Source organism: Protomyctophum parallelum (genome assembly GCF_964188405.1).
Source record: "Protomyctophum parallelum genome assembly, chromosome: 9".
Classification (NCBI taxonomy): Eukaryota; Metazoa; Chordata; class Actinopteri; order Myctophiformes; family Myctophidae; genus Protomyctophum; species Protomyctophum parallelum.
Genome location: NC_139706.1, coordinates 4,528,105 through 4,672,283, shown reverse-complemented (window position 1 = coordinate 4,672,283; position 144,179 = coordinate 4,528,105). Strand labels below are relative to the sequence as shown.

General features: G+C 42.2%; 7 protein-coding genes across 8 annotated transcripts; 3 read left to right on the top strand and 4 right to left on the bottom strand.

Moving 5' to 3' along the window:
- Nucleotides 1–30,783: 30,783 nt before the first annotated feature.
- On the bottom strand, nucleotides 30,784–47,989 carry prss16 (serine protease 16). The gene is made up of 13 exons (XM_083773917.1): nucleotides 47,769–47,989; nucleotides 46,035–46,210; nucleotides 45,128–45,227; nucleotides 44,417–44,546; nucleotides 44,104–44,227; nucleotides 42,706–42,783; nucleotides 42,567–42,614; nucleotides 41,705–41,824; nucleotides 40,159–40,323; nucleotides 38,474–38,615; nucleotides 37,527–37,706; nucleotides 34,475–34,629; nucleotides 30,784–32,919 (listed from the first exon to the last, which is right to left on the bottom strand). Exons 1-13 carry the CDS (start codon nucleotides 47,833–47,835, stop codon nucleotides 32,857–32,859), a joined length of 1,548 nt encoding a protein of 515 aa, XP_083630043.1. The 5' UTR covers nucleotides 47,836–47,989; the 3' UTR covers nucleotides 30,784–32,856.
- Nucleotides 47,990–48,939: 950 nt separating this feature from the next.
- On the top strand, nucleotides 48,940–49,830 carry lpar5b (lysophosphatidic acid receptor 5b; the record flags this gene model as incomplete). The annotated part of the gene is made up of 1 exon (XM_083772498.1): nucleotides 48,940–49,830. The coding sequence occupies exon 1, from the start codon at nucleotides 48,943–48,945 to the stop codon at nucleotides 49,828–49,830; it is 888 nt and encodes a 295-aa protein (XP_083628624.1). The 5' UTR covers nucleotides 48,940–48,942.
- Nucleotides 49,831–52,201: 2,371 nt separating this feature from the next.
- Nucleotides 52,202–62,622, bottom strand: LOC310864057 (integral membrane protein 2C-like). Its single transcript, XM_083772605.1, has 6 exons — nucleotides 62,402–62,622; nucleotides 58,272–58,421; nucleotides 56,236–56,424; nucleotides 55,780–55,890; nucleotides 55,069–55,219; nucleotides 52,202–53,461 (listed from the first exon to the last, which is right to left on the bottom strand). Exons 1-6 carry the CDS (start codon nucleotides 62,504–62,506, stop codon nucleotides 53,370–53,372), a joined length of 798 nt encoding a protein of 265 aa, XP_083628731.1. The 5' UTR covers nucleotides 62,507–62,622; the 3' UTR covers nucleotides 52,202–53,369.
- Nucleotides 62,623–67,300: 4,678 nt separating this feature from the next.
- cab39 (calcium binding protein 39) lies at nucleotides 67,301–86,979 on the bottom strand. 2 transcript variants are annotated; one of them, XM_083773590.1, is made up of 9 exons: nucleotides 86,777–86,979; nucleotides 79,779–79,936; nucleotides 79,086–79,250; nucleotides 76,530–76,648; nucleotides 75,582–75,750; nucleotides 75,156–75,215; nucleotides 70,927–70,992; nucleotides 69,990–70,133; nucleotides 67,301–67,505 (listed from the first exon to the last, which is right to left on the bottom strand). In XM_083773590.1, exons 2-9 carry the CDS (start codon nucleotides 79,890–79,892, stop codon nucleotides 67,317–67,319), a joined length of 1,026 nt encoding a protein of 341 aa, XP_083629716.1. In that variant the 5' UTR covers nucleotides 79,893–79,936; nucleotides 86,777–86,979; the 3' UTR covers nucleotides 67,301–67,316. The 2 variants fall into 2 exon arrangements, with proteins under 2 accessions (XP_083629716.1, XP_083629717.1); XM_083773591.1 differs by having other exon boundaries at nucleotides 86,800–86,979.
- Nucleotides 86,980–90,861: 3,882 nt separating this feature from the next.
- her8.2 (hairy-related 8.2) lies at nucleotides 90,862–93,315 on the top strand. Its single transcript, XM_083773092.1, has 4 exons — nucleotides 90,862–91,021; nucleotides 91,172–91,267; nucleotides 91,396–91,474; nucleotides 92,335–93,315. Exons 1-4 carry the CDS (start codon nucleotides 90,956–90,958, stop codon nucleotides 92,721–92,723), a joined length of 630 nt encoding a protein of 209 aa, XP_083629218.1. The 5' UTR covers nucleotides 90,862–90,955; the 3' UTR covers nucleotides 92,724–93,315.
- Nucleotides 93,316–99,477: 6,162 nt separating this feature from the next.
- Nucleotides 99,478–102,427, top strand: her13 (hairy-related 13). Its single transcript, XM_083773609.1, has 4 exons — nucleotides 99,478–99,877; nucleotides 100,011–100,097; nucleotides 100,274–100,355; nucleotides 100,471–102,427. The coding sequence occupies exons 1-4, from the start codon at nucleotides 99,782–99,784 to the stop codon at nucleotides 100,962–100,964; spliced, it is 759 nt and encodes a 252-aa protein (XP_083629735.1). The 5' UTR covers nucleotides 99,478–99,781; the 3' UTR covers nucleotides 100,965–102,427.
- Nucleotides 102,428–108,125: 5,698 nt separating this feature from the next.
- On the bottom strand, nucleotides 108,126–143,814 carry LOC310863963 (period circadian protein homolog 2-like; the record flags this gene model as incomplete). The annotated part of the gene is given in 26 exon segments (XM_083772497.1): nucleotides 108,126–108,281; nucleotides 109,432–109,582; nucleotides 110,057–110,334; nucleotides 110,584–111,848; nucleotides 112,402–112,632; nucleotides 114,010–114,204; nucleotides 114,536–114,615; nucleotides 115,267–115,429; nucleotides 116,192–116,444; nucleotides 117,130–117,238; nucleotides 117,404–117,557; nucleotides 117,876–117,982; nucleotides 118,700–118,778; nucleotides 120,778–120,920; nucleotides 121,500–121,551; nucleotides 122,923–123,124; nucleotides 123,881–124,002; nucleotides 124,257–124,411; nucleotides 124,834–124,920; nucleotides 127,494–127,810; nucleotides 127,812–127,832; nucleotides 127,834–127,908; nucleotides 127,962–128,035; nucleotides 137,947–138,025; nucleotides 138,185–138,334; nucleotides 143,683–143,814. Coding segments are annotated over 26 exon segments (4,830 nt in total).
- Between the last annotated feature and the right edge of the window lie 365 nt (nucleotides 143,815–144,179).

The following is a 144,179-nucleotide window of genomic DNA, read 5'->3' as shown; positions in this document are numbered from 1 at the left end:
ATCCGTAGTATACCTAGTAGAAGTGTGCCGGTTCTAACCCAACTCATATCTTTACCTTCAAGACCGATTTCAGAAGAAGAAAACAAACAAAAAAGCTGTGTAGTAGTATCCAGCAGTTAGCTCAGACTGATGAGAGGCTGTCCTTGGGAGCCACAGGTCCAGGGTTCAAATCCCACATTAGTCATAACTGTGACACTTTGCTTTGCACACTGATTTCCAGAAGGACAACTTTAAAGCAGCCCAGAAATTCACCATGATTGTGTGCCTCAGTGGCCCAGCGGATAAGTCAAATGATATCCGTAGTATACCTAGTAGAAGTGTGCCGGTTCGAACCGGACTCATGTCTTTAGTTTCAAGACCGATTTCAGAAGAAGAAAACAAACAAAAAAGCTGTGTAGTAGTATCCAGCTGTTAGCACAGTCTGATGAGAGGCTGTCCTTGGGATCCACAGGTCCATTGTTCAAATCCCACATTAGTCATAACTGTGACACTTTGCTTTGCACACTGATTTCCAGAAGGACAACTTTAAAGCCGCCCAGAAATTCACCATGATTGTGTGCCTCAGTGGCCCAGGGGATAAGTCAAATGATATCCGTAGTATACCTAGTAGAAGTGTGCCGGTTCAAACCCGACATACTCCTAGTAGGCGGTGATGGTTCAAATCACTGACACCTAGAGTAGGAGTGGCCCAGTGGATAAATCAGATGATATCCATAGAATACCTAGTACAAGGTGTGGGGTTCAGGTAGGAGGAGAGTATACTGGGCAGGTAGGAGGAGATTAGTGGGGTCAGGTAGGAGGAGAGTAGGCTGAGTTCAGTCAGTAGGAAAGGGGAGGGGCCAGGTAGGGGTAGAGTAGGAAGGGGAGGGGCCAGGCAGGGGGAGAGTAGGAAGGCCAGTTGCCAGGCAGGGGGACAGTAGGAAGGGGAGGGGCCAAGCAGGGGTACAGTAGGAAGGGGAGGGGCCAAGCAGGGGGAGAGTAGGAAGGGGAGGGGCCAGGCAGGGGGAGAGTAGGATAGGCAGTGGGAGAGTAGGATGGGGAGGGGCCAGGGAGAGAGTATGAAGGGGAGGGGCCAGACAGGGAGAGAGTAGGAAGGGGAGGGGCCAGACAGGGAGAGAGTAGGATGGGCAGGGGGAGAGTAGGAAGGGGAGGGGACAGGCAGGGAGAGAGTAGAAGGGGAGGGGCCAGGCAGGGAGAGAGTAGGAAGGGGAGGGGCCAGGCAGGGAGAGAGTAGGAAGGGGAGGGGCCAGGCAGGGGGAGAGTAGGAAGGGGAGGGGCCAGGCAGGGGGAGAGTAGGGGGGTGCCAGGAAAGGGCAGGGGCCTGGCCCAATTTTTTAAATTAAATTTGGACCATATCGTACGGCATACTATATATTGAATTTTTGAATTTTTTTTTTAATCCTCGTTTTTCATCATATTGGACCATGGGCTATAGCCCATATCGTACGGCATACTATAGCACGCCGTTTTTCATCATTTTTGAGGATTTGAAAAAAAGAATTAAATTTAAAAAACGATGGGTTATAGCCCATCGTTTTTTGAATTTTTGAAAAAAAAAATTAATCCTCATTTTTCATCATATTGGACCATGGGCTATAGCCCATATCGTACGGCATACTATAGCACGCCGTTTTTCATAATTTTTGAGGATTTGAAAAAATAAAAAAATAAAAAAACGATGGGTTATAACCCATCGTTGTTCGATTTTTTTTTAAACCTCGTTTTTCATCATTTTGGACCATATCGTACGGCATAGCACGCCGTTTTTCATCATTTTTGCCATTGAGCCCCATTGTAAATTTGAAAGCACTATATTTCTAAAACTATGAAACATTTCAAAGATTCCTTTTCAGGCAAACATGTCCACCGTAAGATGAACCTAAGTAGGTTAGAATGGGGTTGCTAGGTGTAAGTATGTAGGACTAGTAGCATGCCAAATTTTGTGCTATTGCCATAGAGAATGCATTGGGCGTTTAAGTTAAATAACTCATAAACCACAAAACATAAAAATAAAAAAAAGTTCCAGCATGTGTCTCCACAGTAAGCTGAATAATAAAAAGTGTGAATGGAGTTTCTAGGTGAAAGTGACTTTTGACGTGCCTATAGAGCTGCCATTGAGCCCATGTTAAATGTCTCAAATTTGAAAGCACTATATTTCTAAAACTTTGAAACATTTCAAAGATTCCTTTTCAGGCAAACATGTCCACCGTAAGATGAACTTAAGTAGGCTAGAATGGGGTTGCTAGGTGTAAGTATGTAGGACTAGTAGCATGCCAAATTTTGTGCTATTGCCATAGAGAATGCATTGGGCGTTTAAGTTAAATAACTCATAAACTACAAAACCTAAAAATAAAAAATAGTTCCAGCATGTGTCTCCACAGTAACCTGAATAATAAAAAGTGTGAATGGAGTTTCTAGGTGAAAGTGACTTTTGACGTGCCTATAGAGCTGCCATTGAGCCCCATGTTAAATGTCTCAAATTTGAAAGCACTATATTCCTAAAACTATGAAACATTTCAAAGATTCCTTTTCAGGCAAACATGTCCACCGTAAGATGAACCTAAATAGGCTAGAATGGGGTTGCTAGGTGTAAGTATGTAGGACTAGTAGCATGCCAAATTTTGTGCTATTGCCATAGAGAATGCATTGGGCGTTTAAGTTAAATAACTCATAAACTACAAAACCTAAAAATAAAAAAAAGTTCCAGCATGTGTCTCCACAGTAAGCTGAATAATAAAAAGTGTGAATGGAGTTTCTAGGTGAAAGTGACTTTTGACGTGCCTATAGAGCTGCCATTGAGCCCCATGTTAAATGTCTCAAATTTGAAAGCACTATATTCCTAAAACTATGAAACATTTCAAAGATTCCTTTTCAGGCAAACATGTCCACCGTAAGATGAACCTAAGTAGGCTAGAATGGGGTTGCTAGGTGTAAGTATGTAGGACTAGTAGCATGCCAACTTTTGTGCTATTGCCATAGAGAATGCATTGGGCGTTTAAGTTAAATAACTCATAAACTACAAAACATAAAAATAAAAAAAAGTTCCAGCATGCGTCTCCACAGTAAGCTGAATAATAAAAAGTGTGAATGGAGTTTCTAGGTGAAAGTGACTTTTGACGTGCCTATAGAGCTGCCATTGAGCCCCATGTTAAATGTCTCAAATTTGAAAGCACTATATTTCTAAAACTATGAAACATTTCAAAGATTCCTTTTCAGGCAAACATGTCCACCGTAAGATGAACCTAAGTAGGCTAGAGTGGGGTTGCTAGGTGTAAGTATGTAGGACTAGTAGCATGCCAAATTTTGTGCTATTGCCATAGAGCAGGGTTCCCCAATAGGCGGCCCGCGGGCCATTTGCGGCCCACAGAGCGCCCCCTTGTGGCCCATGAAAGAATTAAAAAAAAAAAAAGAAAAAAAAAAAGGGTTTTTTTTGTTTTTTTTAAGGGTCCCAGATATAAATGGCATTAAATGGGGGTCAGTAGCCTATGCATGTCAAACTGGGCATCCTTTTCAAATGGTGTCTTGCCCTGAAAATGAATTTTCAGGGCAAGACCTCGACCTCGCGCGTGCAGACTCGGCCCCCAGCCTGGTACGCTAGTCAAAATATGGCCCTTGAGGAAAATTTATTGGGGAACCCTGCCATAGAGAATGCATTGGGCGTTTAAGTTAAATAACTCATAAACTACAAAACATAAAAATAAAAAAAAGTTCCAGCATGTGTCTCCACAGTAAGCTGAATAATAAAAAGTGTGAATGGAGTTTCTAGGTGAAAGTGACTTTTGACGTGCCTATAGAGCTGCCATTGAGCCCATGTTAAATGTCTCAAATTTGAAAGCACTATATTTCTAAAACTATGAAACATTTCAAAGATTCCTTTTCAGGCAAACATGTCCACCGTAAGATGAACTTAAGTAGGCTAGAATGGGGTTGCTAGGTGTAAGTATGTAGGACTAGTAGCATGCCAAATTTTGTGCTATTGCCATAGAGAATGCATTGGGCGTTTAAGTTAAATAACTCATAAACTACAAAACCTAAAAATAAAAAAAAGTTCCAGCATGTGTCTCCACAGTAACCTGAATAATAAAAAGTGTGAATGGAGTTTCTAGGTGAAAGTGACTTTTGACGTGCCTATAGAGCTGCCATTGAGCCCCATGTTAAATGTCTCAAATTTGAAAGCACTATATTCCTAAAACTATGAAACATTTCAAAGATTCCTTTTCAGGCAAACATGTCCACCGTAAGATGAACCTAAGTAGGCTAGAATGGGGTTGCTAGGTGTAAGTATGTAGGACTAGTAGCATGCCAACTTTTGTGCTATTGCCATAGAGAATGCATTGGGCGTTTAAGTTAAATAACTCATAAACTACAAAACATAAAAATAAAAAAAAGTTCCAGCATGCGTCTCCACAGTAAGCTGAATAATAAAAAGTGTGAATGGAGTTTCTAGGTGAAAGTGACTTTTGACGTGCCTATAGAGCTGCCATTGAGCCCCATGTTAAATGTCTCAAATTTGAAAGCACTATATTTCTAAAACTATGAAACATTTCAAAGATTCCTTTTCAGGCAAACATGTCCACCGTAAGATGAACCTAAGTAGGCTAGAGTGGGGTTGCTAGGTGTAAGTATGTAGGACTAGTAGCATGCCAAATTTTGTGCTATTGCCATAGAGAATGCATTGGGCGTTTAAGTTAAATAACTCATAAACTACAAAACATAAAAATAAAAAAAAGTTCCAGCATGTGTCTCCACAGTAAGCTGAATAATAAAAAGTGTGAATGGAGTTTCTAGGTGAAAGTGACTTTTGACGTGCCTATAGAGCTGCCATTGAGCCCCATGTTAAATGTCTCAAATTTGAAAGCACTATATTTCTAAAACTATGAAACATTTCAAAGATTCCTTTTCAGGCAAACATGTCCACCGTAAGATGAACCTAAGTAGGCTAGAATGGGGTTGCTAGGTGTAAGTATGTAGGACTAGTAGCATGCCAAATTTTGTGCTATTGCCATAGAGAATGCATTGGGCGTTTAAGTTAAATAACTCATAAACTACAAAACCTAAAAATAAAAAATAGTTCCAGCATGTGTCTCCACAGTAACCTGAATAATAAAAAGTGTGAATGGAGTTTCTAGGTGAAAGTGACTTTTGACGTGCCTATAGAGCTGCCATTGAGCCCCATGTTAAATGTCTCAAATTTGAAAGCACTATATTCCTAAAACTATGAAACATTTCAAAGATTCCTTTTCAGGCAAACATGTCCACCGTAAGATGAACCTAAGTAGGCTAGAATGGGGTTGCTAGGTGTAAGTATGTAGGACTAGTAGCATGCCAAATTTTGTGCTATTGCCATAGAGAATGCATTGGGCGTTTAAGTTAAATAACTCATAAACTACAAAACCTAAAAATAAAAAAAAGTTCCAGCATGTGTCTCCACAGTAAGCTGAATAATAAAAAGTGTGAATGGAGTTTCTAGGTGAAAGTGACTTTTGACGTGCCTATAGAGCTGCCATTGAGCCCCATGTTAAATGTCTCAAATTTGAAAGCACTATATTCCTAAAACTATGAAACATTTCAAAGATTCCTTTTCAGGCAAACATGTCCACCGTAAGATGAACCTAAGTAGGCTAGAATGGGGTTGCTAGGTGTAAGTATGTAGGACTAGTAGCATGCCAACTTTTGTGCTATTGCCATAGAGAATGCATTGGGCGTTTAAGTTAAATAACTCATAAACTACAAAACATAAAAATAAAAAAAAGTTCCAGCATGCGTCTCCACAGTAAGCTGAATAATAAAAAGTGTGAATGGAGTTTCTAGGTGAAAGTGACTTTTGACGTGCCTATAGAGCTGCCATTGAGCCCCATGTTAAATGTCTCAAATTTGAAAGCACTATATTTCTAAAACTATGAAACATTTCAAAGATTCCTTTTCAGGCAAACATGTCCACCGTAAGATGAACCTAAGTAGGCTAGAGTGGGGTTGCTAGGTGTAAGTATGTAGGACTAGTAGCATGCCAAATTTTGTGCTATTGCCATAGAGCAGGGTTCCCCAATAGGCGGCCCGCGGGCCATTTGCGGCCCACAGAGCGCCCCCTTGTGGCCCATGAAAGAATTAAAAAAAAAAAAAGAAAAAAAAAAAGGGGTTTTTTTGTTTTTTTTAAGGGTCCCAGATATAAATGGCATTAAATGGGGGTCAGTAGCCTATGCATGTCAAACTGGGCATCCTTTTCAAATGGTGTCTTGCCCTGAAAATGAATTTTCAGGGCAAGACCTCGACCTCGCGCGTGCAGACTCGGCCCCCAGCCTGGTACGCTAGTCAAAATATGGCCCTTGAGGAAAATTTATTGGGGAACCCTGCCATAGAGAATGCATTGGGCGTTTAAGTTAAATAACTCATAAACTACAAAACCTAAAAATAAAAAAAAGTTCCAGCATGTGTCTCCACAGTAAGCTGAATAATAAAAAGTGTGAATGGAGTTTCTAGGTGAAAGTGACTTTTGACGTGCCTATAGAGCTGCCATTGAGCCCATGTTAAATGTCTCAAATTTGAAAGCACTATATTTCTAAAACTATGAAACATTTCAAAGATTCCTTTTCAGGCAAACATGTCCACCGTAAGATGAACTTAAGTAGGCTAGAATGGGGTTGCTAGGTGTAAGTATGTAGGACTAGTAGCATGCCAAATTTTGTGCTATTGCCATAGAGAATGCATTGGGCGTTTAAGTTAAATAACTCATAAACTACAAAACCTAAAAATAAAAAAAAGTTCCAGCATGTGTCTCCACAGTAACCTGAATAATAAAAAGTGTGAATGGAGTTTCTAGGTGAAAGTGACTTTTGACGTGCCTATAGAGCTGCCATTGAGCCCCATGTTAAATGTCTCAAATTTGAAAGCACTATATTCCTAAAACTATGAAACATTTCAAAGATTCCTTTTCAGGCAAACATGTCCACCGTAAGATGAACCTAAGTAGGCTAGAATGGGGTTGCTAGGTGTAAGTATGTAGGACTAGTAGCATGCCAACTTTTGTGCTATTGCCATAGAGAATGCATTGGGCGTTTAAGTTAAATAACTCATAAACTACAAAACATAAAAATAAAAAAAAGTTCCAGCATGCGTCTCCACAGTAAGCTGAATAATAAAAAGTGTGAATGGAGTTTCTAGGTGAAAGTGACTTTTGACGTGCCTATAGAGCTGCCATTGAGCCCCATGTTAAATGTCTCAAATTTGAAAGCACTATATTTCTAAAACTATGAAACATTTCAAAGATTCCTTTTCAGGCAAACATGTCCACCGTAAGATGAACCTAAGTAGGCTAGAGTGGGGTTGCTAGGTGTAAGTATGTAGGACTAGTAGCATGCCAAATTTTGTGCTATTGCCATAGAGAATGCATTGGGCGTTTAAGTTAAATAACTCATAAACTACAAAACATAAAAATAAAAAAAAGTTCCAGCATGTGTCTCCACAGTAAGCTGAATAATAAAAAGTGTGAATGGAGTTTCTAGGTGAAAGTGACTTTTGACGTGCCTATAGAGCTGCCATTGAGCCCCATGTTAAATGTCTCAAATTTGAAAGCACTATATTTCTAAAACTATGAAACATTTCAAAGATTCCTTTTCAGGCAAACATGTCCACCGTAAGATGAACCTAAGTAGGCTAGAATGGGGTTGCTAGGTGTAAGTATGTAGGACTAGTAGCATGCCAAATTTTGTGCTATTGCCATAGAGAATGCATTGGGCGTTTAAGTTAAATAACTCATAAACTACAAAACCTAAAAATAAAAAATAGTTCCAGCATGTGTCTCCACAGTAACCTGAATAATAAAAAGTGTGAATGGAGTTTCTAGGTGAAAGTGACTTTTGACGTGCCTATAGAGCTGCCATTGAGCCCCATGTTAAATGTCTCAAATTTGAAAGCACTATATTCCTAAAACTATGAAACATTTCAAAGATTCCTTTTCAGGCAAACATGTCCACCGTAAGATGAACCTAAGTAGGCTAGAATGGGGTTGCTAGGTGTAAGTATGTAGGACTAGTAGCATGCCAAATTTTGTGCTATTGCCATAGAGAATGCATTGGGCGTTTAAGTTAAATAACTCATAAACTACAAAACCTAAAAATAAAAAAAAGTTCCAGCATGTGTCTCCACAGTAAGCTGAATAATAAAAAGTGTGAATGGAGTTTCTAGGTGAAAGTGACTTTTGACGTGCCTATAGAGCTGCCATTGAGCCCCATGTTAAATGTCTCAAATTTGAAAGCACTATATTCCTAAAACTATGAAACATTTCAAAGATTCCTTTTCAGGCAAACATGTCCACCGTAAGATGAACCTAAGTAGGCTAGAATGGGGTTGCTAGGTGTAAGTATGTAGGACTAGTAGCATGCCAACTTTTGTGCTATTGCCATAGAGAATGCATTGGGCGTTTAAGTTAAATAACTCATAAACTACAAAACATAAAAATAAAAAAAAGTTCCAGCATGCGTCTCCACAGTAAGCTGAATAATAAAAAGTGTGAATGGAGTTTCTAGGTGAAAGTGACTTTTGACGTGCCTATAGAGCTGCCATTGAGCCCCATGTTAAATGTCTCAAATTTGAAAGCACTATATTTCTAAAACTATGAAACATTTCAAAGATTCCTTTTCAGGCAAACATGTCCACCGTAAGATGAACCTAAGTAGGCTAGAGTGGGGTTGCTAGGTGTAAGTATGTAGGACTAGTAGCATGCCAAATTTTGTGCTATTGCCATAGAGCAGGGTTCCCCAATAGGCGGCCCGCGGGCCATTTGCGGCCCACAGAGCGCCCCCTTGTGGCCCATGAAAGAATTAAAAAAAAAAAAAGAAAAAAAAAAAGGGTTTTTTTTGTTTTTTTTAAGGGTCCCAGATATAAATGGCATTAAATGGGGGTCAGTAGCCTATGCATGTCAAACTGGGCATCCTTTTCAAATGGTGTCTTGCCCTGAAAATGAATTTTCAGGGCAAGACCTCGACCTCGCGCGTGCAGACTCGGCCCCCAGCCTGGTACGCTAGTCAAAATATGGCCCTTGAGGAAAATTTATTGGGGAACCCTGCCATAGAGAATGCATTGGGCGTTTAAGTTAAATAACTCATAAACTACAAAACATAAAAATAAAAAAAAGTTCCAGCATGTGTCTCCACAGTAAGCTGAATAATAAAAAGTGTGAATGGAGTTTCTAGGTGAAAGTGACTTTTGACGTGCCTATAGAGCTGCCATTGAGCCCATGTTAAATGTCTCAAATTTGAAAGCACTATATTTCTAAAACTATGAAACATTTCAAAGATTCCTTTTCAGGCAAACATGTCCACCGTAAGATGAACTTAAGTAGGCTAGAATGGGGTTGCTAGGTGTAAGTATGTAGGACTAGTAGCATGCCAAATTTTGTGCTATTGCCATAGAGAATGCATTGGGCGTTTAAGTTAAATAACTCATAAACTACAAAACCTAAAAATAAAAAAAAGTTCCAGCATGTGTCTCCACAGTAACCTGAATAATAAAAAGTGTGAATGGAGTTTCTAGGTGAAAGTGACTTTTGACGTGCCTATAGAGCTGCCATTGAGCCCCATGTTAAATGTCTCAAATTTGAAAGCACTATATTCCTAAAACTATGAAACATTTCAAAGATTCCTTTTCAGGCAAACATGTCCACCGTAAGATGAACCTAAGTAGGCTAGAATGGGGTTGCTAGGTGTAAGTATGTAGGACTAGTAGCATGCCAACTTTTGTGCTATTGCCATAGAGAATGCATTGGGCGTTTAAGTTAAATAACTCATAAACTACAAAACATAAAAATAAAAAAAAGTTCCAGCATGCGTCTCCACAGTAAGCTGAATAATAAAAAGTGTGAATGGAGTTTCTAGGTGAAAGTGACTTTTGACGTGCCTATAGAGCTGCCATTGAGCCCCATGTTAAATGTCTCAAATTTGAAAGCACTATATTTCTAAAACTATGAAACATTTCAAAGATTCCTTTTCAGGCAAACATGTCCACCGTAAGATGAACCTAAGTAGGCTAGAGTGGGGTTGCTAGGTGTAAGTATGTAGGACTAGTAGCATGCCAAATTTTGTGCTATTGCCATAGAGAATGCATTGGGCGTTTAAGTTAAATAACTCATAAACTACAAAACATAAAAATAAAAAAAAGTTCCAGCATGTGTCTCCACAGTAAGCTGAATAATAAAAAGTGTGAATGGAGTTTCTAGGTGAAAGTGACTTTTGACGTGCCTATAGAGCTGCCATTGAGCCCCATGTTAAATGTCTCAAATTTGAAAGCACTATATTTCTAAAACTATGAAACATTTCAAAGATTCCTTTTCAGGCAAACATGTCCACCGTAAGATGAACCTAAGTAGGCTAGAATGGGGTTGCTAGGTGTAAGTATGTAGGACTAGTAGCATGCCAAATTTTGTGCTATTGCCATAGAGAATGCATTGGGCGTTTAAGTTAAATAACTCATAAACTACAAAACCTAAAAATAAAAAATAGTTCCAGCATGTGTCTCCACAGTAACCTGAATAATAAAAAGTGTGAATGGAGTTTCTAGGTGAAAGTGACTTTTGACGTGCCTATAGAGCTGCCATTGAGCCCCATGTTAAATGTCTCAAATTTGAAAGCACTATATTCCTAAAACTATGAAACATTTCAAAGATTCCTTTTCAGGCAAACATGTCCACCGTAAGATGAACCTAAGTAGGCTAGAATGGGGTTGCTAGGTGTAAGTATGTAGGACTAGTAGCATGCCAAATTTTGTGCTATTGCCATAGAGAATGCATTGGGCGTTTAAGTTAAATAACTCATAAACTACAAAACCTAAAAATAAAAAAAAGTTCCAGCATGTGTCTCCACAGTAAGCTGAATAATAAAAAGTGTGAATGGAGTTTCTAGGTGAAAGTGACTTTTGACGTGCCTATAGAGCTGCCATTGAGCCCATGTTAAATGTCTCAAATTTGAAAGCACTATATTCCTAAAACTATGAAACATTTCAAAGATTCCTTTTCAGGCAAACATGTCCACCGTAAGATGAACCTAAGTAGGCTAGAATGGGGTTGCTAGGTGTAAGTATGTAGGACTAGTAGCATGCCAACTTTTGTGCTATTGCCATAGAGAATGCATTGGGCGTTTAAGTTAAATAACTCATAAACTACAAAACATAAAAATAAAAAAAAGTTCCAGCATGCGTCTCCACAGTAAGCTGAATAATAAAAAGTGTGAATGGAGTTTCTAGGTGAAAGTGACTTTTGACGTGCCTATAGAGCTGCCATTGAGCCCCATGTTAAATGTCTCAAATTTGAAAGCACTATATTTCTAAAACTATGAAACATTTCAAAGATTCCTTTTCAGGCAAACATGTCCACCGTAAGATGAACCTAAGTAGGCTAGAGTGGGGTTGCTAGGTGTAAGTATGTAGGACTAGTAGCATGCCAAATTTTGTGCTATTGCCATAGAGAATGCATTGGGCGTTTAAGTTAAATAACTCATAAACTACAAAACATAAAAATAAAAAAAAGTTCCAGCATGTGTCTCCACAGTAAGCTGAATAATAAAAAGTGTGAATGGAGTTTCTAGGTGAAAGTGACTTTTGACGTGCCTATAGAGCTGCCATTGAGCCCCATGTTAAATGTCTCAAATTTGAAAGCACTATATTTCTAAAACTATGAAACATTTCAAAGATTCCTTTTCAGGCAAACATGTCCACCGTAAGATGAACCTAAGTAGGCTAGAATGGGGTTGCTAGGTGTAAGTATGTAGGACTAGTAGCATGCCAAATTTTGTGCTATTGCCATAGAGAATGCATTGGGCGTTTAAGTTAAATAACTCATAAACTACAAAACCTAAAAATAAAAAAAAGTTCCAGCATGTGTCTCCACAGTAACCTGAATAATAAAAAGTGTGAATGGAGTTTCTAGGTGAAAGTGACTTTTGACGTGCCTATAGAGCTGCCATTGAGCCCCATGTTAAATGTCTCAAATTTGAAAGCACTATATTCCTAAAACTATGAAACATTTCAAAGATTCCTTTTCAGGCAAACATGTCCACCGTAAGATGAACCTAAGTAGGCTAGAATGGGGTTGCTAGGTGTAAGTATGTAGGACTAGTAGCATGCCAACTTTTGTGCTATTGCCATAGAGAATGCATTGGGCGTTTAAGTTAAATAACTCATAAACTACAAAACATAAAAATAAAAAAAAGTTCCAGCATGCGTCTCCACAGTAAGCTGAATAATAAAAAGTTTGAATGGAGTTTCTAGGTGAAAGTGACTTTTGACGTGCCTATAGAGCTGCCATTGAGCCCCATGTTAAATGTCTCAAATTTGAAAGCACTATATTCCTAAAACTATGAAACATTTCAAAGATTCCTTTTCAGGCAAACATGTCCACCGTAAGATGAACCTAAGTAGGCTAGAATGGGGTTGCTAGGTGTAAGTATGTAGGACTAGTAGCATGCCAAATTTTGTGCTATTGCCATAGAGAATGCATTGGGCGTTTAAGTTAAATAACTCATAAACTACAAAACCTAAAAATAAAAAAAAGTTCCAGCATGTGTCTCCACAGTAAGCTGAATAATAAAAAGTGTGAATGGAGTTTCTAGGTGAAAGTGACTTTTGACGTGCCTATAGAGCTGCCATTGAGCCCCATGTTAAATGTCTCAAATTTGAAAGCACTATATTCCTAAAACTATGAAACATTTCAAAGATTCCTTTTCAGGCAAACATGTCCACCGTAAGATGAACCTAAGTAGGCTAGAATGGGGTTGCTAGGTGTAAGTATGTAGGACTAGTAGCATGCCAACTTTTGTGCTATTGCCATAGAGAATGCATTGGGCGTTTAAGTTAAATAACTCATAAACTACAAAACATAAAAATAAAAAAAAGTTCCAGCATGCGTCTCCACAGTAAGCTGAATAATAAAAAGTGTGAATGGAGTTTCTAGGTGAAAGTGACTTTTGACGTGCCTATAGAGCTGCCATTGAGCCCCATGTTAAATGTCTCAAATTTGAAAGCACTATATTTCTAAAACTATGAAACATTTCAAAGATTCCTTTTCAGGCAAACATGTCCACCGTAAGATGAACCTAAGTAGGCTAGAGTGGGGTTGCTAGGTGTAAGTATGTAGGACTAGTAGCATGCCAAATTTTGTGCTATTGCCATAGAGCAGGGTTCCCCAATAGGCGGCCCGCGGGCCATTTGCGGCCCACAGAGCGCCCCCTTGTGGCCCATGAAAGAATTAAAAAAAAAAAAAGAAAAAAAAAAAGGGTTTTTTTTGTTTTTTTTAAGGGTCCCAGATATAAATGGCATTAAATGGGGGTCAGTAGCCTATGCATGTCAAACTGGGCATCCTTTTCAAATGGTGTCTTGCCCTGAAAATGAATTTTCAGGGCAAGACCTCGACCTCGCGCGTGCAGACTCGGCCCCCAGCCTGGTACGCTAGTCAAAATATGGCCCTTGAGGAAAATTTATTGGGGAACCCTGCCATAGAGAATGCATTGGGCGTTTAAGTTAAATAACTCATAAACTACAAAACATAAAAATAAAAAAAAGTTCCAGCATGTGTCTCCACAGTAAGCTGAATAATAAAAAGTGTGAATGGAGTTTCTAGGTGAAAGTGACTTTTGACGTGCCTATAGAGCTGCCATTGAGCCCATGTTAAATGTCTCAAATTTGAAAGCACTATATTTCTAAAACTATGAAACATTTCAAAGATTCCTTTTCAGGCAAACATGTCCACCGTAAGATGAACTTAAGTAGGCTAGAATGGGGTTGCTAGGTGTAAGTATGTAGGACTAGTAGCATGCCAAATTTTGTGCTATTGCCATAGAGAATGCATTGGGCGTTTAAGTTAAATAACTCATAAACTACAAAACCTAAAAATAAAAAAAAGTTCCAGCATGTGTCTCCACAGTAACCTGAATAATAAAAAGTGTGAATGGAGTTTCTAGGTGAAAGTGACTTTTGACGTGCCTATAGAGCTGCCATTGAGCCCCATGTTAAATGTCTCAAATTTGAAAGCACTATATTCCTAAAACTATGAAACATTTCAAAGATTCCTTTTCAGGCAAACATGTCCACCGTAAGATGAACCTAAGTAGGCTAGAATGGGGTTGCTAGGTGTAAGTATGTAGGACTAGTAGCATGCCAACTTTTGTGCTATTGCCATAGAGAATGCATTGGGCGTTTAAGTTAAATAACTCATAAACTACAAAACATAAAAATAAAAAAAAGTTCCAGCATGCGTCTCCACAGTAAGCTGAATAATAAAAAGTGTGAATGGAGTTTCTAGGTGAAAGTGACTTTTGACGTGCCTATAGAGCTGCCATTGAGCCCCATGTTAAATGTCTCAAATTTGAAAGCACTATATTTCTAAAACTATGAAACATTTCAAAGATTCCTTTTCAGGCAAACATGTCCACCGTAAGATGAACCTAAGTAGGCTAGAGTGGGGTTGCTAGGTGTAAGTATGTAGGACTAGTAGCATGCCAAATTTTGTGCTATTGCCATAGAGAATGCATTGGGCGTTTAAGTTAAATAACTCATAAACTACAAAACATAAAAATAAAAAAAAGTTCCAGCATGTGTCTCCACAGTAAGCTGAATAATAAAAAGTGTGAATGGAGTTTCTAGGTGAAAGTGACTTTTGACGTGCCTATAGAGCTGCCATTGAGCCCCATGTTAAATGTCTCAAATTTGAAAGCACTATATTTCTAAAACTATGAAACATTTCAAAGATTCCTTTTCAGGCAAACATGTCCACCGTAAGATGAACCTAAGTAGGCTAGAATGGGGTTGCTAGGTGTAAGTATGTAGGACTAGTAGCATGCCAAATTTTGTGCTATTGCCATAGAGAATGCATTGGGCGTTTAAGTTAAATAACTCATAAACTACAAAACCTAAAAATAAAAAATAGTTCCAGCATGTGTCTCCACAGTAACCTGAATAATAAAAAGTGTGAATGGAGTTTCTAGGTGAAAGTGACTTTTGACGTGCCTATAGAGCTGCCATTGAGCCCCATGTTAAATGTCTCAAATTTGAAAGCACTATATTCCTAAAACTATGAAACATTTCAAAGATTCCTTTTCAGGCAAACATGTCCACCGTAAGATGAACCTAAGTAGGCTAGAATGGGGTTGCTAGGTGTAAGTATGTAGGACTAGTAGCATGCCAAATTTTGTGCTATTGCCATAGAGAATGCATTGGGCGTTTAAGTTAAATAACTCATAAACTACAAAACCTAAAAATAAAAAAAAGTTCCAGCATGTGTCTCCACAGTAAGCTGAATAATAAAAAGTGTGAATGGAGTTTCTAGGTGAAAGTGACTTTTGACGTGCCTATAGAGCTGCCATTGAGCCCATGTTAAATGTCTCAAATTTGAAAGCACTATATTCCTAAAACTATGAAACATTTCAAAGATTCCTTTTCAGGCAAACATGTCCACCGTAAGATGAACCTAAGTAGGCTAGAATGGGGTTGCTAGGTGTAAGTATGTAGGACTAGTAGCATGCCAACTTTTGTGCTATTGCCATAGAGAATGCATTGGGCGTTTAAGTTAAATAACTCATAAACTACAAAACATAAAAATAAAAAAAAGTTCCAGCATGCGTCTCCACAGTAAGCTGAATAATAAAAAGTGTGAATGGAGTTTCTAGGTGAAAGTGACTTTTGACGTGCCTATAGAGCTGCCATTGAGCCCCATGTTAAATGTCTCAAATTTGAAAGCACTATATTTCTAAAACTATGAAACATTTCAAAGATTCCTTTTCAGGCAAACATGTCCACCGTAAGATGAACCTAAGTAGGCTAGAGTGGGGTTGCTAGGTGTAAGTATGTAGGACTAGTAGCATGCCAAATTTTGTGCTATTGCCATAGAGAATGCATTGGGCGTTTAAGTTAAATAACTCATAAACTACAAAACATAAAAATAAAAAAAAGTTCCAGCATGTGTCTCCACAGTAAGCTGAATAATAAAAAGTGTGAATGGAGTTTCTAGGTGAAAGTGACTTTTGACGTGCCTATAGAGCTGCCATTGAGCCCCATGTTAAATGTCTCAAATTTGAAAGCACTATATTTCTAAAACTATGAAACATTTCAAAGATTCCTTTTCAGGCAAACATGTCCACCGTAAGATGAACCTAAGTAGGCTAGAATGGGGTTGCTAGGTGTAAGTATGTAGGACTAGTAGCATGCCAAATTTTGTGCTATTGCCATAGAGAATGCATTGGGCGTTTAAGTTAAATAACTCATAAACTACAAAACCTAAAAATAAAAAAAAGTTCCAGCATGTGTCTCCACAGTAACCTGAATAATAAAAAGTGTGAATGGAGTTTCTAGGTGAAAGTGACTTTTGACGTGCCTATAGAGCTGCCATTGAGCCCCATGTTAAATGTCTCAAATTTGAAAGCACTATATTCCTAAAACTATGAAACATTTCAAAGATTCCTTTTCAGGCAAACATGTCCACCGTAAGATGAACCTAAGTAGGCTAGAATGGGGTTGCTAGGTGTAAGTATGTAGGACTAGTAGCATGCCAACTTTTGTGCTATTGCCATAGAGAATGCATTGGGCGTTTAAGTTAAATAACTCATAAACTACAAAACATAAAAATAAAAAAAAGTTCCAGCATGCGTCTCCACAGTAAGCTGAATAATAAAAAGTTTGAATGGAGTTTCTAGGTGAAAGTGACTTTTGACGTGCCTATAGAGCTGCCATTGAGCCCCATGTTAAATGTCTCAAATTTGAAAGCACTATATTTCTAAAACTATGAAACATTTCAAAGATTCCTTTTCAGGCAAACATGTCCACCGTAAGATGAACCTAAGTAGGCTAGAGTGGGGTTGCTAGGTGTAAGTATGTAGGACTAGTAGCATGCCAAATTTTGTGCTATTGCCATAGAGAATGCATTGGGCGTTTAAGTTAAATAACTCATAAACTACAAAACATAAAAATAAAAAAAAGTTCCAGCATGTGTCTCCACAGTAAGCTGAATAATAAAAAGTGTGAATGGAGTTTCTAGGTGAAAGTGACTTTTGACGTGCCTATAGAGCTGCCATTGAGCCCCATGTTAAATGTCTCAAATTTGAAAGCACTATATTTCTAAAACTATGAAACATTTCAAAGATTCCTTTTCAGGCAAACATGTCCACCGTAAGATGAACCTAAGTAGGCTAGAATGGGGTTGCTAGGTGTAAGTATGTAGGACTAGTAGCATGCCAAATTTTGTGCTATTGCCATAGAGAATGCATTGGGCGTTTAAGTTAAATAACTCATAAACTACAAAACATAAAAATAAAAAAAAGTTCCAGCATGTGTCTCCACAGTAAGCTGAATAATAAAAAGTGTGAATGGAGTTTCTAGGTGAAAGTGACTTTTGACGTGCCTATAGAGCTGCCATTGAGCCCATGTTAAATGTCTCAAATTTGAAAGCACTATATTTCTAAAACTATGAAACATTTCAAAGATTCCTTTTCAGGCAAACATGTCCACCGTAAGATGAACCTAAGTAGGCTAGAATGGGGTTGCTAGGTGTAAGTATGTAGGACTAGTAGCATGCCAAATTTTGTGCTATTGCCATAGAGAATGCATTGGGCGTTTAAGTTAAATAACTCATAAACTACAAAACATAAAAATAAAAAAAAGTTCCAGCATGTGTCTCCACAGTAAGCTGAATAATAAAAAGTGTGAATGGAGTTTCTAGGTGAAAGTGACTTTTGACGTGCCTATAGAGCTGCCATTGAGCCCATGTTAAATGTCTCAAATTTGAAAGCACTATATTTCTAAAACTATGAAACATTTCAAAGATTCCTTTTCAGGCAAACATGTCCACCGTAAGATGAACCTAAGTAGGCTAGAATGGGGTTGCTAGGTGTAAGTATGTAGGACTAGTAGCATGCCAAATTTTGTGCTATTGCCATAGAGAATGCATTGGGCGTTTAAGTTAAATAACTCATAAACTACAAAACATAAAAATAAAAAAAAGTTCCAGCATGTGTCTCCACAGTAAGCTGAATAATAAAAAGTGTGAATGGAGTTTCTAGGTGAAAGTGACTTTTGACGTGCCTATAGAGCTGCCATTGAGCCCATGTTAAATGTCTCAAATTTGAAAGCACTATATTTCTAAAACTATGAAACATTTCAAAGATTCCTTTTCAGGCAAACATGTCCACCGTAAGATGAACTTAAGTAGGCTAGAATGGGGTTGCTAGGTGTAAGTATGTAGGACTAGTAGCATGCCAAATTTTGTGCTATTGCCATAGAGAATGCATTGGGCGTTTAAGTTAAATAACTCATAAACTACAAAACCTAAAAATAAAAAAAAGTTCCAGCATGTGTCTCCACAGTAACCTGAATAATAAAAAGTGTGAATGGAGTTTCTAGGTGAAAGTGACTTTTGACGTGCCTATAGAGCTGCCATTGAGCCCCATGTTAAATGTCTCAAATTTGAAAGCACTATATTCCTAAAACTATGAAACATTTCAAAGATTCCTTTTCAGGCAAACATGTCCACCGTAAGATGAACCTAAGTAGGCTAGAATGGGGTTGCTAGGTGTAAGTATGTAGGACTAGTAGCATGCCAACTTTTGTGCTATTGCCATAGAGAATGCATTGGGCGTTTAAGTTAAATAACTCATAAACTACAAAACATAAAAATAAAAAAAAGTTCCAGCATGCGTCTCCACAGTAAGCTGAATAATAAAAAGTGTGAATGGAGTTTCTAGGTGAAAGTGACTTTTGACGTGCCTATAGAGCTGCCATTGAGCCCCATGTTAAATGTCTCAAATTTGAAAGCACTATATTTCTAAAACTATGAAACATTTCAAAGATTCCTTTTCAGGCAAACATGTCCACCGTAAGATGAACCTAAGTAGGCTAGAGTGGGGTTGCTAGGTGTAAGTATGTAGGACTAGTAGCATGCCAAATTTTGTGCTATTGCCATAGAGAATGCATTGGGCGTTTAAGTTAAATAACTCATAAACTACAAAACATAAAAATAAAAAAAAGTTCCAGCATGTGTCTCCACAGTAAGCTGAATAATAAAAAGTGTGAATGGAGTTTCTAGGTGAAAGTGACTTTTGACGTGCCTATAGAGCTGCCATTGAGCCCCATGTTAAATGTCTCAAATTTGAAAGCACTATATTTCTAAAACTATGAAACATTTCAAAGATTCCTTTTCAGGCAAACATGTCCACCGTAAGATGAACCTAAGTAGGCTAGAATGGGGTTGCTAGGTGTAAGTATGTAGGACTAGTAGCATGCCAAATTTTGTGCTATTGCCATAGAGAATGCATTGGGCGTTTAAGTTAAATAACTCATAAACTACAAAACCTAAAAATAAAAAAAAGTTCCAGCATGTGTCTCCACAGTAACCTGAATAATAAAAAGTGTGAATGGAGTTTCTAGGTGAAAGTGACTTTTGACGTGCCTATAGAGCTGCCATTGAGCCCCATGTTAAATGTCTCAAATTTGAAAGCACTATATTCCTAAAACTATGAAACATTTCAAAGATTCCTTTTCAGGCAAACATGTCCACCGTAAGATGAACCTAAGTAGGCTAGAATGGGGTTGCTAGGTGTAAGTATGTAGGACTAGTAGCATGCCAACTTTTGTGCTATTGCCATAGAGAATGCATTGGGCGTTTAAGTTAAATAACTCATAAACTACAAAACATAAAAATAAAAAAAAGTTCCAGCATGCGTCTCCACAGTAAGCTGAATAATAAAAAGTTTGAATGGAGTTTCTAGGTGAAAGTGACTTTTGACGTGCCTATAGAGCTGCCATTGAGCCCCATGTTAAATGTCTCAAATTTGAAAGCACTATATTTCTAAAACTATGAAACATTTCAAAGATTCCTTTTCAGGCAAACATGTCCACCGTAAGATGAACCTAAGTAGGCTAGAGTGGGGTTGCTAGGTGTAAGTATGTAGGACTAGTAGCATGCCAAATTTTGTGCTATTGCCATAGAGAATGCATTGGGCGTTTAAGTTAAATAACTCATAAACTACAAAACATAAAAATAAAAAAAAGTTCCAGCATGTGTCTCCACAGTAAGCTGAATAATAAAAAGTGTGAATGGAGTTTCTAGGTGAAAGTGACTTTTGACGTGCCTATAGAGCTGCCATTGAGCCCCATGTTAAATGTCTCAAATTTGAAAGCACTATATTTCTAAAACTATGAAACATTTCAAAGATTCCTTTTCAGGCAAACATGTCCACCGTAAGATGAACCTAAGTAGGCTAGAATGGGGTTGCTAGGTGTAAGTATGTAGGACTAGTAGCATGCCAAATTTTGTGCTATTGCCATAGAGAATGCATTGGGCGTTTAAGTTAAATAACTCATAAACTACAAAACATAAAAATAAAAAAAAGTTCCAGCATGTGTCTCCACAGTAAGCTGAATAATAAAAAGTGTGAATGGAGTTTCTAGGTGAAAGTGACTTTTGACGTGCCTATAGAGCTGCCATTGAGCCCATGTTAAATGTCTCAAATTTGAAAGCACTATATTTCTAAAACTATGAAACATTTCAAAGATTCCTTTTCAGGCAAACATGTCCACCGTAAGATGAACCTAAGTAGGCTAGAATGGGGTTGCTAGGTGTAAGTATGTAGGACTAGTAGCATGCCAAATTTTGTGCTATTGCCATAGAGAATGCATTGGGCGTTTAAGTTAAATAACTCATAAACTACAAAACATAAAAATAAAAAAAAGTTCCAGCATGTGTCTCCACAGTAAGCTGAATAATAAAAAGTGTGAATGGAGTTTCTAGGTGAAAGTGACTTTTGACGTGCCTATAGAGCTGCCATTGAGCCCATGTTAAATGTCTCAAATTTGAAAGCACTATATTTCTAAAACTATGAAACATTTCAAAGATTCCTTTTCAGGCAAACATGTCCACCGTAAGATGAACCTAAGTAGGCTAGAATGGGGTTGCTAGGTGTAAGTATGTAGGACTAGTAGCATGCCAAATTTTGTGCTATTGCCATAGAGAATGCATTGGGCGTTTAAGTTAAATAACTCATAAACTACAAAACATAAAAATAAAAAAAAGTTCCAGCATGTGTCTCCACAGTAAGCTGAATAATAAAAAGTGTGAATGGAGTTTCTAGGTGAAAGTGACTTTTGACGTGCCTATAGAGCTGCCATTGAGCCCCATGTTAAATGTCTCAAATTTGAAAGCACTATATTTCTAAAACTATGAAACATTTCAAAGATTCCTTTTCAGGCAAACATGTCCACCGTAAGATGAACCTAAGTAGGCTAGAATGGGGTTGCTAGGTGTAAGTATGTAGGACTAGTAGCATGCCAAATTTTGTGCTATTGCCATAGAGAATGCATTGGGCGTTTAAGTTAAATAACTCATAAACTACAAAACATAAAAATAAAAAGAAGTTCCAGCATGTGTCTCCACAGTAAGCTGAATAATAAAAAGTGTGAATGGAGTTTCTAGGTGAAAGTGACTTTTGACGTGCCTATAGAGCTGCCATTGAGCCCATGTTAAATGTCTCAAATTTGAAAGCACTATATTTCTAAAACTATGAAACATTTCAAAGATTCCTTTTCAGGCAAACATGTCCACCGTAAGATGAACCTAAGTAGGCTAGAATGGGGTTGCTAGGTGTAAGTATGTAGGACTAGTAGCATGCCAAATTTTGTGCTATTGCCATAGAGAATGCATTGGGCGTTTAAGTTAAATAACTCATAAACTACAAAACATAAAAATAAAAAAAAGTTCCAGCATGTGTCTCCACAGTAAGCTGAATAATAAAAAGTGTGAATGGAGTTTCTAGGTGAAAGTGACTTTTGACGTGCCTATAGAGCTGCCATTGAGCCCATGTTAAATGTCTCAAATTTGAAAGCACTATATTTCTAAAACTATGAAACATTTCAAAGATTCCTTTTCAGGCAAACATGTCCACCGTAAGATGAACCTAAGTAGGCTAGAATGGGGTTGCTAGGTGTAAGTATGTAGGACTAGTAGCATGCCAAATTTTGTGCTATTGCCATAGAGAATGCATTGGGCGTTTAAGTTAAATAACTCATAAACTACAAAACATAAAAATAAAAAAAAGTTCCAGCATGTGTCTCCACAGTAAGCTGAATAATAAAAAGTGTGAATGGAGTTTCTAGGTGAAAGTGACTTTTGACGTGCCTATAGAGCTGCCATTGAGCCCCATGTTAAATGTCTCAAATTTGAAAGCACTATATTTCTAAAACTATGAAACATTTCAAAGATTCCTTTTCAGGCAAACATGTCCACCGTAAGATGAACCTAAGTAGGCTAGAATGGGGTTGCTAGGTGTAAGTATGTAGGACTAGTAGCATGCCAAATTTTGTGCTATTGCCATAGAGAATGCATTGGGCGTTTAAGTTAAATAACTCATAAACTACAAAACCTAAAAATAAAAAAAAGTTCCAGCATGTGTCTCCACAGTAAGCTGAATAATAAAAAGTGTAAATGGAGTTTCTAGGTGAAAGTGACGTTTGACGTGCCTATAGAGCTGCCATTGAGCCCCATGTTAAATGTCTCAAATTTGAAAGCACTATATTTCTAAAACTATGAAACATTTCAAAGATTCCTTTTCAGGCAAACATGTCCACCGTAAGATGAACCTAAGTAGACTAGAATGGGGTTGCTAGGTGTAAGTATGTAGGACTAGTAGCATGCCAACTTTTGTGCTATTGCCATAGAGAATGCATTGGGCGTTTAAGTTAAATAACTCATAAACTACAAAACCTAAAAATAAAAAAAAGTTCCAGCATGTGTCTCCACAGTAAGCTGAATAATAAAAAGTGTGAATGGAGTTTCTAGGTGAAAGTGACTTTTGACGTGCCTATAGAGCTGCCATTGAGCCCCATGTTAAATGTCTCAAATTTGAAAGCACTATATTTCTAAAACTATGAAACATTTCAAAGATTCCTTTTCAGGCAAACATGTCCACCGTAAGATGAACCTAAGTAGGCTAGAATGGGGTTGCTAGGTGTAAGTATGTATAGGACTAGTAGCATGCCAAAGTTTGTGCTATTGCCATAGAGAATGCATTGGGGGTTTAAGTTAAATAACTCATAAACTACAAAACATAAAAATAAAAAAAAGTTCCAGCATGTGTCTCCACAGTAAGCTGAATAATAAAAAGTGTGAATGGAGTTTCTAGGTGAAAGTGACTTTTGACGTGCCTATAGAGCTGCCATTGAGCCCCATGTTAAATGTCTCAAATTTGAAAGCACTATATTTCTAAAACTATGAAACATTTCAAAGATTCCTTTTCAGGCAAACATGTCCACCGTAAGATGAACCTAAGTAGGCTAGTATGGGGTTGCTAGGTGTAAGTATGTAGGACTAGTAGCATGCCAAATGTTGTGCTATTGCCATAGAGAATGCATTGGGCGTTTAAGTTAAATAACTCATAAACTACAAAACATAAAAATAAAAAAAGGTTCCAGCATGTGTCTCCACAGTAAGCTGAATAATAAAAAGTGTGAATGGAGTTTCTAGGTGAAAGTGACTTTTGACGTGCCTATAGAGCTGCCATTGAGCCCATGTTAAATGTCTCAAATTTGAAAGCACTATATTTCTAAAACTATGAAACATTTCAAAGATTCCTTTTCAGGCAAACATGTCCACCGTAAGATGAACCTAAGTAGGCTAGAATGGGGTTGCTAGGTGTAAGTATGTAGGACTAGTAGCATGCCAAATGTTGTGCTATTGCCATAGAGAATGCATTGGGCGTTTAAGTTAAATAACTCATAAACTACAAAACCTAAAAATAAAAAAAAGTTCCAGCATGTGTCTCCACAGTAAGCTGAATAATAAAAAGTGTGAATGGAGTTTCTAGGTGAAAGTGACTTTTGACGTGCCTATAGAGCTGCCATTGAGCCCCATGTTAAATGTCTCAAATTTGAAAGCACTATATTTCTAAAACTATGAAACATTTCAAAGATTCCTTTTCAGGCAAACATGTCCACCGTAAGATGAACCTAAGTAGGCTAGAATGGGGTTGCTAGGTGTAAGTATGTATAGGACTAGTAGCATGCCAAAGTTTGTGCTATTGCCATAGAGAATGCATTGGGGGTTTAAGTTAAATAACTCATAAACTACAAAACATAAAAATAAAAAAAAGTTCCAGCATGTGTCTCCACAGTAAGCTGAATAATAAAAAGTGTGAATGGAGTTTCTAGGTGAAAGTGACTTTTGACGTGCCTATAGAGCTGCCATTGAGCCCCATGTTAAATGTCTCAAATTTGAAAGCACTATATTTCTAAAACTATGAAACATTTCAAAGATTCCTTTTCAGGCAAACATGTCCACCGTAAGCTGAACCTAAGTAGGCTAGAATGGGGTTGCTAGGTGTAAGTATGTAGGACTAGTAGCATGCCAAAGTTTGTGCTATTGCCATAGAGAATGCATTGGGCGTTTACGTTAAATAACTCATAAACTATAAAACATAAAAATAAAAAAAAGTTCCAGCATGTGTCTCCACAGTAAGCTGAATAATAAAAAGTGTGAATGGAGTTTCTAGGTGAAAGTGACTTTTGACCTGCCTATAGAGCTGCCATTGAGCCCCATGTTAAATGTCTCAAATTTGAAAGCACTATATTTCTAAAACTATGAAAGATTTCAAAGATTCCTTTTCAGGCAAACATGTCCACCATAAGATGAACCTAAGTGTAAGTATGTAGGACTAGTAGCATGCCAAAGTTTGTGCTATTGCCATAGAGAATGCATTGTGTTGCGGAGGATGAGAGGAATGCTCTCATCCTCCGCAACACCCATTCTAGTACACCGCTATACACCTTCTCTCCTCCTACCTGACCCCCCTTCTCTCCTCCTACCTGACCCCCCTTCTCTCCTCCTACCTGACCCCCCTTCTCTCCTCCTACCTGACCTCCCCTACTCTCCTCCTACCTGACCCCCCCTTCTCTCCTCCTACCTGACCTCCCCTACTCTTCTCCTACCTGACCTCCCCTACTCTCCTCCTACCTGACCCCCCCTTCTCTCCTCCTACCTGACCCCCCTACTATCCTCCTACCTGACCCCCCTTCTCTCCTCCTACCTGACCCCCCTTCTCTCCTCCTACCTGACCCCCCTTCTCTCCTCCTACCTGACCTCCCCTACTCTCCTCCTACCTGACCCCCCCTTCTCTCCTCCTACCTGACCCCCCTTCCTCTCCTCCTACCTGACCCCCCCTACTCTCCTCCTACCTGACCCCCCCTTCTCTCCTCCTACCTGACCTCCCCTACTCTCCTCCTACCTGACCCCCCTTCTCTCCTCCTACCTGACCCCCCCTACTCTCCTCCTACCTGACCCCCCCTTCTCTCCTCCTACCTGACCCCCCTTCTCTCCTCCTACCTGACCCCCCCTCTCTCCTCCTACCTGACCCCCACTTCTCTCCTCCTACCTGACCTCCCCTTCTTTCCTCCTACCTGACCCCCCCTTCTCTCCTCCTACCTGACCTCCCCTTCTCTCCTCCTACCTGACCTCCCCTTCTCTCCTCCTACCTGACCCCCCTTCTCTCCTCCTACCTGACCCCCACTTCTCTCCTCCTACCTGACCCCCACTTCTCTCCTCCTACCTGACCCCCCTTCTCTCCTCCTACCTGACCCCCACTTCTCTCCTCCTACCTGACCCCCCTTCTCTCCTCCTACCTGACCCCCACTTCTCTCCTCCTACCTGACCTCCCCTTCTCTCCTCCTACCTGACCCCCCCTTCTCTCCTCCTACCTGACCCCCACTTCTCTCCTCCTACCTGACCCCCACTTCTCTCCTCCTACCTGACCCCCACTTCTCTCCTCCTACCTGACCCCCACTTCTATCCTCCTACCTGACGCCCCTCCTACTCTCCTCCTACCTGACCCCCACTTCTCTCCTCCTACCTGACCCCCACTTCTCTCCTCCTACCTGACCCCCCTTCTCTCCTCCTACCTGACCCCCACTTCTCTCCTCCTACCTGACCCCCACTTCTATCCTCCTACCTGACGCCCCTCCTACTCTCCTCCTACCTGACCCCCCCCCCCCTACTCTCCTGGGCCACACCTAATCTAGGTATTGGTGATTTGAACCAGCACCGCTCTACTAGTTATTCTACAGATTTTATCTGGTTTATCTTCCAGTCCTACTAGGTATTATCTGATTTATCCACCAGGCCACTTAACGGCACTCACTACTACGTGTTGGCAATTTGAACGAGAACCGTCCTATGTCCGGTTTGAACCGGCACACTTCTACTAGGTATACTATGGATATCATCTGACTTATCCGCTGGGCCACTTACCTGCACACAATCATGGGGAATTTCTGTGCAGCTTTAAAGTTGTCCTTCTGGAAGTCAGTGTGCAAAGCAAAGTGTCATAGTTATGACTAATGTGGGATTTGAACCCAACATCTCACGGCAGCATTCTAAAACACTGAGCCACTGGTTCCAGACAATTCACACTGCTTTTTTGTTTGTTTTCTTCTGCTGGAAATCGGTCTTGAAAGTAAAGATTTGAGTGGGGTTTGAACTCACCATCTCCCGATCATGTGGCAGCGTTCTAACACACTGAGCCACTGGTTCCATGGGCTATTAGTCCATTGTCTCGAGTGATCTTCGTCATTTTTTCAAATCCTCAAAAATTATGAAAAACGGCATGCTTATAGTATGCCGTCTGAGATGGGCTACAGGCCATGGTCAAAAAGAATGAAAAACGAGGATTTGAAAAAAAGACGAAAATCACTCCGAAACCATGGGCTATAGTCCATTGTCTCGAGTGATTTTCGTCATTTTTACAAATCCTCAAAAATGATGAAAAACGGCATAGTATGGGGACCAAACATGCAGCTATGGCTTCTGACCCAGTACAATATTTAACGAACTTTGGAGAGTCAGACACCAAGCCAGAACAAGATGCAGCATTGGCAGAGAAGTACTTGGTGCGTGTCTGGGCGGGGGCCAGGTCAAGTACAACTGCTGAGACATTTGATGACCTCAGGGTGGAAAGTTATACCAGTGCCAGTGCTGGAATTGATACTCTCCCTCACACAAGTAGTGTGATCAGATGTTGCATCCAACAAGGTGCTTTCTGGTGCATAGGGCTTGCCACCTGCTTGAGACAGCAAAGGAACCCAAGTCAAGACTAGAGCCAATGGAACATGGATGGGCGGAGCACTTTGGTACACTCCTGCCATCAAAATGTCTGAAGCCCTTACCACCCAGTTTGCTCACAGTATGCAAGTGTGCAGGGAAGTGACACTCGACGATGTGGCTGCTGTGCTGGGCAAGACACTGAACCCTAGATTGCCTCCAATGAGTTGGTCGGTGTGAGCTTGCCACCATTGGTGTGTGAATGTGGGGAAATGAGGACACTGGAGTCGGCTGTTCGCCGCTTCACCTCCCAATGTATGAATGAACCATTGTAAAGCGCTTTGAGCACTTGGAAAAGCGCTATAAAAATGCAATTCATTATTTTTATTCTGCATATTGCCCACCTGTGGTGTGGCTACAAACAAGCCAGTATCAGAAGACTTACTGAAGCTTACTGTATGAGGTTGCTACTGAGAGAATCTCCAGTGCAAGCCAGATGTTTGTCATTGCTGGGGTATAGCTCTGCTATGCTACACAATCTTATGTATAGATTTATGTATATGGAATCTGAGTCAGTAAATGAGTCATGACATTATTGATGTCATAACTAACTCTATACATATTTCTGTCAGATTCTCCTCTAGACTGTGGAAACATTGTCTGTATATGTTCAAAACTGAACATAGTGGGTGGAAGTCGCATATTGTATTTCTTTCTTTATTCTTTTTAATTATTTTATTATGTTGTGTTTTTATTGTGTTATTGATTCCCCCGAGTCTGACATCAAGATTTAATTGAATTGAATATTCGAGGACTTTTGGAGAGAAATGAGAGTCCACTGCACCCCAGTCACTCCACTGCAGAGGAGATGTGTACGTGTCTGTGTCCAGCTGATGCTTTGTGACGACCATTAATGCAATTAATGTAAAGGAAGGCAATTATCTTTCTGCAACTGTCAAATAAGTCTTCTACATCTATTCCAAGATTAATTAATTAATGAATACAATTAATTCATACACATAAGGGCTAAATATCTTAGCTGAAAATAGCCAGTCTAAAGCTCACAACGTCACACATGTACACACAGAGGTATGTACGGTATATGTTCATGTTGTTGTTGTTGTTGTTGTCCCATGCACATTGAAATGAATTGCCATCCACCTGTGTGTGCATTAGAGTGTTTTTGTGTCTGCGAGCACTGGAGTGTGTGCACCGTGTATGTATGTTTCCAATCATTACGCTGGAAATCAGCTGTAAGTGCAGTTGTGTGTGCCGTGACCTGACTTAGATCAGATAGGACCCCTCCTCCCCCCTCCTCCCCCCTCCCCCCACCGGCCCCTCTCTCCCCGCCTTCGCCGGGCCCCATTTGTCATGGCCCCAGCTGTCGGAGGGCCGTGATTGGTTGGCTCGGCAGACAGATAGCCGATAGGCCCTGATTAATAGCTGAGGCCCCAGAACTTCCTCATTGATCAACAGGACAGCCTGGGGGAGGGAGGGGTGAGGGGGGGGGGGAGCTAGGGAGGGAGGAGAGGAATGGCAAAGGGAGAGAGAGAAAAAGCATACCCTGTCGCTCTGAAAGTGCTGGGTGATAACCCTGAGAGGCTCTTGCAGTGTGTGTGTGTGTGTGTGTGTGTGTGTGTGTGTGTGTGTGTGTGTGCGTGTGTGTGTGTGTGTGTGTGTGTGTGTGTGTGTGTGTGTGTGTGTGTGTGGCTGTGTGTGTGTGGCTGTGTGTGCGTGTGAGTGCCTGTGCGTGTGCGTGTGCGCGTGCATGTGCGTGAGCGTGTGAGTGCGTGTGAGTGTGTGTGAGTGCGTGTGTGTGCGTGTGTGTGTGTGTGTGTGTGTGAGTGTGTGTGTGTGTGTGTGTGTGTCCATTTCTATTTTGTATGTGGGTTAGGTGCATTTGTTTACACTACTGAAAAGAGATGAGAGAATGTGAGAGAGAGGATAATGGTCGAAGAAAATATGGGGTGAAAAAGAGTCTTGATTACGTCTCACTCTTTCTCTGTTGGCTGCTGTTTTGTTTGCTTATGCAGAAGAAGAATGTGCACGTTACACTGTTGGGGTGTGTGTATGTGTGTGTGTGTGTGTGTGTGTGTGTGTGTGTGTGTGTGTGTGTGTGTGTGTGTGTGTGTGTGTGTGTGTGTGTGTGTGTGTGTGTGTGTGTGTCAGTTAGCATCTGTGACTTTATTTTGAATAAGAAAGCATGTACTGGTATGTTAAGTTAACAAACAAAGCACTGCCCCACTTGGCCAACAGTGTGTGTGTGTGTGTGTGCGTGCGTGCGTGCATGTAAAAACAGCAGCATTACCCCACATACATAACTATAGAAATCTTCAGTGACCAGCCAATGTCAGCAACCAAGCACACATTAGGATGTCAGAGAAACTGAAACATCTTCTTATACTGTAGCCGTAGCAAAAATGCAATAACGACTGTTATGACAGTAAATTATGAAGTCAATTTACTTAGCATTTGACACCTTTTATGGTAAAGCGTCTCTCCTCTCCTCATCTCCTCTCAAGGTTTCCTCCTTCTCCTCTCATAATGCATGCCATTTCACTGACATAAATGCAATGCATTCATTCAATACTTTGTGGCTGCATTCTGGATTGTTTCACACACAATTTCACACATAATATATATATTTATATATATGTAAAATGTATGGGACATGCATGAGTTTGGAATCAAATATGCCTTACAGTGTGTGTGTGTGTGTGTGTGTGTGTGTGTGTGTGTGTGTATGTGTGTGTGTGTGTGTGTCCTCTCCTGCTGTTCCATCCAGCCCCTCGATGATTGATGATCTTCACTCCCCCAGGGTCAGGTAGGGTCGTGACCTCCCACAACTGACCCCCCTGCCGAGAGGGTCAATCACACCCACACACACACACACACACACACACACACACACACACACACACACACACACACACACACACACACACACACACACACACACACACCAGCTCATAAGGAAACAGATGGCTTCGGGACAACTGGTTGCTCCACACCTTTCCCTTACTAAACTTAACACTTTCTAATATAGAAATTCTGAAACATTTTTATTTCAAGCATCCCCAAATGTAGGCCTATACACGTATTTGACCATGGAGTCCCATCTGAAATGTGTTTGTCACCAGTAAGAGAATCTACAGCAGTTTGTCTGTTTTAGAATAGCCGAAAATTAAATATGGCTTAAGTGTTTAAACTGTTTCTCATTTTGCTGGCGGGCCCCTTGAAACCCCCTCAGGGGCCCCTGGGGGACCCCGGGCACCACTTTGAGAACCACTGCTCTAATGCTCTCTTAATAATCTCCCATAAACACAAACACGGCAATTAACTCACCCCAACTCCACACACACCTCACTGTGGCTCAAGAGGTAGAGCAGGTCGTCCAATGATCCATGGGTCGGCGGTTCGAATCCCGGCTCCTCCTGTCTACATGTCCAAGTGTCCTTGGGCAAGACACTGAACCCCAAATTTCTCCCGATGTTCTGGTTGGTACCTTGCATGGCTTCCGCTACAATCGGTGTATGAATGTGTGTGTGAATGGGTGAATGTAATGCACAATCTATGTAAAGCGCCTTGGATAAAGGCGCTATATAAATGCACCATTTACCATTTACCTGCTCTTTGAATCACACATACATATCAAATTATTATTATTTTGGACCAAGCTTTAACAAAACCTGAACTGAACATCTGTGGAAATGGTGCCAAAGATGTTCCACATCTTGCAGAGAAAATTCGTTTTAATAATCATTTCTCATGACAAATACATTTGATTTGTTGTTCCCTCCTTTTTCTTTCTTCTAAAATGTATATCTTTGCTTCGTATGTGTTTAAGGACAATTAAAATGGCATATCGACTTTTAACCTGGCATCCCCCCATTGTTTTGTAAACATAAAGCCATATGGGTGAAAGACAATTCAACAAAACATGTTAGGCCTACTGTAAATAAATATGCTGAGGACTTCATGCTATTTTAGGCCTACGTCTGTAGCAATACCGCCCTCAAGTGATCACACAAAGTCATAACAGGGGAGTGGTTATCACCAGGAAAACGATGTTTTTTATTGATGAATAAATAGCACAGGAAATGTAATGGTATATATAAAGTGGGATACATTCCAGCCATCAAACTAGTGTTACACTTACACACAAGCGAGTTGAGAGAGTGACACTGGAGTGGTTACTGCTAAGAATATCCAACTGCATACCTGAGTACTATTATACCCATCACAGTACACACCCATTGTCACTATCAGAAGAGTTAATAGTCAATAAAAATCGTCGTCGTCGCATACATCATCCAATAAAAGAACATACTTCTTAATTAATTAATTTGTCAACGTATGTTATTATCTTTTAACCATGATACAATGTTGTTGATTTTTTAAAACCTCATCTTTTCACCATGATCATGTAAGATGACAACTGAATTTATGTGATTGGTTAGCCGATTTGATCCTTTCATTGTCAATTCGACACAGTGAACCCACCAGCTGCTCAAAAAAAAATCACACTCATGAGAAGTGAGGGGGCCCACTGTGGCTATAGCTGCCACATGACGTCACTGCTTAAAGCAAACATTAAAAGTCCATAGACTTGACTGGGGTGCTGTTTGTTAAGAAAACATTAAAATGCCATAGACTTGGCTGCCACATGACGTCATGAGTGGTGCTGCTGACAGACATTGGGAACTATACGCAGAGTATAAGCAGTAAAGAGTACATACAGAAAACCTTCACCAGGTTAGTAAATAATAAACAATTACAAATATGGAAAATTCTCTCACTCACTCACACACAATTAGGCCTACCACATAAACAAAAACACCTGCACAAGACACTAGAAACACAATACTGATACAAATATCCTATACTGCTATTTACTTATGTTCTATATATGCAGTATACTGTACATGTCATGTTGTCGTGTCATTCCAATCCACTCGCGGCATGGCTCAGGAAGTAGAGCGGGTAGCCAGAACGGTTGCTGGTTTCAATCCTCCCGGCTGCGCGTTGAAGTGTCCTTGAGCAAGACACTGAGCCCGGGCGCTGGCTGCTCCTTGCATGGTTTCCTGCAGTGATGTGTGTGCATCTGTATTGTATTATTATTAGCATATAAAGTGCATCTGTGGCCTTGCTGTGATGCTGCCTGTGAATTGATGAATGTATATTCATTGTAAAGAGCTTTGAATGGTGGTAAATAATTAAATAATAGATAGACCCCCTATCAATTATTTAATGCAGTCCATATATATTGCACACAGCCCAGTCACTATAATATCTGACTGTAAATACATTTTCATTCATATATATTTGATATATTCTTATTTTTCACACTTATGCTCATTTATTTAATGTAACTGCAATCTGTGGGAAGCTTGGACAAACAAAATGTGTCACCCACTCCTTTAAACTTGTCATGTGAGGCTAAACTTGAAGTTGAAGTTGATAAGCCATGGAGAAGGGCTACACCATTGGTTGCAAAAACCAATGGTTGGCACAAATAATCCTAATATTATTGTTGTTGTTATTAATATTCATGGTCCTATCTTGTTGGTAGAATAGAACAGTCGCCACTCCTTTGGGGTGTTTTTTGTCACATTATATACATATAGGTGACATTGGTCCTCTGCATTTTACCCATCGTATAACAGCTAGGAGCAGTGAGCAGCCATTGGATTCTACGGCTCTCGGGGAGCAATTAGAGAAGTAGTAAAAGTAGCAAGTAGGAGTATGGAGTATAAGGCTGGAACGATAAGGGTTGATGGGATGGAAGTATCATGCTTTGGTTCGTCTCATTCCAGCATGTTCTCCCAGACAGCGACCTTCAGCCATTTGGCCACGTGCCTCTCAATCACCTGAGGGACCAGACATTGAGAGAGTCAGTTCATAGTTACATACGTACATTAATGCCTAATTTATGCTCCGTCGCTCTGTGCAGCAGAAATCATGCTGAAAGAATTCACATGTTGCAGAACTCAAAAGTAGGCTACAAAAGCAACAGTGTGGGCAGAACACATGTGAATGCACAATAGAATAGTCCACCGCACTTGGGGTGCTTTTTGTCCCATTAAATGTACTAGAGCTGCCCAGGCCGTAGCGTAACGGTCTGGGCACCGGACTGGTAATCCAGTCGCAGTGTGCCGCGGGTTCGACTCCCGGACCCGACACGGCCTTTACTGCATGTCATCCCCCCATCTCTCTCCCGTTTCCTGTCAGCCTACTGTCTGTCCCTTCAAAAATCAATAAAAAGGCGTAAGCCGCAAAAAAAAAAAAAAAAAAAAAAAAAAAAAAAAGTACTAGAGCTGTGCCCGTTAGGCACTGGCCTACCTGGAACAATGCGAGTGTCCCTTTTATATGGAGTTCTTTGTCAGGCATGCCCAAATATGGAGTCTATGGTGATGTCAGAACAGGCCAGCTCCATATATGGAGACAGGCCAGGCACTTGACACTCCCTGTGGTGGTGTGGAACGCGTGTGTCGAATTTGAAGTCGGTGGGACGAACGGTTAATCTCGAGTTACGTGGATTACAGACGTACATACACACACACATATACAGAGACTCTCCAGTAATCCCGGTTCTCCATACATCTGGCCAGTTTGTTGGTGTTTTGCGCTCCTTACAGTACATCCACATTATGTTAATGTTGGATGTGGGCAGTGGTGTCATGCTCATAGAACGCGGTACCACGCCGTGGTCTTTACGACCTCTGGGGGTACGCCGTCGGGCCCAGCACTTTTGCCCTCTCTCGGCACGGTTTTCACTAATTTCACCAATGCACATACTGTACTGTAGGTGAAATTCGTCCTCTGCCTTTACCCATCCTAAAACAACAAGGAGTAGTGAGCAGCCATTCTACGGCGCTCGGGGAGCAAGTCTGGGTTAAGAGTCTTGCTCAGTGACACACATGGACACATTGCTGACCTGGCCTGGAATCGTATCTGGGACAACCAGGGATCTGGCTCCCCAGGCGGTCACTAACTAACCACTCAGCTTTATCACCGTACATCATCATACATCCTCTCATTCTGGCCAATCAGAATTTGCGTCCTCACCCTCGTCTTCAATGTTTGCGTTTACACAAACACTCAAAATTGTCCATTCATTGTCAATGGGATATAATGTTTGTATTAACACATTCACTAAAAGATGGAGGGGCTATCACATTCCGTGCTCGGTAATTCAATCAGCTGAGCACATTCCATGCTCATACACACAAAACTGTGAATTTCTGGGCCCATTCCGTGCTCACACACACACACACACACACACACACACACACACACACACACACACACACACACACACACACACACACACACACACACACACACACACACACACACACACACACAAATAAAATAGAACTGTTATTATGGACGGTACAGTATAGCACAGTGAAGCACGCCGACCTGTCTGGCCTTCTTCAGGGACCGGCTGTCGGCGGCTGCACTCATCATCATGTCGGCACAGTGGGACGTGTCCTCGATGAAGACAGCCTGGTCCTTCTCTCCCTCCTTCGTTCCGTTCTTCACCACCGACAGCTCCTGCCAAGGATCAATGCCACCTAAAGGAAATGACCAGCGAAGTGAGAGAGAGGCCAGCACACACACAGCAATATCTTCCTCGCCCTAAGTCAATTATGTGGCTAATTACTCATTAGAGCCTTGGTAAACAGTCTTTGTATGGCCAATATGAACTAGGAGGTTCTCTACCAGGGCGGGTTGCCCTAACCCAGGGCTGTAACCGTCATGACCCGAGGAAGCTGTCCGGGGGGGAATTGTTTTTCTATGACATACAGTCACAAATTCAAAAGGTTGACTTTCGCATTTCTTGTGCCCCCTATGGTCAGGGGGCCCTATGGTTTTCGGACGGAACGTCTCTATAGATAGAGGCCCCTCAACATGTGATTCCAATTCAGGGTTGATTGGACGTTGCATTTGTTTTCTGTAAGAAATAGGCCCCTCCCACTACTTGGAAGCCAATTACCGGCGTATGGAATGCGAAAATGTCAGGGTGCAGTGGCTTATACAGGCAGCATGCACTAAAGTTTTGACGCTGATAGGTCAATCAGTATGCAAGATTCTGGATCCTCTCTCGCACGCAGGCACGCACACACGCACGCACACATCGATATCATCTCTATCCCTGGCCAAGATAATGAATTCTTTAACTTTTTGCATTGCTGGCCATGTAGAAGGTGGATGTTTCGAGACATCCGATGATTCCGATCTACAATTAATTTGCAATGAATGAACATGCAGGAGTCAAATAATGTGGGGAAGACAATTACTTATTGGTCGATATGAATTATTAAATCAGCCATCATTGTTTGAGTTGGTGCACTGCAGAAAAGTACAGGTGTTGCAGCAAATCCCTAATATGTGTTACTGACTGGAGAAAACTTTTATTCCAAAATGTTGCCCTACAATATCAGCGAAAAATGACCCGTGTTCATCCAAAATGATTGCTAGTCATTCTTTATGTGCTTCGCCCTTCTTAGGCCTAATGTTGTGCAGAAACCTTGTATGTCCAAAACCATTACTATCAAGAAATGGAAAAAATAACCTGATTTTACGGGGGCCAGTTTCGAATAGGTGCCCTTTGAGAGCGGTTTTGAAGGAGTCAAGGGATTCACATGTCTTAATGACTGTTGGTAGGGCGTTCCACATTTTGGTGGCATAGGAGCGAAAATAATTTAGTCCCTTGTTTGTGCCGAATCTATGGTTCGTTGCACTCCCTCTGGTGTTGTGGGTGTGGACTGCGTTAACATTAAGGAAGTATCTAGACAGGTACATGGGTATCTTGGTGGTTAATCGAGTCTTGTGGACCAGAGCCATTGCAAGATGCTGTACTCTGTCGTCGCCACTAAGCCATTCCAGCCTGTGAAAGTGGGCAGGGGTGAGGTGGGTTCGGGGGTGAGGCCAAGTAGGAGCCTGACCAGTTTGTTTTGGGAGGTCTGGAGCCTTGTTTTAAGGGCCTTTGAGGTGCTGTGGTACCAAGAGGTGCTCCTGTTAAGGTCTTCAAGGTGTTTTTGCTGACCAGTGAGGAGATCCTGTAAAGGAATCTTGTTCTTTGATTGACTTTTTTTATTACGTTGGTGGCCATTTTATCACCGGAAAGATTAGCCTCCAGGATGGAACCTAGGTAGGTAATTTCATCTTTCCGTGTGATAATATTGTCACCCACTCTAACCAAGAGTATATATATATATATATATATATATATATAGTTTTTTCTTTTTATCACAGTCAGACCCACTTTCAACAAATGTTTTCCAACATTTTCACTTCAGGAATTCAGAAAAATAACACATTGTAGATCGGCTATTTTGATGAAATACGGACATAGGCCTATAATGTTTCTGCCCGACAAAGACAGTATATATAATAATCATGAATAAACAATTTATACATTTATACATATTTAAACATAAAACATCAAAATCCAAGCAAAGATCAATAATAGCGTAATAGTGAAATAGGCAAAACAGTGAGTACATGGATAGCAACAGAAAGATTAAAAAAGAAAAGAAAAGCTGTGTTTTAAAGAGGTCTACAGAGCCTGCCTGTCAGAGATTATTCCAGGCCATTTTGATAGGCACCTCGGGCAGTTCAGCAGTGGAAGACCCGATGGGGCGATTTGGGACATACTTGGAGGCAGTCATGGAGGTAGGAAGGTGCAAGACTAGTGATGCACCGAATATTCGGCTGCAGAAAATATTCGGCAGAAAATGGCTAAAAATGCATTTTCGGCCTATTCGGTTTCGGCCCGAATAGGCAGAAAATATATCGCCGAATAGTGTATGCAATTAATGCATTCAAAAGAGCAGAATAAATGTTTTATGGACCCATAATAGTGATTATTATTTAAGTAAAGTTTTGCCATAACCATTTATTTTGCCATAAATCAGGTAGCTTTAAGGTATGGCCATGACAGCAATGGTAGGAAAAACGATATATAATATTAATCATATTCGGATATTCGGTATTCGGTTTTCGGCCAACTGTTTCCTATATTTGGTATTCGGTTTCGGCCAAGAATTTCCCTTTCGGTGCATCCCTATGCAAGACCATTGAGAGCTTTATAAAAAAGTAAAATCTATCCTAAAAACAACCAGGAGCCAGTGTAGAGAGGCTAAAACTGGAGTGATTATGTTCTCTCATCTTAGTTTTCGTTATAAAACTCTGGCTGCCACATACTGAACAAGTTGTATAGCCTCGCAGTGGTTTTCTTTGGCAGGCCAGTGCAATGCAAGTGCATTGCCGTAATTAAGTCGAAAAACTAAACGAAAGCGTGGATCAACGTTTTTTCATCGTCTAACGACAGATAGGCTCTGATTTGTGCAATGTCTCTAAGATGGGAAAAAAGGCAATCTTGGTGTGATGATTAATATGTACATGCATCGATGCTAACCCCCAGGGGTTCTTTATGTAGGCTACTATGTAATGTTGCAATGCTCACCGTTGACATAGAGCACTCTGTGTGTGCGCGGGTGGTCTGCTCCGTAGTACTTGTTGGTGGAGGCGATGCGTTCGGGCAGGCTGTGTTCAGGGATGTTGAACAGGATGCGGCACAGCTGGGTCTGGGCCTGCAACGTCATCATCCTGGAGAATGGACAACTGGCGTCCTCACATGTCTCGACTGTCTCGTGCAAACACACACACACCAACATGTGCACACATTTACGTGAGCACACACGCACGCACGGTGGTATAGTCACACATAAACCCCTATAGGCCAATAAAAAAAAGACTATAGGCCTATACCAAATTTCCCACTTTAAACAGAAGAAGCCTGTCGGCTGCCGGACTACTGCTAGACTTGGACTACCGGCCAAGGTGCCTGGACCGCTGAGCCACGGCCCAGGCCACACCTCCGTGTTTCTATTTTGTGTGTGGGTGAGGTGCATTTGTTTATGCTACTGAAAAGAGATGAGAGAATGTGAGAGAGAGGATAGTGGTCGAATAAAATATGGGGTGAAAAAGAGTCTTGATTACGTCTCACTCTTTCTCTGTTGGCTGCTGTTTTGTTTGCTTATGCAGAAGAAGAATGTGCACGTTACAAAGACACTGTTGGGGTGTGTGTATGTGTGTGTGTGTGTGTGTGTCATGAGCATGACGTTAAACTGCTCCATTGTAACTACCACCGTTAATGTAGTGGGTGCAGATTTAAGATGCATTTGCAACTTCTGTGGACTGTGTGTTTAAAGTAAACACCATCGCAAGCTTGCATAGGCCTACAAGCAGGTGCTGCTCACCGATGGAGTTGCACCTGAACTATTTATGTCCTTGCATGCAATTTCCTTTGTGTGAACATGAATCAATTGTTAATGTGTGTGCGTGTGCGTGTGCGTGCATGTGCATGCGTGCGTGCGTTAGTAGTAGTAGAAGTGCATACTGGTCCCTTACAGAAACCAAACTCAGTGCAGCATTGGTACAACCACTGTCTGTCTCCGCTCCTGGCTGCCTCCTCTGACGTGTCCAGAAGGTCATTGACCGCCTGCTCATGGGACGCATCCAGACACTCCTCCTCACCAGTAGAACGATACACCTGGATAGAACACACACACACACACACACACACACACACACACACACACACACACACACACACACACACACACACACACACACACACACACACACACACACACACACACACACACACACACACACACACACACGCTAATGTCTACAGGGCTTCTGTCCTTTCCTACACTACAACCAACCACTGCATAATTTGTATGTAATGTATGTAGCCTATTTTTATAGTGTGCAGCAAATAAACTACACGAATAAACTACATGTAGAATTAAAGAGAAACCTAACAAGAAAGCAGAAAACCAGCAAGCATGAAGAATGGAACTCACATGAAAATGTTTCCATCAGTTATTATGTCATCCAGGGCCCAAAGTGATATACATACACAAAGCTGATTGGTGATTTGCCTATTCAGTAATGCCACAGCTCATGGTTGTCACAATATAAACACCTGCTATTTGATTACAATCGCCTGTTTGCCACTGTGAATTATAGATCAACAGCGACCTCTGGTGTCCATAATGTGTGCATGACGAGTGTATAGGGCTGTCACAATCGGGACATGTTACAAGTTATGATTACAATTAATCATGATTTATTTAATTGTGTTTTGGAGAGGGAACATTGTAATACATAGAAATTAGGCTACATTTCCATTTGGCTTATTCGTAAATATACAAATAAATTACTGACAATGACTGACCAATTAAAATATATAAATTGACTATGTATGGCCAAAAGACAGAGGCACATGCAGGACCAGATGGAAGCAGATAGTCACAGCATATCTCTGGTCCATAGAAGGAGTAGAAGTCCTTGTACCTGAGCTAGTCACAGCCTTGTAGAGAACCACATGTAGAGAACCAAAAGGATTAAGTATGCTTTTAATGACAAATATGACAATATTTATAATAATTGTATACTTAGTGGAAATCTCATTGCTGACCTTCAGAGCAATGGATGCAACTTAAGTTTTTGGGTGTGAATATTCTGAAAGAAATTTGCCCCCAAATAGTTTTACTCTACGCAAGATCAACAAATTATTAAAGTGTAATAGAACTCTTAATATCTCAAGACAGGTCTTCTGTCAGCATCAGTGCCCTAAACATGTGTATTGTTGCAGTTAGTAGGAATAAACATAGAAGCACCCCGGAGGAAGTGGACTACACAAAGAACGGAGGTATGGCAGACAACCACTGAACAGTGTTAGTGTGGATTAGAGGCGAGCAATGTATTATTATCTTATTTTTTTGAGCAATATTTGCACTTGTGGCCTTCATGGGCCCCTTGCTTGGCTCCTGGGACTCGGAGCCAAACCTAGTTTTGCAATCAAATATGACTTTTCTGTTTGGATGTATGGGCTGTCAAGGCCAGAAAGTAGTTTTTTGCCACTCAGTAGGCATTTCCGCATAACTTCCTGGTAACTTCCTGGCGCATACCCTCTATACTCATGGCTGTCCCCTCCACATACTCCAGCAAAGTAAAATGTTATTACCATAAGTACAGTACTTGAGTAAATGTACCTAGTAACTTTACACCACTGAGACTCATACCTGAACCAGTCTGACAAAGCGGTCGTAGGCCTCCTCTTCCTCCTCATACGCTTCGCTCTTATTGGTCATGAGGGCACACAACTCGTCAATAGACATGACCGCGCCGTCGTCGTTGAACTGCACCGTTCCTGTGATGATGTCCGCCAAGCTCTGCATCAACTCAATCTGCGAGGAGCAAAGTGTGGAGCGACAGTTTTATGTTCCTATCAAAAAGCTCCAGTACTTAGTTAGTTAACGATCTCTTCTCACCATTGTTGTTCATTGTTGTGAACAGCAAACAACAATGGTTCATTGTTGTTCATGAAATGGCAAAGATGAGAAGTTACATTTGAAACTAATATAGACATAGAGAATAAATGAGTGCCTATGAGTTTTGACCGTTTCTATGAAAAAAGCTCCAGTGCTACTAACTAACTAAATGTTTTGAGCAATAGTGCACTTGTGGCCCTCAGGGGCCCCTGGTGTGGCTCCTGGGAGCCAAACGTAGTCCCTGGTGTGACTATATCTCTTTTTACCATTGTTTTCATGAAACGACAAAGATGAGAAGTTACATTACATGCCACTAAATTAGACATATAGTGAAGAAATTAGTGCCTATGATTTTTGACCAGTCATATCTTTTTTTATAAACATCAAATGTATTATTATCATGTCATGTGTAATAAACTTTGCTCATTCCTGAAGGCAGTCACTGTAAAACGGAAGGAATACATAGATAATAAACAACACAAACGCAACTAAAACAAATGTAAGTTTATCACTGTATAGACTAGTATAGAGAGTATGCACATGCATGATTTTCCTGCGTACCACCTGTTTCTAAATGTCACATAATGCAGGAGGTAGCACAATGTTGTGTTATTGAAAACAAGCACTTCCAAACTCTGACACATGCAGGGCATTTCTTGACAATCTCATAACGTTTCTATGGTGGATTTTTATGAAACAAAAACTTTGCAGATAGAAAGAGAATAATTCAAGCCTTTCGTCCAGCTGTAATGTTGGTGAATTTAACATTGTTTAATGCAATCAGACAGGACTTTTCTGTTTGGTTGATTGGGCTGTCAAGGCCAGAAAGTAGTTTTTTGACACTCCTGCATAACTTCCAGGCACGATGATGTCATGTGCATACCCTCTATTGAAAGTCAATAATGATAGTATCTACTATTTAACTAACACAATTTATATTTTTTGAGTATTTCAGGCATGAAGTAAAACATTTTTTTGTATGTTTTGAGCTGAACCTTTTCTGTTTGGGTTTTATATATAATATATAATATATAATATATATTATATATTATAATATATTATATTCTAGCAGTGACTGACTGAGATATCGACCGCAACTGGTTGTGGCCCCCATCAAGTGACCTTTCGACCAATGCGGCCCTCGCCCCAAGTTCAGTTCGACACCTCTGCTCTATAGGGTGTCCTCCATTAAGAAATACATAAATGTTTAAGCCTGAACTATAGTGCCACAGCTCATCATAACCTTTTCCTTATTGATCCTATAATGAGCACAATCCAAAAGAGGGCTTTCTTTCACCTGATCCTCGAGGTCTTCAGGGACCTCACAGCAGCCAAAGTCCTTGGCCACATCGGTGGCATTGCCCCCCATCAGCTGAGCCTCTACGGCAGCAAAGGCCTCCCACACGTCCGCCACGCACTGCCGCGAGGAGAGGAGACAGGAGACAGGAGACAGGAGACAGGAGACAGGAGACAGGAGAGAGGAGACAGGAGGCAAGACGTTACATTGATATCATCGCTGTCAACCGGAAACCTTGTATATAGAAAACAGTTAGGTTTCGGCAAAAAATAGCCCGTGTTCCTTAGGACCAAATGTAGTTATTTAGCGTGTAGATAGCAGATCTACAAGTTCACAATGTGTCACAGTGCGACACCCCGTGAGCTTGTAGATCTGCTGTTTTTGCAGCGTTTCTGTGACACTGCAGAATGACAAAGTTAGGGCATTCATTTACGAAGAAACATAAAACATTGACGCAGATGTGAGGTTTTAACAGACAACAGTTCAACAGACAACCGTTAATAAAACGAATGGGTGTACATTATTTAAATGTATTCTTTTTTTTTTAATAATATCGATTTTGGGTGCATATTTGAACACAATAATTCAAACGTTTTCAAAATAGCACATCTACAAGCTTAAAGTAGGGCTTGAGTCAGCCTAATGAATACAGTAAATGAGTCTGACATCAATTATTATTTTATGATTTATGTATGTCAATCAACACACCTCTCGGTTATTCCAAAAAGTAATAAATAGAATAATCGTTAAAGAAATAATATAGTTGAAGCCCTGATTACATATTATTACGTGACAACCATGCTTTCTGTGAGAAGACTATTATGTCCTAAAACAGAGACAGACTAAGAGGATGTCTCCCTACCTTCTGTGAGCCTCCAACGTCCTCATTCATCAAACTCAGGCCAACGATCTGAAGGAGAGGAAACGATGGATGAAAATAGGTCATTTCTTTTGTCCAGCAACAGGGACAGGGTTGTGCAACAATGAAAGTGAGCCTTAACCTTGTTGAAGGTGGAGAAGTCCAGCTTGGCTTTGACCGGAGCAGAGGAGGCCACAGCCCCGTAGACCAAGTGAGGAAACTGTGGGGAGATGTACACAATTTACAATTTAGGGCCCTTTTCGCAGACACTCTTAATCCAGAGCGATTTACATTCATCAAGTAAGAAAACATGGTAATACATCAAATACATAAAAATAGTCATCATAAATATATGTAAGCTAAGAACCTAACAGTGGAATATATAATGAAACCAATCAAATTAAACAACATGCTCTGTTTTTATTTCTAAATTTACTTCTATATTTGTAAAAAAAACAAAAAATGAATAAACAGAACATAAAAAATTAAACAACATGCTATCTAACTTAAATTACATAAATTGAGCCTATGCATACGCCTGTAAGGTCTTCAAGACTAGGGCAAGTGCTACCCAGGCTAAAATGGAGTCTGGGTCTGGGTTTTAAGACTACGGCAGAAGATTGAGAGTGAGTATGCAGTTCTGACTGCAATGGGAAGTGCATTCCATAGTTTTGGAGCCAGAAGGGAGAAGAGTTTGGGACGTGTGGAGCTGCTGAGCATTGTCGTTTGGCGTTTTTACTGAAGGTAGTTCCAGCCTCCCTACACAGTAAGAGTCATTTGTACACTCTGAGAGTTATAAAGAACACTGATATAATAAATAACAACACTTGCCATAGCCTTGATGACCTTGCAGGCTTATGCAAATGCTTTTAATTTAGCATGTTATGTAGACAGATGCCAGATTCAGTTGTAGACCTGCGGTATCCTATGGTTCCCAAACCTTTTACCCCGTGACCCAAAAGAGAAATGTGTTGTCTCACCAGGACCAAAACTAGTGAAAACAGCAGCTCACGACGCTTCACTTTGCGCCGCGTTGTGAGCTTGTAGATGGGCAATTCTCACTACTTTTCACTACTAATTTATGGAATTTCTTAGATTTAAAAATAATATTTATTCATATTACTGAAAAGAAATCCTTGAATTTAATTCATGATTTTTTTTCTCGCTTTTTTGGGAATGTTTTTTGAAAATGTTTTGAAATAGGCCTAGTAATAATTAAAAAATAAATGTAGAAAACAAAAAATAAGGGGACCCATAAAAAGTGGTCCACGACCCAACCTTGGGTCCCGACCCAGTGTTTGGGAACCCATGCTATAGCGTGTACATTTTCAATGTGCAGATTATGTAGTTTTTGATATTATACACGTTTAGACTGATGATAGGTTCTTGGTTATGATCCTAGATTACTATTTCTATCCATTTGATGTTTGCTTAATGCTTACTATACACATCACTTTGGATTAAAGAGCGTGTGGCTAAATGGTAAATGCCCGGATATTGTAAATGATATAATGTGAATGTATGAGACGTGTCCACAGACCTTCCCTCTGAACCAGGCAGACAGGGCTCCGGCGTATGAACCGCCGAAGCTGATCCAGGTGTTCAGGTGGCTCAGGTCGAAGCGCTCCGTCATGTACTGGTGGAACTCTACCATGTCGGCCAACCTGCACGCCGCGGGAAGCAACACAACGCAACTTAAACACACATGATGTGGCTCAGCTCCAGTGCTGTGCTGCAAGCACCCTCACCGTTCCGGCCAGATGAACGATGAACACAGTTCAACAGACTCAGACTCAGACACACACACGTCACAGACACACACACACACACACACACACACACACAGTGCTCACGCCTGCACGCTGCTCAGGTCTGCCAGGTTCTCGGTCTCCAGGCCGTCAGGGTTGATGCTGTCGCCATAGAAACGATGCTCCAGGGCCACCAGGAGAGCTCCATGCTCCTCGGCCATGTCGACATGGTGTCCTGCAACAAACAGTAACTTATTGCATGTTTCACTTTATTTTGGAAAGCTGGGGAGCCCAGCTGGCCGAACATGATAGATAGGTCTTGTATAGACCAGTGGTTCTCAAAGTGGGGTCTGGGGACTCGCAGTAACACCCCTGCTAAATGAGGAACAGTTTAACTTTACTATTATTTAGCCCAACGAGAAAATGTACTGTACGTATATGACTATTCAGATACTGTCTGATTCATTCTATCCACTGTTAGATCCCCACCTTTAGTGTAGTTAGTTGTAGAAAAAACGTCTCTAATGGGAGTCCCTGGCACAAAAAAGGACATGTTTTCTTACAAAAAAAAAAAAAACGTTTATTTTTTTTGTGCCATAGTCCCTGGCACAAACAATAGTAATATTTGGCTGCAGTACGTTTTTGTGCCAGGGACTCCCAATAGAGACGTTTTTTGTCCACAATTTTCCACAATATCGATACATAGGCCTATTATGTGGAGGTTCTTGAAATGAAAATGATAGACTCTGTATTGCAGTTCAAATGTTTGCCCTTGTCTGGCGAACGGGGTAAGAGAGGCAGGCATGGCTGTCCTACCTGCCAGAACGCTGAACTCTGAGATGGCTTCCTCTCCTCCGATGTAGAGGAACACTGGGCCGTGAGGACGTTCCCAGTAGGCCTCATTCACAAAGAACCTCTGGAAGGAACACAGAAAGACATAAGCACTGCACCCAAACATGAGTGACAAAGAGATGCAAGGATGTATATTATTAGTATACATAGTGCCTGGGGCTGCGGACAATTGCGATTTGACATCTGCATTTTTGTGTAGGTTTGTTTAAGTGCTCGCCTGCTTTTGCAGCTTTGTATTGATCCTTCCCACTAAGTAAATATTCGCTTATTAGTCAGGGCAGATTCAAGCCCAGCACACACCAGGTGCGCAGCGACGCGGCAACGCCTGGAAAATAGAACGGTGGCGTATCGGAGCGTCAGGCGAGGCGCGTCGGACGCCGCCTGTGTGGGATAGGTTAATTGAAAATAACGGAGGCGGCTGTTTTGACGCGCAGCGTTCGCAGACGGTGTGTGTAGGGCTTCACACTGACTCCGTTTGATTCAAACTGTTCCCGAATATGATTGCCTGGTGACCTCGCTGGCCATGATTCACATTGGCCTTGATTCTTTCGCACCCGAGTACACTTCATTCAACTGTATTCAATGCTTTCACATTGCAGCGATCCGTATCAGAGTACACTTCAATCGGTCCCGAGACTACCTATATTTTAGCCGTTTTTAAACGTCTATATATATATAACTGTTGAAACAACGTTGTTTCAACGTCTAATCTAAGCCTAGACAGCACAAAAAAATGTAATAGCCTGAAAAATGCTCAGTATATTTTTGGCAGTGCTGGAATGGAATCTCATCGGGCTAATAGTGCATCATCTAGAAGTGCATATAGTTAAAGTGTAAAGGTACGATGAAGCATAGTGAGGTGACTCCTGACCTGAGGGAAGGTCTCGTCACCCTGCTGGTCAAAGTGGTCCAGCGGCTGGTTGATCCTCCCCTCCTTGGCGTGCTCCTCAGGCCGCTGGCCTTTGAACGGACGGCTCAGAACATGCTGCTTGGCCCTCTGGAGCTGCTGCTGACGCACGCGCTCCCTCGTCCTCCTCAGAACCCGTCCTGCATGCCGACAGAGGACATAACCGAGGAGAAGGTTTTACAAGTGAACCACTTCAGGCATTTGGGCACGTCAATAGATCGCAGACTGGATATTTTCGCTGCCGTCAAGAGACAGCTGGGGTCATACACAACAAACTATAAAATAAGCCTGACCCTAAGCCGGAGCCCTATAGGAGTAGTTAACCTAAAGAATGACATCTTTTCTATCAATTACACACCCATGATTGGCTGCAATTCGAAACTGGCCCCTTTATGTTCCCCTCAAAAGTCTATTAAGATTTTGTATTTTTTGCAAAAACATGAATTAGGTGAACTTGACTTTCCCATGGCATAGGGAGGCTAATCTCCGTTCAATGGTGCCCAGTGACCTGGTGCTGATAAGGTCCAACTGCCTCTGGCAGCCTGGAGGCTTCTTATCTGACCCGTGCAGCCACTTGATCAATGCCACCAACAGCTTGTTTACGTTTCATGCTTACATAATCGTCTTGACTTCAAAAACACTCCTCCATGAATCCTTCACATTAATTTGCATTAAAACAGTGGCGTACAGCTTGCAACAATCACCGTGTTTATATACAGAGTATTGGGTTTTTAATTTGAAAGAATGTTGCACTTTATATAATTGCTACACAAATAACATGGTTCACTTAACATTGAAGTCTATAACTTATCATTAAGATTTAAAACGCTGTCTCCTGAGTCCTGCATGCATGCATTTCTACCACTCTTTGAATAAGGCAGTGGTTTTCAACCCTTTTCATGTCAAGATGAATTGAAGATTGATGAGATTTAGCCTCGCAGACCCAAAACTAAGGTATATTTTGTTATCCCTACATAAGGTCTTTCCACTATGCTATGCTGTATTGATGTTGGTACCATATAGAGAAGATGACAGGTAAATGTTGATCAAAATAATAATTATTGTGTAGACTTCTTGTAAATAATGCAGATGTTGATGGCTGTACTGCTCCATGAAGTACTTACTACTTAAGTAAGTAGCAGGTGCCCTAACACAGTCCACCCCCCCCCCCCCCCACATGACTTTGGTGGTGTCCCCAGATGACAGTAAAGTAACTATTGAAGGACCTTTCAGACCTTTTTCACATTTTTAGCTGCGTTTTTCCGTCGGTTTTCTGAAAAACTGGTCAAACATTGTCAAATAATAAATAATATAATACAAATAATAATACATTGTCAAATAATAATTATTAGAAAGCTTGTAGATTGTGAAAATAGCCGACATTGTGAGCTTGTAGATCTACTATTTTCTAAATTATATTATTAACACATTTTGGTAAAAAGTTGAATTATGTTCAGAACTCAACTGATTTATACAGTACAGTTGTTTTCAGTTTGTTGTTTTTCCTGCACTTTTTTGATCATATAGCTTATCACTTATAAGCAACCAACATGTGTACTAAAAAGAGAAGATGTTTAACAATATTCTATAATCCATGATAACATAGTCTATAATCCATGATAACATCATTTTGATACAAAATAAGTATTCTTTTCAAAGTAATCATATACTAATGGACGGATGGACAGATGAACTCACCCGACTCAACAAAGTTCAAGAGGAGAAAAAGTACAAGACATTGTACTGGTGACAGACGCATCTTCATCACCTAAACGTCCCAACTAGGAACACACACAGATGGTATCTAATCTTCCTGAAAGCGGCGTAGAGCTCCAAATGCTCCCCAGTGAATGGCTGCAGTAAGGACCTGGCACGCACCACACGTTCTTTTAAGTTGCTGTGGTCGCTGCAAAAAAATGCTCTTGGCTGTGCATAATGATATGCTGCAAGTGGCATATCAAACCTTATCAGGACCAGCTGTGTGATGGTGTGTGTGTGTGTGTGTGTGTGTGTGTGTGTGTGTGTGTGTGTGTGTGTGTGTGTGTGTGTGTGTGTGTGTGTGTGTGTGTGTGTGTGTGTGTGTGTGTGTGTGTGTGTGTGTGTGTGTGTGAGCTCACGCACACGCGCGTTGGGTGAAATATGCCACAAATGTGGCATATTTCCATGCAGGGGGCATGCAGTGATGCTGCTTGGAGCATAAACTGCTATTGTGTGTAGATTGATGAGGAATGATTTAATCCATTTTTAAATGAGGCTGTAACAAAACAAAATGTGTGTAACATGTGAAAGTGTGAAACACTGAATACTTTCCGGATGCACTGTGTACACACACACACACACACACACACACACACACACACACACACACACACACACACACACACACGCACACATGTATCAGACAGCAGTAGAGTGGTTGTGCAGTTCAACAAATTGCTGGAGGTGAAACTGAAACTGAATCATACAAGCACTTTATGCCGGCACTTTATATCCTAGCACTTTTTCTGAATGTAGCCTTTAAATGTTTTTTATCTTTGATTCTATACTTGCACTAGATGTGCCAAGACCTCTGTTTATATGCTATGGTGTCTCATGTCTGTTGTTGTCCTGTATCGTTTGTATGTTTTAAACCACTACTCTTGCTGTAAACCTAATTGCCCTTCTGGGACACTAATAAAGACCTTGAACCTTGAACATGTAAGCTTGGCAATACACGCCACCACTTCCTGTAACAAACAGGAAGTATGATTTATCACGCCCTAGAAGATCTATATCTTGTGTAAAACAGGTGGTTTGCAACTGTCAGGTTCAGATGTGACACATTTGGTCTTTTGTTTCAAAGGGACAACATTGCTGAACAGTATAGTCGACCATGACAGAAATTGGAAATTGGACGGAAAATGGACAAGAGCTGAACAGAAGCATGACCTATTCTGTAGTATTTGGCTGTATTTTAGCGTTAGGCTTTCCTCTCAATGCTGTGTCACTCTGGATTCTGGTGCGCCGTCACAGCCTTAAATCTCCCAGTGCCGTCTTCATGATCAACCTGGCACTTTCAGACCTTCTGCTGGTGATCTCCTTGCCTATGAGAGTCTATTTCTATGCTACGGGTTCCTGGCCCCTGGGCATCATGGCATGTACCTGGGTCACTATGCTCTTCCGCAACAATATCCGCTCCGGTGCCTTTTTCATCACCTTCATCAGCGTGGATCGGCTGCTGGCAGTGGTTTACCCTCTGAGGTCAAGGCATCTGAGAAGCACCACCAATGCCTGGAGAGCCTGTGTCTTGGTTTGGGTCTTCATAGTGGCTGCAAACATCCCAGAGAGCATACGTTTTAAAAGAACCATGGAAAGCTGCAATGAAACTGCATGTTTTGTGTTACCTTGTATCCGTGGTGAACTTGTGATGCCAGTTATGGCTATTTTACTTTTTACCATGCTAGCAGTCAATGTTGTGTCCACTGCTATGGTGTACTGGACTCTTCGCCGACATCTCAATGACTCTGCAAGGATCAACAACAAGATGAATGTCATGCTTATTTTTGCCACAAACTTGTTGATGTTTGTGATTTTTTTCATGCCTCTCAGTGTGGTTCTAATAATGGTTAAACATAACGTTAAATGGACAATTGCCATCAAGCCCACAACGTGTCTCTGTAGTGTGAATTGCTGTCTAGATCCACTGTTGTATTACTTCTCTTTGGATGCCTTCTGGAAGAAACAAGAGGACCTCCCTAGGGAGACGCCCGAGAGTAAGTAGTAAGTAAGTCAATTTTATTTATAAAGCACTTATCAAAACAACAGTTACAAAGTGCTGTACAACAAGGTAAAAAACAATCAATTCAAAGCGACAAATCACAGCTCAAAATACAAACGAAATAAATATGTTTTCAGTGACTTCTTAAAAATGTCAACAGACTTTGCATTCTTTATAAAAAAGGAAGTGAGGTGAAGCGAGCACCAGTGTGATATGTGATCTGCGATTAGTGTTTGTAAGAATCCTGGCGGCTGTGTTCTGAATTAATTGTAGTTGATGAATAGATGACGCGGTGAGGGAAGTATATAGTCTATTACAGTAGTCGAGTCGGGAAGAGATGAAAGCATGAATTAATTTTTTCTAAGTCTTGATATCCTAACCAGATGCCCGAACCACCTAAGCTGGCTCCTTTCCAGGCGAAGGAGCAGCGGTTCTACTCCGAGTCTCTCTCGTGTGACTGAACTTCTCACCCTATCTCTAAGGGAGATGCCAGCCACCCGTCGAAGAAAACTCATTTCGGACCACGTCATCTTCAAAAAGCAGTGATGCAACCGTTAGCTCACCGATCGGAAAACCCTCTCCACCACGACTTCGCCTCGAGATCCTGTCCATGAAAGTCACAAAAAGGATAGGTGACAGGGTTTCAAGTCCCATTAAATGTCCCTTCTGTCGTCATGTCATGTTTTCCACCTTTTCAGATCAAAATGTAAGATGTGAATGTTTTTGTGTTGTTTGTTTCATGTTTTTGCACCGGCATGACCGAATCCAATTACTGGACTGTAATGTTCTATATATTGTCAATAAAGTCTTAGTGTTTCTGAGTGTTGACTATTATGGATATAATTCCTTTTCTCAGAGGAGATTGTGTGCACAACTTGTACCCAGAGCGGACGTAGAATATGCACATCGACAGCTAGTGTACCCACCCAATAGATATACGCATTTCCAACCTATCTGCCAATATTGGGAAGTGGGAACTGTAGTTGTCGAATAAATTATGTGATAGTTTTTACTTTTTACCCTTTCGTTTGTTCTGTTAAATCTATCCTCTATCTATCTGAAAAATGCAGCATGCAGACCGAGGTCTGTCCGTACGTACGTGTACGGCTGTAACTGTAATCCACATAACTCGAGAACCGTTCACCCCACCGACTTCAACTTCGACACACGTGTTCCACACCCCCACAGGGAGTGCAGTGCCCGGTGTCGAGTCAGTCGGACCCACAGTTGTCCTCTAAGGCCTCTGCCCGGGCTCTGGACAGGGCCCCTTGCCCAGGCGCCATACAGTATATGGAGCTGGCCTGTTCTGACATCACAACACTCCATATTTGGGCATGCCTGACACAGAACTCCATATATGGGCATATAATGGACACAGAGATGGGTGGAACGGGTACTATGACAGGGGTACAGCGGGTATTGCACTAATTGCAGAGCCGGGTGGGGGCATGGATCTCCAACTTCCATCGTTACAGACTCTGTGCTCTACAGCAGGGCACAGGTCAAGTAACACGTATGTTGAAACACCACACACGATCCTTGTCTTCATGATTTCACATTCACTCTCTAAGGAAATGATTTAATCACGATCTCATCTAAGGACATCACTGCCTTCTTCACGTGGGCGGTGGGTGTGATGCAAGAGTGAGATGAAAATGTTGACATAATATGCAAGATGGAAACCATGCATCATCGCTGTTGGATGGAAATGTCCAAAACTGTCTTTCTCGAAATGGAAAAAATAACTCTTCCAAGCAATGAATACATACTTTTCGTTAATTCAATATTAAAAAAATTGCACATACTATTTTTGAGTGACACTGTCATACGACGAAGTATGGCATAATATATGGGGGGGGGGGGGGGGGGGTATAAACAGTTGATTTATGGAGATATATAAAGTGAATAAAGACATGAAAGTGCAGACCTTTTGCGCCGTCGCCTCACAGCTAGAAGGCCCTGGCCTGGGTTTGCTGGGGACGCTGTGGTTGTGTTCTCTCCTCCGCGTCATCAGTGCCCATACCCTATTTTTGCGGTTGGCAAAAGGGCCTTTCTGTTTGCATGTTCTCCCAAAGAGCGTGCAGTAATCTTGGTCTCTAAACTGCCTCCACCTGGCCAGCCTGATGGAGGGGAAAGGAACTGGTTGGAAGCTGGTGTTCCTTCTACGCTCTACGTCCAATCTGGGAAACCCCCCCCCCCCCCCCCCCCCCCCCCCCTGTCAGGTGAAAATAACTCATGCATTGAAGGAAAGGAAGCAGGTGGTCAGTCTCTCCCTAGGTTGGCAGAGGAAGTGTAGCGCCCAACATTACATTAGACAATTGGGACACTGGGGGAGACCTTTCATAAAAACAATATATAACCCTACACAAATATAGCCAGTTATTTTAACTACTTTATTCACAGACATGAAAGAGTTCATCAGCAGACAAAATATACAGGTCAAGGTTGTTTTGTTTAACGTGTTTCTAACATGTGATACAATAAGCTCCTTTATAAGTAGTGATGACTTTAGTCCAGTCTCTGACTCTGGACTAAGGCTTTAAACGTGGTCTCATAAAATATTCTACCAGTGTTTTTTTTTTCCTCTTATAGATAAAACACATGCAAGGGTGACCAAAGACAGTGTTCTCAAATGACTCACAAATGCAAAACGAAAACAACTGCGTTTCCTGCTTGAAAGGAGAAGCGCGGTGTGAAAACATCAAAAGGTCATAAAACCAACTGGAATATACCTTTTAGTATTACACAAACCATAGGCTAAATGTAATATTATATAAAAGATAAAAGATAGATAGGATAAAAAGGTGTGGAGAGAGAAGTAGCTCTGTATAAAGCGAATAAAGTCTCATGCCCTAATCATTTCTACTTCAGTGTCAAGACTATTAAAACCCACTTAAAACCTATATACTTTGTGGACTGGGGTCGATACTAGTCCCTCTCTTTTTTTTTCTCCACGACAGTGACGACACCAAATCTCTTCGCCTATTATGCACATACCCAAGCAAAGAGGACGTGTGTGTGTGACAAGCAGCGGTGGAGGATATGATAGCTATGATATGAAAGCTTCTTCTCAAAAGTAGGTTGAATGTTTTGTTCAGAAAAGCAAATAACTGACTGTGCTTCTAGGAGGGGGGGGGGGGGGGGGGGGGGGAGGTTGCAAAAGTACAGTCACCTTGACAACATTATGTAGACAAAGGTCTCCCCTACCAACAGTAGTCATCACGCTAATACCCTGTAGAGGAGAAGTCTAAAAGATATTATCCATTAGCTATTGGCTGAATGATGTCACTACATGGTTAAGAGAGGACCAGTGACACTACCTACAACATAGTATTGCAATACACTCAAAAATAATTAGCACTGAAAATTCAAAGCAACATTTAAACAAGATAAAAAGAAGTGCACCGTATAAATAACAAAGACCACGAAAAACAAAATAAGAAAAAGAAAACGCATTAAGTGCAACTCATACAAGACATACGTAGGTGCTACAGTGGCTGGATGTGCTTTTTTCAGGAGAGTGTGGGACGGGTACATCACATTTACGCTTCATCACAAATCACTGTCTCCACCACAAAGGTATTCTCAAAGTGACGAATGTGATGGCAGTTCTTCGCGTCACGCTTGTTGATGCCTGCAAGGGAAACAAAACAGTGTTTAGATGAGGCAACATGAGGACATACTGACTGTACTGTTGCTTTGTTTGTGACTTTGCCTCAAAGCTGATGAGTGAAATCTGTGTTTATAAAGAAAACTTACACTACTCCTATATTAGGAGTTTTAAGTGTTCATTATTTGGACACAAAACATTATTTGGAAACCAAACTTGTTTCTATTGGTGTTTTATTAAAACCACAATGTTCCAGTTGAGTTAAATTAACGTCTTTCACCCCCATTTTGTCATTGTTAATTCCACATGTGGACTGCGTTTCCAGTCACTGGTGAGTGCTGTTGGCTTGGGGAGGGTGTGTAGATCAGTGGTTATCAACCTTTTCAGGCTGTGACCCCCCAAAATGATCAGATTGATTGAGTAATTGATTACTTTACTGAGAATTCATTCAAAAGGATACAGACACAAGAAAGCTTGTTTCCGTTGTGACCCTTTTGGGGAAAGGGGACATGGGGATCAACAATACAAAACACCTTTGTATTTTGCCCTTTGGTTTTGGGAAAGGGAGGCAGGAGACAGGAAGAACATAACAAAACAAAATAAAAGATAGATTTCTTTGTTGTTTAGTTTTTCATTTTGTCTATTCTACACTAAAAGGTCATCTTTTTAATGTGAATTTAAAGTTTTCAAAAGGAACTGTTGGGACTGGAATGGCTGGAAGGCAAGTCATTCCACTAAACTGCTGCCGATTATAGGAATGATGTTTTTCCCACATTTAAACTAGGGACCGGACACCCTGACAAGCACTTGGAATGTAGGAGTTGAGGCATTCAATTTTGTTTGACTCTTGGTTCCACAGATAAATATTGTGAAAATAGCAGATCTACAAAGCGTGAGTTGTGAGCTCATAGATTGGCTATTTTCACAAATTCTGCCTTTCCAGCGCTTATGATGAAAACGAAAGTATCTGCGCTGTGTCCCGGACAAATATGGGACACATTTTACATCATAATGATGTAATGATGATGTAACCTAAGTAAGGTGACCTAACCATTACCATAATACCTAACCTCTAATATTTCCACCCTCTCCCACGCAGTCTTAAAGGAGAATTCCATACTAAAAGGCTTTCTTACCTTTCTTTGTAGTTGTTACGTCCCCATCAAAGAGGTCCAGGTGTCATTTTGTGCAAAAGCTCCTTATTGGCTATTTCCCCTACCATAAGCCCTAAATGAATTGCATTGAATTGAATGGGATGTTGTGCTAATTCGCTTATTTCCATCGAAATAAGTAGTAAAGTGTGCCGCTTGGGTTATTATTTACATTATGAAGAGAGGATATATACAAAAAAAATCAAATTTTGAGCGATGGAAATAAGCGAATTAGCACAACACCCCATACATCCCATTCAATTCAATGCAATTCATTTAGGGCTTATGGTAGGGGAAATAGCCAATAAGGACCTTTTGCACAAAATGACACCTGGACCTCTTTGATGGGGACGTAACGACTACAAAGAAAGGTAAGAAAGCCTTTTAGTATGGAATTCTCCTTTAACCTAATGCCAACCCGAGAGAGAACATAGCACCTGTAATGTAATCCCCTACAAAGCCCCTCATCCCCAAACTCACGTCTGTGGGAGCTGCGGCGCTTCAGACGGTAGGTGTCCTTGCCGTTGCACAGGCGGTAAATGAAAGGTCCCAGCTGCCGCATATTGTGCACCTTTCCAGCCACCACCATCTCCTCATGGATGATGTAGGTCTGAGGCAAGTATGTCCCTTTCTGCAAAGGACAGAGTCATGTGAATGTCAAGCTGAAAGAAATCTCTTTTCTTTCTGCCTTTATCGATAGGTTGAAAGTACTAAGTAGACTGACAGGAAATGGCTCAGATATGGGGGAGGGGAAGACACCGGCAAAGGCCGTCGGGATCGGGAGTCGAACCCGCGGCATGCCGTCAGGCTGGCTCAGCAGCCTAGGTGCTCAGACGGTTTAGCTAACCGTCCGGGCCAGAAATCTCTCTTTTAAAACAAATTAAAACTATAAATTTACCAAACCATAAATACATGTTTAATCTGTACCATACACAAAACACTAGGATGTTTAATCTGGACCATACACAAAACACTAGGATGTTTAATTTAAAACAAGCGTTACTAACGTATACAGGAAGTAGGGATGCACGTTTGGCACGATATAATCGGTAGCATAATCGGAAATATTGGCCATATCGGTATCGGTCTAAAAATAATCCAGATTATTTTTAATCGGTTTTCACCAGCAAAATAATAATTTATATATTTTTAAATGACACCGTCATCAGACAGAAGAAGCAGCACTGTTACCTTGACGTTGATAAGGAGCTCCCAAAGGTTGCGAGGCGGCATGACGATGGTGGTGTTCAGCTCAATGACGTAGCACTTGTCCAGAGCGATGTCGTGATAGGCCGTCAGTCCCTGGTGAAGAAAAGAAACGTTGTTTTTGGTAAGCGTTCTAGCAATGGGATTGTACAAAACTGAACCAGGGATTATTAAACTCTCAGAGTTAAACGGACAGTCGGACACCGGAGTAGTTTTCTTTTTACTTTACTGGGAATTATATCTATTGTTGCCCTGTATCTATTGATACAGGGCAACATTTCTAGGCAACAGTATTTTCCAGAGAATGTAGCGCTAGAAAATAATACATCCACAGAGAGGGTGTGGAATAAAAGTATCGGGAGACATGGGATTCACAACTCAGATAGGGCAGTTTGAGCGCAGCTTTCAGAACATGTCTTGTTTACTGTGTCCACGCCTCACCCTGTGGAAGTCATGGATGATGTCAGCGGGGTCGCTGCCTCCAAAGTGGGGCACGGGCACCGTGATCTGCTCATAGTTGTCATCCAGGTAGATGCCTACATTCTCCTCCAGCTCCTGGCGCCCGCGCAGTGGCGCGTACATCGAGTCTTCATACAACACCCTGCAGTGGAACAGGTTCTCCTCTGGCATCTGAACGCGCGTGCGCGCACACACACACACACACACACACACACACACACACACACACACATCATTGAATTGTCGTTGTTGTAACAATAATATGTATGGTATTTATGTATGGCTGCAATCGATTCTTCAATTAGTTGCCAACTAATTTAGTAATCGTCCCCTACGATCGGCTTTTGGCTTTTTTGTTATTATTATTATTTAATTTGTTCTGTATTTATGGACATTTCCTGATGTTTCTTCAAATATTTTGTTTTGTATTTGTGCTGCCATGGGGTTGTGGGGGGAAAAATATATGTGAAGAATTGCTTTGAAATTTAGTAATCGTAATCAGCAACTAATCGCTGGAGTTTTTTGCAATTAATTGTGGGTGTTTTTTCCGTCGCTTGAATTTCAATCGCCCACTATCGCCGGGCGACGTCGCCCAAAAGATGAATTATTTTTATCTTTTCAGCTGACGTTCCTCCGCCCACCTTTCGAGCATCGCCTGTTCGCCTGCTATCGCCTCTATGGCCAGTAGTTGCCGGGTCCCATTGACAAATAATGCACTTTCGTCTGGCTGTCGCCCAGTACTGGCTGTACTGAAAGGCTAAATAGGAGTGAGCCATCTGCTGATACAATCTGCTGATACTGTTGCACATGCACAGTACTAGCGACTGCAAAGCTAAATATGACACATAACAATGGTGGTGCCCTATGCAGAATCACATGGTATCCAAAAACAATAAAACATCTAAAGCCTGAGGCCATTTTACCTGCAGTATTTGTAAGATGGAGTTTGTATTGTACATTCACAATAAAGCCAACACAACTACATCTGTGTTCTGTTTGTTGATTCAATGACTTTAACTCCAAGGCTTCTTTATTCAATCAAACAGGTATACAAATGTTTGTCCTTGACATGAACTCTATCTGATCTGACTTCCTGCCTCTGTGTGCCCTTATATGGATTTCACTACTGACACTATACAGACACTGACACCTTGTGGTAAAAGATAATCTGCAAAATTATAGGATCAAGAAAGTCTTGAATATTTCTTTTTTTAATTGAATTTAAAAGAGTACTGTTACCTTTTAGACTGACAAATGTGTAGCTATTCTTTAATCAAATGTATGCTGTCAGAATAAGAGTAAAGGTACCATGTGTGACTTCATTTATTTGAATGGCAGCTTAATTATCTTACCAACAGCAGGATGCATGCACCACAACATCCACCGTCCACAGGCTGTTGAGAGCCACTGTTTCATGTACAGCATTCATTTGCCACAGTTTCCTTACATACGGTATATTAACTTTTGGCTGTTGTCATATAAACGTTTTTTTTATGTGGAAAAGGGATCGGGTATATCTCCTTGTGCTGCAGGGAGCGCTGAGCCTGCGTGAATGGTCTGCCTCTGCCTGTTCTTCTCCCTCGTTTTATTATGATCATTTATTATTATTTCCCTCTTCAAATAACGCAGCATGAGCATTTCTCTGACTGCTACATAAGGGTACAGACTGCTGCGCCTGTTTTACAGTCACTCTGCCACGCGTTGTGATCATGTAGATCTACTCATTTTCACTGTGTTTAGGCTTTTTAAAAGACAATTCTGTGAAAAGGTGGGCGGCAGCCAGATGCAAGTTCTTGAATGATTTTGACAACAACAAGCCCGAAATATAGAATACCAACTATTTAATTTGATTTTAATTTGAATCAAAATACTTTGTATTAAATTGTATATATATACTTTTGCTCTCCTTTCCAATTGCCCCCCCTGACAGCCTAACATGACTCCACCAGATGCGGGCTGCATTGAGTTCACTGGTTCACAATACAGCCTCCACCTCAGCAGACAGTAGTGTGTCTTACGTGTGGTATGAAGTAATAGCGGTACACGTAGATGGAGGCCAGCACCAGTCCAGACATGAACACCACCAGGCCAAAGGTCAGGCAGCACAGCCCATTCAGGGCAGACTTCCTGGGCCGCAGCGGAAGAACCAGCTCGTCTTCCAGCTCATCCTGGAACGGACACAAACAAAGAAACACGTGCTTATCGACGTGTTATGACTAGGCTAAATACTTGCCAAAAATGAAAAAAGGCCAGACGTTGTACAAGGGAGAAAATAAAAGACTAAGCGTGGTCCGAGGAAGCGATGACAAATCACTTGGTAATGGGAGACGACTCTTGACTGAGATGGTGAGTAATCTTTTCAGCCGCCCCCAGACTTGCAGACCATCTGCCACACGCGTCAAATTGTGTTTGCTGGCAGCGCCAGCATGGCACAGCTTATGTACACACATTGCAAATAAATCCCAATGCATGGATGGACCTCTGCTTACTACCATATTTCCACTGCCAAGTGGGAAAGGGAAAGACCATTTTAAAACACTCGCTAACAATTAAAGCTGCAATCCTCTTTGTGTGTGAATAAAATGTTACTTTGGCAAATCTGTATGGAGTAGCATGTTAATACAATACAATACAACTGACAACTGCGGTGCTTGTTGGTCACATCAAAGGTTTCAGCTATATAAAACTGTAAAGATTATTTGTCGTACGAGCTCCATCATTGCAATTTCAAGAAAGGGGTCAAGAAAAACACTGGTCCGATATCAATATGAGCAGCGTGAAATAATTATATAAATAAGGAGCACGCATGATACATACAAAACGTTGCGTAACTAACTGCTCTTCTATTAGGACCTACAGCTTGTAGGTCTGCTATTTTTTTTAAATCGTAAAAATGCGGCACAAATCTTTGAATATATATTCTTTCAGAGCGAACGTTTTTTTTATTTGGACATCAGGCCTAAATGGCTTAAACCCCGGTTCAAACTAATCCCTGGTAGCACATTAAGCTTTAAATCTTAAAAAAATTAATTATATATTCACCCATAATGAAAATCCCAAAACAGGGACACTGATATGAGCTAAAAAGACAAAAGGTTGCTATTCTCAGCTGGCATCCAAGAGGAAAAAGGTCAGGCTGATGTCATTATTACAAGGAAATGTCCCAAGATGGAACTGAAAAGAGAAGGATGATGACACGGTATGAACAGGCAAGACCAGTAAATAAGAAAATTACACATAGCTTGAAAGCAATATCCATGCTGTAGCCTTGTATTCTTAAACCCAATAATTATTAGGGCATATTTTTGTTCAGAGCGTCAGCATCTTTTTTGTGGTGTACAGTCATTTGATATAGGCTATGCTGTATATTTCAGTGCACAGTACTTTGGAAAGCCTATAAGTTATAACCTTTGCTGGAAAACCGCACCATGAAAGAGAAGGGCGCGCAAACAAGCAAATAAACGGTCTAATTTCTAGGAGTCTCTCACCCAAAGTGGGATTCTTCTCGCACAGTGACAGCGTGACACACACTTGGGTCTGTCTGTCTCCAAAAAAAAAAAATCACACCCGTGTGAACTGAGTGGTGCAACCCCCCTTTCCCCTCTCTCCCCCTGCCTCTCTCTCTCTCTCTCTTTCTGTGTAATTAGCAGGCAACAGTGCAACACTATCTCTCTCTCTCTCTGTTTCTGGCACAACAGAGCCACTTTTGCCCCTACTGGTACTCATAGTCACATAGGTGAGGACGGATCTTAGGGACGGACGGACATTGCTGTTCCTTGGAGGCTTTAGTTTACCTAGATAGCACACTCCAAGAGTGTATAAATGAAAGAGGTTACATTTGTACACTCTATTCTTGATTCAGTGGCCACAAAGGTCCTTATAATTTCTCTTTTGTTGGCCACTTTGGTTTAAAGCTGAAATCTGGAACTTATTTTAAAGGAATCAAATTAAATAAAATATATTTTTTTAACCAATCTGTATTGTAGACTAGTATATATGTTAATAATACACCATAACTACAACATCTGCATTATACAATATAACCTTGCGGTTCTCCATCTGGCCGCTCTACCGGCCACTCTACCCCTGAGCCACTGCTGCCCATGATGGCCCATCTATGCAGTGTGTAGTGTGCGTTAATACAATACAACTGCAACATCTGTATGGTGGACTCAGGTGGAGTATGTTCATACTGAATAGAACGAGCACGGAGCACTCTGCAGTGGTCCCTGCTCTTACATGGAGACATTTAGACCCTTAAGGATCCAGATCATCACCTTAATAGTCTAGTTGCCAGCCCATAGAGCCCCATTGTGAACCCGGACATGTTGAATACACCAACGTTTTATGTTAGAAATGTTGAGTATGGGTCCCCAGCATGTAGAAACTGATGTTATAAATGTTGAGTATGGGTCCCCAGCATGTAGAAACTGATGTTATAAATGTTGAGTATGGGTCCCCAGCATGTAGAAACTGATGTTATAAATGTTGAGTATGGGTCCCCAGCATGTAGAAACTGATGTTATAAATGTTTAGTATGGCTCCCCAGCATGTAGAAACTGATGTTATAAATGTTGAGTATGGGTCCCCAGCATGTAGAAACTGATGTTATAAATGTTGAGTATGGGTCCCCAGCATGTAGAAACTGATGTTATAAATGTTTAGTATGGGTCCCCAGCATGTAGAAACTGATGTTATAAATGTTTAGTATGGGTCCCCAGCATGTAGAAACTGATGTTATAAATGTTGAGTATGGGTCCCCAGCATGTAGAAACTGATGTTATAAATGTTGAGTATGGGTCCCCAGCATGTAGAAACTGATGTTATAAATGTTGAGTATGGGTCCCCAGCATGTAGAAACTGATGTTATAAATGTTGAGTATGGGTCCCCAGCATGTAGAAACTGCCGGATGCTAACTTGCATATGTTGAGCAATTTTCATAATTGGCAATATAATATGTGACCATACCATACCACTATAGAAGGCATGTAGCATGTGACCTGTCAAACTAGGGGGTTTTCATGATGCTGAATCCATTCCAAGCATTAGTTTTGCAAAAAAACACTCCTTGGGCTATAAACGGCCATAGCCCAAATGTGCTGACATCATCACATTTGTGATTAAGGCTATGGCCGTTTTAGCCTAAGCAGTGTATTTTGTGCAACACTAATGCTTGGAATGGATTCAGCATCATGAAAAACCCCTAGTTTGACATGTCACATGCTACAGAAAGCATGATGAAATTTAGATTTTCTTTCCTTATAGGTTGTTATGGTCAGATATTATGCCAATTATGAAAATTGCTCAACATATGCAAGTTAGCATCCGTCTACATGGTGGGGAGTCAACATTTCTAACATAAAACGTTGGTGTACATTCTGGCTATAAAGTAGTAGGCTACTGCTACTTGAAGCACACATGCATGATGTGGAGATGCAATAGAAATGTTGTCTCCGAGTCTCTCTCGTGATGTGCTCGAATCCCAGGTAGGGGTATCAAAGTAATGTATTGTGGGAGCTTTTAAACCCCTGCAGCAGCATGATTGTGCCTGGGTGAACACACTGGCCTGCTTCCGTGCAGAGCTGCTTGTGGTAATAACCAACTTGCAATGCAGCGTGCACCATTTTGTCATGCCCCAGATTAGCCTACATTGTGCATTCAATTGTGCGTTCAACGTAGGCTATAAGGTAAAGGATCGAGTCGTTTATATCCGTTATAGGAAAAATCCAGCCGTGGCACATAATACACCACCACATCACATCGCCCATACATATAGATATATAGGACTATATTAGTTTGTTTACACGATTTATACAATATTAAATGTTATTAAAAATGTCGTGTCCGTCTGTCGGCATTGGGACAGCGGTCTAACTTAACATTATAAATAGGTAACAGCTGTGTTGTCGCAGAGGAGACCATCATTTTGTTTCCATACAAATGGCGCTGGACGCTGTCAGGGGGGGAGAGAGAGAGAAGTCCCCTGCTGCGTTTGTTGCTACAGACAGTGCAGGTGCAGCCTAGGATAAGTGTGCTACACGGACCGCTGTAAAATAGGCTACATGAACATAATAATGACACGGATCGAAAACAATAGACATCTATCCGTGACGGGACAGCGTGACACACACACACACACACACTCACCGGGTCCGTCTGGTATGGGATGAGGACCTCGGTCTTGTCGCCATCCTCGGTCTCTTCTTTCTCCACTTTCTGTCCCGCGACAGACTGGAAGGTGATCTTCACCATGGCTTCAGTTTGTTAATCTGCACTGACAGCTATAACAGCAGCAGAAACGCACGGTCTTTTTATGTTGCTCCTCAGACACAGCCTAGTGTGGGATGGGATGGGCCTCTCCTCCGCTCTCTGTCTAGTGTCTGTCTGTCTGTCTGTCTGTCTGTCTGTCTGTCTGTCTGTCACCACTGGGGCTTACAGTAGCAACAATGTATCTGTGTTGTCTGTTGTCTGTCTTTGATCTATACCGGAAGTTTGCCGCTTGCCTTGTGTCAGCCTTAAAGGAGAATTCCATACTAAAAGGCTTTCTTACCTTTCTTTGTAGTTGTTACGTCCCCATCAAAGAGGTCCAGGTGTTATTTTGTGCAAAAGCTCCTTATTGGCTATTTCCCCTACCATAAGCCCTAAATGAATTGCATTGCATTGAATGGGATGTATGGGGTGTTGTGCTAATTCACTTATTTCCATCGAAATAAGTAGTAAACTGTGCCGCTTGGGTTATTATTTACATTATGAAGAGAGGATATATACAAAAAAATTATAATTTTGAGCGATGGAAATAAGCGAATTAGCACAACACCCCATACATCCCATTCAATTCAATGCAATTCATTTAGGGCTTATGGTAGGAGAAATAGCCAATAAGGAGCTTTTGCACAAAATAACACCTGGACCTCTTTGATGGGGACGTAACAACTACAAAGAAAGGTAAGAAAGCCTTTTAGTATGGAATTCTCCTTTAAGGGCCAGCCCCCCCCCCCCCGGCCAGCCCCAGCCAGTTCACCTCCTGTAGGTTTAATTACAACACTTTCAGGTTCACAAATGTTTTCATTTAAACACTTACAAGTATTTCACAAATGAGGGGACAGAGATACATATATTGTTTTAAAATGACATTTAAGGTCCAATATTTCTACAAAAATGTCTAATGATACCGTGCATATTATGTATTTTCAGACCATTTTTAAAAGCATACATTTATAATAAAAATATACATTTAGGAAAACATTGCCAATTTTATGTCAAAGTGTCCACTGCCCACTGAACCCCCACATTGACATTTATTTCACCACAGACCCACATTTGACATTTCGCCGCAGATAGCAGATCTACAAGCTCACATAGCCAATCTACAAGTAAGCTCCCTTTTTTATTATCAGAAAAATAAAATAAGGCTTAAGTGGTCAAGTGTGTCCGGGTAGTTCAGTCAGTAGAGCTCTTCAAAGGTCATTGGTTCAAATTAACCCCGGCCCGGGCACCACCTCAGCATTCTAACGGGAGAGATAAACTCTCGCCTTCTCGGCTGATACAGACAAGCCTCTTCGACCTACTTACTTTGTTTGGTTAAACCGTTCCTCATTTTGCTGGGGACCCCTTTGGAACACACAGAAAGACCCATGGGTCACCTCCCATTGGGGATGCCCAGGCCACACTTTGAGAACTCTTCTACAAGCTTACGTGTTGAAGTTTGTAGGTGTGCTGGTTTCAACATGCGACGACACGGATACTACGGAGTAAATGTGCATGTCCTTTTTTTTTTGGGCCAAATTAACATTCAATGGCTATGTGAAAGTCCACAGATGCAAGAGAAATGCCAACTGCTATAGAAACAGCAGCAGCCGGACTTGGGCTTAAAATAAACTGTCCAAAAAGCATAATAATGCGGATAAACAAACAAAAGAACCAGACACATGGAAGAGGACAGTGGAAAGTGTGATAGTTGTGGACGGTGGGACAGAGGAGGATGAGAAGTCAAGAATAGGGAAAGCAAGAACAACATTCAACATATTGAATAAGATCTGGAAAACCAAAACATCTAACCATGCTCAAAATCTTCAACTCCAACGTCAAATCTGTACTGCAGTATGGATCAGAAACCTGGAGGACCACCAACCACATCACCAATAAACTGCAGACTTTCATCAACCACTGCCTAAGACGCATCCTCAGGATCTTCTGGCCAAAACCGCATCAACCTATGGGAACGCACCAAACAAGAATGAGTAGAGGTACAGGAGAAAGTGGAGCTGGATTGGTCACACACTAAGGAAAAGCAAAATGGCAGTAACCAAACAGGCACCAACATGGAACCCACAAGGCAAATGGAGCAGAGGGAGAACCAAGGACACCTGGAGAAGGAGCACAGCCACAGAGCTAGATGTCAAACAGAAGGGACTGATGTGGAGAGGATGGCTCAAGACAGACAAGGGTGGAAATGATTCATCGATGGCCCGAAAGGAAGGCCTAAGTAAGTTTCAAACTCAACATTAAACCTTCTAAATAGATCCAAGTTTGTATCCTGTCGCAGTGTTTGTGAAAAGCAGTAGTTCCCTAGCAACACAATTCCAATTCCACTGACAAGGTCAAGGTCTATTACAGAGAAATATTAAAGTGCATCACTGTTTCAACAAAGCAAATATTCTTCTCCAATGTTGAATAGAAACGAGCAAAAAAGGGAATGAAAATAGTTAGTGTTTGTTAAGGTATTTTGTCAAAGGCTTCATACAAAAAGAATGTGACCACAGGTTCATTTTTATTTCAAAATGTTTGTCTTTTTTTTTGCTTTATTTTTGTTGTTTCGGTCATAGCGCCCATGCCGTTTGACACTTTTTTAAAGAACCCACACACTATTATGTTGGAACTGGAGTCAAAGTCAGAGCACAGCCATACAGCTAGGAGTTAAATTTAACATCTCAACGTTGTTAAATATTTGAGAGAAAAAAAAAGAAGAAAAGAAAACAATCCAGTACATTTTTAGTAGAACATCATGCACAGCCAAAGGAGGAACATGCAAGTTCAGTGTGCATGGAGGAACACTGGGCCCTTTTAGGTAGTACAGTTTGGCGTTTACACTCAAATTTTTGCTCTTTGGAATAATGAAAATGCTAAACTGCATTACTTGATCTGTCATCTGTCATTCATCGCAAATTAACAATTCAGTCAAGTGAAATATGAGATTTTGCTCAGCCCCATGTAGATAACCCCCAACATGCCCAAAGTACTCGGTTACCCACAATGCATTACGCACTTAGTCTTATGCAACTGTACTGGAATTGTAAATCTGCAGGGAGAGAAAAAGGCTCAAACTTGAGAAGGGAGAAAAAGTTAAGAATGATGTGCCGAGTTCCTAAGCATCGTGACACAGTCACCCCTGAAGCAACACTTCAGTGCGAGACCACACAATGCTCCCAGGCAAAGCACTAACAATGAAAAATAAAACCCAAGTTAATAAAGCATCTTGTTGGTTGGTGGTGATGACAGGGTCTCGGCTTGGTCGTCTCAGGAGGACCCACAAAAAGTGCACCAGCACACACGATTTTGAGCACGCGCCAAATCCCTTTCTCTCCACTACACCCTTAGGTCTGACTTGCACGTAAGTTGCGTGCAGGGTGTCGATCGCCAGAAACAGACGATCTGAATGCTGCGACACACTGCGGCTATTCCCGGCAATCGACAACCAAGTATGAATTATGACCTACTCGCATCCTCTTCCCAATCCAATCCTGTTCATCTTTTCAATCTGTGAGATATTCTCAAATAATAGTTGCAGAATAAAAAATAAAAAAAAGAGTATAGATCCAGAGCTAATACCATGACATTCCTCCGCTGTACAAATTATTAATGTCCTATTAGGTTAGCTAAACATGAGCTGGCCCTTTTAAAGTTTATGTACAAAAAGAAACCCACCAGCAACCATTTCAGCAGTACAATTAAAAGCAAATCATAATAAGTTGATCATTTGCCATCATTTCATCTACCGTTAGATTTGATTACAAATCAACCAAAAACAAGATGTTTAAGGTTATATATATATATATATATATATATATATATGTCAAGGTTAAACAAAATCTACAAAGCAAAAAAGAAGAGTCATATGTACATGTTTCACCCCGTCTCAGAAAAACAAATTACCCAACTCTCAGGCTGTACCAAAATAATACCTATATCGCTCCCTATTCATTTTCCTCATGTGCTTTCAAGTGCTGTGTGTCGTTACAAACGCACACAGGAGCTGAATGGTTCTATACGTCGTCGTCTTGAGACCCAGTTTAAGAAATGCATCACTGGATGAAGGCATAAATGCAAATAGTAGCTTGTTGGTGGGGCGATGCGTGTGCACACCCGAGTCTGTGGCACTGAACATGGGAGGCTGCCTCGGCGATGTGGCCGGGTACAGCCGTGGTTGTTTCCGTCACATTTCAAGGCATGCAACAAAAACCCCAATGTTCAACTTGCTAGTACCTGTCACAAGGTTTTAGCCCATTGTTCTTGTCAATGTGTGTGTGTGTGTGTGTGTGTGTGTGTGTGTGTGTGTGTGTGTGTGTGTGTGGCTAGCGTGCATGTTTGTGTCTCGACCAGGAAGTCTGCATAAAGATAAATGTGTTGAAATTCTCTTTTCTTTTTACTTGACATTTGAAGGACTGTTGCGTCATTAATGATATAACGTTAACACGTCTCAATGTGCAAGAAAGCAGCAGCATCTATTATTTTCTCTTATTTCGTTTTGAAGGAAAAACTGAAAAAAACAAAAACAAAAACAATAATACTCTAAATGTCCACCGAGGAGCAGAGGAGTTGGCAACTTCCTGATGAGTAGATACGGGCATGTTATTAAGTTTGTTTTTGTCGGTTTTTTCATTTTTGTTTCCTCGGAAACCAGAAACAGCAGCTGCTTGGGAGGGGGGGAGGGTCGTCCATTTAGCAAGACTCGGATCTGGACCTGAATCCAGATGAAATGGTCCTGGTGGCTCCTCCCCCCTGTCCCTGTACCCCCATTGCCCCCTCTCTCCCACCACGACCCCTCTCAGCCACCCCCCGACATTCAGGCCTCCTGGGGGACAGGTCTCTTCAGGTCCCTGATCTGTTTGACCAGGTAGGTCTTTTCATCGTTGAACTGTTCGTCCTCGGTCCTGTCGTTCTGGAACTTGCTGAGGAACTCGATGAGTTTGGTCTGGTTCTTCAGCAGGATGTCCAGGATGGGCTGGGTCTTGTTGGGGTTGGCCACGAACACCTGGAGAAGACACGCACACGGAAACGTCTCTGAGGCATGCTGGTCCGAGAGAACGCTACTCTAATTCTTAACTTAATAAGACCTGAGGCTGATTCTACTAAATGCATTCTAAATCAGTATAGTTCTCACACTTTCAAGATTTTTGAAAAATCGCAGATGTACAAGCTCAAGTGACGCACAAAGTGAAGCACAAAGTGACGTGCTGTGAGCTTGTACGTCTTTTTTAATAGCCAACGCAAATGTCAAAAAGTCACACCCGTGTGAAGTGAGGGGCGCTCTTATCATCATGCATCATCATCATCATACATCATCTCATTCCGGCCAATTAAAATTAGGGCAATGTTTACACTCAAAACTAGCCATTCAATATCAATGGCATTTAATGTTTGTGTTGGGACAAAGTTTGTGTTTACACGCACACTAAAAGTTTACACGCACACTAAAAGCTGGACATAGCTAGCGCCCCGGTTTTAACGGGTTAACGCAGCACTTTACCAATTATATGAAAATAGATCGCTCATAATATGGCACCATTTCTGTCTACACGCTCTGTATCTCAAAATAGCTGTGGGGTGGACAGTTCAGCAACCTGCCTACCAACGACGTCATCGGTAGGCAGACAAGAGAAAGGCTGCCGTTTCTATTTGCTTGGAATTCAAGATTCAAGGATGTACAAGTACATGATGCACTGTGAAAAAGTTAGGTTGGGGTGCTCCACAATACACAAATAAAAACAGTACATAAAATAACAATAATTCATCTAAAAAGGTTAAAAACAGTTTAAAACCCCATGATCAGCATACGAGGTCGTCATACTACAGAAAAAGTTCATTGTTTTGACTTGTTTAGCAGTACCAGTCCCTCCCAAGCCTTACAGCCTGGGGGAGGAAACGGTTTGTCAGTCTGCTAACTTGTGCAGGCTTTGATATTCCTGATACCTCTTCCCTGATGGCAACAGTATATGAACAGACCGTTATGGGGGTGTGTGTGTGTGTGTGTGGGCGTCCTTGATGATCCTCAGGGACTTCCTGAGGCAGCACTGGGTGTACAGCTCCTTTAAACCGGCCCAGGCAGCAAACATCCAGTGATGCACTCGGCAGTCTTCTGAGAGCCTTATGGTCCCCGTCTGTGCAGCTCCCATACCAGCTGGGGAAGCTGCTCGTCAGCAGCCTCTCAATCGTCCCTCGGTATTGGACTCAGGCCAAACTTTTGGAGGCGTCTGAGTCCATATAGCCACTGTTGTGTCTTTGCGAGCACCACAGTTATGTGTTCCTCACATTTCAGCTTCTCGTGAATGTTCACCCCCATAAGTAATGAGAGGCAGAGTCGTGCAACGGGTCGGATACCCCGTGGGTACCAGAGTTTAACAGGTGGGAACGGGAGGGAAATATACTTTTATAAGTTAACAGGTACGGGCGGAACGCAACGCAACACGGGTGGGTGACCTTTTTTAATCAGTGGACCCGCACTGCACGATGTTATAAACAGCAGCTGAGCTGGGGGTTTTCCTCAACAGCGGAGACAAGTTAAATCCGTCACATGCCCAAGGTATCGTCAGTGATGTCACATCACTGCCGATTCCTTCATAATGGCGTTCTCTTTCTGCTGCTGTGCTTCCCTGTGCTACTTCCTTGTTGCATAGCAGTGACATCACGGCCGAATCCTTGCTTCCTTATCGTAGCATTTCACGTGTGGAGTTTATTTCTTTATCACCCGGCTGCAGCCAGTAGCCTATATTTCCGTTCGCGCTGATGAAACACCAAGGGATTATAATGCCAACATTCAACAAAAGATGTAAAGCTAACCCAGGTAATGTTGGCCTAATGCGTCACTCTGTCTAAGTGTAAATAAAGTTTAAAAGATTAGCCTGATGAGTGAAGACCATGTTTGAAACAGCCTTGGATCAAGACGGTCGACTCATCAGGCTAATCTTTTTTTTATCATCCTCTCCTTATATACATTATGCCAATAATCCATTTAGGTCAAAATCATGATATAACTTTATGTTAACTATATGTGCAACACACTGCCGCCGCCCACCACACCACATGCGGTGTTGGATGCAATAAAGTCAATGATCGGTGCCTGTGATACGAACGGGTAACAGGGCGGGTAACAGGTACATTTTTGGACGGGCGGGGCGGATCTGGTTTCGAGTTTTATATGAATCACGGGTAACGGGCGGGTTGCGGAACTGATGATTGACGGGCGGGATGGGTGCGGGTATCGATAATTGGACCCGTGCAGGACTCTGCTGAGAGGTTTCCACCTAGTCAGGATTCTGAACTGGCTTCAGCCCATCTCTGGGATCAATTACCGACCGTAGCATTGAGCATTAGTGAGGACCAAAGATATGGTTGCAAATATATATATTAGTAATAATTATGAATAATTTGTAATTAATTATTACTATAATTTTAATAATCTTTTTATGATGATGATAATGATTACTAACCATTAGGAAAATTCAATGTAATGTTGTACCTTAAAAACATGGAAAGCCTCAAACTGAATGTTGCGGCTTTTGTCCCGTAGTAGGTTCATCATTAGTTTCAGGTTCTCTGGCTTGCTGATGTATTTCGTCATGATGGTGAAATTGTGCCGATCCAGAAGCAGCTCTCCCAGTAACTACAGAGAAAACATTAGGCATGAAGCACACAGACTGGTTCCCATAACTGGTTCACCATTTGATACTATTCTTTATCCCTAGCACGCCAATCTGCACCACAAACTCCAAATGGATCCATATAATTTAGGCATTTAGCAGACGCTCTTTATCCAGAGCGACTTAGGGCCGTTTCATACTCCTATTTTACCGCTGTTTCGGCGCTGTAGTGCCGAAATGATTTCGGCTCGTCAGAAAATATCAGTAGCACCGAAGAGCCGACTTTAGGACGGTACCCCCCCCCCCCGAACCTCAAATGACGTCACATTGTAGACTCTACAGCGCCGAACCGACTTTTATTCGACTCTAAAATAGGAGTATGAATCGGCCCTTACAATTAGCAAGGAAATGCACACATCTAAGGCAGAGAGACAGTGTAGTGCCTCAGCGAGCTAGGATCACAGGTAAACCCAAGAACCTAGCATCAATCTAAACAATATTCGATCAAAACATAATCTGTACATAGAAACAATAGAAACTATAAAATACCAGTTATACAATGAACCTAGGATCTGTCAAATTAACATGCTATCTAAATTACATTTTAACCTTGGCTAGGTCAAGTGCTACAGACTAACGTTGAAGTTTGAAGAGACAAGGCTTGTCCACAAGATGGCGCTTCGTCATTAAAAATGAGGGTACTTTCAGAAACCCAACACTGCAAGAGACGTCCATCCCTCTTATAAAAATAACTCAAGAAAAGATGCATACCTCAAGATGTGACCCGTTTACTATGGCACGACCCCTAACCCTTACCTTGAGGGATTGCCTCTTAGTCACGTAGTTCTCTGAGTGGAGTAACTTCTCATATTCACTAAAGAACTGGAGAGACAGGGATAGAGAGAGAAATATAGAGTGGAGAGGACAGACAATTTTATTATTTTAGGCTATGTAATGTAATCAAAACGATTTGAAAAACACATTCCTAGGTGGTTTGAAATGAGATGTGTCTCAATCTAGAGTCTAGATTGAGATTCTAGACTAGATTCTAGACACTCAGGACACCGTAGCCAGATTTATATATAATTGTACCACCGTGTTGTTCATCAAAAATAGTCTATCAATTAAGTCTATCTTACAGATTGGCTATATTCGGCCATTATAAAAAATATTTTTTTCTTCTCTTTAAAGGACAACTTTAGTTTTTTTCAACCAAGGTTCATGTTTTAGGTTGTTATTAGAGAAAGTAAAAGATGCGTGTTACATTTTTTTCATTTGCTGCTTTCTTTCGTTTTAGGGATTTTAGCTGTTTTTGACAGGGGGGCGGGGGCATTCGAGCATGGTGCTAAATATGTATTATTTTACATAATAATATAGCGATTTATTATTTTATTATTTACTATAGTCCTACTAGACCCCAAGAAATTACATCTGGCCACAAAAGTTCACAGGATCTACTGAATATGAAGGTAGCCTATACTGGGGGGAAGCCACACTGTAATAGGCTCAATATGTCAGTTTGACACATTCAGTAGATTCCGTGATCTTTTGTGGCCAGATGTAATTTATTGGGGTCTAGTAAATAATAAAATAATAAATCGCTATAACATTTTGTAAAGAAATACATATTTAGCCCCATGCTCGAATGCCCCCTAAAACAAAAGATAGCAGCAAATGAAAAAAAACTTACACTCATCTTTTAGTTTATCTAATAACAACCTAAAACATGAACCTAGGTTGAAAAAAACGAAAGTTTTCCTTTAAGATGTATATGTTGCGTACTTGTTAAGCATTACCGTTAACCTACCTGCATTTCTGTTGACCAATAATTTAGACCTATGAAAGCCTGAATACACAAGCCTGAATCCGATCACTTGCAATTAACAGTGTGGTGGGCGGCCAGTATTTGAGAAACAATGGAGAGTGTGAGTAAATACTAAAATAATGTTTCATCCAGTAGCGTCTTGTTTCTAAACAATGACAGGATAATAAGTGTTCTCCACACACAGTCACAGTGACTTTGTGCTCGGAGACCACACATGACATCTCAAATGTCTGGTTTTGATGTTGTAAGCATTCAGCCGCTATCACAATCAATGCTATGCTCATTTGCATAGAATTGGTGAAAAACATTGTACGTTCATGAAGAAGTGGACAATGACTTCAAGTTGGGCAATGTATTGACATTATTCCAATATTGTGATATGGGACTTTATATTGTCTGAAATGTTGGATATTGTACTGTAAAGAAATTTAGAAAATAGAAAAATAGCTGATCTACAAGCACAGCATGTCACATTACGATGCACGGTGAGCTTGTAGACCAGCTATTTTGGAGATTTTCCAAAATAAATTAAACAAGTAGTTTTTTTATATTATCGTCACAGAGTTATTCGTTTAAAAGTATTGTGATATTTGATTTGTACCTATAGCCGACCTAAAAGCTCACAACGCATCACACCATGACTCGTTGTGAGCTTGGAGATCGGCTATATTTGCTATTAGTTTTACTTGTTTTTTTTAAAGCATTCACCTCCTGTAATGACATGCCCAAAATGGAGCTGCCAGGTTGAAAGCTGTTAATTAAAATGTTCATAGTTTTCTCTCGTGCCGTTTTTAATGAGTATCCGTTTATTGTGCCAAAGGCAGCTTTCAAAGTGGCAGAGGTAGAATGGCGTAAACCTCGCCTGCCTGCCAGGAGAATAGCTTACAACTTGAGAAGCTACAGTATATCAATCACAGCCATCTCAACAAACCTCTACCATGTCACCACCTTTGTGCTTCCTTGTTGTTAACTGTGGATTCCATTCATGGTCATACAACACCATTGATTGACTGATTGTCTGTCCTTAGGCTAAACTATTTCCTATGGTCACTACGAGCCAGATCACATACAGACAGACTCTAATAAAACAACATGCAATGTATCATACACAATACTACATTATGCATTTATCATTTTTGTTTGGTGCCTTGCTTCTTTTTTCTTATGTTTTATTGATTATCTAGGGCCATCCCACATTTATTTTAAACATATTTTGTAGGGCATTGTGTATCTCACTCCAATAGTCTTTGATAAATCCCAGAGAACATGGCCTAAACTTGTGTTACTATGGTAGTGGGAGCTATTCCACTTGGTTTCCAATGGTTGTACTAATTATTTCAAGATATGACAATGCGAACTTTCTCAACTGTAGGGAACTGTAGCGGACTGACCTCATGCTTCCGTCAATGCATGAGGAGTCCAAGCTGCTTCTTTTCACCTGACAGGGGGGAGTTTCCCCGGCCGGACGTAGAACGTGGTAGCGTAGCGCGCATTATTCCGACCAGTTCCTTTCCCCTCCATCAGGCGCCCCGGCTGGCCAGGGGGAGGTAGTTTAGAGACCAGGATTACTGCATGTTTTTTGTACCTACCCTAGGGGACACGGGGAGACCATGCAAACTCCACACAGAAAGGCCCTATCGCCAACCCCCCTCAGGTATATGGGCACTGATGACGCGGAGGAGAGAACACGCCCAGCGCCCACAGCGTCCCCAGTGGGAATCTAACACGGGACCTTCTAGCTGTGAGGCGACAGCACTACCGACTGTGCCACCGTGCCCCCTTTTTATTCATTACTTTTATTTACTTCAGATATAAAAATAGAGAATGCAAAAACATTGATTCAATTTGAATAGATTTTTTGGCATCTATTGTTAGGTATGCATGATGACCACGGATGTGCTCTACTTATGTTTAAGTATAGTACAGCGGCTAACAGCCATATTGTGAGAGAACCTTTCACTCGTGGATACAAGCGTGAAATTTGGCATGAACATGCCTCTGGGTCACCTCTTTAACTTTTTCAACCGAGCCAATGCAAATTCCAAAATGGCGGCCATTTTTCAAGATGGCCGCCAAATAAAGAAAACCTTTTGTGGCGGTTCTGGACAACCGTGGGTGCGGCCGACTCGAGACCGGGCACTGCACTCCCTGTGGGTGTGTGGAACCTTGTGAAAGATTCTCGCACAATATGGCTCTAGCCACTTCAGTATGTAAACTAAAACTAAAAACTAAAAAATAAGAAAAGAATATAAAGAATAAAAGAATATATATATATATATATATATAAAAATAAAAATAAATCTATCTATCTATCTATAATGGTGAAAATTTTCCTAAAATTTGTAAGAAATGTAGACATAGGCTAACATTTAGATGTGGCGGCCATCTTGAAATAGCACCGCCATATTGTATTCTTGGATGGCTCGGTTAAAAAAGTTAAAGAGGTGACCCAGAGGCATGTTCATGCCAAATTTCACGCTTGTATCACCAAGCGAACAACCGTTCCAATGATCAGCTATATTGCACACATTTTGTGTGCGTGTGTACATCTGTAATCCACGTAACCCGAGAACCGTTCGCCCCACCGACTTCAAATTCGACACACACATTCCACACACCCACAGGGAGTGCAGTGCCCGGTCTCGAGTCGGCCGCACCCACGGTTGTCCAGAACCGCCACAAAAGGCCTTTTTTATTTGGCGGCCATCTTGAAAAATGACCGCCATATTGGATTTTTCGCTGGCTCGGTTAAAAAAGTTAAAGAGGTGACCCAGAGGCATGTTCATGCCAAATTTCACGCTTGTATCCCCAAGCGAACAACCGTTCCAATGATCTTCTATATTTCACGATGTTTGTGTGCGTGTGTACATCTGTAATCCACGTAACCCGGGAACCGTTCGCCCCACCGACTTCAAATTCGACACACACGTTCCACACACCCACAGGGAGTGCAGTGCCCGGTCTCGAGTCGGCCGCACCCACGGTTGTCCAGAACCGCCACAAAAGGTTTTTTTTATTTGGCGGCCATCTTGAAAAATGGCCGCCATTTTGGAATTTGCGTTGGCTCGGTTGAAAAAGTTAAAGAGGTGACCCAGAGGCATGTTCATGCCAAATTTCACGCTTGTATCCACGAGTGAAAGATCGTTCCTATTATCTGCTGTACTAGTAGTTCACCATAGCAATACAACCATCATCAGGTTTCAGGTCAGTCTGGTCTTACCTTATCGTAATTCTGCTCCAGGAACTCGGCGCTCAGTAGCTTGTGTCTTGTGAGCAAGTCCTGGGAATATAAAACACAGGGCAGTGAATTTTCTGCCCGCTAAAAAAGGAGGCCAATCTGGAATACAGCCATAGCATATCAATACTTGGGCCTGTGTTTAAGTCAGCCTACATAATGTCTGCTACTGACAACTGCAAATGTTAACCACTGTAGTAGTTCATCAGGCAGGGAATTTTAATTCTTTCAATTAGAAATGAACATGCCATTACCTAATTGGTGTTTTTAGAGGTGTACTTATGGAGTCACAAGTCACACAACAGTGGCAGATGTTCAGAGCATTAATTAAAACCAAAACGCATACAGGCCTGACTAATATGTAAAAAAGAAAATCAGGTCAAGCAGCTGCCTTAGCAAAGCAGCACTCACTTTAAAAGTGGCAAATGCATCTGAGGCTATGTCGAATGTAGACATCTCCACATATCTGAAGAAGTCGTAGAACTGCTCTGACCACAGGGTGATCTTGGCCAGCGGCTCATGTCTGATGCACTCTCTCAACATGATGCCGCAGTTCAGGGCAATCTCTGGGGACTCGTACCTGGACACAGAAACAATATGGGCTGCAGTTAGCAGTTAGCATTCTCAATAGGGTTGTCTCTCACTCAGTCATGCTAGCACACTGTTCACTGAACGTACAGTCAGTAACCACACAACAACAAAAATACTTGGGCTGGACGTGGGCTCATAGCGATTACTAAAGATTGAATAACCTGCTTAGTTCCAATGGGGACAAAGACAAAAGCAATGGTGATGTCGGGGTGAACCACTTTCCCATCAGTAATCCAGGCAACTTTACATTTGAAAAGATGTGTGGCCAATATTTTAGACAAGAATGATTGCTTGGTTAGCTGAGACTCTTTCAACCTGGTGTCCAAATTTTGGGCATGTTATAGGCCAAAACTCTTCTTAACATAAACAGCGTGCGTCTCTTAGAACCATAACATACTCGGCAAGAGAGCCATTCATTCTTTAACAGGCACTATACTCATTTGACCGGGGTTACCCACTGGTCTTTCCAAGGCTCATACAACACCAAATCTTTTCCCTGCAAATAGCCGACCTACAACCCACAATGTGCTGCGTTGTGAACTTGTTAGGCTATTTTCATAGGGTGTTGTTCACCTATTATGACATGCCCAAATAGGGATGCTAGGCTTCATGTTTGTTTTTTTAATGGTACCAAAGTGGAATGTAGGAAATGTTGATACCGTGTTCATGTAGAAATGAGAGGGTGTATTCTGTGTGTGTGTGTGTGTGTGTGTGTGTGTGTGTGTGTGTGTGTGTGTGTGTGTGCATTGTGCAGGTGCATCTCCTCACCCCTTCAGCAGCATGAAGAGGATGTTCTGTTGGGTGCAGAGGTACTCCACCGTTGGCGTCCGGGTGCCGATCTGACGTCTCAGGATGTTGTTAAAGATCTGAGCCACATCCTTCTTCCCCTGTTGGCCACACACACACACACACACACACACACACACACAGTTATCGAAGACCAATGGGAACCACACTCGGATTTTGACGATTGAAACATGTACATTGTCTTATCCAGTAAGTACAGTATATAATTGTCTCTGTACATAGATTCTAGGGGTGCGCCAGTCAAACAAAGCAAGTTAATGAATTATACAAATTCTTTGAAAATTACCAATCCACAAGCTCACAGTGTGTCACAAAGTATAACATAGGTCTTAAATCAGGGGTTAGGGTATTCAACTAGATTAGGCAAGGGGCCACATTGTAAGATTATTTAAAGTTGGGGGCCACAAGAAAACAAAAGGTAACAATTTACCGTTTAAGTGGAAACAAAAGTTGTATACATATTCAGTGGCACATCAACATAAAAGAGCACAACATGAGTACAGTTTGTCCATCACATGTCATCTCTATTTGTAGCTACCTGTGTCCCATCACACCAATGCAATAATTCTCCATCGCATCCATTAGCTCTTACACTGTTGTACGTTTCATCCAATCACTCAATAGTTTCCCGGGCTGAATGTCATAATGCCCTAACTCAACTAATGGTTCATGAAACACGTCATGAGAGCCTGTGGCCGCACAGCCGTGCGCACTAAACAGGGAACCATCCTGTTTTCAACACACATATGCTTCAGATTTGTCAACCTCTTCTTAGCCAGAAGGTTCAATCCTATTGGTCAGTTTATTAGCTTATTATTATTATTATTATCAGCTTAATATATTATTATTTAAAAATAATTAAGATATTTGTGGGTCTTTTTTGCCTTTATTGATAGATCACAGTAGGTAGACAGGAAACGGGGAGAGAGATGGGGGGGAAGACACACAGCAAAGTTCGTGGACCCAAACCCACGACACACTGTCATGCTGGATTACCAGCCTAGGTGCATAGACCTCCACTTATATTTATTTTTAAGCCATTTCAAGTTAAACTAAAAGGCAGGGAAAAGTGTCTAGTAATGATGACTCTGCGTCCATGTTCGATCATTAGCAATTGAGATTAAGTTGCTGTGTGTGCAGTTTGTGAACGAAGCTGCACACCTCACAATGCAGAGTGAGTGGTGAGTGGTGTACGCCTCATTTAAAAAAAGAACCCGACCCGGTGAGGTAGACACGCTTCGATGAGGTTCCCGATAACTACGGTTAAAAGGACGATAATAACCCACAGACTTTTAAAGTTGGCAGCAAGGCAAGTGAAAGCAGAAGTTGACATATTATATTATTATGACATCTCATTTTCCATGTCGAGTTGTTTGGCTTGAAACTGCATTTTCAAAAGTGATCATTTGCGTGGAATATGTCAATTAGCCAATATGGAAATATGCCACTGGGGTGGCAAAAGACTCGCATATTCAATATCTAATATCCTTATGCTACAAAATCTGTTTTCCAATGCAGTGCTGCATCAGTAGTGGGAACTGGGAAGGAAGACAGATGTCTTCTACAGATAACGGGACACGCGTCACGTAGCTACTGTGAGAGAGCAGCAGGCAACGATTTCAACACCTGTGCACTACAGTGACAATATCAATCCGGTTGATGTACTTTCCCATATATTGCATCATATGATAATTAATTCATATCCTTTCCTGTTCCAATGCAGAGGAGGACGAGTACAAGACGATGAGACAGATAGCACGATACAGTGACTCATCGTGTGATGGAGTGACTCACAGGAGCCCAACGCAGTAGCTGACTGACACTGACACACACACACACACACACACACACACACACACACACACACACACAAGACTGATTCTGACATTGCAGGGCGAGACTCTGACCCTGATGTCCATGCCCACGTATCCAAATGTGAGCCACTCAAGTCACGTACAATCCAGCATCTGTCCACCAGAGATCTTTACGGCTTTAGCAGTGACTCTCAAACATTTGAATTTCAAGGACCCCCCAGTCTGACCTGCATTACTCTACGGACCACTATTTAACCCATTCTGACCTGAGATCAGATTCATACGAGGTTTTCACTGGACACACACTGGTCTGATTAACCCATTCTGACCTGAGATCAGATTCTAAAAATAAAAAGTTCTTCGATTTTTCAAAAATAGCAGACCTACAAGCTCGTAGCGCGCCACCATAGCTAAAGCATAACATGATGCCAACACCAAAATGAGTGCCCGTTCAGAATGGGTTAATGGCATTTCTATCTCTGGGACCCTCATTTATATTGAGAAATCATTGTTAATTTAACTCTGGGAGTGTACATTTGTACACTGAGTTACAGTCCCCAAAAGGGTCCATTTGGTTCCCAACTATCATTTAGCTGGGGACTACCCTGGAACTCCATCATCAAGGACCCCTGCGGGGGGGTCTCCGCCCGGGACCCCACTTTGAGAACCACTGCGCTACGAGGGTGCCGGGCACCTTTCTCACCTCAAAGTCGATGAGCTGCAGGTCCGCTACGAGGGTGCTGAGCAGGCCGCTGTTGTAGAGCTCCTGGGCCAGCTGGGCCACCGCCTCCGTCTGGGGCTCCTTCTCGTTGGTGCCGTAAAGGATCTCCTTCATGGCCACAAGGCTCTTCGACACCTCCTCTGTGGCCTGGACAGACGGACGGACGGACCAAAATCCAAAACATTTGACCCATTCTGACCTGAGATCAGATTCATACGAGGTTTCCACTGGACACACACTGGTCTGATTAACCCATTCTGACCTGAGATCAGATTCTAAAAATGTCAGTCGTTCTTCGATTTAAAAAAAAATAGCAGACCTACAAGCTCGTATCGCGCCACTCGGTGGCGCGATATGAGCTTGTAGATCTGCTATTTTTCAATAGCTAAAGCACGACATGATGCTAACACCAAAACGGGTGCCCCTTCAGAATGGGTTAATTAATTCCAAATCTTTCCCAGGACTGGAAAACTGCCTTTTGAAAATTTCAAGATATTTCTAGGAATTTAAATGACTATGTTGTAGGGACCTCACTCCAAACCCTTGATGCCGGGCATTGCTGGGTACCATTTTTTATAGTATTTGGTATGACTCGGCCATGGACTGAACCCTGACCTCCCAATCTCAGCTGGTATGGCCAAAACAGGCCAAGCATGTAATACTTGTATTGTATACCTTCTCCGCCTTCTTGTCGGAGATGTCATGCTTCTCCAACACCTGCATGCTGTCCTTCAGGTTCTTGACTATGTCCGCTGGCGACTTGTGGGACTTGCCGAAGGGGAAAGGCATGGTGGATGGTTACCAGGGGGGCGACCAGGCAGCGTGCTGTCCACCTAAAAATAGACAGGACAAGACGAGAAAGGGCGGATCAGAGCCCTGGGAGGACAGAAGATGACGATGACTTCAAAGGAGGCCTGCATGTAAACATAAAGATTTAGTTCCGATTTTGGGGGGGAAACTTGCCATTAATATAAGAGTTGCAAAAGGTATTAATTGATTGCCTGAGTCCTGTGGTGGGAGTTCTGCTCTGGTTTTGGTGAATTATTAAGTAGTTCCGGTCATTTGGTGGGTAGCCTGAAAGAGTGTGCCCACCTCCAGACTTATGTGCCCACCTCCAGACCTCCCTCTCCAGAGCAGGTTTGGGGGCTCCTGTCTGATGACTACAACATGACATAAGATATCATCCGTCCCCGACCGGATCATAAACCCGAAATAAACCCCAGGCTACTTCACAGGCAAGATTCACACTGAGACAGTTTGATTCAAACTGTTCCAGTGAATACGATTGCCTGTTCCCCGCTGGCCATGATTCACATTGGCCTTGATTCTACCTCATCCGAGTACACTTCATTCAACTGTGTGAATCTGCCCTTATATCCACAAAAACCAGACCAGAATTTCCTACAACTTTAAGTCAACAAATCTGAACTAATCATTTAAGAAAGATAGGAAGAAAGATATCACTCATTCTGTGGAATGAGCAGTAGTGAGAGAATATAAGAACTAAGGCTTCAGCACTGCAGTACGTAACATACAACATATGCTAATCTTGGACACTTAAAACAAAAGTGCACTGCTGACTACCGATAAATGGTAAATTTATATAGCTCCTTTATCCAAGAAGCTTTACATAGATTGTGCATTACATTCACCCATTCACACACCGATGGTGGCGGAAACCATGCAAGGCACCAACCTGCACATCAGGAGCAATTAGGGGTTCAGTGTCTTGCTCAAGGACCTTTTGACACACACTAACTCTGGGGGAGCCCGGGTTCGAACTGGCAACCTTGCGGTCAAACAGCCACTCTTCCCCTGAGCCACCGCCATCTGACTAACTATGGACCAGTGAGCACCAAAGATAAATCGGTCTTTACTAGACGATCCAGTTATGGTTTATCGAGTTCCTCTGAATCCTTTCACTATAAAACGGCTATGACTAACCAACGATTCATAAGTCACAACTGTGCTCAAATAACGATGATATCCCACTGGACATCGTCAAGTCTGGACAGAGGCAGATTAAACCCAATTTAAAAAATAGCAGGAGCAGCAGATTATAGCGAATTAATGTGAAGTTTCAAGATGAATAAACACTTTGAACTTCTAGCCGACAAAGAAGTTAACACTTTACCCTACTACCGGTACTCACATAAAACTAAGGTATAATTAGGTTCAATAGGTCCTGTGTTTATTAACTGCCATCACAAATGAATGGCAGTGGGTTGTGCAATGAATGAAGATTGATTTATTCATCATGATCTATCTATCTATCAGTCTACCTATCACGCCTAGATATATCTATCTAGGCATGCTGGATGGCTGATTACTCATCATTGCAAGGCTGTAATTGTGACAGATCATTTTGAATTCATGTTTAACCCAGCCCAAAACAGTATAGTCAGAGGTCGATTGCCAACTGGACTTGTTTGGTCGGGTTCCGACAGGCTAGCCCGCCGTTAGCCCTGGGCTGGTGAAAAGTGTGTTTTTAAACTTTTCATGCAGGAACGGAGAGTCGGAGACTGAACGAGACTTCATTCAGTCTCCCAGACTGTCTCAGTTTCTCCGGTGTCTCCGTTTTCTCCGGTGTTGCCAGATTCTGTGAGTGAAAAAAACGACCAGGTCTATGAAAATGAGCTCAAAAGAACAAGAAGCGACCAGATTCACAATTTTCTAACATAATCTTGAAAGCAATCCCAAATAAACAACTACACTTCAGAAATAAGCCAAAAGAACAAACCTACAAATTACAATTATGAATATTTACAAGCTAATTTACAGCCTAAAGTCGCTTATAATAAACAGACCTACAGTAGCAACGCTGGCATGCTGCTACTTCCGCCTCCTGGTGTGGTGTGGAGGTGTCAAGAATGCAATGTGCTGTCAGCCAACAGTAGTTGTAGTCTGCCAACAGACTACAACAGACTGAAGTAGTTTTTTGAAGTCTGAAGTAGTTTGAAGTAGTAAGATTGGTGGAGAGTCACCTTATCACGTATAGGCCTAGCCGCCCTACAGTACCCAACTGTAAACCAGGGCTGGCCACACTTTTTGGACTTGACAGCTACTTTCAAAATGACCATCAACAAGATCTACCCACCAAAAACATATTATCCCATTGCTGAAAATAGCTGAAAAAGTTACCCGAGGGACCTTAGGAATAGCGGTACTGGCATACGTATAAACAAAATGCATTTGGAATGGGAAATATAGGGGGAAATTTTGAATTGGTACTAGTAGCAGGATATAACTTTGTAATGCTACTGATGTTTGTGCTCAACATTCTTGTAAACAAAGTATTCCATTGTGGGCACTGGGGTAACAGGCCCTTTTTTATATTATTTAAATGATATATGTTTTAGGGGCCTGTCATCTGAACTACCTGCACAGCCTTTGTGATCTACCAGTAGATCGTGATCTACCTTTTGGGCACCCCTGACCTAAACTATGACGACATGACATTCATGACATAGTTCATATACTTTGCATGACCCTCTCCCCCAAACACAGGCTAGAATCTACAAACAAAGTAAACAGTAACACTGGCAATAGTTTCTCTCTCTCTCACTCACACTGTGCACACACACACACACACACACACACACACACACACACACACACACACACACACACACACACACACACACACACACACACCTCAATGAACATGTGTGTCAGTCAGTTCAAGAGATCTCTCGAATCACGAGTCCACACACCAACACAAACCCCCAACTTAATACACACTTAACCAATTCACAAAGCTCACAGCCATGCTGGTATAGATGAAGACATGAAGTAGCGTTCCCTAGCCCGTCCATCAACCTTGCACCTTTGTGCAAACATATATAGGGTTTAACTTGTTAAGATTAGTGCAGGGCTAGGTGCGTCTCTGGTGTGGGTGGGCCCATGCTATATCAACACTTTAATCACCACCAGTACTGATAAGTGTCAGTGCTGACATGGAGCCCTACATTTGTCTTCCAAGCTCAGATAGTCAAATGGCATGACTGAGTCAACTCTTCTGAAATTAAACCAAAGTTCAACATCACATTGTACATTGACTACGTTCCTGGACTCTTCTTTCTTCAGAAATAAAAAGATCTATAATTGTATTTATATTTTGATTGTGTGCCGTGACCCGTCATGCTCATTTGAGAACAGGTAGAGAACCTAGCCTACATGTGTTTGGGGATGTTGTTAATTTATTTTGTCAGCTGACACCCAAGCCATACAGCGTGTATTTGATATCTCTGACACACAGATGCACTGCCGTCTCAGCTAACAGCTAACAACAAACTAGCTACTAGAAAGATGCACAGATCAAAGACGTGAATATGCCCAATATACAACTAGTTTTCTACTGTTATACTGGGAGCTGCCCAATACAACACGATTTTCTAATTGTCTCCACCAGGCCGAAGGCATGTGGGGAGAGTATGTTTTGCACTCCGTCCGTCCGTTTGTGTGTCCGTCCGTCCGTCCGTCCGTCCGTCCGTGTGTCCGTGAACAGCTAATCTCGGCCACCGTTAACCCGGTCGATGGCAAATTTTGCACACACACTCCCTGGATGCCAACGATGAATCTCTGCCCCAAACTTTCCAGAACGGCCTGTTATAGCGCCACCAGGAGGCCGCTTTGTGCAAAACAAGTTTTTGCACAGTACACCTACAGATTTTGTCCAAACATCACGCAAATTGGTACACACACTCCCTGGATGCCAACGATGAACCTCTGCCCCAAACTTTCCAGAACGGCCTGTTATAGCGCCACCAGGAGGCCGCTTTGTGAAAAACAAGTTTTTGCACAGTACACCTACAGATTTTGTCCAAACATCACGCAAATTGGTACACAGTCTCTCTAGAGCCATTCAACCAAACCGGTCTTTCAGATTTCTCAGACTCCATCCTGATTGGTTAAGATTGGCTTCCAAAGTTCACAGGAGTGCTCAGTTTCAAACAAAATGCTGCAAATCATGAACACATCGCGTGATTTCCGTCAAATTGTGCACCCACATTCCCACTAGGCCCAGGACAAAATGCCACATGAACAATTTCAACTCAGCCTCAAGGTGGCGCTATAACTGGCCGAAAAGTGTTTTTACCTCTAACTGCACGGATCTGTGGATAACCTGGTGGAGACCTGTGCCCAGAAGGGCACTTTTTCTAGTTTCTACTGTTGTACTAGGACCTGCCCACTGTGCCCAGTACAGGCACAGTTTTCTACTGTTGTACTGGGACCTACCCAGTACAACCAGTCAACCACAGTCTATACTGTTATACTGGGAGCTTCTAATACATGTGACAATTAAATATTGTTGAAGTTTTACACTGGGAAGCTGTACTGGAGTAATATTTGGGTTGCCTTGGACAGATTTGCCTTTGCAACCAGAGGGATTATGTTAATGCTTTTTCACTCTTATAATAGCCAAGTACATATAATATTCTACGTCCCAGGTGCATCCATGTGATGTATTTTAGTTATATTTCATATTCTATTCTATTTCATGTTAAATTTGTGTCAATGCTACAGCAATTCCCCCTTTTCTTTTATTAAGAATTATAACACATGTCATATTCTGTATCTCATAAGCTATATTTAGCTATATGTTATAGACTTTTATTGATCCCAAGAGGGTTGTCATCGAATCATCGATAATTAATTATCATTTGATAATGTAATGTAAACGATAAAATAGTGGAATTGAAGGAATGGTTCTCAAACATTTTCATGTCAAGGACCGGCTCATAAACAGTTGTTCCAATCCAGGGGAGCCCGATAAGATGATTTGTCAAGATTGGTTGTGAACTTTTAGAATGTCTATTTTCAAAGAACCCACTTTGAGAGGACCACTGTGACTGCCCTAAACCAAAAGCCTGTTGCTGTCAAAAAGCGCCCCCTGTACTCTGTAACGTGTGGGCAGAGGGTCATGTGTCATCATGTCATGCGCCGCCGTGTCCTTGCTGAGATATAAACTCGACTGTGTCCTCGCTCTGAACTCTGTTCTCCCCGGCTGGTGGCAGAGTTCGTCCTCGCTAATTCTTGATTAATCTCTGCGGTGCACACACCTCCTTGCTTGCCACTTCGCCAGGTGGCCAAATCCGCCTTTCACACAGACTATCTACTAGACAGCAGGCAGCATTCTGATCTGCTTCAGTGTCCATGACGCAAATAGTCCGCCTGCCTCTGTGCCTCCACATATGGCAGGTTAAACAGTGCAGCAGCTGCCTCTACCTCACCACCACCCAACTCTGATGATTGTAAATCTGGTGGCTTTGAGCTGAGACTCTGCACGACTTCTTCCCCACATAATCCTCAGTGCTGTTAAATGTATCCATGATTTGTAACTCAGGTACACTCTTTTGGACCCGTTATATTTCATATTTCTCAGAGTTCAATTATTACTAGAGATACGGAGATACTCTTCTCACTGACATATCATAGGCTAGAAAGACTTTTTTTTAAAGGACTAATGCAATGTGTATGACGCGAACAATTTATGCACACAGCAAATAAAACAATCCTCAACTTAATTTGCTCACCTAGTCACTAATGTTTTTAGTTCTTTAAGCCCAGGGCAAAGTGACTGTGCCTCTACACTTGTCTAGCAGTCAGTCAGTCTCACCTGGGCTCAGCTAGCGTGGCCCGCATTCTATTTAAAAAATCACTGTCCACCAAACAACAGTGCTGCTGGCAGTGTGTGTTGTGTATATATGAGAGAGAGAGAGAGAGAGAGAGAGAGAGAGAGAGAGAGAGAGAGAGAGAGAGAGAGAGAGAGACTATAAACAAACCAAGGATGAGTCAGTTATGTCACATCTAAGTGTCATATAGCGGAAGTGATTCATATTCAGACCCTTGGAACATAACAAAAAGTACACCATTTTCTCTCTTTTTTTGGCATGCGACTCTTGCCATGCATGACTTTGTCTTATAGGCCTAGTTGTACATACCATGATTTTTATAATACGTTTTATCAGAATGATTTATCATTGAGGCAGCTTTTGTAGTGTATGTTCACAAACTTTGTCCTACACAAACATTACATTCCCATTGACAATGAATGGAGAATTTTACGTCAGTGTCTGAGCATAATAGGAATAGTTAGTGTCTATTATGATTTTACATCATGATGATGTACGATAAGAGCGCACCTCACTTCACACGGGTGTGTTTATTTTATACTGCCAAGCTTGTAGACTACTGTAGCCAGGTATATATAAAAAGATTATATATAGATGGAGATAGTGTTTGTGACGTCACGGATACATCCTTGGCGTTTCGCGTCCCAGCAGGCCTGTGGTCCAGGCTTGTAGCTGCTCACTGCTAGCAACATGAACTTAAAAAGCACATGAATGTGTCTGAAGAGTAGCGTCAGAAATAGCAATATACTGCCGAACACTGGCGTCGCCGCTTCGAGCTCGTTGGGTCTTTAAGCATGCGATCGTGACACTGTCGTTCCACTTCCCACCCATACACCAGCACCACCAATAATACCCCAATATGTCTGCTCATCATCATCATCATCATCATCATCATCCTCATCATCATCACTAGCCCAGGCTAGGAGGCTAACATCTCCGTCTGCTAGTGATGAGCAGCAGCAGCACCAGTGTAAAGTACAATGGCTGGCTGGGTAGCTCCACGGCTACCGTTTAGATCAAATAAGCACAAGATCAAACCTTCTCTCGAACGATGTTCTCACTTATGGTCTCCTCCCCCGATTTGTCTGGATCTGCCCCAAAAAAGAAGGAAAAAAATGAACAAGGGCCAATTTTGGACGCTGCGCTGAACGAGAAACTCCTTTGTTTTCCTTGTGCGTCGCCTCCCCTCGTTTGTAATGTAATTGTGTGACCACTGTTTCCTAGTTCTTTCTCTGCGTGCGACTGTGTGTACTAGGTTTAGCAATGTGGCTTGTCTACTCAGGGGCTGTCACTGGGAGCTAGGTGGATCTGGCGCCTCCCATTGGCTGGATAGGGTTATGGCAACAATACTGGTCGTTTAGATTTAGAGCAGTGGTTCTCAACCAGTGGTCCAGGGACCACCAGTTGTCCTTGAGGGGGTTCCAGGTGGTCCCCACTCCCCAGCTAAATGATGGTTGGTAAACCAAATGTACCCTTTAACTCTTGAGAGTGTAAAATGAAACCAAGTGGACCCTGGTTTCATTTCACGCTCTCAAGAGTTACATTTTTGTTAAGCATCAGAGCATCTGCATTACTTTCATTAATTTAATTTACAAGAAGTCTACACAATTAGAGAATGTAGAAGAATTATTCAACATGTGCCTGTTATCTCTCCTAATGGTACTAACATCAATACAGCATCTCGGCATGCTGTATTGGTGGGCATGTGTACATATATTCTTTAGTTTTGGGTCTGCAAGGCTAAATGGTGGTCCGTGACCGTGGCTATACTACGGTGGCTCAAATGCAGAATATACAATTTTAATGGACCTTATATGAAAAGGGTTGAAAACCACTGGCTTAGAGGTTAGGTGGAAAATATCCACTAGAGGACGCTCTAAACCCATAACATAAGAGCCCAGGCACTGTTGAGACTGAGAGTGACTAATGGAGAGATAACTGGTGAAATGCTGTTCATGATGGAATACATTTTCTCCTGGGAAAAATCTCAAAACTGCCGTGACATGTGTTGTGTTGTCATTGATGTAATAAATGCTGTTTGATTGAAAATTGTATTAACAGTTTGAATGGGTATATAGGCTACAAGAAAAGTACGGGTCAATACAAAATCTGCTAAGAGGATAAAACCAGAAAGACTTGTTTACATATAGGGTCTTCCATTTTCAATTCATCATCGGAGGATGAGGATGCTAGCTATAGCTGCAACGGAAAACATAAAATAACGCATGCAGAGCAGAATTAAGACGATATCCACTAATTATCAAAACCCCAAAAGTTAAAATAAATTAGCTATTTTACACACTGGAAAAGATACCCAAAACAAGAGCAAAATGGAATGCTGTTTAGCTCTAAACAGTGAATACACAGAACTTGAGCACTGTCTGTAACTGATCCAAAATTAGGACATCAATGTGAACACAACATAGTCTCGATTGAGAAAGGCAGTGGTGGCAGACCTGGCTCCCAAGAGAAGACAGACTATATGCAGCCACTGCACACAAAACGAGGTAGAGCTACACTTTCTAACCGTCTGCCCACTGTACCAGACATCAGAGACATAATACTTCCCACGGGTTACAATTACAACCACCCAAGGAGAGTTTGAAAACATGCATGACTAATGTGGGTGCACAGCAAGATTTGTGAGCTGCTGTGACAGGAGAAGAATGTCAAATGGAATACAATGTGTGTACAGTACACTGTTTATACCCTACACTGTTTTAAAGCAAATTAAATAGGCCTTTACTAAACAGAGAGAAATAACTTTTATTCAATTACATTTGAATAAATTGTTGCTAAAGCCTATACTTTATACGTCGCAAATGTTTTTATACTAAGTGAATGCAAAAACATTGAAATGCTGTGAACTTTCAAAAGTATAAAGCTAATGTCTCCTATATGGATGTAACTCTACCATAAAATGCACACTCTTTTAGTTTCACAAGATAGTAACACAGAGCTGTTTCCTTTATTTTATTCCTATTTATAATCAATATTTATTTGTACATGTATACATTGTTTTATCTTGTTCAACTTTTGCTTTGGCAAAACGTATACTTTTGTAAACTTATGTTTTACATTGCCAATGTGTGTTCCGTGTTCGTGCGTGCGCGCGCGTGGCCGGTCTTTTGGGGCACATTTCCGACAACAACATCGCGTGGCTGAGGGGCTGACTGCATGTTGGTCGCGTGTCCACATGTCCCCTGGGCGCTCGACCCCTCCCTCCAATACGTTTTTGGGAATGCATTTCGATTGACGGGTTTACTCAAGAGAGAGAGAGAGAGAGAGAGAGAGAGAGAGAGAATTCAAGATTTATTGTCCTAGACTCTTTTGTGTCCCCATTCAATAGCAAGTAAGGTCTGCCGATTACCGGTATTCCAATTATTCCAAAAGTGTACCCGTTTGTAGCATAATGCCTATATTGCCTATATCGCCCTGTAACTTGTAACTTTTCTAAAGTAGTTTAGAAAAAGTTAGGCCTATTTGAAGAATGTATGGATTTCAGTGTAGAATATAGATTGGGGTCCTAAAGATATTAAAAAAAAAAAAACAATAATAATAGTCATAATAAAGAAAGAAAGTAGCAAATCAAATGGGGGGGGGGGGGGCGTATAGGCTATACCTAAAATGCACTGGGGTGAGTCCATGGAAATGGAATGCAAACGGTTGAGAATCCCTGCGTTATAAGCTGCTAGTGCTACACCTTGTCATGGCACTGCCTGGCCAGTCACTGGTCAAGCACCTGCTTCGGCCGCCTCCTCCCCAACTGGCCGCTGCTCCTCGAGGTTATTCTTCTTTTCATGGTGATTAGGTTCGCTTCAATACCGCTCATTGTTCGCCCGCGTTTCCCACGATCGAGCCCTTTGCCTGGCAGTCGCGTGGCTCAAAAACATGAGGCCCCCGGCCCCGGCGCAGGGCCAACTCTCGGGGACATCTGGTCAGTTTGACATCTGCCTCACTTTGCCTCCGCCGGTGAAATAATAGTTCACAACAGATGTTTGACATTTTCAAACGCCGAACATGATCAAAGCAGCTCCGACACATGGATTTCCCTATAGGCATGTAGACCTACGCTTATCTTAAAGGACGACTTAACCCATTTTCAATGTAGCTTCATCTATGCTCATTAAGTAATAATTAAGTACATTAAGTAGACCTATACCATTTTTCCTATATCGGATATGTCTCAGAATAGGGCTATATTAAAAAACATTTTAATAAAAAACGAAATAAAGTGTATAGGCTATAGCCTGTAGCATATAATCATACAGCCATGGCCCTGCATGCACCAATTTACTCACTGATTGAAACATATTGTAAACCTAAAGGTCTACTCCTTCAACATTGATTGATTGATTGAGTATTTTATAGTATGCATGCAGAATAGGTATAGGCATAATAGGCTACATAATACAAACTCAATACAAAAACGTTTAACTGGACGACACCATAAAGCATTACACCTCACGTTTACAATAGGGTCCAAATGCATCTGTAGGTTTTAAATCTTTAAATTGGGGGACAGTTTAGATTCAGAGTCAGACTATAGTCTCTCGAGACAGCAGTGTTGACTCACTCACGGTGCTGCTTTTCCTTTGTTTTGCCAATGGGTTCCCATATTGTGTTAAGAAAAGACTAACATGGTTTCAGTGAATAATGGACTTATATGCATTGGCTCTTTGTCAAACATCTATAGTGGGTATATATTTTCTTCTACATGAGCCTTGAGAGAATAGGTTTCGCCTTTTTGCAGGTAGGGTAATGTTGCCCCTGTTCATTGAAAAGAATGGGCGAGTGCTCCCCGGAGTAAACCTCGGTAATTAGACACCCTTGTTCATCCCTGGGAATGACAATCCACGTGGGCACCCGCGCGCTTTGCGTCACGTATCTCCCTGTGAGAAACAAGCGAGAGAGAGAAGAGGAAACGAAAGTTTTTTTCGGTGGGAGGTGGTGCATGGTTTCAGGCTGGACATCTGTCGCTTGTGTTTTCTCCAGAGCGGGTATCTCGGCTATTGAATGGAGCCAGTGACCTGTCAGTCTTGACTGATGGGAGCGGACCGCTGGGAGCGACCCCGTGTGTGGGAAAATACCGCAGCCAAAGAGCTCGACCATTCACATGCTAATTGTGCCCTATAAATAAGAGGGCTGCGCCGCGCCGAGGGCCTTATAGACGCACTGAGATTCAGGACAACACAAGTACCGGCAAACGAGGAAAATATGACCGCATCCTCCATGGCGCACAACGTGGTGGGAAAACACTCGAGTGCGAAGGAAGAAAGAAAGGTACCTCCCCGGCTTACATCAGATAAAACACAACAGCTCTCTGTCTGTCTGTCTGTCTCTCTCTCTGGATACACTTGTGTTCAGAATGCAGCTTGTTGCGCCCGTTGGCTCTTCTTGCCACTAACCGAGTGACACTTTTAATTCTTATAGCTGAGGAAGCCACTCATCGAGAGAAAAAGACGAGAAAGGATAAACAATTGCTTGGACCAGCTTAAAGAAACTGTAATCGGAGCTTTTAGACTTGATGTGAGTAGGCATTGTTCATTTCCACTGTCTGTTTTAAAGCCAGTCAATAAATACGCCTATCTATGGCATTTATAGTAGCTGACCTATTTACTAGAATTCTTCTTTCTATTTTATTTATCTCTTCACAGCAATCCAAACTCGAAAAGGCGGATATTCTAGAGATGACAGTGAAACACTTGCAAAACATTCAAACTACTACATTTAATGGTAAGTGAGCGGCCTGGACACTTGTTGATCTGATCAACAAGTGTATTTCACGAGTGCCTAATTGGTAGCCCTCTACCAGTAGAGGGCAGTATCTGTCAGGAGTAATGACTTGTAGCCTACACAGAATGAATGCTTGAAAAGTGATGGTGGCACTTTGAATTCCAAGGGCGTGGAAAAACATTGTCTATGAAGGTTAACGAGTGCTCTAACATATTGCAATGTAGGCTATGCTTCAGCCTCATGACTGCCCGTAGACCGCTCCCACCAGATTCAGTGTTCAAGGAGATTTAATGTCACATACATCATCACATGCTGCACACTGCACAGGCAGAACAGCACAACAATATGCTATCCTCTCAGTATAAGTGAAATTCTCCCACAGAGTTTACTTTACAATACATCATCAGTGTGGATTGTGGAGAAGAGAAAGTTCATTTAAATCAGGCTAAATAAGACCTATACTGTTAGGCTACATCGGTGTGATATATTCAGGAAAATAACACAATAACGGTTTCATATAGGCTGCTTTTGTACAGTATTAGGGTATCAAAATAAAAATGTCTATGTATTTGAGAAACCCAAAGAAAGGGTACAGGACCACTGTTCCTACTGCTTTTTCAAAAGGATATAAGGGATATGTAAAGAAAGATAACTTTGGCCCTTTTTCCCCTCCTTTTTTATTTTCTTCTAATCTAATTCTAATCTTTCCTTTTTACAGTATCTATTTTGTCCTTTTCTCAGTTATATTTTTAATATGTTCTGGGAATGAATGAAATGAAAACAATTTTACCCCTATCATCATTTGTTGCATTGACTGAGTGTCTAGGCTGACGTCATGGTCTCCTCCCTCTGTGAAGCAGATCCTATGGTAGGCCTGGAGGCACAGCAGAAGTACAGCACGGGCTACATCCAGTGCATGCATGAGGTCCACAACATGCTGCTCACATGTGAGTGGATGGACAAGACTCTGGGCTCCCGTCTGCTCAACCACCTGCTCAAGTCCCTACCCAGGTCCACTGACGAGCGCCCCCTTCAGCCCACCACACCCCGGCGCGACGTCTCTCGACCTCCCAGTCAAGGTGCAGGGCTCCCCAGCACACCCATCAGGCCAGGGAGGCAGACTCCGAGAGAGGGTGGGGCCCCTTGCCCTGTCACTGCATCCCAGGACAGGCCCCTCATCCTACCAAGCAGCCCACTGCTCCATAGTCCCCATCACTTGGGCGTGCTGGAGATGTGGAGACCCTGGTGAACTAATAGTGCGCACTGGTTCTTAAAGTGGGGTCCGGGGACCGACAGAGGTCTTTGGGGGGGTTCCAGGGAGTCCCCAAAAAAATGAGGAACAGATTAAACAACTTAAGCCCTATTTTATTTGTTCGGCTATTCGAAAATTGCCAATCTACAAGTTCACAACGTGTTGGCTGTTTTCAAATCATTTAGAAAAATCCTGAAATTTTGTGAAAGAATTTGAATAATTTTAACACAAAGTCCCCTCGATGTGATGGGGGTTCACAGCCAAATACATGCCAATTTTGGTATATAGTTTCGTTAATATGAAAATGTTTGAGAAACACTTTGACTTATTGCTCTTAAATCTCCTGTTTGTTAGACCTCTTCCTCTGTTATGTATCTTATAGATATGCTACTCAGAAGACCAGCATGTGGGGCAGTTTTTGTTCCAGTTATTCTAGGTGTGCTATATGATTCTATACAGACCTTTTCAGTACTTCCCTTCAGAAGTTGACTTCCTGTAGCCTGCATTATAGAAGGCTCTTATTAATCTTTCTTATATTTATTGTACTATTAACCACTTTATTTATTTGATATTGTATGGTATTTGTCTTTGCTTCCTCTATAGGCTTTGCTCAGCACTGTATAGTTTGCATTTCTTCTTCCTTTGTCGTATTGTTAACATAAAGCATTAATAAAAACGTTACACACTATAATTTGTTTTGTGTACTCATTTTGGAAAATGTGTCATGTTATTTTCCTTTTGTCTTCCTGACATTTCGCACAATGACAAGTGACGGGTCAAGGGTCATGCCATTTCAAATTTAACAAGCACAATGTCACACTCCCTCCTGGGCCGGCCCATGTCACATTATGTAAAGCATTCATTTGAGCATGATCTTATACAAAGAGTTGAGCTGAACTTTTGCACTGAAAGAACCAAATTGAACTAGTGTGTACTGTGTAGGTCAGTGGTTCTCAATCTTTACTGAATCAGGGCCCATTGCAGTGTAAGTGGTCAGATGGGTGGGCTGCGTCACCCGCATGCATTTTCAGAGCATATTTTAATGATCCATCAGTCAATAGTGTTCCCACCGTTCCAGCTTTGATCAATATCACTTTTAAGATTTTAAAGAGAACATTTAGAAGAAGAAGAAGAAGAAGAAGGGAAGTTCGCACACTGTAGGCCAGGAGTGCCCAAAAGGCCAGTAGATCCCAAAGGCTGTGCAGGTAGACCACATGACATAAAAAGGTTATCTTTGAAAAACAAAGAAATGATCCTGCACACTGTCAGAAACTTGCCACAAATGTTGCTCTTTATTTGGTCAACGCTTCGGTCGATTAGACCTGATGAATGTTTGTGTGAATGGGTGAATGACATAAATTTGTCCGCAACACAAACGTTGAATGGCATCGACAATGAAGGTAAAATGTATGCCATCTTGTCCCCATGACGTCTCATATTTGCCATCGACAATGAAAGGAGAAATTAGGTCAAATGTGACCCAGCTTGACTGAGGGGCTGCCACTGGATTTTTTTCCATTTTCGTTTTTTGTCATGTGAAAGCAGGGAACCATAGCTTCAAATATAATATGACATATTGGTTGTTCATGCAGTTTGACCCACCAGTTTTGGAGATATGGCTTATAGAGTAAATGTCTTGCAGAAAACATATAGGCATGAAAGGTTCTCTTCTGTGGACTCTAACATTAAACCTATAGCATACATGATTAAGCATTTATTTCATATTTAGATGTCAATTTCAGCTCTGACATTTATTTCAGACATGCTCTGAAGACAAATGACAGGCAACAGGCATTCTGATTGGCCAGTATGAGATGATGTATGATAAGAGCCCCTCACTGCACACAGGTGTGATTTTTTAAACTATTTTCAGCAATGGGATATAATTTTAAAGTAGTAGCTCTCAAATCAAAAACGTGTGGGCCCCTGCTGTATAGGCAGGCCTAGTGCTATAGAGTAACCATGCAGTACCACTCTACCTTGTACATATAATAAATATTATACTATGGGAGTACAGACTTCCCTTCCTCTTCTAAATTTAGGAAGAATTTTCGTGTATTTTAGTTCAGCAATTTTTGGGGGGATGTGCATGCTTTTTTTAAATGAATGTTATATTGTCAATAAAAGTGTTTTACCAGTTAACATTCACCGTTCATGAAGTGAAGGGAGTTGTAACTCTGTCTTACTCTATGGCTCTGCTAAGTGCATAATCCAGCTGATGATTATGTGGCGCTCCTCTTATCATCATACATTACATCATCATACTGTACATCAGCCAATCAAATCATCACATCCCGTGCTACACACACACACACACACACACACACACACACACACACGCAAAAGCTATGCATAGGAGGGGCTAGCCTAGCGCCCCTCAAAAATATGAATGTTTTGCAAATGAGTTGGAGTAAATGCTCACGGCCCAGAAGTGGGCCCCGGCCACAGATTGAGAGCCACTGACTGTCCTAGTATAGAGAGAGACGCGCCCGGTCCCTCGGCGAGTTCACAAACAAAAGCTGGCCGAGACAGCTGCTCCCGCCCCGGCCCACACTCCATTATAGAGAGGGCTGGAGCAGAGCGTGGGGGTGGCGTGGCGAGGTGCCAGAACTCTCCACTTCAAAGATACCATGTTGTCCCCCTTATTGCAGTGGCGGAAACGCCGTGCGTGAAAGTGCACCGTAAAACAAATATAGCCTTAGGCTATATGCTGTTTAGCCTATAGCCTACCTGAAAGATGGCGCAGACACATTCTCAGGCGTTTTCTGGACATAGACAGACAACCCTCCAACTATTGTAGTAGGCCTAGTGCTTATTTGCATGACAACACGAAATATAGGCCCTACATAACGAGGGCAAAGGCAGGCCTGCTGCTGCTGGTCACTCTCTCATTACCCTCAATATCCCAAGGGACATGCCATTCAGGCTTTGCAGCTTTAGGCCAGCTATAACTAAACAAGGCCAAGCCTGATGCAATAATTCCTGTATTAATATTGTCTATATTACAAATAGAAATAATCAGACGGACCCATATAGGCCTATAGCTATGTACAATTGTCATGCATGGAATATATTAAGCCCATATATGCCTCAAATTCCTCAATATAAACAAAATATGACATTCCAGAGACCCTGCAGCACAGCCAAGCCTAATAGCCTTTCGTGAGAAATGCAGTTGCACAGTAATGCACACAATTCAGAAGTCACTACACAACGGGGAGAACAAACGAGGCGCAGGGCAACACCTGTCGCTTTCTTTGGAGAGGGGCTCTTAATTCCCCGGCTGATTCAGTTTGGGCCAAGAGGCCGCCGCTAGCAGCTGCCAACTGGAGGCATCGCATTACATCCGCCAAAACAGCCGGGTAAATCTGAAGGGCCTCGGACACACAGGCAACAGGAATAGGACAGAGTAGGGCAAAAAAAAAAAAAAAAAATCGGTGTAAACTAAAGTAACACACACACACACACACACACACACACACACACACACACACACACACACACACACACACACACACACACACACACACACACACACACACACACACACACACACACACACACACACACACACACACACACACACACACAGCATAGGTGCATAGGAGGGGCTAGCACCCCTTAAAAACAGGGGAAGACAAAAACAATCACACCCGTGTGAAGTTTAATCATAATCATAGTCATACATCATCTCATTCCAGCCAATCACATCCTATGTCCAGGTTTTAATGTTACACTATGATGTAAAACTTGGCATTCAATCAATGGCATTTAATGTTTGTGTTAGGACAAAGTTTGTGTTTACACACACACACACACACACACACACTAAAAGCTAGACATAAAAAATAAATGTGTTGGCGGCCCTCCGTTAATATCTGTGAGGACCCCCTTGGGGGACGTGGACGGCCCTATTGAAGACTAAGCACGCACACTCCTGGGAGGTCAAGGGTTTGATTGATTGAAATATTTATTAACAGTTTGCAGAATTACAGTACATTTCAAGCACAACTCAATACAAAGACTGTTAACTGTGAGTGGACGACCCAATAAAGCATTACACTTGTTTACAAGAGGGTCCACCTTGTTCAATTCATCAAAACATTTAGAGACTTACAAATACACACTTCTATATAGCCAAAGAACAGAACAGGAATTCATCATAAAGGAGGTAAAGAGGGAAAAGAAATATATACAGTGAGGAGAAAAAGGGGTGGGGGGGATTCCGAATTTTACGGGGGCCAGTTTTGAATTGCAGCCGTCCGTAGGTGCCCTTTGAGAGCGGTTTTGAAGGAGAAATCTCCACCCCAAAAATGGAATATTATACATTGTGAAATCGGGCACGCTGTATTTTATTTTTTCTTGACGTTTTATCTTAGTTTTTTTTATTGATCCCACTTGTCTGTGTTATTTATTCTTTTTATTCTTCATTTTGATGTATTATTTTATAGTTCATGGGGGTATAATTTATAGGGTATTCTTTGTGGGTAGTTCTTAAGCCTCTTCCAGGAGAAGGTCTCTGGGCTGAATTTCCACAGATCATTGTCCTCATCCCCTTTTTGGCCACCAACTATGTACAGCTCTCCATTGTAGTTAAAGGCTGAATGAGAACAGCGTCATTCTGGAAGAAGCTGTGCAGAAGGTGTGTCCATCCAGAGGTTGGTCTCTGTGTCAAACACTCTGATGGTGTTGTAGTACAGATGTGGATACTGCGTGCCGCCCCCAAATACAAACATTTTCGTCCCAATGATTGTGGCAGAGTATGTAGCAGGATATGGAATTCCTCTGGTTATAATGAAAGACCAGACCATTGTGGTGTTGGCCAGCCTACAGTTGTCATTAATATTGTGTCGAGTCTTGGTTAATCCTCCATAAATATACATCACCTTCCCCAAGGCACATGCTGAGTGGAAATCTCTACCCTCTGGGACAGTCCCAGACACCTGTGGTTTGAACCATCTGTGGGTGTCGACATCAAATGCATAAAGATCGTTTTAGTACTCATAGTTTGAAGTTCTTGATAATATTTCCTCCCCAGATGTAGACAATCTTTTCAATCAGCACAGCTGTGTGTTTCCGGCGTCTGTAGGGACTCTTAAAGTGAAGTTCTCTTCCAGGTGTCACAGGGGTCAACTTCCTCCACGTCAAAGTCACCGTGTAGCTCTTCTCACAACATTGACGACACAGGTCGGTTCTTTATAAAAGGGCATTTATTGGGCATTCTTCTCATCTCTCGGCATGGAACAGCTGAGGGCTGAGAAGAATGCCCAATAAATGTTCACACAAAAATAATAAACACATAAACAATCAACAAAGTGCATCACAATACATATTGATCGAACGAAGAAATACAAACATGTAGAAATACGGATGCGCAGGTGAACGTGTCAAACGTGTCAAAACACCACAATACAACACAACAAAGATCAACTCAAATATAATACCTCATTGGCCGCTTGTTGTGTAAAGAGGTTCTTGATTCTTGCGTTGCTTAGAGTCTTTAGAATGTCTCTTTGACCATTTCTCCTTGACTTAATGTTATTTATAACTTTAGCAGTGCAAACACACTACACTGCTGCAAGTGTACTGCTTCCTTGTGCAGAGTGACCAGAGTCTGAATGAGTGAGACAAAGTTTGTACCACCTGTGTGCAATGCCAGGCAATCATGGATCAATCAGTCAAGGTCCAGTGTAGCTATACTGACAGACAGGGAACTTTGTTCTGCCTCAGAAAGTTATCATCACATCACATTTCATTTTTAACCTCATATGAAATCAATTATAAACCACATATTTATTATACATCATGAAATTATTATGAATTATGCTTTATGAACTTGACATCAATCATGACAATGAATTTGAGTATTTTAGCAATTTTTATAGAAAGCATTTTAATAACAGCACTTACACACTGTGTTGAAGATGTTCACATCAATCTGCTTGTCGTAGCCTCCGAATGAGTACACATAGTGTCCCACTGTCACAGCAGCTTGATGGAGAAGAGAATTCCCAGAATAACATTACGCACAACAGTAAAAGAGTGGATAAATCCTATAGGCCACTGGCCAGTCATATCATAATGGTCAAATTCTACTGTGTAAATGCATGGAATATTTGGCTTCTTCACTTATATTGGTTTAAATGTTAGACGCACAAATATAATTTGTGCCAATGATATTTGTTTGGCCAATCCGTGAAGCAGATGGTTTGGTTTGACAAAACAAGGAATGCCTGCTAATATGGTAAAATGATCACCATCAACTACGGCTGAACAATATGGGGGGAATGTCATATATGAATCTAATATAACTAGAAATGCACTCTGTCGAGCTGCCTAACTTAAACATTTGACCTAATTTTTCCTTGCATTGTCAATGGCAAATATTGAGACGTGTGGGGACAAAAACTGTAGTATATAGGAGGGGCTAACGCCCCTCAAAAATCACACTTGTGTGAAGTGAGGCGTGCTCTTATCATGAATGATGTAACATGTCTATTTGCTCAGACACAGACGTAAATTCTCCATTCATTGTCAATGGGAATTTAATATTTGTGTAGGACGAAAATCTACACTAATAGCTTAATATAGGAGGGGCTTATAGTTTGGGTAGCCTAGCTATTCTGTCCACCATGTAAAGTTGTAAACAGTGGGAGTGGGGGTGAAAAACGGTGCCGCCGGCGACCTAACACAAAATATGCATCAATAGGCCTACTCCAGGTCCTCGCAGTAGACGGGCCGGAGACAAAGGAGTGCGTGTTCATTGGCTCCGCTGTCCCCCTACAGGAGCAGCTAAACCCCGTATTCATATGATAATGAGCCCCTATAAATACAAACAACAGCTACCCGGCGGCAGCTAACACGTCTCACTGGGATTGCACAATAAACAGAGGGCAGCGCGCATGGAGTATTGATTTTTATTTCACCCCCAACACACACACCACCGGTTCCTGTTGCCAGCTGCCCCTCATTCTCGAATTGTTGGATCTCGGACTAGCAGTGGAACCGCGGACATAGGGCGACCTGCGCACCGCGTTGGGCTCCAACCATCATCCATGGCCCCCTCGGCTCGACCCAGGTCACCCAGCAGCAATACCGGACTGGAAGGAGACGAGGATGATGATTACTGGGTTCAGAAAGGGGACCGAAAGGTAGGCATGCAGGCTTTACGGTCTACGCGATACAAATCCTATCCCATTTGTTTTATGAACCACTCGGTTATATGAGTCTGACGCGGTCGTTACACATTTATAGGCTAACACAGGTTTCGCTTCTCCCTTTCAGACGAGAAAGCCGCTGGTGGAGAAGAAGCGACGGGCTCGCATCAATGAGAGTTTGCTGGAACTCCGGACTCTGCTCGCAGACACAGACGTAAGTAGGCTAGCCCGCTTATGCATAACCTGGCTATACCGTAATAACCGTATATTCACTTCATCACCCCTCACCTGAATGTTTGATTAGCCATTTAGCCTATAGTTTGTAGGATGAACTGCGCTGCTGGGTTGCAAATCGGAGTCCAACTCAATATCTTTATTTTCACACTATAGTTTCACAATAAGATGGAAAACGCGGAGGTTCTGGAGATGACAGTCAAGAAAGTAGAGGACATCCTAAAAAATCGAACGCACGGTGAGACACATCACGACACACAGACAACGATTCAACAACAACGGCCATTGGGTTCTAAACATTTCGTGTGTGTAATGGTCTATTCAACTAGATTTATGTCTCTCTTCCCTCACAGAGACTGATGTGCAGAACCGAGAGTCCAGTGAAAGGTTCGCGGCGGGCTACATCCAGTGCATGCACGAGGTCCACATGTTCGTGTCCAGCTGTCCGGGGATAGACGCGACGGTCGCGGCGGAGCTCCTCAACCATCTGCTGGAGTGCATGCCTCTGAACGAGGACCACTTCCAGGACGTGCTGATGGATTTAATGACGGACACAAATAATTCTTCCGGACAGAACGGCAGCAGCACTTGGAGCGCCGGCGAGGCGCTGTGCTCTGCTCTCGCCTCTCCCGGAGGCAGAAGTACCTGTGGCTCGTCCTCCCCCGTCTCCAGCGGCGAGGACCTGTCGTGTTCGGACATGGACGACACGGAGAGCGAGCACAACCAGAGCTCATGCTCCAGCTCCACGACCACAGACGGTATGGAGATAATGGAGACCCGAGATTCCCCCAACATCATGCCCAGCATGATCGCCTCCTCCTCTCAGTCAATGTGGAGGCCCTGGTAACCCAGTCAGCCTATTAGCCACATAGCTCTAATGCCTTTGCATTAGAGCTATGCTACTCTTCTCTTCCTGCACTCGCATGGTATGCAGACCAGCCTCTCCTCTGTAGCGAAAATGAACGTTTTCACTACTCATCAATACAAAGGCGGCTTGTGTTATTAGAAAGCCTACTTTCCTTGGTCGAGGCACCCTGAGCACCACACTATATAAAATGCACCTTTTCTTTTTTTCCACTGGAAGAAAAAAATCCCTTTCTGGCCAAAAAGTGCATTTTATGTGTGGTGGGGGGCTCAGAGTGTGTCCACCAGGGAAAGTAGGCTTTCTAATAACACAACTCGCCTTTGTATTGTTGAGTAGTGAAAACATTATTTTTTATTTTCGCTACAAACGAGAAGCTGGTCTGCATTTCATGCGAGCGCAGGAAGAGAAGAGTAGCATATAGCTCTATGCAAAGGCATTAGAGCTATGGACCAGAGCTAACATGGGATGTATTCTTACTAGTATATGGAGTATATAGGCCTACATACCGAGGCCAAGGTTGTGACTTTTCCCCCTACCATGGAGAGCATCGACGACGCAGGAAATTCACTTATAGCGCAATGGATATATACAGAATGGGCACCTAAGAAATGTGAATTGGCTATTTTCCCCACAAAAAAAATGTGAAAAGAAGAGATGGGCAGTTTTGGGCACCTGAGAAAAGTGAAATTGGCTAATTTGACTGCTTTGGTTAAAGGTCTAAACCAGTAGGTTACTTGATTTGAACAGGCATTGTACATCATTATGCCAGAATAATGACTGGCTATCTCACTATTCGTTTAAATGTTAAGCCTTAAATCTAGGCTACAATGTTCAAGAATGCTCAAATCATGTGTGGGGCATTCTTACTATTCTGTGCCATTTCAGTTTAGTAACTTTTTCAAAACAAAATATATATTATTTTACAGGATTTCCCCCTTTTTCTGAAAGAGGGCATGTTCATGTCTCAGACAAACATACTTGTCCACCTTAATGCATTATTCCAATTTAGCATACCTCTATGGTAGAAAACCTTTAATAGTATAAAATAAGCTTTTAGGACTCAGGTGCCCATGCACTCTTTTACCCAACGGTAGTCTCTTGAGACAGACTGTTGACTCACGTCAACTAAAAGAGGGAGCTGTTTCTCCTTTATTTGCCAATGGGTTCTCAGATTGACCCAACAGAGAGTAGTAAAAGTAAGGATTTGCATATTCAGTTGTTTTTTTGTTGTAAATATGATGTGTATAAAGGATTCACAAGGACAATGCTCTTTTAGAAAACCGAGAACTTTGGCATGCGACCCATATAAATATTTCTATTATAGCTATTTAAGGCCACAGGCCTGTAGTTTATTTGCCCCATAGCCTCCTCCAGGATATTGTAATGATGTGTGTTTTGCTACAAAAATGTAAACAAATGTGATTAATAAAGTAATCTAATGCAAATGTCATCATCCAATAACCAGTTGTAGGCCTAATTGCTGAGAGTTTAAACGAGTTTGCTATATATGTTTATGGTCCATTCAGTTATGCCCATAGGCTAGAGACTAATGGCTTCGTGTAAAAATGTGGATTAACATGTCAAAACTCAAAATGTGTGTTGGGGAGGGGGGGGGGGGGGGGGGGGCTATAGTCCATGCAGGCCTAATAGCAGTCATTTGTTTTCTTTGTCAAACAGCTTTTCTTTGTTGATTACTCAACGTTCATAAAAAAATTAGTTTATGCCTGACTATAATAGTGGCAATAGCATAAGATGAAAGTTCAGAATGTGAACAAAAATGTACGCATGCTTCATGTACCTGAATGCGTGCATGGTTGCATGTTCAAACCTCAAGTCTGTTCAAGTCTAGTCTATTGCCCCATAAAAGATGCCTATATGTGCACATGAAAGGGTTCCACATCCACACCTTTGCCTGACCAACCCCGAAGTGTCCCTCCTCACACCTATAAACAATGACCATGTTCCACAAAGGAGCGTTAGATCCTGTCGGTCCTCCTCCAATCCAACCATCACCATCAGAGGGGAAGCATTGTGTTCCGAAACAAGCTGCACACATGCAGGCTCCACAAACCACCACGTCTCCTCTTCAGTCACATTATAGTCTACAGCTACTAGCAGTTATGTAAAGATACAGACAGACCGCAGGTTTCATGTAGGCATAGATCATTTAGACTCTTAGCCTATAGCCTAATTTAACGAAAAATGTAAATAAAACAAAAAATAACAGTATAACATTTTCAGTGTCCAAGAAATTATTAGCTATAAATAAATTGCATTGGACTATAGAGGGTATGCGTGTGACATCATCATCATACCCGGAAGTTATGCCTGAGTGGCAAAAAAACGACTTTCTGGCCTCGACAACCAGCCCATAAACAGAAAAGTCCTATCTGATTGCATTAAACGACATTAAACTCACGTTGCCACTCAATTTCCCACTCATTTTATAGGAACATAGGAATATACTAACCGCTGCTCGTTATGTTTAGTTCGGACTGTCCCAATGACCTGAGACTCTGGGTGAACCTTTCATTGTGTCGCACAAGATTAGAAATGTATAGGCTTAATAGGCTATTTAAAGTTGAAAATCCTATACATTTCTGGTTGAGTGGGGAATGGTACAATGGTTTAAACATTGCCATTCCCCAGTAGCCATGTTGGTCGCACCGCACCCCCATCATCCCATAGATATAAAGCCTGATGTTAACTAAACCTATATTCATTTGCTCATTGACACAGTGATGGTTCAACATTTAGACTATATGCATTTATTAATGTGTTGCTATATTTTACTATGTTCCAATTTCCACCCAGGCTGTTGTAGTTCACAAATCGGATTAGCATTTCAAGCCAGCCCCAGGGGGGCTTGTCGCTGTTCACACCTGGGTCACAAATTGGACAGGGTGTGAATGTTGGTGGTTGAAATGGGAGTGGGACAGGCGATGATCAAAGCTGTCGTTCTGTGTAACCATGACAGGAGAGGATCTGAGAGAGAGAGCCACACAGCCAGCTTATTTTCCAGCTTTTCAAAGGGTGGAAGAGACTCGGGGGGGGGGGGGGGGGGGGCTATACTGCTTCAGGGCCTTTAATTAGACAGACTTATCTTTTCTTCATTCATTTATACCGTATTCTGAAAATAATAGTCGTCAGAGACCCTTTCCTGATTGTGCTGCTGCAAAATAGCAGATCTACAAGCTCACACCATATCCCGATAATCTGCTCGTGAACTGTTATTGTCTATGTCGTAGCACTTGCCCTAGCCCCGACGACCTTACAGGCGTATGCAAAGGCTCAACATAGTAACTTAGATAGCCTTTTAGTTTTATGTAGACATAGCGCTATATGCATACATTACAGTTTCATTATGATATTCCACTGTTAGGTTGTCAGTATTTATTTGTGTATATATTTATTTATCTTTGAAAACTCTTGCCCAAATCGCTTTGATTGATTTTGACATTTTCAATCTACGAGAGTCTAACGCTTCATTTCCTTAGGGCTCCGACCATGTAATGCAAAATAATAAGGTGCTTACCCTGATGCCCCAAATGTTAGAGAGCCCTACGGGGCACCTGGAACTAAGTTCAGAACACTAGCATCACTGAAGAAAAAGTAGCATGTGCTTAAATTCATATTTAGAAAATGTTTCAGATGTCAAACATTTCTGAGATGATGGAATGATGATAGTCATGAAAGGGGAACCTTCAACAATGTATAGAAAGGTAGGTGGCTAGCGCACATCCAGTTCCTGTCTGGTGCTGGACTAAGGTAAGTACAGTGAAGAGAAGAGAGTCCGCACACAGGTTTGCAAACACCTTGGAGCAAACCTGTGTGCGGACTCTCTTCTCTTCACTGAACCTTCAACAATGACCTCTCAGTCAGTCATGCTAGTGTTTTAAACCTTGGCCTGGAAGAGAAGTCATCAGCTGGTCTCCAACCTTCTTAGAGTGTTTCAAGAGTAGTTTCAAGTATGCACATCAAATCAAATTCGACACACGCGTTCCACACCACAGTGCCCAGTGTCAAATCCGTCGGATAACCGGTTGGCCAGAACCAGCACAAAAGCGGCCCTCTGCTCGGGCTCTGGACCGGATTACCCTTATATCCCATATATAAAGCCAGGCGTGTAGTGTGGATTAAATGATTGACGGGCAAATTAGCATTGCGGGGGGGGGGGGGGGGGGGGGGGGAGTTAGCGCATCTCCGGTAGTGAACAGTTTTGCCGACGTGCTAATGGGGGACCATTTAAAACAAAGGCGGCTTGCATGCTACTAAACAGACATTTGCATGCACAATGGCTGCCAAAGTAGGCTATCTTTTGTTGTTTTTCTAGTTTTTTCGCCCCCTCTCTTCAAAGTTAGACTGGGCAAGCTCTAAACTGGGCCACTCTACGCCAGTGTATGGAGCTGGCCTGTTCTGACACAATGATTGTCTGACATCTGCATAGACTCCATATTTGGTCATGCCTGACAAAGAACTCCATATATGGGCATAAAAGGGACACAGACATAACTAGAACCGCTACGAACTTTCAAATCTCATATATATGAGATTTATAACTGGCTTTGATGGTGACGTAATAATTATATGTTTCAGTGGCGGTTGGATTAAAGGTAATGCCCCTATGTACTGTATACATGTATGTAATCTGAAACCAATGCCATATCAAGCACAAATTAATCATTACGTCATACGCAGCCACAGACATACGCATCAGAGCACCGGACAAACAACATTACTTGCACGCTCTGCTTGCGCAAGTAATAACTGGGTGGGGCATTTTTCCAACATGCATCGTTCCAAGTAGACCAGTGCCCACTTGGCACCGCTCCATAAGTTAAATAACCCAACCTGACCATTTATTTTCCGTTTACTGGAGACACCCCATATAAACCAAGCAAACACTCTAAAAAGATCAGAATGTAGAACTAAAGTACCTCTGAGAAATTAGTTTATATTATCAAAATCACACCCGTGTGAAGTGAGGGGCGCTCTTATCATCGTACATCATGACGTAAAATAGACAATATGCCTATTTGCTCAGACACTATTTGATGTAAAATTCTCCATTAATTGTCAATGGGAATGTAATGTTTGTGTAGGACGAAGAACATACACTAATAGCTGAATATAGGGCCCCTCAAAAAAATAAAAATGAGAGGGAGGAATTTCATCCAAAGCCTTTGGATTTGATTTGTGGCAAATCATTCTGAATACCTGATGGCTGAGATGAGCCCATTGGCATATGGTGCTGATCCCCGGAGACTGGCTGCTTCTCAACGGCGGTAAGAACAACAATCGATGCAGGAGTAAGGTCATGCTCTGCTAGCATAAAGATAAGTCAAATTATTCAATTAGAACATTTATTACAATGTCTCAAACAATACAATATTCTCACCTACAAAATTGCTTAGTATACCACAGGCTCATACAGAGGCAAAGAAACAAATTGATCTGATACACAGGGTACCGTACCATGTGTATGAATTTACTGAATAAAATACTTCCTATGATGACCCACATGTGTGTAATTCATGTAAAATAATTCCCTCTATGAGACCTTAGAAGATGGGCATTAGGCTTTTAAAAATGTGCAATACCGTCCCCTGCCTCGCTTTAGGCTTCCATTTACAGCTGATGTCCTAATATCAGTTTGCAGTGAAAGATTACATTACATGCATTAGGCTTCCATTTACAGCTGATGTCCTAATATCAGTTTGCAGTGAAAGATTACATTACATGCATGTGGATCGGAAGTTGTCCCCGGAAATACATTGTGCGCAAAATAAGAGAGACAAATATAGATTATAGTTGCCATTTCGTTTTTCATGATATGTGTGTTGGTTGTTGAGAGCCTGTCCTGTGCCCATTCATTCATACATACAGTACAGTACATTCAGCAGAGAGGTCTTAACGTCCCTTCAAGTATTTTTAACATCTTTACAACCAACCAACGTCTGACCCGACTGGTAAGGACAAGTCGGTTTGGTGTGTAAGGGACTTTAAGGCAGAGACTCTGTATACGCCATACACAGGAATTGATTAAGTATCTTAACCACTGTGTTTTGTCCACAAACATTATAGTACATCCTATGATTGTTATTATTCACTACAGTTTCTTAGAGGTAGGTCCACAATGACATAAACTTTTGAAATATGGAACAAAACACAACAAAAAAGCTTACACACATTCAGTGTAAGTTAAAAATAAGCCAATATGTCCTATGAGGGAGAAAAGACATTTGGGGAAATAAAGTCAACAAGACAACAGAAGTATATGACTGAAATAAAACAACAACAAAAAAACAGAATATCTGAAACTATATACAATTATATACAATACATTTCATCACCTTCGCTAAATGAAATCCAATTGTTGGAATGAATAAGACAAAAGTTTTATAATCACGAGACGTACATTATTACGCATTTACATAAAGCCCACAGACTCTTTGGGGTTGACTTTTATATCAAAGTGTCACAACAATTGCTGATGTTGTAAACTATTGCCTCAAGAGGGTTGGGGCATGTTAAATTAAAACAAGTCATAAACCAACCATATGCTAGGGTCACAATGTTTGCACCTCCATGTGCGTGTTTGTTAAGCTCCATGTGCGAGTTTGTCAGTCCCAGTACTGTATGTATGGGACTGACATGTCTGATCCGCACCGAATGTGACCGGCTGTTCTGCAGGTCTCTCCACTACAAACGACATGATTATCCACATAACCGACACAACAATAAAGTGTCGCAGCAAAGGTTTTCAAGTGCGTGTGTGCATTATGCACAATACATCTTATCTCACGTCGTTCACAATATGTGTGTGTATGCAAGTATAACTAAATGGGCAAGGGTAGAGGCAGCAGTGGCTCCGGATGTAGAAAGGCCACCGTGGACTACTTGGCTACTAATGGCTACATTCGGTTCGATCCCAGTCTTTTCCTGGCTTCATGTCAAAGTGTCCTGAAAACCTGGCATCCACCGTTGGTGTGAGAACATATGACTGTAATGCACATCTTAAAGTGCTTTGGATAAATACGCCGCAGAAATGCAGACCATGTACAGTAACTGTTTTAATTGTCTGTTCCTTAACATGATGGTCCATACTTGGCAGAGTGTTTCCCTCTGGTGGTCACCGCGTGCCTAGGAGCCATAGTCAGTCTCGAGTGGGGACTCCTCTGTCTGGCCCAGTGGGCACTGCCCCTCCTGACTTGACTCTCCTCCCATGTCCCCCAAGTCCATGTCTGGCAGATCCTCCTGTACGGGCTTTGATGCTGCCTCCTCACAGTACACACACTCCTGGTGGAATCATAAAAAAACAAGAACTCTCATTGATACACTGTGTAGAATGGATAAAGGTTGAGTGGACTCCTAAACAGTACTAAATTGTAGAGATGCTCCGATCAGTTTTTTGGGGACCGATCCCGATCCCTGATAGTTTTTCTCATGATCGGCCGATACCGATGGGCTCCATCTTGCGCCACCCTTATTCCTTATCCCTAAACTTATTTGCCATTTTTTACTATTTTGAAAATAATTTTAAAATACCGGTAGTTCAACTAGCCGATCTACATCTACATGAGCTTGTAGATCAGCTATTTGAACTATTTTAAAAGGTTTTTAAAATAGTAAAACATAAGTTTAGGGATAAGGGTTAAGGGGTGGCGCAAGATATAGCCCCTTGTGCGTATGGGGAAATTTGAATATTTCTAAACTGTTCTTGTGTGTGTGGGGAGGAAGGGGAGAATGTTTAGGCCTGTCACAAAGCTGCAAAATTATATTATACTCTGCATCTGATTGACTTTTATACCACTTGAATGGTATAAAAGAGCGATTTCTCCAGATCGGGTAAATTGTCGATCACCGATCGAGTAATTTGTAGTGAAAATCGTCTGATCAATAGTCGGTGGCCGATTAATCGGAGCACCTCTACTAAATTGGCAATTTTTTACAAAATGTAAAAAAAAAAAGAAAAAAAAAAGAAATGTATGCCGTGGAAAATGGACGGAAATAATGTTAAGTTTACCCTTCAACTTAAAGGACAACTTTCGTTTTTTTCAACCAAGGTTCAGGTTTTAGGTTGTTATTAGACAAAGTAAAAGGTGAGTGTAATCTTTTTTTCAATTGCTGCTTTCTTTCGTGGGGGGCATTCAAACATGGGGCTAAATACATCCTTTTTTACAAAATTTCACTGAGATTTCTTTATTAATATTTACTATAGTCCCCAGGAAATTACATCTGGCCACAAAAGATCACAGGATCTACTGAATGTGAGGGTAGAGGTACTAACTAGGGGATTGTTGGAACCAAATGGACCCCAGTAGGAAAATTAATTTATTCACCGGCAACGTAATTATCAAAACTGTACACACAATGAATTACTTTATACTCCGCAGTTATGACAGTGTCAAATGTGTGTGGGTGTGTGTTCATGTGATGCATTGCTGACCTTGACGTTGATAGCAGAAGGCAGGCCTCCCCTCCTCACCCAGGGGTGTTCGGCCAGCAGCTCTCTGCGCTGGTCGGAGGAGAAGCGTGGCTGGCTCTTCTGCATCTGTCTCAGCCTCTCCTTGTCCTCTCGCAGAACCCTCTGTATGTCTCTGTAGGTCAGGTAGGAACACAACATCAGGATTTATTATCACGTAGACACAATAGACATAATTAAACACTTTCCCTGCCAGCTATTAATACAAGTATTAGCTGTTGAATCACTACACATCCAGAACTCTAAGGGCTGTATTTTGCGTGTCTTAAGTACCAGGTCTTATTCCCTAACTTGAGTAAACTAAAGACCTGGAGGCGTGGTCAATGCTCTTTGGACACTCAGAATAGCCAAATGGCATTGATCACGCCTCCAGGTATTTAGTTTACTCAAGTTAGGGAATAAGACCTGGTACTTAAGACACGCAAAATACAGCCCTAACTCTTTATGCTCCCTCACACATTGCGTGCAGACAATAACACATTGTCAAGCACCGCGGGGCGTCAGTAGGTTGAAAATCTGTTCTTTTCAGCGAGCGATGCATGCCATCGTGCAATGGGAGGATGATGAATCAATTAAGCTCATCACTCACCTGGATGGCATCTCGTAGGTCATCATGACTTTGTCGTCCGCGTTGGCCATTAGCAGCCACAGAGGCTCCTGGGGGACACACTTGACAAAGTGTTCAACCTCCCCTTGACCGGACACCTGGCTCTGGGAATGGGAGTGGCCCCTTGTTCGGCCCATGGCTTTGGTCTTGGGGTCGTTGGAGCCTGAGGTGGCCGAGCCAGTGTCCTCCTGCAGAAGGACTTCCAGGTCAGTGAGTGAAGAGTTGCTGTCACTGTGGGCCCCATGCACTGGAGACGTCATCTGCAAAATGAGGAGCCGAACATCACAAATCCATGGCAGCAGGTGTTTGAATGCAACAAAAAGCATTACAAAAGACCAGCACCACACCGGAAATAGACTGACTGTAGCTACGCAGTCTTAAAGTGTCTCAAAGCCCGGGACTGTAGGCTCAAAGAGTATTTAATGGTTATTGATAAACAATCTGCTAACAACCTCATTTGACAGTTCTAAGACACCTCTCCTTCCTCCCACGTTCTCCATGCCTCTCACCTGAGGGATGTCAGTTTTGACGACCACAGCTCCTCCCTGCTGTCCTGATGCTCCAGCTGATGGCCCTGTGTTGTTCTGTCTCTCTGCGGAGCGCTGCTTCTCCTCCATGCTCAGAAGGTTGAGCTGCAGAGGAGTGCTGCACCGTGACTCAAACAGAGACGGCCACGAGGGCACCTCATGGCCCGCCGACGGCGGGGTGGAGGAGCCAGATGCGCCCCCCTCTCTGGGCTCAGAGGTAGAGGGCTCAAGGGTCAGGCCGTAGGAGCAGGGCTGGTCTGGGTAAGAGGCTTGGCTCACAAACGGAGCCTGGACCGGCAAAGACGGCAGGGCTGCGAACGGCTGCTGGGTAGTGTAGGCCGCCTGAGGGGCTTGAAGGGGCTGCTGGGTAGTGTAGGCCGCCTGAGGGGCTTCGAAAGGCTGCAGGGTAGTGTAGGCCGCCTGAGGGGCTTGAAGGGGCTGCTGGGTAGTGTAGGCCGCCTGAGGGGCTTCGAAAGGCTGCAGGGTAGTGTAGGCCGCCTGAGGGGCTTGAAGGGGCTGCTGGGTAGTGTAGGCCGCCTGAGGGGCTTCGAAAGGCTGCAGGGTAGTGTAGGCTGCCTGAGGCGCTTGAAGGGGCTGCTGGGTAGTGTAGGCCGCCTGAGGGGCTTCGAAAGGCTGCAGGATAGTGTAGGCAGACTGGGCAGGGAATGGTTGTTGGCTATTGAAGGAGGCTTGTGTTTGAATTGTGTACGCAGGTTGTGGGGTATGGAAGGGCTGCTGGGTAGTGTAGGCAGTTTGGGTTTGCGTCTGATCAGGGAAGAAAGCTGGACTAGGAGCCGTCCCCATCTGATCCATTTGACCAAGCTGGCCTATTGCGGGAAACAGATAGTTGGGCAGAACCAACGCCACCACTGGAGTAACCATAGGGGTGGGATATGGAGTGGCAGTGGGCGGAGCTTCCCCATATCCAGTGGAAAGGGAGGGGTCTGGGCATGGGCCCAGTGCTGGGGGGGCAGGGGGCTTGGGGTAAACAGGGAGCTGGTAGGCTGCTGGCACCATGGCTCGGTAGGAAACACTGAAAGCTGATTGGGAGGCCTCCGATGGGGACCAGGAGGTTTGGTTGAGACCCTGGAGTGGGAGGCGAGGTTTGCGGTCAGAGGCGTCGCTGTCTGATGAATCGGGCTGCTTCAGTCGAGGTTTCTTGGACCTTCTGTTGCGGCTTCCCTTCTTGGCGGTGGGCTCAGACCTGTAGGCACCTGGTTTAGAGCTCCCTTGGACACCAGGCGATTCTAAAGGGAGATTATATAGCATGTTGGTTCAGGAAGGAACGTGGATATAATTTACCTACAAGCACAGTGACACAGTGACATGGAGAGAGCTTTGGAGAGAGTTTTGAAAGAATATAGGCAAGTGACTAACTATATGCTGGTATCATGTAGCCTATGTACCGGTAGATAATATATCATGTGTCCGATCAAAATACTTTATGTTCTTTTTGGCAAGCAAGCAACACCCCTGCATGATGGAGTAGATAAATTATGCTTTTTGACAGCCGAAGGAACAGTGCTAGAGTGCAGCGCATCTGTGGTTGGAAAAAAAAGTGTGTATTACATTTAATAAGATGTTGTTGGTCACGTATTTTGGCCTACCAGGCAAATGCCTAGCGGAAACCCTGGGGGATGCACACGCAGATCCGACACACTAGTTCAATAGTATGTCGGAACTAAAGCCTGTACCTAACCCTGGTTCAGGTAACTGTTACCGATCTTAAAAGATTAACAATAATTTTGTTAACTGAGTAATATTAATGTTATGTTCATTGTGAGAGGCCCTGCGCTGTACCTTGACAACGGGTCAACTCTCGGAGCTTGTGGAGGTAGGTGGAGCAGTCCTTCTGAAAGGTCCTGGCGCTGCGGAGGTCTCGGCAGCTGTGGAGGAAGGCCTGCTCCTCTTTCTGGGTGTGCGCGGCCAGCACCTGCTTGGTCATGTCCAGCCTTTTGTAAGCCTCCTTCTCCTGGCTGGGCGAGGAGGACACCACCACTGGGGGACTCTCAGCCACATCCTCAATGGTCTCTGTTATGGGATTGCAGTCGCACACAAATTAGTTGGAGAGAAATAGCCAGTCACAACAACAACAACAACAGCAGGAGGGCTAACTCTTAAAGGGCCACTTCACCCCTTTGAGCATGAGTGCAGCAAAGCATTATGGTAATTGTAGTAATCCAGCAGTGAGACCAGTGCCCATGACATCACAGACACTTTGAAATAAAACACATATTACACAAATACACATACACAGAAAACCCCCAGGAAAGTGTTTCTTGCGTCCTAAACATCATTAAAATAAGATCTGGGCCTGGGCCGTGGCTCAGCGGTCCAGGCACCTTGGCCGGTAGTCAGAGTCTGGCAGTGTGCCGCGGGTTCGACTCCCGAACCCGACGGCCTTTACGGCATGTCACTCCCCCATCTCTCTCCCCCATTTCATGTCAGCCTACTGTCTGTCCCTCTATAAAAAATATAAAATAAAAAAGGCGAAAGCCGAAAAAACACACTAAATAAATTTTAACAGAATCTGTTATGCTTTTAGATTTACTCGTCGTACGTCAACCGTTTGGATACCGGAGAACTGGCCAGTTTACCAAGTCACCATGGCAAAGATTCTTCATCAATGTCTTCATCGTTATGCTAACATGCTGTCTTTATCAGTGTAGTATGTCAAACTCACAGATGTCATAGTTCATTTCCAAAGTGATACAATTATTTTGTGCAATTGTGAATACCAATGATAAGTAGGCCTACCATTTCAGGAATTGTTTACTAATGAATTACATTGTTTCGGTACTTTGGTGTTTAAACTTTTAGCATTCCTACTTTCTCTAGTGTTAACTCTCGTCTCTCTCTCTCTCAATTCAATGCAATTGAAATGAAGGTGAAGTCAAACTAAAATGCACTAAATCGCGGCGAGTTGGTAAACTGGCGAGTTCTCCGGATGCCAACCGTTTTCAGGTCAAATCACTGAGACAAACGGGCATGCATGACACTCTGTTAAAGCTACAATCCAGGACTTATTTGAATCAATGAAACATGACTTTTACCAAGCTGTATGTATAGAGTATGGTAATACAATATAAATAGCACATCTGCAGTGGTTGGAGGTGGTCTACCTGCTCTTACATTAATACATTTAGACCCTGGTGTCTGCAGGACACCTACTGTTTGAAAGATGTCAATAGTTATTTGAACCAGAAGGCACGTTGAATTGGACGCCATCTTTATATTGTCCAATTCATCTTTGTGGCGCCAGCTTTATGGTAGTTTGGAACATCCTTGCAATTGCCTCTCTCCATCAGGGGAGGGAAACAACGGACATGAAACATACAGATTGTATCTTTGACGTGCCATCCACATGCATTTAGCATGTGGATGGCAGAATGGACACAGGGAGCTCACCAGATTCGGGCAACGGTTTCTTGTCGTCCACGTGGACTATGGTGCTACGGTAGCTGCACTGGGACGTGATGGACACAACACTCTCTGCCTTGCTGAGCAGAGGGAGAGGTGTGAGGGGACTTCCCACCACGGCCGCAGCCCCGGAGGGAGCTTTCATGTCGGACAGTCCATTTTGGCTGTCCAACGTTAAAGGATCTGTAAGGGGGTGGACAAGAGAGGATGTTGTGTTGGCACGGGCCCACAGAAAGACAAACTAATTCCTCATGCATCGATAATGCCTGATTTATACTTAGTTGTGTGCCGTTTTGCACTGAAAACAAGCAATCTACAAGGTCACAACGTCTGCACACAACTTAGTATGAATCAGTCTTTGCATCTGAAAGCCAAGTGTTCTCTACAGCGCACAAGACTGACACCTTATGTGACATAAAATAAAAGCCTTGATTTGGACGATCGTTGTTGTCTTCTCTGTACTTGTGTGTGTGTGTGAGTGTGTGTGTGCGTGTGTGTGTGCATGTGTGCGTACCTTGAAATTCCTGCATGTCAGTGTCAGAAGTTGAACACTTCCTCTTCACCGTGATGGGGACATTGTAACTCTCCAGGTACCTGATGAGAGACAGGCAAACCCCAGAGTGTGAGCGCAAATAATTATTAATTAATTAATTATTATAATTTTTCTGCTTTTAACTGTGTTCTTGTACTGCTTTTAATCTGTACGGCGACCTTGAGTGCCCTGAAAGGCGCCTTATAAATAAAATTTATTATTATTATTATTATTATTATTAAATACTGCAATATTTATTAACAGTTTGCAGAATTTCAGTACATTTCAAGCACAAACTCAATACAAAGACTGTTAACTGTGAGTGGACGAACCAAATTACCGTAAGCATTACACTTGTTTACAAGAGGGTCCACCATGTTCAATTCACCAAAACATTTAGAGACGTACAAATAGACACTTCTATGTGTACTTTGTGTGTGTGTGTGTGTGTGAATAAGTTTGTGTGTTGCCTATATTCTGTACATTTAGGGCTTGTTTGGACTCAAGCACTGAGACACATGATGTTTCGAGTGCGTGGGATATCAGAAGCAACTGAAAATATTTGTGCCCTTGATAATGTATTTTATAAATGTGGACTCAAATAAAGAAATTGAAATGTGTGTGGGTGAGAGAGAGGCATTACAGAGGGAACTGAACAAATGCGTGCAACTGTAAGCACGCACGCACACAGACACACAGACATGCACACACACCTGATGACACTGTCGAGGCAGTTGATCTGCTGGTAGGAGTAGACAGTCTTTGCAGACAGGTCTTTGCAGGTCAGGTCTGCCATGCTGGCTGTAGTACTATCCTTGGCCAGAAGAGGGGGCTCAGAATGCTTCAGACACACCACAGGGCTCTTCTGGACTGCTGCTGGAGAAGACCAAAATGATTGTAGCTCACTTATTCCAGCCTAATTGTTTCGTTGTTAATTTATTAATAGCAATTGAACAAACATTTTAATAGTTATCCAAGTCAACACACATTGTTAATAGCTATCCAAGTTTGAATACACAGTCAAATTTGGAGTGTTCAACTTGCGAGTGTCAACATGTACTCCTACAGATGATTACACTAATTGAGTTCAACCCTATACTATACTATATGTCGTCAGATCAAAGATGGGGAAAATGGCATTGTGAGCTTTTAGATCTGCTATTTTTGTCAAATGTTCACCCATTATATCCAGAACACTGACGTGAAGGTTGACGTAGTGACATTAACAATGTGTGATGAATGTTTGCCAATCGTTTGTTGTCAATGGAATAGTGTGCATGTGTATTCATCTGTACTCATGGAACAATGCAAAATAAAATATCAAGATATATCAAGAAAATGTAATGATGTTGTCTTTTAGGCCGACCAGCTGAAGAAATCATGACATTTCTGAGACCATTCATGTTTCTGGAAGATGCTGCTAAACTGCTTCTAAACTTGTATTCCATTGCTAGTTTGATCACTTCAAATACTCTCTTAAAATAACTAATGACTGAAAATATGCAATCTACAAGCTCACGTCACACTGCTACGTGTTGTGAGCTGAGCTTGTAGATCTGCTATTTCCGGTGCTTCTATGGAATCCAAATGACCGAAATCAGTCGTGGCGACTGAGAACATGAATCCATGTGTACTCACCACCAGAGCTCTTCCTCAGCTCCAGTTTGGGGATCAAGGGAGATGCGGAGGCCAGGTAGACCTGGGGGTCCTGCTGGTGCTTCAGCATGTGGACGCCCTTGCAGATCTCCTGGAAGCTCCGGGGAGGCTTGACCTTGCCCTCCGTCTCCTCCATTGCCACGTCCTCGGTGCTCTCGCGGGACGATGCCGCACTGATCAGCTGCTCGTGGGAACCGTTGCTGCCGTAGCCACTGGAGCCCATGTTATGGACGGGCTGGGGAGGGAGGGAACGGGTTGTTATACAGCAGCAATGGGATTACTGTATACTATAGTCTAGAAGACCACTCTCTGTGTGTAGGAAAGCCTTGACTTACAGTGTAGGTACAGACTCAGTGAACACAGCCTTGCAATAGAGACGCAGACAGACTATATGCACCCACTGCACACAAAATGTGGTGGAAACAGAGCTACACTTTCTAACCACCTGCCCACTGCTATACCAAGACATCAGAGAAACATACTTCCCACAGATTATACACATCCAGTTCAAAAACAGCGGCAGGATTTGTGAACTGTTGCGACAAAAGAAGGTTAGCCCGTGGAATACAACCACCCTAAGGGCTACTATCTGTACCAAGTAGACCGCTAGACCTACTGCACATGTAAACAGAGCGGCCTACCTTTAAACACATCTTATTTTTGTATACATTTTAAATAGTCTTGAGAAACAATGCTGCTATTTGTCCCAAAGTGACTGCAAAACAAATGCTGCCATTTGTTTCGAAAAAGTTGAATACCCTGTATGAAATGTACAGTATATAACGATGCAATATGACAGTTTTTACTATATTTTGACACTTGCTTTGGCAATGTGTTTTCTCATGCCAATAAAGCTCCTTTGAATTGAATTGTGTGTGTGTGTATGTGTGTGTGTGTGTGTGTGTGTGTGTGGTCCAAACCTGCAGTAGAAGTCTGTGAATCTGCTCACTGATTTCCTGGATGTCTGAATCCATGAGCTTTCCTCCGTGGAAAGCCGGGGCTGCAAACACAGCTTCATTCACAGGCCCTCTGGAACACACACGCCAACACGCAAGTTAAGTTCCGGAAGAGGACCTCTATATGTGATTTATTGAGTCGGGGTGTGTGTGTGTATGTGTGTGTGCGTATGCGTATGTGTATGTGTATGCGTATGCGTATGCGTATGCGTATGTGTATGCGTATGCGTCTACTCACATGCGGACTTTGTGCCTGCCGATGACGAAGGAGACCTTGCGGCTCCAGGGGTTGACGAAGCTGGACCAGCTGGTGTCTACGGTGACATACTCTCCGTTCTTCGCGCGGAAACGGATGGACGACTGGTCAAACGGCTGGCCTGCGTACTGCACAACTGTTGGTACAGTGAGCGGCACAAATGGTAAATACATAAATACTCTGCGTTAGGGTTATGCAAAGTGCCAATCTGCTATCTGGGCAGCATGGGGTCTTCCTCAAGGACACTTTGACACAAAGCCAGGGATCAAACCGTGGACCTTGCTGGTTCCCAGGCAGCCGTTCTAACTTTATAGATTTTTAAATGCATGTACCGGTACTATTATCACCACTACACTAGATCAGGCGTTCCCAAACATGTTCAGCTTGATACCCTTAAGCACTATATTGACAGAAAAACTCGAATTCCAAGGAAAAAAATAATTATTTTCCTTACTCTTTCGATGTACGGCCAGCATGATGGGCCTGTCGCTTGGGTGCAGTTTGAGTAGGAGAGGGGTCCCAATCAGGTCCTGGGGAAGGTAGCCCAACAGAGGAACGGCCCTGAGGGAGAGGCAGCATGTTAAGTTTAATGAAATGCATTTATTGTCAAGTACATTTACACAATTGGCCCTCTGCATTTAACCCATCATTACCTATTGTAGCGGTGGGCAGCTATTCTGCCTACCGGTAGTTTACATGCATGCACTATTCCGCTATACAGTATTAGACATACCAATATCCTGATAGTGGTTGTATTCATGATGTTTTTATGCAGCTTTAATACGCCATTTTCAAATATCCCAAGTTTAAAGACGTTCCCTGAATGAACAAGTGCTAGCTAGAATGTAGTAGTATTTATTGTGTGGTATTTAACCCATTTAGAGGGCTGAGGACGCATCTGTGTCACTTTATAGCTTTTAACCACTTTAACCATTATTTTAAACTTTAGCTGTTGGAAAAATATTTTTGAAAAAACTTGAAAATGTGTGCAAATCTTCGAATATATATTCTTTCACAGCGAACATTTTTAACTCAAATATTTGCTTCTGGGGGGGGTCCCTGGAAAAACATATTTTCAGATGGGGATCCATAGGCAATTGCATATAATTTTCTGGGTCCTTCACATGAAAAGGTTTGAGAACCACCGATATAGAAACATAGCTTTTTCAGAAAGCTGTCATGATTTAGACGTCTTCTAGAATCATTTTCTAGAATCTGATAGTCTTTAATGAATGAAATGGGTGTGAAACACTGTGTTGCTTGTGGAGGCCCACCCACCTCTCATCCACGTCCTGGAACACACAGTTGGGGGTGTGCGTCGTTGTGAAGATGCGCTTGTCAGCAGGGATTCTGGGAGCTGCAGAGAGGGGAGGGACATCGTTAAATCTGCTTTATACTTCATCACCTGACCATTCATACCACTCACAGAAGATAACTCACTACAAACTCACTACAAAAACATATTCATGTTTTTGTAGTGATTTTGTGATTATAGGATAAAAGTTTCAGTTTTGTTCCTCCAAAATGGTACTAAATAATTCAATCTAATTTAAGAACAACTATTGTCACTATTCGATGTTGTTTATAGTGGTTATTTTTTGAATGCACATTTTGGGCTTAATAAACCCAATTTGTGCCCAAGACGTCTCCAGACGTCCTGGGAATTATCCCATGGTGTGCCCAAGACTTCTGTACACGTCTTAGGAATTCTTCTTTGAAAGAAATTGGAAAGAATTCAAAACTTTATTTTATTTTATCGGATGGGCACCCCACGTCCTCAAGTTGAAAACGTTTTTTAAATTTGTTTGCTGTGAATGCTGAATGATCCAACATTTACTCACATGTTGGTCTAGATAGCCGTGCTTTGATCACAATTTCATTCTCAATTGTTGCGACAGCAAGTCGCACTTACTATAGAAACGTGCAGGAAACATGTAACGCCTGCATCCGTCACATCGGAAAGGTGCAGGAAGTATGTAACGCTTGCATCCTTCACATCAGACACGTGCAGGAAGCATGTAGCGCTTGCATATGATCTGTCACATCACGTAATGCTGCTGCTGCACACACACAACACACGGAGGCACACGCCACACAGGCGACACGCGTTTTGCCACTACACACACAACAGACACTTGTTTTGCCACTACACACACACACACACACCCACACACTTTCGAGCAGCATTGGGCCAAACACATGAACGAAAAATATGGCGTTAAAAAAATTAACGCATTTAATCGCATCTTTGTTTTAATCGCAATCTTTGTTTTAATCGCAATCTTTGTTTTAATCGCAATCTTTGTTTTAACCGCGGAAAGTTTCACAAGTACTGTGCGTTTCACAAGTACTGAATAGGCTGCTGCACGCCTGCACAGCAGCACACCACTCTATAGCTCCGTCAGTCAGACAACAACAAAGCCCACACGAATCAATGAATGAACTGTTTTACACAGTGCCTACATCGAGTCCGTCATTTCTTTCTCCATTATCTGTTGGTATGGTAATCTATGCATCAGAGACGAAAATTCCCTATAGGGAGAATTGTAAAAGTGACCTCTAAAATCATTGGCTCACAAATGAACGGCCTAGACCAGATCTTTAAGAAACAGGTACTTAACAAAGCCCTGTGTATCCGATCTGATGTTGCTCACCCACTATACGGAGAGTACATCCTTCTCCCATCCGGCCTTCGCTTGCGAGCCCCTTATTGTGCCACAAAAAACAGGCACAAACATTCCTTTGTCCCGGTCTCTATTCACACACTGAATGCTGCTGTGGGTAGATCGAGGATATAACCTTATGATGAGCACTTTCACTTTTTACTGTATTATCTCGTGCCTATGTCTATGCACACGCACTTTTATGACCTATCGCATAGCACTTTAAACGCCTGCACTTGAATGGTTGTGTGCACCTTTGTACTCTGGTATCCGCTATGTGAACTGTTTGTTTGTTTGTACTGTTTCATTCATTGTTTAATGTACTGTCTATGCTGCAACCCAATTTGCCCTTCGGGGACACTAAATAAACTTGAACCTTGAAGAAGCTGCTTATATCGCTTTTGCTCCGTGGATGGGACATTGACTCGTGGATGGGACATTGACTCGTATCGCGCCACCGAGTGGCGCGATACGAGCTTGTAGGTCTGCTATTTTTTGAACAATCGAAGAACGACTGACATTTTTAGAATCTGATCTCAGGTCAGAATGGGTTAATCAGACCAGTGTGTGTCCAGTGGAAACCTCGTATGAATCTGATCTCAGGTCAGAATGGGTTAACATGTCTCGCAGAGGACACCGGAGGCTCGCGGTGATTTGTGTGTTGTGTTTGTGTGTATTGTTCCATTTTCTCACCTTCATAACCGGAGTGCACTCGTTCGGCCAGCAGGAGGCAGCAGAGCTGTTCCTGGGACAGTTGGGGATCCTGCACCTTCATCAGGTAGGGTGTCATGCGGAAAGGGGTGTACTGGAGGTCCCCCTGATGTTCCTTACCCCCGCTATAACACACACACACACACACACACACACACACACACACACGATTAATGTGACGGCAATATTATAAATAGTTATCACATTGTTCTGGCTTTCTGGCTTTCTGTTCTGGCTTTCTTAACTGTCCAACTGTCTACCACGTAAACAGCTGCATACATAATCATAATGGGTAAGAGACGTTTGTCAATAGCATAGATAGTAATTATTTTGTGGTCACAGGTTATTATGTTAGCAGGTAAAATTTTAATGTTCAAGGTATTAAAATAGATTGGCTTATTTTGAGTCTGTGATTGTAGGATAGCATTGATACACAGAACGGTGAGTGTGACCAGGGCAAAAATAAATAAATACAATGTCATGATCTGTGTTGTCTCTATATCACAGTAATTCTCTCTATTATGATTTTGGCGTGCCTTTTTTTCTTTTCTTCCCCCTTTCGACAGGATTTTTGCCCACTCAGTATAGACGCTAGCATCCTCCCACCATGGGCCCTTTCATGCTCATCTCTCTGACTCTCCAGCCCTAGCACTGACCCCCATGCTTGTTATTGAAACAGGAAATGATCAGCTGGCCGTCCTCACCTGATACGACAGAAGAAGGATTTCTCCTGCATGCACTCATTGGGAGAGGATTCTGAGAGAGAGAGAGAGAGAGAGAGAGAGAGAGAGACAGACAGACAGACAGTCAGAGAATTCAGCAGTAATACTTTGAAAGAATACCAGTAAACAATGTCTAAATGGTTTTAAACACTCAAATTCACCCCAAACGAACCGGAAAGCAATATTGCCTAAAGCTAATCTGGCCATCGTAACGGCCATCGTAACTTTAAGTCATCAGAAGTGTTAATATCGTAACCACGAGGTAGCGACGACTTTTTTTTAATGAGCCACTAACATGGCCTTTCTGTCCAAACACCTCAAGCTGCTATACGGACGGTGGATATAAGAGAGGCTATTCTGAATCAATAAAAACAAAAAAAGACGTCAACAGCAGGAATCGACAATAGGAAAAAATACGTGAAAGACACAACTGGCAGGCAATTAAGGCAACTCTATGGTAGGCCTAATGTCAAGGGAGTAATAACGGTACACAGACACATTCGGCTTTAGAAGATGTACAGCACAAGAAGTGCGCTACAAAGATGGTTGTCTGTAAGGGGAAGTGACAATGAATGAGTGACCAATTTACTGTATGTGTAATGCTCCCATTCTCAAAATGAGTTTACACTGGCCTGAAGTAGGTCAGTAGAGCATAGACACATTTGCAGATGTAAACAAAAGCCCTTTTCAATTTTGTTTTCTTTAGACAGATATATAGATTGAGCGTCACAGTCCCGCCCAATGTGAGGGCACCATTCATTTTCTTTTTGTTGATGTTCTTTCTTTCTTCTTCCAATCCTATCCAATCCTATCAACCAATCCATTCAAAATTGTTTATGGTGACATTTGTCAACTCGGCGGTAGGCTTTGTCCGAGGCTTTAAAGAAATACTTTTTGAAACGTCTTTGGGAAAAATGAATGGGGAATTATTTCCTGATGCCCTCGTCGTTCTGAAAGGGGGCGGGACTGCAATGCTCTATAGCCTGTACATTTTGCAAAGCGGGTTATAGTCTATAAGCAGCTAAATGTACAGGTCTAACAATTTACATACGAAATAGGCTTGCATGCCTTACAGCCGCACAAGTCACCCACAGTTAGTGTATGTCCTGCTTCATCGATTCAACAGGAAACAGGTAACACGGTGTAGCTCATGTGCATATGTGACCACTGTGTGGGCGTTAAATAATGGCTGCATTGAGAAATAGAACATGGGAGTGTGAGTGTGAGTGTGAGTGTGTGTGTGTGTGTGTGTGTGTGTGTGTGTGTGTGTGTGTGTGTGTGTGTGTGTGTGTGTGTGATGTACTACTGACTGACATGAAATCCAACATCTCATATGTTGGCCTAGATAGGTGAGAACTCACAACAATTTCATTCTCAATCATTCGTTTCATTCTGGATAGGTTACCTGCTCCAGTGCACATGCTCCATGAGGGCAGGCAGTAGGGAGTGGTGAAACTGTAGAAGACGCTGACATCCTGGGGCGCCAGGAATTCCACAAACTTGGCGTTGTCGAACACTTTGCGCTTGCAGTTCAAGATGGACGACGCCTGGTCCGAGATGTAAATGATCTTCCCCGTGATGAGAGAGACAGCCACGGCCAATATATCCTAACGAACATGATGAGAGAGGACAAACGTGATGAGAGTCAGCCACGGCTAATATATCCTAACGAACATGATGAGAGAGGACAAACGTGATGAGAGAGACAGCCACGGCAAATATATCCTAATGAACGACAGCGTAAACCTTAGGTCTCCATGTATGAGCTGTAGCTTTGTTTCAATTAAATTCCATAAACTCTGCCGACATTTTTCTATGATGGAAGCCAAACGACTTTGACTACTTGCGCTATATAAATGATATGTACTGTTATAATTATTAATAACTAGAAACAATCAAAGGGCAGTTTAAGTGTGTAAGTATTAAGCACAATGATTTTGTCAATATGATTAACTGTGGAGCCCGGGTTCATTTTTTGTTCTACTAGAAGACTGCTATCCAAAAGAGTAAAATATAAAGAAAGACATAGCTATGTAGCAGAAGCAGAAGATATGGGGTCCCTTTATGTGCAGAAATCATCAATATGCTTGTGTGCTTTGTAGAGGAGGAAAGACCGACATGTCATGTGATCCGGTGGGCACTGCTGGATGAGCAGGTGTTGATCTGTGCACTTACAGTGACCTTTTAAGGTTATTTTTTTTCTTTTCCCCTCAGCGCCAAATATCTTTGGCACCAACAGCAGGTCCACAAGCCTATTATTAACCTATTATTATGACATGGCCACGATAAGCTCACTAGGCTTCATATGATTAATTTGGGGTCAGCCCTACGGTCACACTGGCATGGAGCTGTGAGGTACTCACGGTGCTTTTGAGCGTGTATTCTGAGGTGATGCGGTTGATTTCCTCTATGGTGTAGGACGGCACGTCAAGGCCGGGCGGATGGCTGTCATTGGTCATCAACATATGGTAGTGCTCCTCATTGGCTGTCAAGTCAAGAAATACCCCAGGTGAATGTGAATTAAACATGGACAGAAAGTCTTGTTAAATAGATCCTTTAACATCTCTTATAGCAGAGGATCCCCAAACTCTTCCATCCCAAGGACCCCCAAACAAGCATAGGCTCTGGCTGCTATTTTCAAAATATTTTGACAATAATAATATATATAATGTAAAATAATGACATGGCCCAAATAATTGTGTGAACTGAATTTGAAATTAAATGAAAAGAAAGCCTTACCTTTGACCTGTTTGACACATCGCAGCGCATATTTCAGGGTGTTGAGTGTGCTTGGCTTTCCCTTGTTACGCTTTTCCGTTGGCAGAAGCTTCTTCAGCTCCTTGATGGTCTTGGCGAGCTCTTTCCGGGTCTTGGCTTTGGCTGACTGCTCACTACTGCAGAGCACACGAGACAGACAGACTTTTGTCAAACTGGGAAACTCTTGGTACTGTATGTGTCCTCAAAATTCGTGTTTTTATTGCCGTTAGAAATCAACCCTGAAAATGAGGTGCATTACTAGCCACATGTTAGCAGCTCTACTGAGAACCAGCTGTATTGTCTGTATTGGTTTAAAGGTAAAGGGGGGGGGTCAAGGAGATCAAGGAAGGAGGAATGTCTTAAGAAACCATTTAAGTAAAACTAACAGCATCGTCCCAATTAATTTTGTCAAGTATCAAACCATTCTAAAAGTAAAAACTTAAATAAATATCCAATTACAGCTCAAGCTCAGTTTTTTTCCCCTCTGTGCTTGTTAACTGGACATTATAAGTTCAGACAGCAGATTTAAGAAGGTTTAAGGTTTAAGATGTTTACTAACCTGCAGCCGCTGCTGGAAGGGTTGTCCTGGGAACTCAGACTAAAGGCATTGGAGCTGCTTAGAGGCGAGGCGCTGTGAGAGTTTGAGCTGCAATGACAAAGAACAGGCAGATATTATGGAATGGCCTACAGAAAAATCTCAAAACTAAACAGGGCAATTCAAAAAGAGATATACTTGATAATGTGGTATGAATCCCAATCTTCTACATTTGGCAACTCAATTTGTGGAATCAGTGCCTTAATTTAAGTTAATTACGGGCACACTGACTGTTGTAGTAGAAGAAGACAGCACTGTTGCTTGGACAAAAGACCCCCTGAAGTGGGTGGCAACTTCCCGCTGATGCCCGAGCAAACATCTTGATCTCATTCTGTCACGCCATCCACATACGTTCCGTCACTCATTGGCCCTTTGTACAGCACAGCTGCAGGCAGGGCGGGCTGGCATCACGACACAACTCAGCACTATCACTTGCCCATGTATTGTATGTAATGCTAAGTGCAGGCTTCAGCGGTCAGTAGATTGTTTGATAGCATTTACATTGGACAGTATATATTACTGGATAATGTACACTAATTCAGTGGTTCTCAAACTTTTTCATGTCAAGGACCCCCAAAATGATACTCATTAGCCTGAGGACCCCCCCATTTTGAAAATGTATGCCAAGGACCCTCATAAGAGAAGAATTTGACGGCTCTAGCAGTGATTTTCAACCATTTTCATTTCAAGGGCCCCTGGTTTGACCTGAATTAGGCTAATTAGGCATTTCTATCTCTGAGACGGTGACCCCAATTTGTATTGTAAAGTCAATGATAATTTAACTCTCAGAGTTACACACCAATAATGGTCCATTTGGTTCCAAACTATCATTTAGCCGGGGACCCCTGGAACTCCCTCAAGGACCCATGTGGAAAGGAACTGGTTGGAATAACGTGTTCCTTCCACGCGCTACGTCCAACCAGGGAAACTCCCCCCTGTCAGGTGTAAAGGAGCAACTTGGACACTCAGGCATGAAGGAAGCATGAGTTCAAGTCCGTTGCTCTCCCCTTGTTCCCCATATATGGGGACTAGGTTGGTGGAGGGTGTGTAGAGCCCAGGATCACATTAGATGATTGACACAGGGGTGAAAAATGGGTTACAAAATCGTGGGGAGATATGGGAGAAGTTCTTGGACTTCATTAAGCGAGGTGATATTGAAGAGGCTTTGGATGTATAGTGGTTAATTGGAGTAGTCAGCTGTGGGGTGGGGGTAGGGAACTGTGCATTTGTTTGTTTAACTGTATGTAATGTGTTTTGTTTAACTGTATGTAATGTGTTTTATTTTCGTTTTATTGTTCGTTTTGTCATTATTATTTTTGTTCTGTATTTATTGTCAAATCATTTTGTGATAAGATTTTGTTTGTATTTGTGCTGCCATGGGGATGTGGGGGGGAAATATATATGTAAATTGTTTTGAAAATACTTCTTTGTACTTCAAAGAAAATCAAGAAAATCAATAAACATATGTTTAAAAAAAAAAAAAAGGTATGATTATTAGGTTTTTGGTTTGATGTATTGATAAGATGGATGGGCTGTACTGGTTACTAGGCCTTATGTAACGGTAAGAAGCAAGAAGGCGCAACAGGCCAACAGCTGACTAGATTGGCTAAATAATTGGAAACTAATTAAATCGGAAATACTTACATAATCCTCAGAGCAGAGCAACTGTAATTTGCATTTTCCTCCTGGCAATTATAAAGTGCTGAACTTAAAGAGCAGAATTTGACCTATAGATATCGCCTCATATTACTTCCAGACAGCATTGGCATATGAGTCATTGTGGTGGGTGTAAAGACCGACCATCTGTTGCTGTGGCACTATAGGTCAGAATTACATAACACAGTAAACACACTGGTGTGGTATTGTCTGAACAATAATGAATTCACCCAGTGAGTTGACAACAGCACCGGTATTAATACATACAACAGCACACACCGGATGCACACATGGTGCACTTTCATTACTTTCATTAATTCATTGTCCATCGATGTGGTGCCATGACCGTCTGCTTTAAATAAATAACTTCATTAACGTAGTTAATTAGTTAATTAGTAGGTGTCTGCCATTGAGCCAGACACAATCAGGTAAGAATGATCAAGATTACTAGGTTGTTGTGAAGTAAATATAACAGGGAAAACAGCACATAGATAGATAGATAGATAGATAGATAGATAGATAGATCTTTATTTGTCATTGCTTGCATGAAACAACGAAATTCAGTTTAGAGCTTCACCACTGGCAGATCACATTATAGGTGATCTGCTCGTCATCCGACTAAACATTAAACTCACACTTACAAGACCATGGGTGCTACACGGAAATTAACAAAATTTAATTATAAATACACAAAAAATGAAGACTATTAGTACACCAGCAAAAAAACATGTAGTGCCAATTTAACTCTAAAGGGCAAAAACAGACCCGTTTACTGTGTAGTATTCATAGTGTTACTATTTTCAAGAAAGTCTCAGAAGGAGCCACGATGACACACACACACACACACACACACACACACACACACTAAATGTAATGAACTGCACTTCCATCCTACAGATAGATCTCCCCCGCAGTGACAGGAATACACTTCATTAACCACAATGCCTTGGGGGTGGATGTACACGTACCTCTTGTTGCTCACTGATGACTCCAGGAGGGCGGAGTCTTTGCCGTTGCCATGGGAACTGCTTCCCACAGACTCGTTGCCGTGGGACTCGTTACCCTGGGACTCGTTGCCATGGGACTCCGTCCCGCTCTCACTGCCGCCCATCTCCACGTCCTCGTGCATCGTCGGGCACGACCGCTTCCTGTTGTCGCGGGGAGAGCCCGGCGAGGCCGGGTGTTCGTGGCTGCTGTCGCTCCCGTCCGAAGCCAAGCCCAGCTCAGCTCCTCCGGCCCCCGCGCCACACCCTCCCACGCCGTAGCCGCTGGCCATGCGGTGCATTTTGGCCGATGGAGCCACAGGAAGCTCCCTCCTCTCCCTTCACCTTCCCGATCGAGCCCGTCCAACGTAGAGTACAGGTAGCGCTTGGGGTCGGCGTCCTCGGACAAGTGGTGGGCACAAGTGCAAAGGGTCAAAAGACACAGGATGAGACCATGGAGATGCCACGCCCTCTGCGGTACTCTGGGAGGAATGGGATGTCAGTGCCTCTCTGGAGCAGGACGCGGTCTGAAGGAGGGAAATCACAGCGACAACACAACTTAACGCAATGGCCATTATTATGACAGTACACTACCTTGCAATGGAAAGTTGGAAACAGGTCAATAGTTTAGGGGAGTGCAGGGATTCGGCCAAACCACTTCAGTCTCTAGGCACAACACTGAACTGTAGATTAAATGTTTGAAATAATATACCTAAAGTCTTTAGTCCATATAGTGCTGGCCTTCAACAGCTGCTGAGTGCATGCTCACAGTACGGTGCTGACTTTGACATGAAATATAATGCAAAAAAGAGCAAGATTATGATTGTCCGTAGCATGGAAGACAGACATTTAACCTTTCCTGACTTTTATCTCTCTGGCTCTATCCTTAGTGTCACGCCTCGCTCCTCTGCCTTTGTATTTGAGCATTGACTTAGGTCCAAACCACTGGACTAATATGTGGCTTGACCTTAATGGTTATGTGGTTGTTTTATGTTCAGTATTTTGCCATGTCTTGTTCTGTTTGGTTTTCTGTTACCCTGTTGGTTTTGTGTATCTTATTTTGTAGTATGGTCCTAGTGTTTCCCGTCTGCCTAGTTGCTGTTCCCTACCTTGTCTCACCTACCTTGTGATGTGTCAGTGTTTTCACCTGTGTCCTCTTTGTCCTGTTAGCCTATCCTGTGTTTGATTGTATTTTGAGTTCACCTGTGTCTACTACTAGTTAGTCTTTGTCTATTTTTCTAAAACAGGTAGTCCCAATAGTTCATTCTGATTGGCTGGTTACCGTCACGTGACCGGTGTAAATTTAATAACCCACTCCTTCAATCACTTTGTATCAAACTGCAGCCTTGTAGCTGAACTGGGGAAGGGGAGCGCTTGATTGCTTTACAAACACATGCTGTGCGGGCGTCTAAGCACCGCCCCGCCTCATATGACTGTGAATGTGTGGCTCCAGGCAGCCCCGTAAATACATCAAGCGCTATTCTCCCGTCACATAGGCTACTTGCGGAGCAAAACAAGGAAGTGTTTTGGCTCTGGGTCGCTCGCTCTGGTGGCACAAAGCGTAGATACTTTTGTGAATTTAATAGTTTTAATATTGCTATATGTTTGTAACCGTTTTAGAAAAGCAATAAGCCACTCGAGGCCCCAGCTTACCGGGTATTTTACACTGGCCTACGCTCCCAGGCAGTGTAAAATACCCGGTAACCTGAGACCTCTCGTGGCTTATTGCTTAAATATACCCCAGTTTGTTCAGTCCCTTGTCAGTTCGTCATTTCATGTCAGAGTCTACTGTGTACTTATTTTGCCTGCCCCATGTTATGGGAAGTTTAAGTTTATTGTTTAATAAACATCCTGAACTGTGAATCCTGCCTTTTGGTCGTACTGCTTTTGGGTCCTCTGATCGCACCCTGACACTTAGTGTCTGCAGTGAGATTAAATATTTGGGCCACATCATCTCGAATGACCTCTCTGATGACAAGGATATATTTAGACAGCGTCGGATGTTGTATGCGCAAGGAAACATGCTGTGTAGAAAATGTAGCATGTGCTCAGTACTGGTGAAGATCTCACTTTTTAAATCCTTTTGTACACCCCTGTACACCGCCCACCTGTGGTGCCGCTACAAGCAGGCCAGTATCAGGCCGTGGCATACAATGACTGTATGAGGCTGCTTCTGAGAGCTCCAAGAAGCTCCAGTGCAAGTCAAATGTTTGTCAGTGTTGGGGTTCCCACCTGCTCTGCTGTGCTACGAAATCTTATGTATAAATTCATGTGTAGGGTATCTGAGTCAGTAAATGACATCATTAATGTCATGATTTGTCATCACTAACACGATACGTAGTTCTGTCAGGTTCTCCTCCAGACTGTGGAACCATTGGCGAACTTGTCTGTATGTTCGAAACTGAATATGGTGGAACTCTTTTTATTGTATATTTCTTCTTATCTATTGTGTTGCTGTTCTGTACTGTGATATGGATTCCCCTGAGTCTGCAATAAAGAATCAATCAATCTATCTATATAATATGCAGTTTTCTCACAGTTCACTGTTGCTACACTACTACAACTAACTGTGTTATAACATTGTTATATTGTAATGCCATTCAAATATTTGGCATAAATATTGAGGTATGAGAATATGAAAAGTGGTTAAACACACTAATCTAGAAATTCTATGTCAATTTGTTGACGCACAAATAATATTATATAAAAAGGACACTTGATTTTTGAGTAATCAAAAAAGTAGTCAATATAAAAGAAAATAACAGTAGCTGCAACCCTAAAAAAACAAAACAGCGGCGGCCTCTGCTTTAATGTGACACGCATGCACGCACACACACATGCATGCTGCTCATGCTTCAAAGTGATGCAATATTGCAGTGGATGTGCTCTGCCCTTTCTAGCTAAATTTAGCCCCAAAACAGTGTGATTCACATTTTTCCAAAGCTTAAAGATGAGTCAGTAGGGATGAAAACCACTGAAGCGTACCATCTTTTAGACTGTGCTGCTCATGTTAGACCTTCAAGGACCGTTGGTGGTCTGGCACATTTAGCCCAATATATACAAATGACTCTTCTTCATTATACTTGACATTATTTACTGCTGACCACTTCACAAAGCACACCATGGTTTGCATTATATAAAACTCTACTTGGACAGATTGTGAACTGGCTTGATAATAATTATTCATAAGCTTTATGCATAAGCAAAATAAAATAAATAAATAAATAAGCCATTTACAGAAACATGGTCTGTTTATATACAATGTATGGCTGAAGCTATGGATGAATTGCCAGCGGTTTGGTTAAAGTCCCCACGAGGTTGATACTATATTAGGATATAGTCACGCTGGGCAAGACCTACGCTGAGAGGGTATCCATTCTTTGGGCGGAAGTGGCAGGATTTTGGCGGAAGTACCGCTCAAGGAAATGGCATTGACGCTTTACAAATCAGTTTACAATTAAGTGTTGTTCGAAATAATATTGTATCTGGGTGAAATACAACTGACGGATGTTGCCGGCCCGACACTTCCGTCTTAGGTTGTGACCAGGCTTTTCTCTTCACAGATGAGTGAGGCTGGGACCGAGGCTAGGATATATATTATAATTATTATTATAATTATATTATAATTGTCTCCACCAGCCGAAGGCATGGGGAGAGTATGTTTTGCACTCCGTCCGTCCGTCCGTGTGTCCGTCCGTCCGTCCGTCCGTCCGTGAACAGCTAATCTCAGCCACCGTTAACCCGGTCGATGCCAAATTTTGCACACACACTCCCTGGATGCCAACCATGAACCTCTGCCCCAAACTTTCCAGAACGGCCTGTTATAGCGCCACCAGGAGGCCGCTTTGTGCAAAACAAGTTTTTGCACAGTACACCTACAGATTTTGTCCAAACATCACGCAAATTGGTACACAGTCTCTCTAGAGCCATTCAACGAAACGGGTCTTTCAGATTTATCAGACTCCATCCTGATTGGTTAAGATTGGCTTCCAAAGTTCACAGGAGTGCTCAGTTTCAAACAAAATGCTGCAAATCATGAACACATCGCGTGATTTCCGTGAAATTGTGCACCCACATTCCCACTAGGCCCAGGACGAAATGCCACATGAACAATTTCAACTCAGCCTCAAGGTGGCGCTATAACTGGCCCAAAAGTGTTTTTACCTCTAACTGCACGGATCTGTGGATAACCTGGTGGAGACCTGTGCCCGGAAGGGCACTTTTTCTAGTTATATTATATTATAGATATATATTTTAACACACAGGTAATCTATTTTCTCCAGTTCCAAACCAAATCTAGGCTAGGCCTCCGTCACATGTATTAGTTGAAGTGCAGCACTGTTTCATAAACCCACATGGATCAAATGCACAGCCAGAGGATACATCCAGTCTAATTTGAAATAGAGAGACTGAAGAGGGGGGGGGGGGGGTAGATACGATATCTTACATAATAGACTTCAACGGAAGAAAAGACAACATAGGAATCTATACAACACACATAGAACATACATCATCATAGTACATACTACCCTGGTTTCCAGCCCATAGACCCCGCCCACTCGACTGAGGAGGGCACTGGTTGGAGGCTCTCTCAGAGTCAACAATCAGGCTACATACTGTACATACAGCAATAATCAGGGTTGGGATCCTGTAGGATTTCGGTTCAGTTTAATGATTCCTTTAAGGGGGGTTCCAACTAGACCTGTAGAAGCCTGTAACTCCGAGAGGGTACAATGTTGGACCCTTATTTGGGTTCCATTTGTACACTCTCAAGAGTTATAGTGGTGCTTGAAATTAAAACGTCAGTGAGAACCACCTGTATTGTAATTGTAAAGCCACATAGCAATGCCCAATTTTACTCTAGTCTACACCAAGCCAATTAACCTAATATATATTAGGTTAATTGGCTTAATTGGCTACACCAAGCCAGGTTAATTGGCTTGGTGTAGACTAGAGCAAAATTGGGCATTGCTAAGTGTCTCACAGGGTATATATATATATATATATATATATAATATTATTATTATATTTGTTATACCTTTACGTGGTGTGATGGTGTATATCAGACAGTCACAGTAGCTATACCATGTAGACTGCTAATTTAGATTAACATTATATGATATATCATATAATTAATATTCCCCCACACATCTACAGATTCAGTGAGAGCTGGCAGAACACAACGACAGCCAAGTCCAGAGCAACGAAGAAACAATAAGAGCAATTCCAGTGAAGATCAATTAACAGCTCACTGTTTTACATTAACATTACTCATCTATGGGGGGTTTCCACCATGCAGTAAATATTCAAACGTGTAGCAAATTAGGAATCAATACACATATTCATAAATAAAATGATACTGTATGGACAAAAAGGACCCTTCCCCCATCTATCTCCTACTGACCTGCTATTCAACCAGCATGTACACACTGTACTACTGGAATGTACAGTACACACACGGTGCCACACCTACTGACCTGCTATTCAACCAGCATGTACACACTGTACTGTACACACTGTACACACATGTTGACCTGCAATCTTGTGCACGGTACACTACACTCTGACACAGATAGTAAAAGTGGCGACTGGCAGTCTGGCAGACACGCAGCAAAAATCACGACAATTTCCACGCTCGAGCCATTCGGAAACAACAGCCAACATTTTGATTGATTGAATGATTGATTGAAATATGTATTAACAGTTTGCAGAATTACAGTAGCCTACATTTCAAGCACAAACTCAATACAAAGACTGTTAACTGTGAGCGGACGACCCAATTAAGCATTACACACAATACAATTTTGATGAATTGAACAATGTGGACCCTGTTGTAAACAAGTGTAATGCTTAATTGGGTCGTTCACTCACAGTTAACAGTCTTTGTATTGAGTTTGTGCTTAAAATGTACTGTAAATTCTACAAACTGTTAATAAATATTTCAATCAATCAATCAAACAAACAATTGTTTACAAGAGGGTCCACCATGTTCAATTCATCAAAATATTTAGAGACGTTAACCATTTAAAAAAAAAACATCTATAAATCCACGTTAAATTATAAACAATTATCGCCAAAAGCCAAAAGTAGAGCAAGAGCATCACACATTTTCACGCATCATTTTTAAGTAGAGATAAGGGAGGGGGGAAAACTAACCTGTTCAGGAAAAGTGGTCCGTGGTTCCGCCTTAAATTAAAGCACAGACAAATACAAATGATTTACTTTTAATTTAATCCGAATGCGTTCCTCAGAACCCGTTGACACACTGCCTGGTGAGTGGTGAGTGACTGGCTGCAGCCGTGCAGCGCTCGAGCACTCCCTAGTACTCCCGCGCCTTATACACATCGCCGTACGACGGTGCTCCGACAGTGTTGCCATATAATGAGTAAGAAACAAGCAACCGGGGTCTAGGAAAACAAGCCCCAAAGAATAAGTAGCTATTTCTGCTATTACTTTGATAATATTTAACATGCATTACAAACTATGTCTATAGGCCACATGGGCACTATTTGAAAATAGCCGGTTTACAAGCTTGTGGATAAAAAGTGGAATAGTGGAATATTTGGAATATGTTTTAAACATGCCAACAACACAAATCCAGAACGGGGCTGAGGCTCTAGTCTAAGGGCTGAGGGGCTCCCTGGTTTAATTGAACTTTATTCAGAGTTTACAAAACATTTAAATGTTTGTTTCACTTAGAACCACTGGTTTGAATAACAATGAAAACAAATTGGAGGCAAATAGGAAGCAAACTAGAATTTAGAAACAAGCCCCCCCCCCCCCCCCCCCAAAAAAAAAACCCCCGCAACTTTGTTATTCCCTGTTTTACTTTCTTTATATGATGATTTCCTGTTTTTATAGAAGTGTATTGTTTTTATTCATTTTTACAGGTTACTACAGCAGTTCAGTCAAAACAGTTCCGTTTTTGTACCCCGCCCACCTCCCAATTTGTATAATTTGAACAATAAAATTAATGTTCTGGTGAATTGAAAATGGTGGACCCACTGGACCCTGTTTCGGCCTGTTGTAAATAAGTGTAGCAGCCTAATGCTTAATCATGATTCGTCCACAAAGTAACAGTTTTTGTATTGACTTGTGCTTTTGTTTGAAATGTACCCATTCTGTAATCAGCATGCTGTGAAATAAAAATGTAAATCAATCAATCAATTTATTTACAAGCTACTTTACAGAAAAAGAAGCCCAAAGTCGCTTATAATAAGCTGCCATGGCAACACTGTACTGACTTTCCGAAGCCCAGCCGGTGGACTTTTAAACTATCGGCCAATCCCAGCGCTCCTCGCTGCGCGATCGCGACCGCGACCTACAATTCAAGACCCCTCATTGGCCCGCAGTGGGGTTCCATGGGAAACCTGTGACGCAGCTGAAGTAACAGCAGCTCATTGGTCGGAATCGCTGTCCGTCCTTACTGTCCGTGTTACCCAAATGCACGTGGAAACGCATGTTGGATGGGCGTGACATCATCGTGCCTGGAACTTGGAAGTTATGCGGAACGCCCACTGAGAGTCAAAAAAGTACTTTCTGTCCTGACACTGTCAAGGACAGAAAGTCCTACTGTCAAGTTGACAGCCCATTCAAGTCCTATCTGATTGCATTAAACAATGGGGCCCATTGTCGGTGTACATGTCGAAGTGTCCTTGGGCAAGAAACTGAACGCTACACTGCCTCCAATGAGTTGGTCGGTGTGAGCTTGCCACCATTGGTGTGTGAATGTGGGAAGTGAGGCTTCACCTCCCAATGTATGAATGAATGAACCATTGTAAAGCACTTTGAGCACTTGGAAAAGCGCTATAAAAATGCAATTCATTATATATATATATATATATATATATATATATATATATATATATATTTACGCTGTAAAGACTATCATTTGTTTGGGCGGAAGTTGCGGGATTTTAGCGGAAGTATCGCCCAAGGAAATTACGTTGATGCTTTACAAATCAGTTTACATAGATTGGCATTTCGTCAGCGTGCAACACAACGTATAAATCTACAGTCTATGGTATAAATTCAAGATTTACTCAGACTTTCTCCCCTCCCAGTAACAGCTTCCTTGTTCTCTCTGCTCTGCTGCAATGTCATTTGTAATGTCTTTTCAAGTCAATTTTATGGGCCTGTTCACATTTAATGGAAATAAATGCAAGGCAATTCATTCTCAACTGACTATAGTTCAACATTTTTGTTCAATTTGAATTGACTGAATTCGAGCTTGCTGTCATACTGTGACGTACAAAGTGACATACAAAGAAACCAATTTCATTCTTCTGCAGAATGGTGGCAATGTTGGTATAGGAGGAGGAGGAGAAAGAAGGCATCTTTATCAAATTCAAAGAAAAGTTGGTAACAACAGAAGGTACAGTAGGAAGTAGTAGGTCATCCTATAAGAAGGAGACTGCGGAACAGTGCATAAAATGAGACATTGCATTTGACTGGCAGGTTTATGTGATCATTGGAGTGGAGTCTGTGGAATATGCTATGAATAGCAGACTGTAAATTCTTATTTATTTATTAATTTTAGTTATCTTATTTAGTTTTAGCCGACTATAAATCATAAGATTTTAGTCGACAAAATCTACAGTTGATTTTGTAGACAAAAGATTATTTTGGCGGGGCTTGATGCCTGATTTTACCCTTGGTTGCATGCTGATCTACAAGCCGATCTACAAGCTCACCCAATACAAGCTCACAACACGCCGCAGCGTAACGTGTTTTGAACTTCAGAGCGCAACACCCACACACACACACATGGTGAATTGAACAAGGTGTGCCCTCTTTAGGGGGACCACAAGTGCTTTATTGGGTCGTCCACTCACAGTTAACAGTTTTTGTAATTAGTTGTGCTTTATGTAGCCTACTGTAATTCTGCAAACTGTTAATACAACTTAAATCAATCAAAAATCAATGTGTGTGTGTGTGTGTGTGTGTGTGTGTGTGTGTGTGTGTGAGACCCATGCCACACCAATTAGCTGACTGCTCGGTGTGCATCTGCAGGGGTCAATAGGTCGTACTCAGACATAGACACACACACACACACACACACACACACACACACACACACACACACACACAGTCACTCTTGGGAGCGCTTTGCACCGCTCAAAAATACCAAACACAGATACAGATGCTGAGGAACACCAAATCTCAAAACCAGGAAGTAGCTTGGCATCGCACTGTCACAACCCCCTGCCGACAAATCCTTCCCATACAGGCCCCAATTTCCACAAACACCTGCTTATATAAAACAAGACTAGGTCAAAAGCTATAGCATTCTGGACCATGACATTATAAAGACCTTAATGATCTTGAAATGAAAAACATGTTTTCCATACTTTTACAGCATGTCCACGGTCTTAGTGGAGAAACTGGAGATATAATTGACAATGGATGAAAAAAAACTGTCAGTATAACGAAGTTGACTCACACAGAGCTGCTGCAGTAAGAGTGAACCTGTTCTGTGGACAAAATGCTTACATAAGTCCACAGAAACCAATTTCCGTTTCATTGTGTCTGGGATCGCAAATGCAAAAGGCCCCCTTGAAAACACAATTACCCCCCCCCCCCCCCCCCCCCCAGGAGATTGACCATGAACACAAATGATTTGTCAAAATGTACTCTATATGGGTGGGCACTTGTAGTGCAGATCTGTGGTAGTCATGCTTGCAGTTAGTCCTTGCTGCATGCTACTCTGCTTTCAGCTACCACCGCCGGCTACCCCTCCTCGTGGGGAAAAGAGGAGCAGAGTCCTTCCTCTTCATCATAGTCCTGGACTATGTGTGCTCCGACCACATGGAACAGTGGCCATCCGTTACATTGGAACATCAGCCTATAATAACAACAGGTGGTAGAGGTGCTGCTCTGAACGAAGTCAAGGGCTTCAAACACCTGGGATGGTCAAGAGGTGACCACTGCACGCACATCCACACATTTCAACGGGTGCAGGATCAAAAAGAATAACTAAGGAAGGAAAGAGGAGATATCCGCACGCTGTTTTAACCCATTCTGACCTGAGATCAGATTCATACGAGGTTTCCGCCGGACACACACTGGTCTGATGAACCCATTCTGACCTGAGATCAGATTCTAAAAAATGTCAATCGTTCTTCGATTTTTCAAAAATAGCAGACACAAGCACATCACTTTGTGCCACAATATGAGCTTGTAGATCTACTATTTTTGAGAAATCATGAACATTTGTGGCAAATCTTTTTCAGTGGTGGAAAAAGTACTCACATTTGTTAAGTGAAAGTATAAATACTACAATATAGAAATACTTTTAAGATGTACTTAACCCATTCTGGGCGGGAACCCATTTTGGTGTATCATGTCGTGCTTTACCTATTGAAAAATAGCAGATCTACAAGCTCATATATATATGAGCTTGTAGATCAGATACCAGATTACAGTATGTATATTTTACCAGGCTGCAGTATCTGGTCTGGCTGCTGCTGCTGAGATGGAGGGGTGTCTATATCAACGTAGTCAGTCTCTTCACCTGTCTGAGATGGAGGGGTGTCTGACTCATTAGTTAACTTAGTTAACTATATGAGTAATTCTTCCACATTACTATATACATTAAAGGAATACAAGATATACAAACACTCAACTATTTCACAGGTCCAATTCATTTAGAGAACCTAACATAAACTAGAACATACTTGCTTGTTGCACACTAGTAGGCCATAAATGACGTAGTCAGTCTCTTCACCTGTCTGAGATGGAGGGGTGTCTATATCAACGTAGTCAGTCTCTTCACCTGTCTGAGATGGAGGGGTGTCTATATCAACGTAGTCAGTCTCTTCACCTGTCTGAGATGGAGGGGTGTCTGACTCATTAGTTAACTTAGTTAACTATATGAGTAATTCTTCCACATTACTATATACATTAAAGGAATACAAGATATACAAACACTCAACTATTTCACAGGTCCAATTCATTTAGAGAACCTAACATAAACTAGAACATACTTGCTTGTTGCACACTAGTAGGCCATAAATGGCCTACTAGTGCGCAAGCAGAGCGCACAAGTACTTTCGACCGCTACAAACTGTCAAATCTCAGTAATGACTACTTGTGCCTGATACGGCAGTGGTGCCAGAATGAAACAATGGTAATTGTTTTTATACACTTCAGAAACATAATGTAATGAATACGTAAGTGACGACTTTGGATGGTGACGTATATGTCAATCAGTGCCTCCCAAGACTAAAACATATCGTCATTACGTCACCATCGAAAACCAATTACACATTGGGTCCTTTAATCCACATATTTCTTACGTCATCATTGAGAGCTATACTTATATACTATGTATATATGTATATGTAATTTGTAAGTTGATTAGCGGTATACTGTGGTTACTTTGCGCCATACGCAGTCCCAGCCAACCCGCCACTTTTGATGCGTATGCACCGTCCCAGCAAACTGTGCCTGATACGGCAGTGGTGCCAGATTACATACATGTATACACAGGAGCATTACCTTTAATACTCCCAACACTAAAACATATCGTCATTACGTCACCATCGAAAACCAATTACACTCTGGTATTGCAATTGGGTCCTTTAATCCACATATTTCTTACTTCATCATTGAGAGCTAGTTATACATATACACACCATGTAATCTGGTCCCAGCAAATCAGGCACAATTTGCTGGGACGGTGCATACGCATGAAAAGTGGCGGGTTGGCTGGGACGGTGCATACGAGCCGGGCGAAACCATTACTTGTGCGCTCTGCTTGCGCAAGTAATGACCCAAATACACCCTAAACTGTGCTTAACCCTTTTACTGCTGCCATTTATTGAGAAATTAGGACCTAATTCATGCCAGCATTTTTTTAATTTGAGCTCTTATTTTGAAAAGCCACATTTTGCCTCAACCGGAAGTGAGCTTATCCCTGCCAGCTTTACGTTGCCAAGACAACCTTTGTTTACATGATCGAAAAATGCCGGTACATTTTTGCACTCCACAACGTCGGCTCGTGCCGTCAAAGAAACGCTGTTTTGACCAAAAATGCCATCTGGGACAAGGAATAGGAGATACAGGCGATTGAAAGAAACGGATAGAATGGATTCTTATGGCGACGGTGAATTAATATGAACGATCCAGTGCAGTGCTAACAACAGTGCTAGCTAACCGGCTAACGTGAGTAGCATTATGGCTTGATCAATCATATGCACTAATAAAGGGCAATTGCCGAAGGGCTTCGGCAATGGCAGCAAGCGTTAATATCAAATTAATGCTTCAATTGCCGAAGGGCTTCGGCAATGGCAGGAAGACGGTTAACCGTGGCTGAATCTATCAGTCTGACAATTTTGTGCGTTTTAAAAGCTATAACAAGCCTATAGATAGATGCCATTAATTTATTTCCCGTGGTTTATCCAATATTAATTTATAATATATTTTAATGACCCAAATACACCCTAAACTGTGCTTAACCGTGGCTAACAAATATTGTAGACATGGTTTCATTTGTTGGCATATTTTACAAAGGGGAAAATGCAGACAATGTTGTCTTGAGAAGAATTTCAAATAATGTATGTATTTGGTGATAGCCTAAATCCCTTCCATGAAACCCCAATCCCAAATCCTATAGAATAGATGGAAATCTTACATTGAGTATGTTGGACAGCTACCACCGCAGGATGTCATTTCAACTGGAACTGATCTGCATTCAACAATTTGAGTTTCAGGACCAACTGGTACAGTTGTAGTTTCAGTGGAAGCGCTGAACCGACCTGTAGGTTCAGTGACAGCTTGTGTGCCTTTGAAACCAATGAGCGGCCTTGTGACAGTGACAGCTCCAGTGTTTTCGGATCCGACAGACTGAGTTGTAGGTACAGGGACAGTTTTAGTTCCTTCGGGACCGATGGGCTCAGCTGTAGTTACAGCAGCAGTTTTAGCTCCTTTGGGACCTATGGTCTGAGCTGTCTGTACAACTACAGGGACAGTTTTAGTTCCTTCGGGACCTACGGACTGAGCCGTCGGTACAGAGACAGTTTTAGTTCCTTCGGGACCGATGGGCTCAGCTGTAGTTACAGCGGCAGTTTTAGTTCCTTCGGGACCTACGGACTGAGCCGTCGGTACAGAGACAGTTTTAGTTCCTTCGGGACCGATGGGCTCAGCTGTAGTTACAGCGGCAGTTTTAGTTCCTTCGGGACCTACGGACTGAGCCGTCGGTACAGAGACAGTTTTAGTTCCTTCGGGACCGATGGGCTCAGCTGTAGTTACAGCGGCAGTTTTAGTTCCTTCGGGACCTACGGACTGAGCTGTCGGTACAGGGACAGTTTTAGTTCCTTCGGGACCTACGGACTGAGCTGTCGGTACAGGGACAGTTTTAGTTCCTTCGGGACGGATGGGCTTAGCTGTAGTTACAGCGGCAGTTTTAGTTCCTTCGGGACCTACGGACTGAGCTGTCGGTACAGGGACAGTTCTAGTTCCTTCGGGACCAATGACCCGAGTTGTAGGTACAGCGACAGTTGTAGTTTCTTTGGAACCGATGAACTGACTTGTAGGAACAGTGACAGTTTGAGTTTCACTGGAACCGCTGGGTCGACTTGTAGGCCGTCCCTTTTTAACCTCCAGGATGGTTGTTTCGTTCTTATGTACACAGTCGTGACGCTTGGTACCTGGTTTGCACATACAAGGTCATATTTATCAAAGAGAAAGAATACAATAACTGATAACAGTCTCTTACATTTACAAGTCTATGCATAAACATTACAAAGCCACAGTTATTAGAAACATAAGACATTTTAGAAAATGTTAAATGATGTTACTGTAGTAGCCTACTATAAATGAATGGAAACACCAGTTAAAAACAGCACAATTATGTAATGAATTCTTACATGTTTTACAACAGCCTTTCTTGTCCAATTTTTCTGTGCCCTGTAATACAAATTTGATATAAATTGAAATCATCAGATAAAACGCCATGGTTACTGACTACAGCTTCTTACTACTGCAAGTAATGAAGACTAACGTCACGTTTCACTTCAATCTTGCAGATGAAAGATCAATGTTCCTGAAAAGCCTGAGCGTTCACAAATACAAAATTAATGTATTAGAAAACTTGATAAAGCTAGTATCCAGATATAGGCTACTCACTGGAAGGCAGTTGCTGGGATCATATTCAGAACATTCAGTTTTGAGTTCAAGGACTGTGAGTTGGTCTGCGACGCATTCATACTTTGTACAGTTCAGTCAGACAACTCACGAATAGATTAAACAATATTTATTGAAGAATGAGTAATGAGTGTGCATATGATATTTGACTTGGCGTTCGGCTCTGCTGGATTTCTCCCTGCTCGGCATGATTAAGCAACATCATAAAACATAAGAGCAGGGAGATAGATATACAATAACCCCCCCATGGGGAGCATAGATAGCAGAGCCCACCGGTGGTGCTGGGGTGGTGGTGGGAGAAAACGTCACATACAACCGGGGAACCATGAGCAGAGGAAGGCAGGAAGAGCATGGAGTCTAGTGAGCTTAAGTAGCCTGCCCACTTAGTCAGCTGACTGCCGCATCAGCGAATGACGTGAGAGACTTGCACACACGTATACTCCCACATAGTAATGCAGCATGTTAACCCCTTGAGCATAGTATGGGCCTTTGAGCAAGCAAGAACCTCCCTTGAGGTTGACTAACTGAACTGACTCCGCCGCTCCGCGTGCTGCGTTTGATTTCAGTCAGACAACTCACGAATAGATTAAACAATATTTATTGAAGAATGAGTAATGAGTGTGCATATGATATTTGACTTGGCGTTCGGCTCTGCTGGATTTCTCCCTGCTCGGCATGATTAAGCAACATCATAAAACATAAGAGCAGGGAGATAGATATACAATAACCCCCCAACACACATACCTTTCGGTGAACTCTCACCGTCGATCCGGGCAGGTGACCCACTATGAATGCACAGTGACGAAATGCAAATATGCATTTCTGGAGCCTGCACGGATTGCTAACCCCCCCAACAAAGCAGAACCGAGAACGCCCTACGGGCACACCCGGGCAGATGTCCCACGCATCCGGGCAGATATCCCACACGATAGTGACGAAATGCAACGCTATGCATTTCTGGATCTTGCGCGGATATTTTAACTTTACGTGAGCTATGTGTAGCCATGACTGCGAGCCGTGAGGCTTATCTGTGAGAAAGTAATGTGTGGGGTGAAAGCCGGACTCAAAACCCATTGGTTTGGAGTACAAGCATATACTAACCTTAAGCTTAAGCTGAAAAAGGCCTGCATGGCTGCGCTCGCCGATAGGCCATTCCTCTATGCCACTATAGAGGAATATTCTACGCTGCTTCGCAGGGCTTACGTGTAGTGCAACGCCAATGTTCCTCTACTGCCAGTATGAGGACACACCATTGGCCCAATTACGCCGACGTTCCTTATGAGGAAACGCCATCAGCCTACGGGAATTCTCAACCGATACACATCCGGGCAGATGTCCCACTCGATAGTGACTCGAGAGTGCAAGCTATGCATTTCTGGATCCTGCACGGATACACGTGAGCTACGTGTAACTATGGCGCATGCCATAGCCGTGAGGCTTACCTGAACTATTTCACAGATCTTACATGTAGTGCAACCATTTATGTTACCCCAACGTTCCTCTAACGCCAGAGTGAGGAAACCACAATTACCAATACTTAAAGAGAAGCCTTAGATCTTAATCCTAAACTATTTAAACACCCAAGTGATAATAATAATAATAAACTTTATTTGTATAGCACCTTTCATCCATAAATGCAGCTCAAAGTGCTTCGCAGGGCAGGACACAAAAATATAATACAATAAAACACAAGTAGTTAAAATGATAGAACAATGGCAAAGAACAAAATTGAATATAAGAACATAAAATAAATAGAAACAAATAAAAACACCACATGCAGCAAAACAGTCAGGGCAGGGTAGGAACGTGCATAGTAAAACTCAAGTAAAAGCAAGAGTGAAGAGGTGAGACTTGAGTTGAGATTTAAAAATGTCTACAGAGGGTGCGTGTCTGAGCTCGAATGGAAGTTTATTCCAGGCTGTTGAGCCGTAAAAGCAAAAAGCTGCCTCTTTTTGTGCACATTCTTTTAGGCACTTCAAGTAGGCCAGCATTGGAGGACCTGATAGAGACCCTTTATGAATTAACTTACATGAGCGGCATATGCTCTCAAGCGGCCTTTGAGCAATTGATTCTGAGCTTTAAAGAAGTTAAGCTTCATGTCATGCAGACCCGAGAACTGTTCGATACCACTCTCGTCCAGAACTAAGATGAGATGACCCATGCAAGCAATCTATAATGCTGGAGGATCGACGGCGCTGCAGCCTGCACATGGGTGATGGTGATGGACTTACTTCTTCGCTAGATACTAGAACCATCACTTCCGAAGAAACCCCAACCGGCCCACGCCGGCTGAAGAAGCATTGGTGAATCTCCTGACTGAGCGACCCGGGACATCTGTGATTGTGCTGAAAGAAAGCTTAGGACCAAAAGATCATCTGGGGGTCATGACCTGATGAACGAATGAGCCACAAATAACAGATAAAACATGATATGCTTTGAGAGAAAGCATGCCTATATATGTGCCTGTCCTGAATAGCCACTTTTTGTATTAAATATTAGTTATTAACAATTAATTAATATTATTAA

What these genes read in the sequence shown, in the direction of transcription:
- prss16 (XM_083773917.1), bottom strand. Translation starts at nt 47,835, where the DNA reads ATGAAGATGCGTCTGTCACCAGTACAATGTCTTGTACTTTTTCTCCTC. An exon ending in AGAGTTCAGCGTTCTGGCAG is followed by an intron (nt 44,547 to 45,127) that starts GTAGGACAGCCA and finishes TGTTTGTTGCAG; the next exon opens with GACACCATGTCGACATGGCC. An exon ending in GCTTTGTCAGACTGGTTCAG is followed by an intron (nt 38,616 to 40,158) that starts GTATGAGTCTCA and finishes TGTTCTATCCAG; the next exon opens with GTGTATCGTTCTACTGGTGA.
- LOC310864057 (XM_083772605.1), bottom strand. Translation starts at nt 62,506, where the DNA reads ATGGTGAAGATCACCTTCCAGTCTGTCGCGGGACAGAAAGTGGAGAAA. An exon ending in TCATCCATGACTTCCACAGG is followed by an intron (nt 55,891 to 56,235) that starts GTGAGGCGTGGA and finishes TTTCTTCACCAG; the next exon opens with GGACTGACGGCCTATCACGA. An exon ending in GCGCCGCAGCTCCCACAGAC is followed by an intron (nt 53,462 to 55,068) that starts GTGAGTTTGGGG and finishes TTTCCCTTGCAG; the next exon opens with GCATCAACAAGCGTGACGCG.
- her13 (XM_083773609.1), top strand. Translation starts at nt 99,782, where the DNA reads ATGGCCCCCTCGGCTCGACCCAGGTCACCCAGCAGCAATACCGGACTG. An exon ending in TTCAGAAAGGGGACCGAAAG is followed by an intron (nt 99,878 to 100,010) that starts GTAGGCATGCAG and finishes TCTCCCTTTCAG; the next exon opens with ACGAGAAAGCCGCTGGTGGA. An exon ending in CCTAAAAAATCGAACGCACG is followed by an intron (nt 100,356 to 100,470) that starts GTGAGACACATC and finishes CTTCCCTCACAG; the next exon opens with AGACTGATGTGCAGAACCGA.
- cab39 (XM_083773590.1), bottom strand. Translation starts at nt 79,892, where the DNA reads ATGCCTTTCCCCTTCGGCAAGTCCCACAAGTCGCCAGCGGACATAGTC. An exon ending in ATGCATTTGCCACTTTTAAA is followed by an intron (nt 75,216 to 75,581) that starts GTGAGTGCTGCT and finishes TTATATTCCCAG; the next exon opens with GACTTGCTCACAAGACACAA. An exon ending in TGGAGCAGAATTACGATAAG is followed by an intron (nt 70,993 to 75,155) that starts GTAAGACCAGAC and finishes CTGTCTCTCCAG; the next exon opens with TTCTTTAGTGAATATGAGAA.
- her8.2 (XM_083773092.1), top strand. Translation starts at nt 90,956, where the DNA reads ATGACCGCATCCTCCATGGCGCACAACGTGGTGGGAAAACACTCGAGT. An exon ending in TCGGAGCTTTTAGACTTGAT is followed by an intron (nt 91,268 to 91,395) that starts GTGAGTAGGCAT and finishes ATCTCTTCACAG; the next exon opens with CAATCCAAACTCGAAAAGGC. An exon ending in TCAAACTACTACATTTAATG is followed by an intron (nt 91,475 to 92,334) that starts GTAAGTGAGCGG and finishes TCTGTGAAGCAG; the next exon opens with ATCCTATGGTAGGCCTGGAG.